Genomic DNA, 144179 nt, shown 5'->3' with positions numbered 1-144179 from the left:
TTTTATTGTTTTATGACCAAGAACCTATTATGCTATCTATCAGTATTTGTATATGTTTTTTATTTGCATTTGTGAAAACTTGTAAGTCTAACAGTTGTATTTTTAATTAATGGGATAAGGTGAAAGAATTTTTAACTAGTTTTTATAATTTAAAGCTTTACAAAATATAATTCATGTTAACTTGAAAGTTGTTCTCCCCAAATTTCATAAAAAATGTCTCCTGCCCCACTAGAGGTCATAGTATTTTGGAGCATGTTTACATGAACATTATTGAGACTTACAAAGCTCTTCTCCTCCTTCACATGGGACAGTTTGACCATCTCTTCTTTCCTGCTCCATAAGTACTTACCAATCATTAAACATGAAAAACCAACAGTGAGGCCTGAGGGTGCTGTCTCCATATTGCTGGATTGTTTTCAATATACAGATTGAAGAACTTTTGCCACTCAGGCCACTCTGGTCTCCCAATAATACCTGGACACCTATGTTTCTTCAGTGCTGGAATACATTAGCTCTTGTGTCAATAGTATCATGACTCTGAGACACCTCAGAACCTACCGTAATCCTAAACTGTTAACGAAAAGTGAGGTCTGCCTACTATTAAAGAAACGTGATGCTCCTTTTAGATTTGGTAATAAGAAAGCCTACAGCTCATTGTAAGCTAACCTAAGGAGGAGGCAACATGAAAGCCAAATATGATCACAAATTGCAAAATAAGGATACTCTCATAATAACTCTGACCCTCTTCATTGGTGGCAGGGCATCCAGACTGTTATGAACTATAAACCCAATAACAAAGTCTTCACTACCAGCTATACATCCAGTCCTGAAGAGCTTAACAATTTCTATGCTTGTTTTGAAAAGGACAGTAAGGAAATACCCATTAAAATGGAGCCATCCACAAATAAGTAGCCTTCTGCACTCTCCACCAGCAACATGTGTGCTGCAGTGAGCGGGGTGCAAGTGCGTTAGGTTGCTGGCCCTTATGGTATCCCTGGCTGAGTGCTCTGGGCTTGTGCAGAGATCTGGAAGGTGCCTTCACTGACATCAATCTGAACTTGCCTTAGGAAGATGACCTTTGTGCCAGTGCCTATGTAATCCACCGCTGCTCGGTTGCACTCCCTCCATTGATAAGAAGTGCTTCGAGAAGTTGGTTCTTATTCATCTCAAAGTATGCCTACTTTCCACACTGCGTCCCCAACAGTTTGCATATCGCCCAAAGAGGTCAACTGAAGATGCTATTTTAATGGCTCTTTTCACAGCTCTGACCCACCTGGACAACAGTGATATCTATGTGAGACTTCTGTTCATTGACTATACAGTTAGGTCCATAAATATTTGGACAGAGACAACTTTTTTCTAATTTTGGTTCTGTACATTACCACAATGAATTTTAAATGAAACAACTCTGATGCAGTTGAAGTGCAGACTTTCAGCTTTAATTCAGTGGGGTGAACAAAACGATTGCATAAAAATGTGAGGCAACTAAAGCATTTTTTTAACACAATCCCTTCATTTCAGGGGCTCAAAAGTAATTGGACAGATTAAATAACTGGAAATAAAATGTTCATTTCTAATACTTGGTTGAAAACCCTTTGCTGGCAATGACAGCCTGAAGTCTTGAACTCATGGGCATCACCAGATGCTGGGTTTCCTCCTTTTTAATGCTCTGCCAGGCCTTTACTGCAGTGGCTTTCAGTTGCTGTTTGTTTGTGGGCCTTTCTGTCTGAAGTTTAGTCTTCAACAAGTGAAATGCATGCTCAATTGGGTTAAGATCAGGTGACTGACTTGGCCATTCAAGAATGTTCCACTTCTTTGCTTTAATAAACTCCTGGGTTGCTTTGGCTGTATGTTTTGGGTCATTGTCCATCTGTATCATGAAACGCCGCTCAATCAATTTGACTGCATTTAGCTGGATTTGAGCAGACAGTATGTCTCTGAACACCTCAGAATTCATTCGGCTGCTTCTGTCCTGTGTCACATCATCAATAAACACTGGGGTCCCAGCGCCGCTGGCAGCCATGCACGCCCAAGCCATCACACTGCCTCCACCGTGTTTTACAGATGACGTGGTATGCTTTGGATAATGAGCTGTTCCACGCCTTCTCCATACTTTTTTCTTGCCATCATTGTGGTAGAGGTTGATCTTGGTTTCATCTGTCCAAAGAATGTTTTTCCAGAACATTCTTTTTTAGATGTTCTTTAGCAAAGTCCAATCTAGCCTTTCTATTCTTGAGGCTTGTGAGTGGCTTGCACCTTGCAGTGCCACCCTCTGTATTTACTTTCATGCAGTCTTCTCTTTATGGTAGACTTGGATATCGATACGCCTACCCCCTGGAGAGTGTTGTTCACTTGGTTGGCTGTTGTGAAGGGGTTTCTCTTCACCATGGAAATGATTCTTGCGATCATCCACCACTGTTGTCTTCCGTGGACATCCAGTGCTTGGTTTCTTTCTCAGGATGTACCAAACTGTATATTTTGCCACTCGTAATATTGTAGCAATTTCTCGGATGGGTTTTTTCTGTTTTCGCAGCTTAAGGATGGCTTCTTTCACCTGCTTGGAGAGCTCCTTTCACCGCATGTTGTCTGTTCACAGCAAAATCTTCAACATGCAAGCACCACACCTCAAATCAACTCCAGGCCTTTTATCTGCTTAATTGACAATGACATAACGACGGACTTGCCCACACCTGCCCATGAAATAGCATTTGAGTCAATTGTCCAATTACTTTTGAGCCCCTGAAATGAAGGGATTGTGTTAAAAAATGCTTTAGTTGCCTCACATTTTTATGCAATTGTTTCGTTCACCTCACTGAATTAAAGCTGAAAGTCTGCACTTCAACTGCATCAGAGTTGTTTCATTTAAAATTCATTGTGGTAATGTACAGAACCAAAATTAGAAAAAGTTGTCTGTGTCCAAATATTTATGGACCTAACTGTAGTTCAGCATTTAATACTATCATCCCCTCTAAGCTAGACACAAAGCACAGCTAGCTTGGCTTTAGCACTTTCCTCTGTAACTATTCTGGATTTCCTGACCAGAAGGCCACAGTCTGTTAGGGTTAGCCAACCATACTTATTTAACCCTGACCCTGAACTCTGGTGTCCCACTGGGCTGTTTGATGAACTCCCTACTATATTGCCACTTCACTTATGACTTGTGTCCCCACACAGCGATCTAACACAATCATTAATTTTGCCAATGACACCATGATAGTTGGCCTTATCAGTAACAGTGAAGAGTCCGCCTATAGAGAAGAGGTCCAGCTCCTAACAGTGTGGTGTTTCAATATTAACCTGGCCCTGAATATCATGAAGACCAGGGAAGCTCATTGTGGACTACAGGACATTCAAAGAATACAGCCAAACCATCATATTAATAAACGGGACTGAGGTTGACTGATGTCTCCTGCTTTACGTTCCTGAGCGTTCACATTTCAGAGGATCTTTCATGGTCCCTCAACACCTCCACCCTGGTCAAGAAACCACAGAAACATTTTTACTGTTTAAGAAGGCTGAAGAAAATCCAATGGTCTCATCAGATTCTAATCAATGTCTATCACTGTGCCATTGAGAACATGCTAGCCAATTGTATAACAGTTTGGTATGGTAACTGCACACTCATAGACTGGAAGTCTCAGCAGTTGGTTGTGAAAACTGTCTCAGCCCATCATTGGTGCCTTGTTATTTGCCACTGAGGACCTCCAGCGCAAATGGTGCATGTGAAGGTCAAGTAGCATCATCGGGAACCACTCTCACCCCAGCCGTGGTCTGTTAACCTTTTACCTTAAGGGAAGCATTACAGGAAAACGCAATAAATAGAAGAACCTTTTGGACCTTCATCGACCAGAGAGAGAAGGAAAAAAGGCTTGTGACCAAACCCAAAGCCGTAATGATATGGAGGCAGCTGCACGTATATATGATGATTTGGATGAGGCAGTGAAACTTCGCTGTAGACACGACAAGAAAGACTGGCTCAAAAAGAAATGCAAGGAAGCCCAAGAAGCAGCCAAATGGAACGACACCCATATGTTGTACCGAATTGCCAAAGATCTCTCAGGGGTCTGGAAAGCCTCGTTGGTCCCGATCAAAAATGAGACTGGGAAGTTGCTCCTCACCAAGGAGGACCAAGGTGCTTGGTGGGTTGAACACTAACGTGAGACACTCAACCAAGCATACCCGCCTGCCACCTACAACTTCAACCAAGAAGAAATGCAAGGGGAGCTGGATGAGATAGATGGTAAGTACGCCCTGGAAGAAGTTCAAACAGCCATCAAGATGCAGAAATCAATCAAATGGCTGGTCTGGATGAAATTAAAGCTGAATTCCTGAAATATGGGGGCCCAATCATCAAAGCCAAGCTTGTGGATCTGTATAATGCATGCTGGTGGGATAACACTGTCCCTGAGGACTGGCAGAAAGGCATCATTGTGAAGTTGCCAAAGAAGGGAAATGCAACCGAATGCACAAATTGGTGGGGTATTACCCTGCTGTCTGTGTTAGCCAAGATCTTTTGTACAATCTTTCCTGCGCCGAATAAAAACAGCCACTGACCAACGCCTATGAGAAGATCAGGCAGGCTTTCGGTAAGGATGGTCATGCAGTGATCAGATTTTCATACTGAGAAACATCGTTGAGCAGTGTGTGGAATATAAGCAGCCACTGTCAATCAACTTTAAGAAGGCATTCAACAGTGTCCATCGTGAGTCCCTGTGGAGCAATTTGCAGATATATGGTGTCCTGAGGAAGTTTATTGCCACCTTCCAGTCCCTCTACCACCACTCAGAGCTGCTGTGTCAAGATGAACACGGGCCACACCAAGTTCTTCAACATTGAGACTGGCATCAGACAAGGGAGCATTTTGTCACCCATTCTATTCTTGGTGGTCCTTGATTTCATCATGAAGAAGGCCCTAGGGCCAGCGGTGGGTGTCAACTGGGGCAAACAGTACTGGCTTACTGACCTCGAATTTGCAGACAATGTTGCCTTGCTTGTGGAAGATGGTCACCATCTGAAGACACCAACAACAAGCTTACGGCGAGAGGCAAGGAAAGTCGGCATGCAGATCAGCACTGAGAAGTCTAGTGTCATGCACGTGTGGGTACAAGTTGGGGTGCCAGAGATCAATGTCAACGGTCAAAATCTAAAAGTAGTTGAAAAGTTCACGTATTTAGGAAACGCTATCAGCTGAGATGGAGATGCAAAAATGGGCGTCAAATGCCGCCTTAGAAAAGCCATTGCAAGTTTTCAACAAATGCGTATATTTGGTCTTCTTCAGCCATCCTGCTTAACATCAAGCTTTGCCTATATGCATCCATCATCCTTCCAATGGCGACTTGTGCTGCCAAAGCTTCATCCAGTATCACCTGGTAGGTGAACGTGTTTCACCAACGCTGCCTGCAGCGAATACTGTGCATTCAATACTTTGATCACATTACCAATGACGAGGTCCTATGAAGAAGCAAGATGCCAAACCGTAGTACGATCATCGCACACTGCCACCTAAATCTTGCTGGATACATGATCCACATGGAAGAAAATTGTATTCCCAAGAAGGAATTTTGATGAGTTCCACCTGGAGGCTGACGAGGAAAACGATGACCGCGATTGACCTGGCGTTGCACCTTCATCAACAGCCTCAAAGCCCTCAACGTCTCATGGGACGAGGTTGAAAACTTCTCCCTTGAAAGTTCAAAGTTTATTGTCATGTGCACAGTAAGGAAACATGTTTCCCTGTACAATGAAATTCTTTCTTTGCTGTCCACACCAAATACAAAACCAACGTATAAAGATAAGCATAAATAATAAGTACCAGATAGATAATAAGTAGCAGAGGCAGCATAAAGTATAAAAACAGAATAGAAATATAAAGTGTAATGTGCAGGTAGGTATGTGATGGACAAGTTAAATACAGTTACAGTTATGTGAGGTAGATAGACTGAGGTGAACCACGGTTATAAACTCCAGTCAGTTATTTAGGAGTCTAATGGCCTTGGGAAAGAAAGAGTTCTTTAGCCTGGAAGTCCTGCATTTCATACTTTTATACCTCCTGCCTGAGGGTAGAAGTGTGAACAGTTCATGTTGGGGGTGGGTGGGGTCCCTGAGGATCGAGGCAGTTCTCCTGCGGACTCTGCAGTTGTAGATCGCACTTGATGGAGAGCGCTTGTTGCCCAATATGCTGTTTAGTGTGAGTAGGGAAGAAGAAGACATGCCAGCACCCGCAGGCTCAGGAATAGTTACCCTATACCATCTACCCTGTAGCTGTCACCCTGTTGAACTCAAAATCTGATTGCAAGGCCACCTTCACCCTTTTCACCTCACCTTAAAAATCATATATGTACACCTTAGAACTCTGAAACCACTTCAGGTCTATCATGTTTGTACTATAGACTTGGACTGTTACTGCCTCTGGACTATAAGGGCTCTGCTGCACTTGTACATATACAACTGTCTGCATGTTACTGTTTCTATTATTTAAACTGGTTTTATACTTTATTGTACTTATTGTATTCTATTTATACTGTACCTGGTGGGGCAATGTTCCACATACAGGATTTAATCGACATTGGGCTTCCTTGTCTATGGTTCATCGGTTGGATCAGGTCTCTGGTTTAGTTCTCCTGCATTGGCTTTCCAAATGAAGCTGACGAGTGTTATCCCTCAGTAACAGAAAACATTGTTTTCACGCTGTTTAAAAGTGTGGATCACGACCCTAGTCTGCCAGTCATGAGGTACTGTCCCAAGTGTGCCAGGACACTCAAACAGTGTCAAATCTAGACAGCTTACATTTTATTGAAAAATTACTTTTTTGTCAATGTGCTAGCCTTCCTATACCACTAGTATTCACAAAGAAACCAAGCATTGGTATTATGAAAGGTATTGATGACCTTTTAGCCACAGCTCCTTATAGCCACCTCCCCGACTAAGGTTCCATTCAGAGTCCGAAATGGAGGAATCCATTTAGTGATTAATTAACAGTTGAGCGCCTCTTGTTACCCTAGTATCTATAAATACACCCTTAGAACAGTTGACATCTATACATATGGCCAACTTTCATGTGTTTTTTTTTTCTTGTTGAACTCATGCTGCTGGTACGGCAGATCTTTATTTTTTTCTGGCCAGGAAGAAAGATGCATCATTGTATGTGCTCGGTGTGTACTGCAAAGATGGCACATGTCAACAATCCACTAAATATTTGCTATATGTTTGTTGTTCACTTGCATTTTAGTTTTTGTTGCAAATGTCCATTTTGTTCAAAGAACATCTTGTAAGTTCACCCTTGTTGGACCCTAGTAAGCAAGAAGCATTACCAAGAGATCCATAATGCAACATTTCATGTTTGAGCATTGTGCTATTTCAGGCAATTTTTTTTCATTTTATTTTATTCATGGTTTATATCTTACTCTCTTTTAATGAAGAGATTTGTTTCATAAGGTGAAAGTGAAATTCCAAAGTAGATATATAATAATATAAATGTCAATTACATTATCCTAGATAATATGTATAATAGATTACTTTGAAAGCCCTCAGAATTGCTCACAACTTAAGTAAACATATAGGAAAGGCAGTGCAAAGACATCAATGTTTCAACTTTATTTTCACATATGTACTTGCATGTTCTAGACATCTCTGAGTGAAATTTGAACACTTACAGTGTAATGTCTTTCTTTATGTTAGTGTCTATCAGTATGTCAAGATGCCATTCTATGGATATGATGACTCGAAAGTAAATAACTTAATCTGAATGGAACTTGCTACAGTCGTTGTAAAATTGTTGAATATTATGTAAAGCCGCTACAGTAGATTTTCCTGTACAGAAGTAATAATTTTGCAGATTTTCACTCAGTGGCTTGTGATATTTTACTACTAAAATCATAGCTTTATGTATAGAAAGTCATATCATGAGTTTCTGTATAGTAGAATTTTATTTTTAATTTGCTATGTTAATGTATGTTTGTAGCTAATTACAACTTACAACTGATGTGTTTTTGATGATATTTTCATTAAGGGAAACGGTTATGAAATTGTTTTTTTCTTTCTGTTTTAATTTTTTTTAGGACTCATTGCCAAGTGGGTTCTCTTCAGGAGACGTTTTAATTCCTTTAGCTGATGAATATGACCCAATGTATCCTAATGACTATGAGAAAGTGGTCAAACGGCACAGGGAGGAAAGGCAGAGACAGCGTGAGCTTGAGAGACAAAAGGAGATTGAAGAGAGAGAGAAGTATGTTTTTTTTAAATAAAATTTTCTATGTCTTCATTTTAAAAAGTGCTCTTGTTTATAATAAGTAAACTATAAAGTGCATTTTTCATACTGTTGCTACAATAACTTATTTGCTTTCATTAGGAGACGAAAGGAAAGACATGAAGCAAATAGTGGTTTCTCTAGAAGGCCTGATCCTGAATCTGATGAAGAGGAGGACTATGAGAGAGAAAGACGGAAGCGAAGTAAAACATTTCTTTTATATAATTTCATGCCACAGTTATGGTTTGTTTTCTGCATGTATGAGAAGGGTGATATGCCTGCATTGGCTGCAGCGAGTTAGAAATATTTTTGAATGGCTGGATTGCTTTCAAAGTGTCAACGGAGAAACATTTTCTACAATGTGTTGATAGATAATGTTGGTGTAAGCAATGTTCTGAGATTTTTCAGATTTCATGTTAAGATTACTATTATCAGGTTGAATGTTGATTAGCACATGCAAGTAAAATTTCGCTGTACTCTGTATATTTGACTGTAATGATCCTGTAAACCTATAAAAGTGTAGACAGACTAGGTTTTAATTCTAGCCTATAATTAAATACTCCACTAGAACTTTTATATAAAGATACTGCATTAAGTTCATGAATTTAAAATTAACACGTAGTGCATTATATTTTTTCCCAACATGAAAGTTCAACATGAGCTTTACTGTCTTAAGATGTATAACGTTCATTGATTGTCCTACTGCTTTAAGTGATGTATATTTGGAGTATGTGACCCTTTTTAATGTACTTTGTTATTGAAATTTAGCTTGACAATAAAAAGTGTAGTGAACCACCCTTCTGCTATTTGCATCCAGCTTATAATACTGCCAAATGGATTGCAAAAATACAGTAAGTAAAAATTCAGGTGTAATTTGGTCTAATCTCTTATACAAATTTATTGCATTAGCCTTCATTGCACTCTTGGCAGAAACATCTGAAAGACATACTAAATTAAAATGCTCTTCTATTTAGAACACTCACTTAAGTGTTTTAAATGCAAGTGCATTTTATTTAGTATATCTTTCTGAGGGGTGGCGCAGTGGGTAGCGCTGCTGCCTCGCAGTTAGGAGACCTGGGCCCTATAAGTTCTCCCCATGTCTGCGTGGGTTTCCTCCCACAGTCCAAAGACATGCAGGTTAGGTGCATTGGCGATACTAAATTCTCCATAGTGTGTGCTTGGTTTGTGTGTGTGTGCCTTGCAGTGGGCTGGCGCCCTGCCCGGGGTTTGTTTCCTGCCTTGCGCCCTGTGTTGGCTGGGATTGACTCCAGCAGACCCCCGTGATCCTGTAGTTAGGATATAGCGGGTTGGATGATGGATGGATATCTTTCTGATGCTTCTGGAAGTGTGCAGTGAAGACTGATGAAGTAAAATGGTCTTGCATATAGAACACTCTTTTCAGCTGCTAGATCTTTTGTCATCAAAGTACACACTAATGAATATGGGGCATTGATGGGTGTGTAGCCAGTTAAGTAGGTGATGAGACATTTTTTCCAAAACCATAAAGGATGTTTAAAATATTTTATTCCTGACCAGTTTAACAGTGCTGATTTAAGTGGGCTAATGATGGATGAGCCTCACCCTACTTCCTTTCCTTCATTTTCTTGAGGCTTTATTTTCTTTGTTTTTTATGCAGCTATACTACTTATTAATACAGGATACTCCATTTAGCATAACTTAATAATATGGGTATTTTTAAAAAAAATTTACTTGTTTAGTAATTATTAATTTTCCCAAAATGGTTTGCAAAAAGCTAACATTCTGACATTAAGAAGCTCATGTTTGACTAATAGTTGTTCTTTTTGTACGCATTTTGTGGAATTCATGATTATTTTAGAAACTAGACTTAAACAAAGCTCATAGTAACTACCGTAGATACTCGCGTATTAGTCGATCTCGCAGATAAGTCGAGTGTATTTTTAAGCCGAAAATTCCGAAATTTGTTATGACCCGCGTATAAGTCGAGGGTAAAACTTGACAGCTATCAGAGATAGAGGGCGACAATCAGCTGTTAATGGCGACAAAACTCACTGTCACGTCACAGGCATTCCCTCTGTGCTTGGAGAAATGCTAGACTCATTGACTTGGCAACTAATCCTTGCGTGTGCGTGAGTTGCGAAATGTAAACAAAGGCAAGATGGCGTCGATATGTCACAAGGGAGCGAAGCGAGTGCAGAAAAGAAAACACTCAGTAGACGATGTTTTGCACATTATCGCTGAGTTGGACTCTGATTTTTCAGAATCGGATTTTATTGACAGTGATCAGGAATCGAGCAAGAGAGTGAGAAGCCGGCATCAGCTGATCGGACACCAGCCGGTGCCGCGCCAGCTGATCGGCTGCCAGCTGAACGCATTCGCGCAGCCGATGCAGCTACGGCAAGGTTTGCATGGGAGGAATACCCAGACATTGATCCATGGGAGCCGAACTGGCTACTGGACTTCACAAGACAGCATGGCTTGCTGTTGGACACGACAGATCACCCGCTGCTGGACTACTTCAGGCTGCTCTCTCCTGATGCTGCTTTTCAGCTACTGTCAGACGAGACAAACAGGTAGGCAGAGAAATTTCTTGAATCGCGGGCTGCGCTTGCATCGCATTGATAGCGTGCGTTACCTTGGTTCTTTTGATTCCAAATCAGGTTGCACGTGGCAGCTAATGGTATGTTTGTTATCCAAAACCTGCAAAAGCTAATGCTCAGATTCAAGTATTTCACAGTTTAAAGAATTATTTAATGAAATTAGAAAAAAAACTAGCCAATTAGCAATAGTATTGCTGGCTTATAATTATTTCAAAGACCATGGGAAACGGCAGATGACCGGTGACTTAACACCGTTAAGCGTTGAGTGTACAATGTCATTACCCAAATTCTATGGACAATTGTGTTGCCCCGCGGATAAGTCGACCCTGTTTTTTTGAATGAATTTTAAGGCATAAATTTTTCGACTTATACGTGAGTATCTACGGTAAATGTTTGTAAAAATTAAAGCACATACTGCATGTGAATTTTAAATCCATCTGAGAATAAAGAATCATCCATCCATCCATCCATCCATCCATTTTCCAACCCGCTGAATCCGAATACAGGGTCACGGGGGTCTGCTGGAGCCATGTAAATGAGAAATTGGCCTGAGTTCAGTAAAAAACTAAAGTAGTCACCCTTCATCAAAAGACTGGTCATAATGAACTATGCAGCTACTATGCTTAAATTCTTTAGATGTAACCTTGTGAGAAGATATTTTTTTTTCTTGTAATTTATGTTTATGGTTAATTAAATGGTCATATACAAATTCTTCTTAAGTACATATTTGCATTTTCTCTCCCATCTTTTAAGTACAATCCATCAAAATAGCTTCAGTTTTTGTGTTCATATTTGGCAAGTTTATCATTTAGCTGATAGCCTCCAAAAATTTTCATGCTTTTGCTGCTTGTATTTGCCACTTTTTATTTCTCTTTGGGGCTACATGTTATCTGATTATTGAAGCCTTGTAATTCCACTAAGCGCTGTTGGATTTTCTTGTATACTATAAATCCTTACACTATTTATATCATGCAAATAAAAGTTTCTTTTCAACTCAGTGCTGAACAAAAAAAAAAAAAAGAAATAGAAGAAAGGTGTGGAAAAATTGGAAGGAACATAAGCTCACAAAATGATATTAAGCTTTGCAAAGTGAGAGGTTTCCATGATTTTTTTTAAAGCTTAGTTTTAAATGAGAAGGTTAGAGAAATGAAACTGATGTATCATTTGCACTTTGCTGATCTGCTCATGTTGTTTTTTTTAAAAGAATGAAGTACTTGATTGCTTTGCTTTAATACAGTAAATCACTAGTACAATTTTTTTATTTAAACTTTAAAATAAGTGCAAGAAATATGTCTCATGTCTTCATTAAGTATTAAATATAAGTCCCCTCCACAATTATAGGGCCCTATGGAATCCATTTTATTTTTTTCACAAATTCCGTGTTATCTTTTTTTGATTTTCAGTTTTCACTGTTTTATTTTTCCTTGATTCAGATTTTTGGGTTTTTATGTTTTTCTTCTGAAAGTAGCAACTGCTACAACAAAACAAAAATTAATGAAATGGCACTTTACATACTTTTTAATAAATAGAACACTAGCAGAACTGGACCGTATTTTGCAGTTCCATTCATCATGTAGGAACCCAGATTCTCCATGATGCTGTATGCTGCTAAAATGTCATTAAGATTCAGCTGGTTGTTGTGAAGGGACTGTGCTGCCTGCGAAAAGGTGGAAAAGTTGCAGCTCTCCATAAAGATAACATCTGCCAAAAAGTACTGGTCGCCAGTACCTGTAATTATGCAAATTATTTCTAATGGTTCTTAAACCTTAAATGTTTACAGATTGAAAACGCGCATCATTACATCTGTAACTTCATCTACTGCATATCTTGAAAATAGTTTGCTTTTGCTTTGTAATTAATTAATCCACAAGACACTAAATTGAGGAATTAAACAGAAAAAAAGAAAAAGAGACCCGCTTTTAAGGGCTCGTTGCATGTGAGAAGCCCACTCTTCTGCCCAGGCCTGTCGGTGCTGAGTTTATAACGGAAGAGTCAGATGTGGACTTTGTGTGCCTCGTCACCATAAGGCAAAACATTTATTAAATCCAAAAACATCATTGTTAATTTTGAAAAGGGAACCCGTTAACAACCAGTGCTGTTCACTAATAACATTTTTCTATGGGAAAGACTGTTAATACCGGTTAAATATAATTTCATGTACAGTTAGAATTGCCTACATAAAAGAATTACCATACAGCCAAATGTTTAATCGCCTATCAATATTTTGAGAACTATATGCTCTTGGCTATCAGTGGTTTCATTAACTACAACATAAAATTTATTGCCATGAATCTTTCGAAGAACGGCGTCAATATGTTGTTTAAAGACACGGGGCAAATGAGTTTGACGAAGACTGCTTTCATTTTCTGGCAGCGCACCTCCTTGTTTACAATGCTTAATAAAGAAAGGACACATCTTCCTTATTTTTTCGAGCAGTATGTCTGACTCGCCAAAGTATCTTTTCATGTCCAGTATATGGTATGCTGGCAAAATTTGCAGAAAAGTTGTTGTTCAGATTCGTAAAAGTCACCAGGATATTGGTGTGCCCACACTTTTGCATTTAAGCTCGTTTTTCTTATTTTTTTACGTAGTTAGGGTATCTGATACAGCTCGCTTCGACATTTCTGTCTTCTGTCTAGCTAGCTAATTTGCGTGCCATTAATGAGAAAACATACAGGAAACATGCAAACACATAGAGGCATGACTGAATTTCTACAAAGAATTGCGTTCGATTGAAAAACAACAAACTAGAAAATAGTATCTGAATGATAGAACTACAGATTGGTTTAATTTATTGAAAAGTTTTGTAACAGTCACCTCTTCAGTCTCTAAATTCCGCACATTTCCATTTTTATGTTTTGATTCCATCCATGTTCTCTGCATCGCAGAAATCATAGGGCACTACAATTATTGTCACCTCTTGCAAAGATGAGTAAAAAGGGTTGAAAAAAAATCACCTTTTTGTGAAACACCTTAAACTCACACTGAAAAAATTAGAGTAATCCATCCTTTAATTTAAGTAAATTTATTCTGAGAAAAAAAATAATTCCTCATCAAGGTTGGATTTTTATCAGTTTTTTTCAATGTGAGAAACGTATAAATAATTGTGGAGGGGACTCTGTGTATAATATTCTTTATAAAACAGTAGAATTTCTGTGATATTTTTAAACCTTCATTCCTTCAGACCACATGATCTGCCTCATTTCTAAGCAAGTATTTTAAAGCCTAATTTAAAATAGTTGATATTGTGTTATATTTAAAAACAAGAAAACCTGTGCAAGCTATGTTGTTACTGTTTCAGTTGTGAGTTTTGCTTGTTGGAGCAAATGTGTTTATGAAAGTGGCAGATGCACAGTAAGATTTTGTTTTACAATTTATAGCTAAAGCAGAAGTGCTGTTTAATTTAAGATACTTTTTGTTGAAGTGTGTCCAATTAATATGAACGTTTTGGGAAATTGTTACACAATACATTTCTAATACCATCCATAATAGAATAGAGGAGCATGGTACAAATTATACATATGATAGAAATGTTGCAAGGCTAGAGGTATACAGACTTCCTTATTAATTTCACAGTTGCATTGTGCTTTTGGAGCCATGTTATAATAACCATTCATTAATCTTTTAAAACTTGAATTTACTAAATTATTTTGGAAAGAAAACGTATTGCACAAGGTATTTTTTAATGTAGTAATGAATTGATAAAAATTCAAGCAATTACTTCACTTTTACAATAAGGTTGCTTAAGGTCTCTTGCCATAATTTAGCTGTGTTACTTTTAGAGCATGTGTCAAATTCTAGGCCTGCAGACTGATCCAGCTTTTGGACTTTTTAAATAGGGTCTGCTTCATCAATATTCAAAACATGCTATGTATGGTCTGCGTTGATTGTTACTTTTTTCAAAGACTCTTTTTAAAGTGTGTTTCATATGTAGACTTTATTCATAAATAATTTATATTTATGCCTGCCATTAAAATGCGCCTTCAGTGTCCGCTCGCATTTATCTGTGCAGCATGTGAAATGAATTTTAGTGTCAGTTTTTGCATAACTACTGTATATGTGAAACAACACATGGCTGTTTTGGTCATCTCTCGTAACTAACTTTACAAATACTGTACTTTCCATAGTGACAATACCATACCTTGATGCATGAGTACCGATATGCATCAACCTCAGCAAAAAATGCATCCTTTGCATTTACTTTGTCATTCAGTTTTGTCTTAGGTAGAATGCCCAAAGGGGACTGGGCGGTCTCGTGGCCTGGAACCCCTACAGATTTTATTTTTTTTCTCCAGCCTTCTGGAGTTTTTTTTTGTTTTTTCTGTCCACCCTGGCCATCGGACCTTACTCCTTTCTATGTTAATTAATGTTGTCTTATTTTAATTTCTTATTTTGTCTTTTATTTTTCTTCTCTCCATTATGTAAAGCACTTTGAGCTACTCTTTGTATGAAAATGTGCTATATAAATAAATGTTGTTGTTGTTGTTTGTCAGTTTGGTTTTGATAGATTCCATACTGGCAAGAGAAAGAATAATATGTATCTCTGATTGCAGTGGTTTGTATTATGAATTTACTATTTTTGTTTGCATTCATGATTGTGATGTCTCTTAATTTAAACAGAAACATCCTAATTTTTTTTAGATACAGGAGGAGCCACAATTGCACCTCCGAGTTCTTTGGTTGAAAAAGACAGAGAACGTAAGTATTGTAAAATACATTTCTATATAGGTTTTAGCAACAAAAAGAAAAAGAATAACTGATGTTGTACATACTATAAATGGTTGTTAAAGAGGCTAAAGTGTCCAGCCAAAAGAGAATTTAATATAGTAAAAGTAATTTTGCAAATAAGTGGTCCATATTGCTGGTATGATTGGGTCACTTGAATTTTCTTTTGAGAAACAGTTTTGTTCCTTCGTTGTTAAGTAACCATATAGTAGAGAAATGATATTATAACTTTCCCACCAAAATGTTGGGACATATCATGCTATATATATTTTTGGGCTTGAGGTGTTTTTTGTTGACAGAAGATGTTGTTAGGAAAGAAAGTATAGATTGATCCACTTCAAAATTAAAGTCCAAAAGGAGTGTGGAAGTTGTATACTACAACAATAGCCAGCTTAAGTTTAGCAGTGGGTTGTTTATATCCACAAGCTGAAAATCCAAAGAAACATTTTTCATGAGCAGCAGAGATTTCAGAAAGCTTTCAGTCTATATGTAAGTTTTTCTTCAGGTTACTTAGACAAAATCTTGCTGTGCAAGAACTATTGTCTCATGAAGGCATTCCTCTGATTAGTCAGAAGAAGTTCAGATGCTTTACTTGTTATGCATTGCCAGGTGTAGCACTGCATCTTGTGGCATGAAGAAGATGAAACTACTTGTACAACATAAAGAAAAATTACAAAAAAACAACTTTAAATAAAAATTAATAACATAGCAAAACTTAAAAAAAAAAATCACAGATCAAAAAGTAATGCATACCTGACAATGTTACCTTAGTAATTATGACAATATAATAATAAAATGTAAATAAAAGTTAATAACAAATAGAAACAAAATCAAACATCACAAATAGAATCAGCATTGTGTGTTGATAATACAGGATGTCCATATTAGAAACTCTCTGCATCAGTTTGCTTCTTTTATCTACAATTAACATTAATAGTAGAATTTATGAAAGAAATTTAAGTAATGGTTTTAGGCATTTAAATATTGCCTAAATAGAGTAGCAAAACATAACAGGTTTTAGGTGTAAAAATTTAAACTCTGGCAGAACAATGCAAAAGCACCTTCAGTAGTGTTTGCTAAAGAGAGGTCAATCTCAGTTTATTGCCACCAAAATTAAGTCCGCCTCCTCCTCTCTAAGGACTACATTTAACAGCATCATTTTCCCCCACCTCATATCATATGTATTGCTTCTGCTAAAATTGTATATTTCCCAAAGGAAATGTTTTCAGTATCATCTCATCATAATCATAGTTGTTACTTGTTAATCATTTGGTTGGTTTCTGAAAAGTGTCAGTAGTATAACCGGTGAAGGTAAATAGTGGAATAGTTACAGTAGTGTTCAATGAAGCAAAATACATGCTTACTCCCTGAACTGGATGAACAGAAATTAAAAGAATGCTTCTTTATGCACTGGATTTTTATTCACATTATTTGTAAGTAATTCCAGTACTAAACTATTACATTTTTGACCTTAAAAATCACTTACTACATTGTGCATGTAGTTAATTTGTTTTAATTTTTTCAATTTTTAGTTGTAGCTGCATCGTATGGGTATGAAGAGGAAACCAGGCCTCGTATTCCCTCTTCTAAAGCAGCAATTCCACCACCAATGTATGATGAACCAGAACGAGCCCGATCTCCACCACTTCCTAGTAGCTCTTTTATTGCAAACATGGGGTATGTAGAAATATTTAGTTCTGTTAGGACTGGTAAGAATGAGTTGGGTGTAATTATTTGTCAGAGAGAACATTAATCAGTGTTTCACATTGTTTTATGCATTTCTTGTGTTTTTTTGATGACTAAAAATACTTTTATTTGTCATGAATTCATATCTGTGAATGTTTTTTTTTTCTTTACAGTGGGACAGTGGCTCATAAAATTATGCAAAAATATGGTTTCAGAGAGGGTCAGGGTCTTGGGAAACATGAGCAAGGCTTGAGTACAGCCCTTTCTGTTGAAAAAACCAGCAAGAGAGGAGGGAAGATCATTGTGGGAGATGTTACAGACAAATGTGAGTGTTATGCTGATGCATTTCAAGCAGTGAAAAAACTGCCTTAGGCGTTAAAAATATTCATGGCATGAAACATACTATCAAAGACAGTACCTGTTTACACTCATTAATATTTCTGAATTAGTATAAAATTTTGAGTATTCAGTTGTTTTATTTCTTTTTGAAATTCCAAGAATATTGCATCAGTCTTGGGGCAAATACAATTTTTTTTTTATTTAAAAATAAAGCTTAATGAATGACATGACAGTAATTCAAAATTATAAATTTTCCTGTGGTCTTTGGAAAGCTACTTGTAGGCATGCTAGTGACAGATTAAAAGATAAATGTTAACAATGTCATTCTTATAAGTGTTTTATCTCTGTTCTCATATCGGCAGTTGTTTAATGTTTTTTTTCTCTTTCCCAATTTATTTTTTGATTTTATAATGAGTTTTAAACTAGTAGCTGAAATGATGAGGATCATTGCTTAGTACACCATTTAAAATAATATAATGTTGGTTGTAACTCTACCTATATAAGCAACATTTTTGTGCTGCCTAGAACAAAATTGCACATTTTTAAATATTTCAAAGCTCAAAAAAAAAATAACAGGAATTAAACTAAAGAAGACAAAAAAAGACTTCTTCCTGCCATGCTTCGGCTTGACTTTGGTATACATGGCATAGGTGTGGATTCCAGCATGCTTTGGTTCTGCATCATGGTTATTACTGTACATTATTGGACATGAAGACTCAGAATATTATTGGAGAATTAGAAAGATCCTACTTCAGCATTAGATTTATTTTCCGAAGCTAAGGAATTGATGAAAAATAAATGGAATATTACAGCACACTTCATGGAAATAACGAGTATCAATAATGTTCAGTGTTTTGTTAATGGGAAATATTTTAATAAACATATATCTTCTAACCAAATTAACCAGTAGAATATTCAAAGTTACTGTATTTCCCTGTTTCAATATTATTTATCATCTTTAGAGTGGTGATGTCTCCTAATATAGACATTTTTTTATGAATACCAGAAAAAGAGTTTGTATGATAAACCACAATTAGATGATAATACATTTTGCATACATATTTTGGTGCTTTTAACAATTTAGCATTAAATATGCAGAATGCTCATTAAAGTGGAATAAACTTTGTTTATATATATATATCTTTTCTATAACAGCAGCAGCAAGTCAAACTGCCATACCAGGAAATGAACTACCTTTGTGGGCTTCAGGTACTTTTTCAGTAGTTATTATGTGCATTTACTTTATTAGTTTAATATCAGTAGAATGAGTAGTCAGCATGTGTTACAAGTTTTACTAGATAAACTTTTTTCCCCCACCAGTTTTAATTTGACCCTGTGCAGCATATTGGAGATTTAATATAATACATTGTGAATCTGAACTGAAAGTAATGCAAATTTAAACTTTGAAGATGTATCCTTGGAGTTTTCAGCAATTTTGTGCATGTATGGAAAGTTGAGGATTTAAAAAGCTATTTCACTTTCTGGCAAGTTATTCTTTGTGCATACATTGCTTTTGACTATATTACTCCTAGAGTTCACCTAAGTTTAATAACAGTTCAGAGTATTTTTGATTTTTGCAGATTGTGCTTTATCCTTGTCTCATAAAGTAAAACTATGATATACATTTCAACTGGCATTACTTTTAGTATAGCATGTCTGCTTTCGAAAGTTTCATAAGTATTTTAAGTACCGACATACACTGTATGCAACTTGAGGCATTCTTGCTGTTACGTGATATTAAGAGATTTCAAAAATATGGTTTAGGACACATTTTGAGAATTAGTATTTACAGTTTCATTTTTAGTATTTATTACCAGACCAGACAAAAAGTACACAAATGTATAAAAGGTGTGTTATGTTAGAAGTTAATTTCAATATTTTTTAAGTTAAAATATATTATTTCACAGTCATTGTGTAGTTTATCTTTTCACAGACAGTTGTTTTGTTAAATAAAGCTGTATTGAGTAGCTAAATGCATCTCACTGAGTGGCTTACATTGGTCCAACAAAGCAAGGCAGCAGATAAAAAGTGAAACAAAAGGCTTTGAACTTAAGTAATATATCCCTTTCAAAGCTCTTGGTTTCATTAAACATGTCATCCACATTTTGGATGTGTTATGGCAATAAAATAATTGAGAATAATGACATTTATCACATCATTTTAGCGTATTTTTTTCCAGGAAATGGCTGCTTGTTGTCAAGTCAGCTAGCTTGGTTGAATTTTAATGTCAACAGGGAGATACCAGGAAACCAATTGGAAACACTCCTGGATGGGAGAGAGCAGAAAAATCTGTGTCTGTAGCTGTTTAATGTGAAATAGCCTTCTAGCTAAAAAATAAATACACAATATGTGAAAACAAAATGAAGAAAGTGTGTGCCTACATTTCCTATTGACTCATTACCCTTCCCTGTTCCTGGTACTCAGAAGCTGTGGTATGTAACTCTTAGGTCAGATGTAGATACCTCAGTTGAAGAACTTCAGGAAGGTGATCTGTGAGTCGGTGGCCCCCATTTCTTACTACCTTAATTATTTGCTGCCTAATCCAAAATAATTGCTACTCAAAAACCTTTCTGCAACAGAAAGTACAGCTAGCATAAGAAATTCCATTCATTGTTAATGTAACTTGTAAGATGACTGTATCTAGTTGGAAATGCCATGGTAAGTTGTACTCATCATTGCCACATTACATTCTGTATATTATGGTCTAGAAGTTGAGACTTATATATCCAAAGTTATGTTATTTTCAGATTGTCTTCATCAAAATAGTTTAGGCTTCTTTTGGTTTATTTTATTCAGACATTGACGAATGTGTTAAGTGTAAACGTATACTTGCATGCAGTGCTAACAGATTCATGCAATTAAGTCTTGCTCAGTCAAATACTATCTTAAGAGCATGTGGCACAGGGCAGAAATCAATACTGAATAGGGCAATAGTCCCTCATTGAGCACACTGTCAAACTGTAAATTCACCATTGATTGTGACCAGATTGGAATCAAACTAGGAGCGGTAAAATGAAACCAGTACGTCTTATTTTGGCTGTTTTTCAAAACCCCTCTCTAAACTGATCAACACTAAATTTATTCTTTATTGAATATGTTTCTGAATGGCCTGTGGATTTCAGATAAATATTCACTGAATCTTTTTCCTCTTTGTCCCCAAAATATAAAAAGACATGTTGCATTTGGCTATACAGAAGCAAGAAAAATATTTGTGAAATAACATATTTTTAATAGCGATGGTAAGCATGTGTGTGTCTGTCTGAATATTTAGAAAATAATATATAGCCTTGAAAAAGGTGTATCTGAAGTGTTCAAACCTTTCTAAAAGTACATCAGTAACTTTAGCATTTGAGAAGGTAGCATGCATGCTTCGGGGGGTCAAAGATTATCTGCTAGATAGATAGAGCACTTATCATAGGCCAATAAGAGTCCTGTATCACTTCAGTTATTCAGTGGCTTATATGCTCAAGCTTGGATTTTTATTTTTACAGTTTAAAAAAGAAAAGGCAATAGTTTTTGTAATAATGAAACAAATGAACTCTAATCACAACTTTTCTCATCTGTTTTCAAAAATGTAATGGTGCTTGATAACTTTTTAGTTTTTTAAAGAGTTAAACTTCTAAATTTATATGATAAAAATTTGGAAAACAAAACTGAACAATGTCAGTGACTATAAATCTGCTGTTTCTGTATTCTGCCCAGTTTGTAAAGACTACATTTTTGTTCAATTTAATTTACAATATTTATTACATTGAATACCAACATTTGCACTTTCAATTAAAAAGTATGTCTAAATTTGTTTATGGTATATAAATTGTTATTTCTATTTGAACATTTTGAAGCAGAGTTATTTTTCCTTCTGTTGTGTTTGGTTATTATTGCTTAATCATTAACTAGATGTATTTTGAACAATCAGTATGGTTATTATTGCTTAATCATTAACTAGATGTATTTTGAATAATCAGTAAGTAGCTAAGAATGAAAATATTACTTTTATATACTGTACTACTTATAGTATTACTGCAAATCTTTGGCAAACGTACATCTAGTGAAACATCGTCTCTGTTCAAGGAACAAGACCAGAATTGTATGCCACAAAATTTCATTTTTTCATTCTTCAACTCTCTCATTCTAATATATGGCTAGAGTCTAGCTCAGCAGCAACAGTTGTAAAAAGGGGGAACCAGCCTTGAAATGGCTTCCACCCTGTCAGTTGGTATATTCACCTATATAGCATTGCTGGACAGGCTAAGCAGTCTGTCTTTGGACAGTCTACAGAAAACCACCCAGAGATGTAAAATAAAGTACCTTGCTACACAAGTAAACTGCAAATAAGGCAGTTTTAGTGATATTACTTATTTTTATTTATTACTTTTAATTTTATTTCAAATTTTAAAAATATCAACTTTTCCATGTAATTCTAATTTACTCCTTTTTTCCCCCTGGTGTTAACTTTCATTAGATTCATCAAAAAAATCAGAGGGAAATCCATTAACTGAGATTTTGAAGTATCCTACAAAGGTTGTTTTGCTTCGGGTAAGAAATTCTTCTATAACTTATTTGCAGACTAATTGTGCTGAACAACAGAGTTAATATCACACAGACTGTTACTTATTTGTTTATGTTAACTAGCTGAGTTATCCATTGTTGCCTGGGAGAGAAAAAAAAGAAACTTAAGCATTAATTACAAAACACATTATACCAAACTTAAACATGTTGCATTTACTATATAACTATTGTGATTGGAAAGAGTATTTGTGTTCAGTACTCTTGGTTTAACTCTAGAGACAAAATATGACCTCATCTAAGATGGAGCCATGACTCAAACAGTGAGGGAAATGCTTGATTGAAAAATATATCAGTCAGAAATTGAAACCAGATTTATTGTTTGAAATGCAAGTGTGCTGAATTTCCTCATGGGATTAATAAAGTTTATCTAAACTAATCTAACCATAAAGCCACCATCACAACATTTGTGGCACTTTTTCTCTGTTGACACATTACATTGTAGAATTTCTTGCCACTTACTCTGAGCCTTATGCAATATTTCATGTCTGTGGCATGGGGAAAAAAAGGCTGTGCATAAAGAGCAAACTAACAGAGTTTATGCTTTATATATATATATATATATATATATATATATATATATATATATATATATATATATATATATATATATATATATATATAGTATTCTTACGGGGCCAGATTGGATTCTCAAAGGAGGGGGACAATTCATTAAAATTTTCTAGCTGTCACAAAAAGACTCCAGAAAGGTTTGGGAACGCCACCCGTATATTATGATCCTGGCTGCAAAAGGTTGAAATTTGATTGAGTTGTTTACAAGACTGAGTCCAAAACAGAACTGAATACTTGGAGGTAAGAGGCAGTTTTAAGGGCTGGTAGTCGAAATGATATCATCTATGCCACAGCCGGAAGTGACGTCATCAGAGATGCCAGGACCTGGCGGGATTTCCCGGGGAATGGTCTGTAAGGAACTGAGAGAGACAGTCAGCACACTCTGCCACCCCCTGGTCTGATGTAGCATTACACTTACTCAAGCCCTTTAGCTGTCTCCTAATCACACGTGTGTGACATAGTGAACAGTAGCGAAAATCTTCTGCTGTAAAGGCTATGCCCAAAGTTGTTCTTCCTAAAACACCAGCCCTTAATTTCCTCCATTCTGTGCCCTTAAAACCACTGGGATGCAGGAGAAGTAAACTAAAGTAGCTGAGCTCAGTCTTGATGCTGATATAAAATAAAAAAGCTAAAATTGCAGTTATCAATTCAGGAGCTTAGTAGTACAAGGTAAATGAAGCTTAATGCTTATTTTTTATGTTGTAATGAACGTTCTACTGGTGTTGTTAGGCACATTTACTGATTTGGGTGTTTTGAGAAATTAAATCTGCATCTCCTGTGGCTCTTAAATTATCAGTTTTCTTAATGGCGGTCCTTTTCAACTCATTTTGACAGGGTGTTACACATTGTTTACTTTGAATGTATATCTTGCAATTCATATTTTCATAAACATAGCTACAAAAGCTGGTATCGATACCAAAGTCATACTTTTGGTACAAATCCAACACTTGTAGACAGTTTATTGTAATCAGAAACTTGCCCATCAGTAGTACCAGGTTAACAAGTGCACCATTACTCTTTGTAGATCAAAATCACCTCCTCTACTTTGAATGCTGTCTTCATGAGGTGTTAGATTAGTGTAGAAATATGACAGTCAGTGAGGTGTCTAATTATCCCCACCCAGTTTTAACACTAAAATCACAGGCCAGCTTAAATTCCTTCACACGTCTCCATCAGCGTCTTTTGTTTTGCAAATGTGTTGATCAGCGCAAGCAGCCTGCTATCACTACCCCTCCCCCATTGACGGAGCGGAGTCCGTCACAAAATTCTCAGCTAAGGTCTCATTATCAGGGATTGATGTGCCTAGAGTTGTATAGGGTAAATAAAATATAATTATTTGGAATACAAACATTTCATGTGTGTTCCGTGTCTACAACAATCTGTGTAAGTGTATGATGACAGGAACTGCTGAACACATAGCTAAAACAGAAAATTTTTCCGTGTTATAGTAATAATGACGTGAAGTGTATAATGTGTGAAGACTTTAGTCCAAATATTAAATAAACATGCACTTTTATTCAAGAATATAACCAAAGAAAAAAAAATTGATTTTCATGTTGCTGTCAATGAGTTAAAAAAAAAAGCTCAAACGTCAATTGACAGGAGGTTGATACATGTCTTGAATGGTGTAGAGTTTAGAACTGCTGCCTTATAACTCAAAGGTTCTGGGTTCGAGGCCGGGCACTCCGCGTTTTGAGTAGTGAGCTGCTGTTATTATTACTGTAATATAATAAAAACCATACATTTGATTCGAGTACGTAACACCTGGTGTAAATTTTGGCTACAGTAATCCCTCACTTATCGCAGGAGATATGTTCCAAGGCCGACCGCGATAACTGAATTTCCGCGAAGTAGGGACACCATATTTATTTAATTATTTAACGTGTATTTGGACGTTTTTAAACCCTCCCTGTATTGTTTACAACCCACCCTTTACTCTATTAATAACAGGGATAACTGCTAAGCAATATGAAATCGGTAGATAAGTTTACACTTACTGTATAGCGAAGTACATGTAGTTATATATGATGTGATGAATATGCTGCGCAGTAAAAATGATGACGATGAAGGTGATAATCCCCTGAATGCAGTAGCAAGAGCACGTTAATGCTGAATGAGTGAGATGAGACTTCCTGGTTAATGCAGCACTCCGTCGCTGAGCCAATCAGCAGCACACAGGAACTTAACTGCGTGCTCTGATTGGGTAGCTTCTCAGCCATCCGCCAATAGCATCTCTTGTATGAAATCAGCTGGGCAAACCAACTGAGGAAGCAAATGCCAGAAGTAAAAAGACCCATTGTCCGCAGAAACCTGCGAAGCAGCGAAAAATCCGTGTTATATATTTAGATATGCTTACATATAAAATCTGTGAAGTCGTGAATCCGCGAAAAGTGAACCGCGAAGTAGCGAGGGATTACTGTACTTGTAAAAGTTAGTTCTTGTTTTTTTTTTTTTATTATTCAGTTTAATTCTGTCAGTGACGTTCACATGGTACAATGAACTTGCCTCTCCCTGTCTGAGTTGATGGCATTTATCTCCATTTTTTTTTCACAAGAGCAACGATGACCATAGTTGGTGCTGTGGTTGATTCCTGCTCAGAACTATTTGTTGTACCGGCAATCAAAGATACGATGTCCCATGACCACTATCAGACTACTATACAGCATTTGCGATTTGACAACAAAGATACCTTTGCAGAATGTGTGAAAAATGACAGATTTGCTGCAATCTCTAACATCTGGCAATGTTTTGTTGAGAATTGTGTTTTGAGTTACAACTCGGGGCAAAGATTTTCCTAGTCTGTGCTCATAAAGCCTATGGAGCCGTTTCTGGACAAAGGCAGAACCGTAACAACAGACAGCTTCTTCACAGTGATTTTGCTTGCTAATAGACTGCTGCACCGCAACTAGTGCTGGGCGGTATGACCAAAATTCTATAGCATGGTATTTTTCAAAATTATACCGGTTTCACAGTATTGGACAGTATTTTTTTTCCCATGCATGAGTGGATGTTAACCACATTTTCCATTGCAATTACTGGCTAAGAATAACCTATTCCACTGTCATGAGAATTGTACATTGTACAAAAAAACATTTTAATGTGCACACAAGTATTAATACAGGTTTGCATGGCCCCATAAAGTGATCAAGTTTTCAAGGGGGTGGCACTAATGAAGAGAAGGAATCACATTGCATGACAGATGCAATAAAAATATAGAACCTTTTTATTGAACAAATTTTGCAAACAACTTAAACTAAAATTTTGACAACATATTTTCAACCATCCAAAGAGGCATTTAGACTTAGTAAAATATCCAGAGGTGCTTGTCAAAAGTTGTATTGCACTGAACATGTCTTAGAAAAGGAATAAATAGTAAATATTTTTTGTAAACCAGCTACACTTTCTGTTAATGTTAACAATCTCTGTCCACTGACACGTTAAAGTGACTTTTTAAACAACTTTACCATCATTAAACTGCATAAAATTTAAACTAATAAATAATAACAATACAATAAATAACAGTACAACTTCCAGTAATAATACTATTACTTCCAAGACTTCAAAGAACAGGTGCATTACACAGTTTTCACCAAATTAAAATAAAATAAAACAAGTGCAACTTGGTGATGACATCTTTACCAACTGAACCATCATTAAGGCAGACTGTATTAATATGGACCTTGCTTCAAGCTAAGCTATATACATAAATAAAAAAACTGCAACTTGCATTTATAATGCTGTTTGTGGTATAGCTCTATGAAAGAGTATTAGGGCCACGGTGAAGAAAAAAAAAACCTATATGTCGAGATTAAAGTCAACATTTCCACTTTATTCTCATAGTTTATTTTGTCATTAAAGTAAACAAAACTTCATCCTAAAATCAATGTTTAATTTACTAGATTTTCTCAAACCCCATCATAAATTAATGTAGCACATCAAATGCTTTGTGTTAAGTGTTCTCCGACCCAGTTGTTAATCACTACGTGCTTTTTAAACTGACTTCCTCTACACTAAGAGGAGGTGATGGCAGCAATCGCTGCACAGAATATTCAATTCATAATATTCCTGGTCTCTGAAAATGTAGAACGCTAAGATAAATTTTCAGTATGAAATGCATTAAAGCAGGTATTAAAAATGCACGGTGGTGTAGCGGTAGTGCCGCTTCCTCGCAGTAAGGGGTCCCCAGGTGTACGTTCAGTATAGAGAACAGGTGTGACGAGGCTCCAAAAAACTGGATGTACAGTATGAATGGGTATCGCACAGGTTTAACTTAAATATTGGGTTTGTGATCTGGTGGTCGGAGACACAAACACAGAGTTCAATGGATGTTCTTTTGAGTGGGCTTTCTTTATTGCATGCGTGCTGTCTCTGTCTGACGTACCAAACCCACAGTTCCTATCTTTCCATTTTCTTTCTCCACATAACCAATCACCACACGATAAACGTCTGTGAAATTAAACATAGTTATAAACTTAGACTATGGAGTGTTCAGAACTTTAAAAAAATCTTTGTTATACATGTTTAATTATACCATCCATTCAGGATTGCGCCCATCCCAGCTAGCATTATGTGCAAGGCAGGAGCAAATCCTGAACAGGGTGCCAGCATATCACAGGGTGAATATGAGCAATACATACACTAGCAGGGTCAATATAGCATAACAAAACCCCACATCCCACATGACTTTGAAAAAAACTGAAGCACGCCGAGTAAACCCACCAGAAAAACATGCAAATTCAAGGCAGGGAACACCTGGGACCCCCTTGCGGCGACACAACAGTGCACCCTCCACCACCGTGCCCCCATGTGATTAATACATGCTTTAATGCATTGCATCATGAAAATGATATCAAGTATTTATCTTAGCATTCTAAATGTTCAGGGACCAGGAATATCATGAAATTAATGTATTCTGTGTGCTGCCTGCACCTCCACTGAGTGCAAGACGAAGTCAGTTTAAGAAGCACGCAGCAATTAACATGGCTCGGGGAACATTTAACACAAAGCATTTAAGGTGCTACATATCTTATGACGGGGTTTGAGAAAATCTAGTAAATTAAATATTCATTTTAAGATGAAATTTAGTTTACGATGTTCTTCTTTAATGACAAATTATGAGAATAAAGTCAATTTGTTGACTTTATTCTCGTCATAAGCGTCGAGATTAAAGTGGAAATGTCGAGAATAAATTCAACATGTTGTCACACTATTACACAGTACCCAGGTACATTACACTGTATTGAAAAAAATAAAACAAGTACAACTTGGCTTGCAGTATTTAGTAGTATAGAAACAGTATTCAGACATTTGAACATAATGGTCTACATCCGACCTTTTAAATCCAAAGTATCTCCAGACAACAGATGTGACTTCTTTATCCAGCAAAAGTTCTTCTGTATCATCATGTTCAACTTTATCGTCTGCTTCAGTTTCAGAATGTTCTCTGTCCATTTTCACCGTTCAATACTTCCACTAATTCATGTACTTCATTCGTGTTTAAGGTCCCCCCTTAAACATTTTCCCGCTGCGCCACGTTCCAAGCATTGTTTAGGCTATTTAAACCAGAGTTGCGGTATAAGAAAAATCCATATCATAACAAAAATAAAAAATGTTTTTTGGTATGAACTGGTATACCGCCTAGCACTAACCGCGACACAACTCTGTTTGGCACCATAAGTAAAATGGGACTTCCACCTGCAGCTAAAGTTACTTCAGTATGCAAGCAATTCTCCACACTAGTGTTTAGAACTGGCAGTGCCGTGCTGATGGTGTATGCCCCCAAAAAGAAGTAGCCTTTGATTTCAGTCTATAACAGCCGCTGTAAAGTTTTGCTACCTGTAAAAGATATCACTGAAGGCATATAAGCAGACACACAAACACTGGTGAATCATATCTTCTTTGTTTCTTGTTGTCACTTGAATTTTTTGTTATTCAGTTTTATTCTTGAATAAAAGCACACTTGTTTCGTTATACCTTTGTGAAAGTGTTTATTTTAAATTGCAGTAACCACTTGAATGAGATTGAATCTGTCTCTGCCTCTCTTGCGCACGCACACACACATTCATACATGAAAACGTTACTATTTGAAAACGCTGTGCCATTTGAGTTCTCATTCGAACATGTTTTTTTTTTTCTTTTTTTTTCAGTCTTGCCTGTACTCCATGTTGTGGTGCATGGTACTGAAAATGCAGCGCATAAAATGCATGCATAAAAAAACACAATAAACAAATTTATCTTGCAACAAAAACTGAAAGTATAGATGCTCTCTCCAGTCTGATTATTTATGTAGAGTCATGTAAACCTGCTTTTAAATTATTTTGTTACATTGTATATGCAGCATATGCAATTGCCACTGATTAGTAGATTAGGAATTACCAGTTAGATCCTTAAATACTGCAGTCCTATTGCATTATTCAGTTCTGTAAAAAATAAATAAGTTAATAAAGCAATTCTGAATTAACTAATAACAGAGACCTTTATTATATTCCACAATACTTCATTCTATATCTGAAACATGACTGCAGACACATTTCATTTACTGTATGTTGTGAACTATACTGTACAGTTTGTAAATCATTTTAGTCTTCAGCTTCCTAAAAAGTACAGTTAGGAAACCCTGTATTAAAACCCAAGCTGTAATTTATATAATTGACAGAGACTCTTTCTTTTCAAACTGCATGTTTGTATGAGGTTCTCAGAATTTTTCAGAGGAGTCAACAAAACAAAACAAGATATTTTTTACTATATACTTGTAAATATCTAAACATTTTACATTACCTGTGTTAACTGGTGTGAATAAGTACTTTTTTCTATGCACACCTCAACATAAGGCAGTAGGGTCAAACTACCCACTTATCTTGTTGTAGTTTTTATTTTTAGCTGGACTGGATACTGTAATAGAATTATTTTTAGCTAACCAAAGGCATTTGATGGACTAAACGTTATCACTTTGGAAATATTCATATTTTTTGTGAAAGCTCCTGATTAGGCAGCTCTGTTATGGCCCCATCATTCATTTGACACTAACATACAGACATTTCAGAAATTATGTCAAGGTGTACAAATAGTTAACAAAGTGCACAAATAGAAATTAGTTTGTCAGTGGTTTAACACAACAGAAATAGAGAATACCCTGCCACATTTAACCATTCGTACCTACAGTAAATCTTTTGGTACCAGTTTACCTGTCTCTGTATGTATTGTTAATACAAATGCTGGACTGCACTTAATAATAAAAACAGAGGGAAGCAATTTCTGTACTTGTATGATCTTTATAACACATGTAGTATTATTTAATTGATTCTATAGGGCCAAAAAAATAAGTGTTAAAAATACATTTGCCCCCTTCCTGATCTCTACTGTTTTTGAAAATTTTTGACACCAAAATTCTTTAACCAAAATACTGTATGTTATTAGATAAACTGAGCAAGCAACAATTTTTTATCCTCTTCAATGATTTATTAAGTGAACAAATTAACCAACACCATCCGGCACCATGAGAAAAAAAATATTGCCCACTTGAAATTGCTGGTTTTGCCACATTTAGCTGTAATGACTACAACCAAATGCATCCCTGTAATTCAGTTCCGTATTTACTTCCCATTCTAGGCATTCTGCAGTTTTTCATATTACATGATAAAGTCCACAACTATACAAATTCAATAAAATAAATGATCTAATGTCAGTTAATTCTTGAGGTTCCCAGTCAATCTCATATCTGATTAAATGAATAAGAGGGTTAGCTTGGTCAAAGTAACCATGGCATCAAGTGCTACTGCAGGATACTGAGAAAGGAAATTGAACAGAGAAGGCCCAATAAAAGTAATGTCTGTCAAACATTTGTTTTTTGAGTAAATGACTATCAAGCTGAACTTAGTTTGGACAGTGTAATCAGAATTCTTAAAAGGGTATGAAAATATTTGATTTTCAGCCTGGATTTTAATGGTGTGACCAGTGGGCCACTGTTTTCCTCTACCTCTTTCAAGAGTTTAATATATTTTTGTAATTTATAGAAGACCTCACAATGTAAGCTTTGGGATGTACACATTTGTTAAGGTCATCAGTGCCAGTTAAAAATTTGTATGTTTGGATGGGATTTTTTTAATTAGTCCTAACCTTAAGTGAAAATTATGTAGTGTAAAATATTTTATTATACTTCCTAATTCTTGAAGTGATTCTTGCATGAGCACTTTAAATTAATTTCAGGGTAGAAAATAGAATGATTTGAACATTCCAAAAGTAAAACACTACAGTAGTCATTTCTGCTTGAAGTAGATGAATGAATGAATTTATCCTGTATAGGAATACTAGGGTGTTGTACCGTGTTAGCCATTATGAATGTAGAGAAAAGCCAAGCAAAATGACACCTTTTATTGGCTAACTAAAAAGATTACAATATGCAAGCTTTCGAGGCAACTCAGGCCCCTTCTTCGAGGGGCTTGAGTTGCCTCGAAAGCTTGCAGAAGGGGCCTGAGTTGCCTCGAAAGCTTGCATATTGTAATATTTTTAGTTAGCCAATAAAAGGTGTAATTTTGCTCCTGTATAGTAAAATATTCCTTAATTTTCTCGTGTTACCTGGTAAAAGCAGGAGTTGAACAGTATAGGAAAGTTAGTGGTAAAGAATATTTTAGTGTCCATGATAACTGTATTCCTAAGTGATGAATTATCTGATACTACAGTTAATATTATAGCTCTGTGAGTTAGAAAAAATAACATTGTTTAATGCTGTCTGCAGCATTCCCAACAACAAATTGAATGCCGCCAGTGTTTTAACTTACTTTGCATTTAATTGCTTCATTATCAGATCTAATCAATGTAAACAGCAGAGTTATCATCTCTGCATATAACTGAAGGTAAATATGTTTTTAAGCAATGTTTGCCAGATGTAGCACATAAAATGAAAACAGTGGAAGTCCCAGTGCTGAGCCATGAGGAATACCATACCTAGCTTCTGAATGTAGTAATGAAGTATAATCATCATATTTCAAAGTCAATTATTAGAGCCCAGCATAACAATTAAGCCTGTGTGAGATAATAGTGTGTTCAGTGGTTTCAAATGCTGTACTTAAATGTAAAAGCATGATAAATGCAGCTGTCAGAGGGTACAGGATTAGAATGTCAGTGACAACAAACCATAAGGCTATTTTTGTGATGTGACCTAGATGATACCAGACTAAAACTTTAATAGCTTCTAGTAATCCTGTGAGGCTACACCCTTTACCACAAGTACTTTATTCCATAAAGGTCTGACAGCAGCCACTTTAAATTTACTAGGAAGTGTCTCTGTTAATCGGGATCTGTTGATAATGTGTTACAAGTATAGTAATTACATTCTTCACAAACTTCATTGGAACCGAGTGTTTTGTCTTGGTAGAGTATTATACTGTTGTACTTTCCTCTTTTGTATTATTAATATGTAGCCTTTGTCAGAATGCCTCTAATCTCACAGATTTACCACTGTTTATAAGGTACCATATAACTTCTCCCCACCTTCCCTATCTATAACCTCAGGCAATTAGGTGTAGTAAAAGGCAAGCAGGAGTTAAGTTACAATTTAAACAATGTATTATTGATAATATTCATAAATAATAACAATATGCAAAGTACATTTGAATATTGGCAACCATACAACCTGATAAATGGTGATGTGTAGTTTCAGGCGGCACACAGGCTTGTTAGTTACTTAAAATGTCTCTAGTTAAGGCATCATTTTTTTGGTCAGCTTTCTTCAGAACAGGCCTCATGCCTGTCTATGGCTGCCGAGCTGTGCTCTTCATTGTGTTGTCCTTTTCAGTTCATGGTGTGAGAGCTGCTCCTTCATCAGTTTGGTAAGAGAGAGAGAAAGCTGGGTAAAGCAAGCAAATGTATAGGCTTCCTGTCCAACCCCTACAGCCAATAGGGTGTCATAGTACTTAAAAGCATTTGATACAAGCCAGTTCCAAACAGCCATACTTCAGACCAATGGGGGGATAGAACACCTTCACACCTGCCCCCAAAATCATATGTTAAGGTAAAGCTTGGCAGTTAGGCAGCCTGGCTTTCCTATGGGGGTTGACTGAGAGACTTTAGCAGAGAAACAGTTACCAAACCTGTTTGAGGCACTTCCTCCCAACCCTGTGGTAAAATTACCCCAAAAGGGAGGAAAGGGGTTCTTAAACCATCAAGTCATTGCTGTTATTATTAATAATGTAACACTAATATTACATTGATTTGTCTAAGTTACAAATAAAGACATACAAAATATTTATTAACTTGTATGCAAAATTTCACATCACAACACTGGGTTTTAAGGGACAGAAGTTTGTTTTCATTTCAGTAATCAAAGTAGAATGTTCAGTATACAGAACTTAACTACTTTAGAACACACAGAGTTTGACCACAACACTAAATGCTTGTAATGATTTTGATGTCTGTAGTCTTACATGGTTTGTTTTGTCTTTATGAAAGATCATACAATTGATTTACACTACTAATTTAGGCTTGGATTTTGCAATGGCAGTTATCAAAATAACCATAGTTTTAACAGCACACAAGAGTTGTTTAATTTTTAGTCTATATAGGCATACTCTGTGAAAATTTAATTTTGTATAGTTAACAGCAGTTTACCATCAATGCTTATAAATCAAACGTTATTCCCTGGGATTGCTGTGTAATGAAAATCTTTCCTTTTTGTAAGTGCCATGGCTGTTTTTGACATTTTTTATTGGTCTAAAGTTTATCTGTTAGCCGTCATGTTAATACAAAGTTTCTTTACTGTTAATATTTAGTTGTGTAAATCCTTTAGTAATGAAAATATTTTACTCTTTCTTGTGAGGAAATTTTGCTAAAGCAGAATTGCATTGCAGATGTTGTATTAGTAATTAAAACGGTGTCAGTTTTCAAAAGCTTCACAGAACTCTTTATCTGCTTGATTCAAATACCTCTTTCACTTGTTCCTTGAAAGACTGTTGCTTCACAAACATGACTGGATAAAATGTGCCATAGTCCTAGTATTCTCATTCTCATTCAAAAATGTAATTTAGCATGAGACCCTTATTTAGTTTCTCTTTTCTTTACCCTTTCAAAATCTTAAAGTAAGTCATTTTTTTGTTCAATTAACTTTACTGTTAATACAATGTTAATAATTTCCCAGTGTAGAAAGTGATTACTTATTCAAGTTTTCTTCAAAGTTGGTTTTACATTTATTATGTGATTTCACCATATAATTGATGAGAATGAGACTGAAGAGGGTTAGATAGCACTTGCCACTGTCCAGTGGGTACATGTATATAGCTCTCATTCCCCTGAGCTCCCATCATGATTCATAAACAGGTTAGCTTAATAACCAACTCTGAAATTATTTCATGAGTTTGTTTTACTCTTACTCTACAAAACTACATGTTTTGTAATGTTCATTCTTAGCATTTTTGGTATGCTTATTGATCAAACCTTTTATTAATAAAGTAGTAATAATGTTGCAATCCTTTTGTAGTATCACTTAGTAAATCCATCATCTGATTTCAGTGCTTATAATATATGCATCTACTCCTCTTATGTTTTTTAACTTGATAACAGAACATGGTTGGCAGTGGAGAAGTTGATGAAGACCTTGAAAGTGAAACTAAGGAGGAATGTGAGAAATATGGAAAAGTTGTTAAATGTGTAATTTTTGAGGTGAGTTTTAAATCTGTTCTTTTTTTTTAGTAACCTATTGGTGATTTTTTCACTTTATGTAAATATATATGATATTTTAAACATGGCTATTGCTTACATTTATGTTGGAGAGGAAAACATATATAGCAAGGTATTGAAAATTCCCTAGAATTGCAGGAACCAGCACATAAGAGCTTCATCAATCAAAGAAACTGACTGTAATAAAACATATAGCTACTTTGACCTGCTTGAAACAATTATTCAATCTGTTTTTATCAGTCATGTTGTTTAGAGAAAAAGTATTTCTGTTTATTTTAATAGAGAACTATTTATTAAATAGTGGTTTGGAGTGCTTACACAAATTTCCAAATATAATGCAACTATAATAAATACATTATTATAAAACACAACTATAATAAAATACATTATTATATAACCTTTTGTAATATACAGGCAGGCCCCGGGTTACGTACGAGATAGGGACTGTAGGTTTGTACTTCAGTTGAATTTGTATGTAAGTCGGAACAGCTACATTATTTTAACAAATGCTATTGTTGACCAACTGTAACCAAGTGCTCTGCCAATGAATGATGGAGTTTCACCTCTTTCTGACCTTTTTATTATTTCTACTTTATTTTCCATGGTGATGGTTTTTCTCTTCTTTACTATATCACCAGCACTTGCATCAGATTTGTGTTACAGAGACATTGTTGAAGGGTGAAGACAAAAGGTTAAGTTGAGCTCTTCTGCACAGCACTGTACAGCTGTCACAGCAGGAAGGCACCAGTCGTCAACACATCTGATGTATAGGGTGGTCCAGATCTAATTATGCAATTTTCATTACGCTATAACTTATTCAGTTTATTACATAGAAAATCACCCAAAAAATCCTGGACCATTGAGAAGTGTGCGAACTGACAACATGAAGAATCGTCTTCGCACCGAACTGGAATCGTCCCTGCATAAATTAAAGTCATCCAGACGATCTGGATCTGCATAATTAGATCTGGACCACCCTGTACTGACGAGACAACTTCCTGCTATGTGTGTAACAGTACAAGCAGGCTTGCTATTGAGAATGAATGGGGGCGGCGAGGGGTGTTTCATCACCAGCCCACCTCACAGTCACCTCCACTACAGTATGCTGCCTGCAGCGTACGCAACACCACCGTCCCCATTCAACACGCAGTCATCCGAGGCACACTACAATGCTACCTCCTGCCTCCCTGTTCAGCCACAACTGGATCACCGCTTGCAGCATTACCAGCCGCGCACCTAGAACGAACGGGGCAGCCGTGTGTGGTGGGTGGGCAGTGAAACCGCCTCCCGCCGGGAGCCACCGGAGGGACACAACACTGCGCAAGCAGTGAAATTGCCAGCCACCGCTTGCAGCGTCCGCAGGCCAAAGATGACGGAGCGGCAGTTACTGAGGCGCATGCATCGCAGCTGCGGCCCCGTTCGTATGTCGTAGGTCGAATGTCCGTAACCTGGGGACTACCTGTATATTCATATAACTCGTTAAATCAACAGTAATGTAAAGGTTAGGTTTCATAAAAATGCTAATGTTTTAGTTTATTTGCTGTTGAAGTTGTATTTAGCATTTTTTACTTCAAATGTCAACAAATATGTAGTTTTGTCAGGAGTGTCCAAACATTTGCATGGATCTGTATACAAGCATGGGTTGGTTACCTAAATGTTTTTTTTTTTATATAGATATCTGGAGCACATGATGATGAAGCTGTAAGGATATTCCTTGAATTTGAAAGAGTGGAGTCTGCAATAAAAGGTAGTGTACGTGCTGTACAATTTTGTGACTGAAGTTTGTTTGGCATTTGTTGACTTACAAGAGTTTTGGCACCCTTGCTTAAAATGTCTGTTACAGTGAGTAGTTAAGTGAGCAGAAGATGAACTGATTACCAAAAAGCGTAAAGTTAAAGATGACACATTTCTTTATTTTAAGCAAGATTACATTTTATTTTCATCATTCACAAGTACAGAATACCAAAAAAATTAAAAGTGCCTGAAGCAAGAGTTAGGGTACCCAACACGGTCAGTACTTAGTAACTACTCCCTTTGGCAAGTATCTCAGATTATAAACACTTTTTTTTGTAGCTAGCTAAGAGTCTTTCAGTTCTTACTTGGGGTATTTTTGCCCATTCATCCAGCCTTCTAATTCTGCAAGATTCTTGGACCATCTTGCATAAACTACTCTTTTGAGATTTATCCACTTATTTTCAATCATGCTTAGGTCGGGGTACTATGAGGGCAATGGCAAAAAGATGTTGAAGTATGTTTTAGATCATTGTCTTGTTGTAGAACCTATCCTGTTTTTAACTTCCAACTTTTTTACAGACGGTGTGATGTTTACTTCCAGAATTTCCTGGTATTTATTTGAATCCATTCTTCCCTCTATCAGTGGCATGTTTTCTGTGCCACTGGCTGCAACACAAGCTCAAAGCATGATTGATACACCCCACTGCTTAATTGATAGAGAGGTGTTTTTTTACTGGAATTCAGCACCCTTTTTTCTGCAAACATACCTTTGCATATTGTGGCCAAAAAGTTCTATTTTGACTTCATAAATCTGCAGCACTTGTTTCCAAAACACTTCAGGCTTGTTTAGATGTTCATTTGCAAACTTCAGGTGCTTAATTTTGTGACTAGATCACAGGAAATGTTTTTTTGTCTGCTGACTCTACCGTGAAGGTTGTATTTGTTCAGGTATTTGCTGCACTGTAGAACAGTGCACCACCATTCCAGTCTGTTAAATCTTCCTGATGGTCTTTTGGAGTCAAAAGGGGTGGGGGGGTATTTGTCTTCTCAAGGTCAAATGAGCAGTTCTTTCAGAAAGTTTTCTCGGGTCTTCCAGACCTCAGTTTGACCTTCATCATTCCTGTTAACTGCCATTTCTTAATATCATTACTAACTGAGGAAACAGTTACCTGAAAAGGCTTTGCTACCTTCTTGTAGCTTTCTCCTGCTTTCTGAGCATCAATTTTATTTTACAGAGTGGTAGGCAGCTGCTTAGAGGAGCCCATGACTGCTGATTGTTGGGATAAAGTTTCAGGAGTCAGGAAATGTATACATGTTTGCAATTTAATTAAACTGGGTTTTCCTAATGAAGACTGTGAACAAGCCATACATAGCCCAATCAAGCCAATTAAGGTCTGAGACCTTGGGAAAAGTTATGTGAGACCTCAGATATCTTGGGGAGCCCAAACCTTTGTATGGTGCTTCTTTCCTTTTTTCACTGTACAATTGTACAAAACAATGCACTAATCTTGCATAAAATGCTGAAAGAAATGTGTCATCCTTAACTTTATGCCTTTTGGTGATCAGTTCATCTTTTGCTCACTTAACTATTTGCAGTAACAGACATTTTAAGCAAGGGTGCACAGACTTTTATATGCCACTGTGTATCCTTGTGCTCTGGTAATTAGTTTTTTTTTTTTTATATGTGCAAAACTGGCCTCTTCCTGTTCATCACTAAAGTTACTGTTAAGTTTTCAGAATAAAAACACCTGTCTGTTTAGGAATTACTGGTCATACAGTGAATCTGAAGGAAAATTGTGAAAATGCTTAATGAACATTTCATGGAATTTAGAGATGCGGTGATAAAAATAAATAGAATAGGAAAATGGTACAAAGCAGTGATCCTAAAGTGCAGTGAGTGCCACAGTAAACCTGGAGCAGCTTAGCAGTACAAAATATCTGTCTTTGACCTGAGTCCATAAACAGCCAGTCTTAATGTGTTAATTTACAACAATTATATGGTATTGTATGTTATTCTAAGGTTATGAACTAACAGTAATCCAGTTATAGCCTAAACCACATTTGAAATGCAACAACTTTAACAAATATTTATTAAATGGTAAACTGAAAGATGTGTTTTAAATGTAATTGATTTTTATTTATTTCTCTCTATTATATAAAAAAAAAAATCCTGGAAAGCAAAAGCAAGGCTACGATACATGATCTTCTCGGAAGACATTTAAAAGACCCGCGAGACAAAAGAGACTTGCCACGGTGCGTCTCGCGGGGACTGTAAACATGAGACATTGTGCCAAGCGATTGACCCAGGACCGTCTCGCGATGATGTAGAACATGAGATTCTTGCAAGACATGCCCTACTTACAATCTATTAAATAAGACAACGGGGTAGCAAAACATTCAGTCTTGTGAAGCATTTGAGCACACAGAGATCCAGGGTCTCAGCGCATTTAAAACGTATCAGGACAATACGTTAAATGAAACCTCGACGAATAAGCAAAGAAGAAAGCAGCGCGAAGAAAAGAGACTCAAAAGCATTGGAAAGAAAAAAGAAAAAATAATATAGGTGCAAATTCAGAAAATAAGGCAAGTAATTATCAGCCCGTAACAAGTGGAATTGAAACAAAGCACGTCCAATCGGGCTCAGAATCAAAAGACAGAGTAAAAGACAAAGTAGAACTTCATAAAGACGTTCACAAACGTTGGCGCTATACACATGCAGAGCAGATTATGAAAGCAGTTGAATTCGAACAGCTCCAAAAAAAAAAAAAAAACGTTTGCATGATTCAAATGTGGAGAAAGTTAAAGAATATGAAAGTAGGAAAATCAGAAAGTATTAAAAAAGAAAGTAAAGACCACAGTAGCGCAAACAAACGGAAATTAATACTTGAAAAAAGGAAAATAATCACCACAGACCAGGTGTCATTGAAAAAAAAGCAGGACAAAGCGAGGTCAGAGATAAAAGACAGAGTGGAAAACAAAGTAAAACATCATAAAGACCATAGGTGAGGGTAGGAACATAGATCGACCGGTAAATTGAGAGCTTTGCCTTATGGCTCAGCTCCTTTTTCACCACGACACCCTCACCTATGGTCATGAGCTGTGGGTAGTGACTGAAAGAACGAGATCACGAATACAAGCGGCTGAAATGAGTTTCCTCCGCAGGGTGTCTGGGCTCTCCCTTAAAGATAGGGTGAGAAGCTCAGTCATCCGGGAGGGGCTCAGAGTAGAGCCCCTGCTCCTCCGCATCGAGAGGAGTCAGATGAGGTGGCTCGGGCATCTGATCAGGATGCCTCCTGGACGCCTCCCTGGTGAGGTGTTCCGGGCACGTCCAACTGGGAGGAGGCCCTGGGGAAGACCCAGGACACGCTGGAGGGACTATCTCTCCCGGCTGGCCTGGGAACGCCTCGGGATTCTCCCGGAAGAGCTAGAAGAAGTGGCCAGGGAGAGGGAAGTCTGGGCATCTCTGCTCAAGCTGCTGCCCCCGCGACCCGACCTCGGATAAGCGGAAGAGGATGGATTGCAAAGTAAATAATAAAAAAAAATTTAAAAAAAAAGTAAATAATAAATGCATGTGAGGTAAAACAAGTTTTTAAAATTGTCTGACTTAAACTTCAAAGTCTTACAATATTTACATACTTCTGACATATCACCTGTGTCCATATATTCAATCTCTGTTCGCCTTTTAGTTATTTCTCCAAGTAATAATTTCTCTTTTTTTTGCGCTAATGCGATGTTTACTTTTTTTTTTTGACACTTTAGTTTTTTTCTGCTTTCATATTCTGTATCTTGCTCTGCATGTGTTTCGTGCCTACGTTTTTTTTGAGTCTTTTGAATTCTAGTTTTCATTATCTCTAACCTGACAAAGTCATTAAACACGTCTCACTGACCTCATTTAAAAGATTCAGCATATTTGGACTCGAAAGATTCCAAATATTGTTTTTACATAAGTTCTGAAGTAAAAGTGAAACTAATGAAGTAGTAACAATTCAAAGAAAAAAAAATCTTAAAAGTGTGTCCGGAAAAACAAACACGGGGGTTGGTGAGCGAAGCCCCCTAGTTTTTTATGAAAACTGAACACTAAAGTGCTTTGTGCTTTTTTTAAATAAAGACTGACTGTGATTGATATTCTCTAATTGCTGCAAGGCTTTGATTCTCAAAATTAAAGTTCTATTATACTTTAAATTATATTCTCTGTGTACTAAAGAGCATTTTAATGGTTTGCTCTAGGGCTGTCAAGTTAAAACATAATTCACATCTCTCTATTATAAAAAAAAAAAAATCTTGTGACGAGACGTGATCTGGAAGAGAGACAGAGAGACGCTTCAGAGAGGCAGAGACACTTTCACTTCCCGCGACACAATCAAGTCACGGTCAAGTCACGTCATTCTGACATCCATTGGAAGCATGTTCCCGTGAGACTGAGACCTAGGCAAGAAAAGTAACAATTAGCCGAAACAAGTGGAATTGTAAACCTTGCAGGTCCAAACGGGCTCAGAAGTAAAAGACAAAGGCACGTCCAAACATACACATGCAGAGCAGGTTACAGATTATGACAGCAGTGGAATTCAAAAGGCTCAAAACAAACTTTGTCTCGATACACGCGCAGAGCAAATTCAAAATATGACAGTACTACAATTCGAAGGTGTCAAACACCAGAGAGTTCTGATCACATTCGCGCAAACAAACAGGAAATTATTACTAGGTGAAATAACGGAACAGCAAAAAGAGATTGAATATATGGACATAGGTTATAAGTTGGAAGTATGTAGATATTGTAAGGTTGTACAGTTTACGTTGGAGACTTGTAGATTGTATAATTCGTGTTGCCATCAGGGAAAAGTACCATACGCTATGAGAATCTGTGTTCCCGCAACAATTACAGCTACGACAAGTTTAATTTCGAAAAAACCACACTTATATTTATGATGACGGAGAAGCGATGCAACATAGAATCGAAAGAGTTAAACGATCCGATGTAATAGAAATTATACAGCCAATAATGGATACAAATGCATACGTCCAAAAGTATCGCACTTACCACTAAAGTTATCAACAAAACATGGACAAAGAAATTATTTTGGATGTCTATATGAATCCGAAAGATCACAGTCGCATTTATAATAAACCCACATGTGAGGAATTGTCAGCGATAATACTTTCGAAAAACGAAGATATCAAAGAGTAGATATTTGTGCATATCCAAAGGAAAAGCATGATTTGTCATGTATGCCGATCCTGTACTCTTTCCTTTGCTTTTCCCAGATGGCAAAACAGGATGGTCGTACAATAAGAAACAAACGCATTCAGAAAAACGAATAACACAGACACAATATTTCGGGTAAAAGTCGCACCTAATCGTCTCTTCTTTGTTAAATCGAATCACGCTAAACTTAGAACGGAACCTATGCAAGGTCTCATTGATCAAGTTCACAATTCAAATGTCAATAGGTCAGACAAATTCAAAATAGGTAAAGCAGTAATATTACCATCATCATATCAAGGTAGTCCAAGAGCATTGCAACAGTTAGATCATGATGCAACTAGAACTATCGGTCGGCCAGATTTCTTTATTACAATTACATGCAATCCACAATGGGTAGAAATCTGCAGCTTCTTGAGAACAATGCCACCTGCTACATCAGGCTCTGGATATTTCCACTTTCGTAAGTAGATTGTTTTATCAGAAAGTCTTATTTTTATTGAATGAAATCGAAACGGGAATATGCCATTCGTATTAAAACGTTTACAGTTTCCCATGAGAATAGCTTTTGCAATGACAATTAACAAATCACAAGGACAAACATTTGAAAAAGTCGGTTTATTTATACAAAACAAAGAAACGGTATTCACTCACAGCCAGTTATACGTTGCATTATCACGCTGTAAGACCAAACAAAACAAGGAATCAAAATTCAATGCAATCTTGAAGAACAGTTCATTCCAAATATTGTTTTTACTGAAGTTCTAAAATAAAAAGTAAACATAATGCATATGTAACAATTCCCATGAAGGAAAAAAAAAACACTTTAAATTGTATTTCTACAGGACCAAACCCAGGGGTTGGTGAGCGAAGCCCCCTAGTGTATTATAGAAACAACATTCAAATGTAAAAGAATGATTGTTTCCTTTACCTCACACAAATTTTGCCATAGTGTTACTCCAGACTTGCCATGCAGCTGTTCTATATTTTACAGATGTGTTCACATATCCCTTCCATGATTAGCCTTTTCATTACTTTGAATTATTAGCTAGTTATCATCATTATTATAACAGACAGCCTTTTGCTTTGTGAACACACCCCTTCATAAAAGTTTACTGTTCTGCTTTGATCTACAGTTGCACTAAGAGCAGATCAGATTCTAAGCACTTCTGTAGCACACTAAAGCTATCGTTCTGCTCCTGATTCTGTTTTGATTCACTCCTGAACCTGAGTCCTGACTTTATGACAGAACTTTTAAATATCTATTGCTGCAAGTAAAAGCTGGTTTCCTTTATCATTAATGACAATAAAACAACTCATATTTTGATACTCTTTTTATTATTATAATACCTTTAATATTACCCTTTTGAAGAGGCTTTTTCATTGTCAATAATGCTCATTTAGCTACTTCAGCTAATACACATCTGCATTAGCTCATGATTTGATGCACATTGCATCAAACAATGAAATGTAATTAAAACTTATGCTCGTATCATCTAGATTCCATTTTTGTTGCATCTGTAAATGGATGGGTAAAAGAAACCCTGTTTACTTCAATCCTGAATTTTATTCTTTGACTAACTGCTCCCACCTATAGCACTTGACTGGATCACACGCTGTGAAGTATCAAGCCATGACCAGCATAATTGATCTACTTAATCACAAATACCATTGATGCCAATTGTCCCAGACAGGTGTCCTGTAAAGTGGGGGGGGGGTTGATGTATAAAAACAGTTGTGATTTCTACATGGTGAGTGCAGAATTTATGCAAATGACCTAAATTAAAGTCTGTAACATGTACTTTAATCATGTCTGAATTGTTTGATTTGTAATTTTCAACTATGGAGCAGAGGGGTAAATCAAGGAAAAATGTGCCTTTATCCCAAACCTTATGGAGGGCACTGTAAACGTGTAGCCTTCAGAACTTTGTTGCCTTGTATGGCCTTCATGGTAAAGCTATATTAATACATAGTGAAAATATGACTGGTGGTAAACTCGAAAATAAACTCTTGATTGAATGATATAAAAACACACATCTAAAGTCGATTTTAGTTTCTTGCTACCGTTTTATGATACATAGCGCTTATACCAAGGTTAGGATTTACGGTTTGCTCTACTTTTAGATAGATAGAGATAGATAGATAGATAGATAGATAGATAGATAGATAGATAGATAGATAGATAGATAGATAGATAGATACTTTATTAATCCCAAAGGGAAATTCACAAAAAAAAACTTAACTTTCCATTATTTTTCATTTTGTAAGTTTATTCAAGATCTATTTTAATTCTTATTGGTTGCAAATTTTAGTTCCCTAGTTTCTCTGATGTAAACTGTTATTTCCATTCGTAAAGCCTACGTCAATTTCACACAAACATTAGGAAGCTTTTCTTCACACACAGATCCATAGACACATGGGATAAGTTACCAAGTATTGTGGTAGACAGTAGAACTTTAGGGACTTTCAAAACTAGACTTGGTGTTATTTTGGAAGAATAAAGTGGATAAGACTGGCAAGCTGTTTTGGTCTGGATGGCCCGTTCTCATTTAGATTGTTCTAATGTTCTAATTTGTACATTACATTTGATCTAAACCCTCCAAACCTTTGTAACTGTATAGGATTACAAATCAAAGCATTACATTCAATACTGGTAAAAACTGACAGTTTTACAGGCTTTGCTACAGAGCAAAAGTATGTTTATGCCCAAAATTTCCATTATTCAATTAATTACCTGTTTGAATTCAAAAGAATACAGTTTCCAGTAAAATTTTATTTTGCAGTGACCATCAACGGAAGTTAAGGTCAGTCAATAGGAAAAGCAGGAATTGATCTATATCAAGAATGTTTTTACTCATGGACAATTATATGTTCAAGAGTAAGGAGCTTCAGTGAGCTAAGAAAAACCTACACATATCACATACAAAAACTAACCCTAATTAGTTATTACGTAATACTTCTGATATACTGTTTCTGAATAACCAGTGAAACTAAAGCTCAGGCCCATTGTTTTAGAAACGTTTCCAGAGAATGCTTGGTAACACAGCTAGTGTAAATTAATGTTTGATCAAATGTGTAGTTTAAAAAAAAAAAAAAAAAATTATAATAGACTACAGGTTGTCTTTCATGGTATAAAAACAGGTTGATGAAACGGATCTAAGTGGATGTGTCTGTATGAGTGTGTCATGGGATTATTTGCTACCTTTTATGCTTATGTGATCCTACACTGAATATAGCACTTTCAGAAAACAGATTGATAAACTAAATTGGGATTCATTGTAACAAACTATCTTACAGGGTGACAAGGTGGTGGTGAAGTGCCTCAAAAACTCTGCAGAGTCCTGGTTTCAAATCTGGACTGTTTAAATTTACATTCAATTTAAATTTGCACACTCATCATTTGTCTCTTTTGGGATTTCGAAAAGAACCCTGTTTTTTCCCCTACATTTCAAAGACATTTGTATTAAGTTATTTGGCATTTATAACTTTGCCCAGTATGAAAGTGTGTGTCCTGCACTAATCGGGCACCTTGTCCATAGTTGTTTTGTGGCCTTATTTTAGTGAAGCTAGAGTAGGCACCCGCCTGTGTGACCTTGAATTTGGATAGGTGGTACAGATAATGTAAAAGTGAAGAAAGTTTTTAAGTGCCTGCAGTTTGTTCTTAATCCAACAACAATGAAAATAACTCACCTTGCTATATTAAAGTGTGAGTTATGGGGTCAAGATGTTACAATTACAATTTTAAAGACTAATCCTGATCTTTCTGCTCTGTGGTTATAGGACACATCAGCATATATCATATTGATGAGCAGTCACCATAAATCTTTCATTTTGTGAGAGTAAAATTCTGTAATTTAGCCAAAATGGTTTTGTATATTTTAAGTAAAAACAAGAATCTTAGCAGAATATATCATATATTTATGTTTTTAATTCACCCACTGACACACAAAGGTTGGTGAAAAGACAGTGATTATATGAAGCTGCATCTTACAAGTGAAATCACATGTTTAATTAATCTTCTCTAATAGTTTTAATCAGAGAAGCACTCTGACAGACAAGCAGGATCGGCATAAAAAAAAGATACAGACAGATGAGACTGAGTGACCACACTGGGGGGAGAGAGAGATAGAAAGTCAGATACGGTAAGAAGGCTGAATGGAGAAAATAAGCAGATGTGAGAAAATGAGTAAGCAGACCCTCTCCAACTTAAAAAGCTCTTGTATTTCTTTGTCAATTACAGTATCAACTGACATTGCACACAGCTCATAGATCTTGTTCGCTTGGCATTAAAGTGCCATGAAAGGCACTTGGCTCCCATTTAGAAAACCCACATTAAGAATGAAAACAACTGGATTTAAATTAGTGTTTGATCTGTCAGTGAATTAATAATTTATAACTGGAGCACATGAGCTACTGAAATCAGTGAATTGTTTCCTAACCATAGCATGCTGAACTACTTTTGCATGTTGAGAACTTTTTGCATTATCCTGCACTGAATTAATTGCACACTTGACAAAAAAATACTGAAAACCTTTGTATTTACTTCTTTAAAAATAAAGCAAAAACTGCATACTTAAGACCCTTCAAAATTTCAAATGCATATTTGCTGATATATCGGTATGTGAAAAGTATCATCATCTGGTTTGAAATAATTTCTTTGAATTGAAATATATTTATATTTCTTTTTCCAGCTGTTGTTGACTTAAATGGAAGATACTTTGGTGGACGCGTAGTCAAGGCTTGTTTTTACAATCTTGACAAGTTCAGAGTTTTGGACCTTGGAGAACAGGTGTGAGCCACACTTGATTGGGTCACTAAACTACCGGGACCATACATGACTTAATTTATTATTATAGAAAACTGATACACAGAATGAAGGAAGGAAAAACGTATGTCAAAAAGTTGATATTTTTTATTTTATTTTTGATTTAAAAACCTTTCCCAACTAGGAGACAGTGTTAAATAAAAGTGGGTATGACTAAATTTTAAAAGATTGGCTAAGAAATTGCACTGTTCTTAATTCCATGAATTTTTGAAAGTTGCCACCTTATTACTGAAAAGTTAAAAAGATTTAAAATACAGATACCATATCTTGGAAATTATATGTGGAGATTTATAGGAGGCTGATAGAAGTTCCAAAAATAAATTACATGCATTTTGAAAATCCCACCCCACAGAGTGACACAGATGTAGGCTAAACAATTGATGCACAGGATATACAAACCCAACAAACTGGGAAGCATTTAATTGCATATTCAAATTTTACATGGTAACTGGTCATGTAGAGGCTCACATAGAATTTATTAGATATTTGAAAACAAAGATATAGTGATATTTTAGGACATGACATGTAGGAAAAGCTTTGTTTATTCTATCAGTCTCTTTTACAAACAGCAGTTAGTCAAAGTTCTCAAAATGTCTGAAACTTTAAAATGTGTTTTGTTTTCATCTTTGAATTTATAGAATAATATTTCTTTTGGAAATGGCTATCATTTTGCATGACCATACTAACAGTAGAAAAAGGTGAGAGTATAAATGACCAGTACTTTATATATTACTTAACCCTTTTTTTTCTACAATGCACTGTATATCTTGAGAGGTTAAGTGTCAGCTTAAAATAGTCACCTTCCTTCCCCTATGAGATGACTGTATGTATTATTAGCCTTGTTGAAAGGTGATGCAAAGATATTATGTAACAACTATGTAAAACACAAAGGGAGCTTAAAATTATCCCAGCTTTTGGACCTTTTTAAATTTCATCTGATTTTTTGTTTTCGCCAGGGTTAATATTGTTTTAAAGTCACAATGGATTGAAAGGAGAATATTATTACTTAATTACTGAAATGTACTGTTACTCTTTCATTATGCAACTTCAGTTACATCATCTTCATATAGAAGTTTGGAAAGAGAAGTACAATTTTAATAATAATTGTGGTTAAAGATATTAAACCACAAGGCCTTGCACATGCTGTGGAAACCAATTTTTAACAGCTGCCACTTTTAAAAATCCTATCAGTCATGTAATTCTGTTGTATATGCTTTCATAAAATAAGAAAATTAAACTGAAGCAAACAAATAATTTATTCTCACGTTTTCTGGTTTATGTTCATTAATCATCTCTGTATATGAAATGATGTTAAATTTGTCAGAGGGGATTTGGACAATAGGTCCAGTACAAACAGACATTGGTGATCAGTTTTCTGAGTGTTTATTATGTATATTTTTATTTGTTATTGTTTAGTGTTGGCAACAATCCTTCATAGTTCACACATGGCACAAAATGTGTTTATTCAAATTGTAATAGTACAAGACTTTTGAAAACTATGTATTTTTAATAAAAAAACATCTTACTGTAAAAACTTCAATGTATGTCTTTATTTGCAGCAGAGGTACTTCTTCAGTAGTAACAGTGGACTTCAGCAATCAGCTCTTTACTGAGGGAAAGATGCAGATTTGTGAAAATATTGGGATTGTTTTTAACTGTTTTTTGTTTTAATTAGACACAGAATAGTAGCATGGTGGCACACAGATTCAGCATTTGAAACCCATTTCCAGTCCTTGTGCATGTGGAGTTTTTATGTTGTCCCATTATCCATGTGTGTTTTCCTTCCTCATCCTCAGACATGCAAGTTAAGCTAATTGGCAGCAGTGTGAGTGTGTGTGAAATATCACAAACCCTCCACAAATCCTGTCTACTTTAACTACATCTTTTTAGCTGTGTCCTTCATGTATGTCAGTGATATCTGCTTTATTGTAATTGTTACATGATTGCTGCTGAAAAACTGAGCCCACTCTGGAACCAGTTGTAGCCTAAATATCATGGTTGTCTAGTATCTAACAGAGCTGTTAAAATGTGCCAGCCTCATATGATTCTTTACATTACTGTATGTTTTCATTGTAAATATTATCAGATTTTCAGCCACATCCTAATATTATATAAAAAATCCAGCAGTTAACACTACATTTTAAAGAGTGTATATATAATTTCATTAAGGTTATCCAGTACTTAATCTCCTACTTGGGGGAAAAAAGTTTGACGTGATAGCTAGATGAACCAACTTTAGATGCAGTAATTGCAACCCAGAATTGACAGTAGTTATTGTTCACTCTCTTGCATCAATGTGGAGGAATTATTTATATTTAAAAAAAAAGTGGTAACAGATAATTAGGAGGTCATTTACAGCTCTGTGAATAAATATTTGCCCTGTCTAACAGCCACCAGTTAAGTTCTCTTCTACTTTGTTTTTGGATCAAAGTAGTGAAATGCTTTGCATTCTTTTACATTCCTTGGAAGAGAAGATGCTTATTTCTTTGTATTCACTGCAGTTAAATGTTATGTGTGACAGGTGAATGCTTCTTTGTATCACTACACATGCAAAAAATCCTTTTCTTGTGTCCACATTTCATTTCTTTTAACTTCAAAAAGTTAAACATCAAAGGGCTTTGCTTGGTATAAACATATTGACTATCTATATACAGTGGTGTGCAGAAGCATTCAATCTCCTTGAAAGTCATCATGATTTTCTGCATGACAAAAGATTTGTACACATACAGCGGGGAAAATAAACATTGAATGCATCAACATTTTTCTCAGTAAATATATTTCTAATGGGGCTACTGACTTGAAATTTTCACCAGATGTTGGTAACAACCTAAGTAATCCACACATAAAAAGAAATCAAAACAAATATGTCCATAAATTAAGTTATGTGTAATAAAGTGGAATGACACAGGGAAAAAAGTATTGAACACGTGAAGAAAAGGAGATGCAAAAAATCATGGAAAGCCAAGAAACCAGCTGAAGTCCTAATTGATGGTCTGTAAAAAGATTTCTAATTACCAAGGTCTCACACAAGAAGCATTTTATGATGGGTAAAGGCAAAGAGCTCTCTCAAGACCTTTGCAACGTTACTGATGACATTGGTTACAGGCATATTTCTAAACTTCTGAATGTTCCAGTGAGCACCATTGGGGCCATAATCTAGAAGTGGAAAGAGCATCTTTTCACCATAAACTGGCCATGACCAGGTGCTCCTCGCAAGATTTCTGACAAAGGAGTCAAAAGAATAATCAGAAGAGTTGTCCAAGAGCCAAGGACAACTAGCGAAGAGCTTCAGAAAGACCTGCAATTAGCTGGTATACTTGTTTCAAAGAAAACAGTAAGTAATGCACTCCACTGCCATGGCCTCTATGCATACTCACCGCACAACACTCCACTACTGAAGAAAAAGTAGGTTGAATCTCATTTAAAGTTTGCTGCACAACATTTGGACAAGGCAATGAAATACTGGGAAAATATATTCTGGTCAGACAAGACCAAAATTGAACTCTATGTATGTCATTGCACACACCATGTTTGGAGGAGAAATGGCACTGCACATCACCCCAGAAACACTATACCAACAGTGAAGTTTGGAGATGGGAACATCATGGAAGGATGAATGGAGAAATACACCGGGACATTCTTGATAAGAATCTGCTGCCATCTACTGGGATGCTGAAGATGAAATGAGGGTGGACATTTCAGCAAGACAATGATCCCAAACACACAGCCAAGGAAACTTACAGTTGGTTTCAGAGAAAGAAAATAAAGCTGCTAGAATGGCCCAGTCAATCACTCGACTTGAATCCAATTGAAAATCTAGGAAAGAACTAAAGATCAGAGTTCATAGGAGAGGCCCCCGGAACCTACAAGTTTTGAAGACTGTTTGTGTGAAAGAATGGGCCAAAATGACACCTAAGCAATGTATGTGACTAGCTTCTCCATACAGGAGGTGTCTTGAACATGTCATTACCAACAAAGGCTTAAGTATTAAATTAATTTCAATAGGTTTGCTCAATACTTTTTCCCTGTTTCATTCCACTTTATTACCCATATGTTAACTTAATTTATGGACTTATTTGTTTAGATTTTTTTGTGTGTGTGGATTACTTGGGTTGTTACTGACATCTGATGAAAATTTAATGTCAATAGCTCCATTAGAAATATATTTACTGAGAAAAACATTGACGTGTTCAATACTTATTTTCCCCCACTGTATTTATCCATTCAGTATTTTTAATGTGATCTTTTATGATGTAACAATATATTTCCAAAATCAAAATAAACCATTTTCTGTAAATATTAAACTGAAGATGAAAATCTCAAAAGTTAGTGTTTGCGTATTTAAACCTCTGTGCTTTGGAAGCTCTAGTTTTAAACAAATGACAATCACAAATAACACTAAGGTGACAGTCATTTGACCATAATTAAACATAATTAGGTACTACTTGTGAGTCCTATATATATCTCTGGAGATATAAAATAAACTTTGTAAGGGCCATAGTCTTTGTTGGACAATCACTGCAAATATTAAGACAAATTGGCAGTTTTGCTGATGTAAGAAACAAAGTCATTCAAATGCACAAGGCAGAAAATGGCTACAAAAATACTGAAAAGTTTGAATATCCTGTTAAGCACTGTTGAATCCATCATCAGAAAGTGGAAGGTTCATCACAGCATCCTGACTCTTACTAGAACAGGCCGTCCCTCAAAACTAAACATCAGCAAGACACTGACTGGTGAGAGAGGCTACTAAAAATTCAACTGTCACTCTCAGAGGTCTGCAATGCTCTTTGCCTGAAACTGGAGTGAAGGTGCATGGGTCCACAATTTCAAGAGCTCTCCATAAAACAGGCCTCTACGGGAGGGCAGCAAGAAATAATCCATTCCTTAAGAAGGTCCACATAAAATCATGAATGGCATTTGCAACAAAGCACAAGAAAGACTTAGTTAAGATGTGGGTGAAAGTTTTATGGTCAGATGAGACCAAAATAGAACTTTTTGGCCAGACTTCAAAGAGGTACAGTACATGTAGTGTAAAACTAACACTGTGCATGCCTCATGAAACACCATACCTACAGTGAAGTATGCTGGTGGCAGCACCATGATATGTGGATGCTTTGCTTCATGTGCTGGGTCTGGGAATCTTGTCAGACCTGTAGGGACAATGGATGGACACAAATACTGCACAATATTGTAGGAGTACTTGTGCCCTTCTGCTATGAACTGATGGCTTAGAAGAATATTCATCTTTCAACATGACAAAGACCCAAAGCATAAGGCCAAAACAACACTGGAATGCCTCAAAAAACGAAAAGGTGAATGTTTTGGAATGGCCAGGTCAAAGCCCTGATCGTAACCCAACTGAGAAACTGTAGCACACCATCCCACCAACATAGAGGATTCTTCCAAGAATAAAGGGGAATAATCACTCATGGAGCAATGAGCAAAACGGGTACATACTTACCCCAAAGGAATTAAGGCTGTTATTGCAGCAGAAGGATTCTTGGCAAAGTATAAGTCTATAGGGCTTGAATACTAATGCTAACTTTTGATTTTTTTTTTAATTATTCAAAATATCTACAGAAAATGGTTTATTTTGACTTTGGAAATATATTGTTACAGCATAGGAGTTCACCTTAAAAATACTGAATGGATAAATATGTGTACAATTAATTGGTTATGCAGAAAACTATGACGACTTTCAAGAGGATTAATTACTTTTGCACACCACTGTAGTACAGTATGTGCTTGTCATTTGTCTAGTGTTCCATTTAAACTCTTCTGTTACTGTGCAGTATTATGCAGCTTTTGATCATTATTTTTAGTGAAAGCAAAACAAGTTTAATAATAATTAGTAATAAACAGCAGCTAATAATAGGAAAAGTTAACATCAACATGGAATTAAATGTCAAGCCACTTTTTAGATAAACATTGTAACCCAAATATAAGAAAACAAAACGTACACAATACATTTATCAGTTATACATAGAATTCCAACTGTCAATGTGTGCTTTCTTTAATTAAAATGAAGGACATCAAAAGTCACCATACCCTTCTTTACATTTCCAACTTTGTTGAAGCTGAAATGAAAATTAATCATGTCAGTTGTCATTTTCCCCTTTAACCAGCAATATGTACGTGTAAAAGTAATTGTTTTAGAAAAAAGAAAAACTCAAAGCAAAGAATTTTTAATGCATTGGTTGCATTAAGTGTGCACACCTTTTAGGATGGTATCTGTGTTCAGATTAAACCAGTCACATTCCAGAGGTAATTTTCCCCAAAGTGACTCTGTTTAGCCCTAAAGAAAATGTTTTTTTTCGTTAGGATTTCCCTGAAGTGTTCTTGATCATTCAAAGGTACAGTCAAGAAAAAAGATACAAAAAATTTTTTGAAGGCTTTACATACCCCACAGAATTTTGTGAAATCCATCATTAGGAAGTAGAGGAAGCATTGCACCACCAGGACATTTCCGTAAAACTGAAGACAGGGCAAGGGAAAGCTCATCAGAGAGGTTACAAAGATGCCAATAGCCAACCTTAAAGGACTTACCACTCATTGCCCACCAATTCCTTACCAGCTATTGTAAGACAAAAACCATGTCTGGAGGAAAAAAATGATGTTCTAATGAGATCAAGGTAGAACTTTTTGGCCTCAATTTCAGTAGATAGAGTATTTTTGTACAAAGCTAATCCAGCTTATTCATTGCACAAGATCATAGCATATTGGTGGCATTCAGTGTGGACAGTGGCTCTGATAAAGAGAGAGCAAAAAATGAATAGCTCCAAAAAGCTGATGTTAAAGATTTTCATTTTCAATACAAAGATAGAGAAACACATCAACTCAGCCAAACAATGTCTTAAAAAAAAGGTCAACATTGTGATGTGTCCCAGTCAGAGCACAAGACTTAAACTTACACATAGTTTATGGATTCACTTAAACAGGGCTCTCTACATTATTTGCAATTTCACAAACAATTCTGCAGATTTAACCAGCTTTTTATTTACATTCCTAGTCAGGTCATTTATAGATAAAAAGAGCAACAGCCCCAACACTGACCCCTGGGGGACATCACTTTTAAGATCACCCAATTCTGATAAGGCTCTATATACTGTACCTTAAAACCCTTTGCTTCCTTATGCTTGGGCCAGTTTTTCACCCATATACTAACTGCACGTTGAATTCCCACTTCTCATACAGTTCAAATTTATGTTCAAAGTCTTTTTACACCAAGAAACGGTAACTAAACTAATACCTAATCAGGCTTGGAAACAACCTAAAACAGGTTGAAACTTCACTACAAGATGCAATCTTCTCATTCATACAAAAGCAAATTTAGAACTGGTAATCATTGACTTTGAATATGGGGAGAAACTAGAATCCTCAAAAAAAAAATCCTTGTGCATATTGAAGGAATGTGTGAACACAGCACTGACACTGTCCATGCCAGAATTTGAGCCCAGATTCCCAAACCCACTTAATCCAATTAAGGGTCATTACGACTAGAAATATACTATATGTTGGTAGCATCAGATGCCAGGCAGGAAATTAACCTGCATGGGGCACTGACTGACTGAAATATAAACTCCCACATATTCTCAAACCTGTATAGGGCCAAGTGACCAATCAACCTAACAGGCAATTCTTTAGCACATGAAGGAAAAATGAAGTACTTGGATCAAAACCTAATACAGAGGGAGAACATGCAAAATTAATACAGAAAACTGACTGTAAGATTCATATGCAAGATACTGGATCTGTGGCACATTAGTGCTAACCATTACATCTATATTCTGCACTTTAAAAATAAATGAACTTTTAGCAGTACTAGCATTGTGTCCTAGTGCCTTGGATATTGATATTTAAACCACAAGGTTACCAGTTCAGGCAGGTCGCTTTAGCTGCCTGTACTCCCAAAATAAAAAATATACATGTCTATATAAATACTAACAACATATATAGATCTTTTATATCTGTTCAGGTGGCTAAGGTAACTTTCAAATCATAATTACATTAAAATAATTATTTTCATATTCAGGACATTCTGATTAGTGACACAAAAGGTCTCAACGTTGGGGCCTGAACAGCATCATTGTGCTTTAATGTCAAAAACCTTTACTGCTAAGTGCCCCACTGCACACACAAATTTTCTAAATCCACTTTTTCCTTGTAAGGGTCACTGAAAGTAGAGCCCATCTCAGCTATATCCAGTTGGGCACAATTTATTGCTAACAAGTGATCATTGCATTTTAAATTAAAACATGCTCAAGCACCTTGGGTGTTGAGAATGGGGATTTTGATGAAGATGACTGCTGCGCACATTCATGTCTACCAAAGGTGACTATTGGTTGATGACTGCTGCATCTGTAAGTCTGATCATTGTGTTTGCTGGGTGCAATGTACAAAAAAATTATTTTCTAAATGCAACCAGTGCTTATTTCTCCTCCATAAACTCAAACTATTTAAAGCAGACAAGAACCTCATGTTGTCCTTCTATCGCAGTATGATCCAGTCTGTGATCACTTTCAGTTTCATTGCCTGGTTTAATAGTCTGACAAACCAAAACTCAAAAAAGCTCCAGCAGATTACGAAGTATGCAGCTAAAGTTATTGGGGCTGATGTAGATGATTTGACTAGTGTGTGTCAGAGGGCAATGCTAAAGAAACTGGAAATCATCTCAACTGATGACAGACATCCATTACATGTAGAACTAAACTTCAGTAAATCAGGAAGGATAGTTGCTTTGAAAACCCACACAAATCGCTCCAGAAACTCCTTTCTTCCTAGTGTCATGCGACTTTTCAATAAGAAATATCGGAGATAATGTTTAAGGTTTTGATATATATCCTGTTACCTTTTTTTTTTTTTTGGTCTAAATATGTTTTATCTAACTGCCTTACCTTAACCTTTCTTATTTCTATTTGTCTGTTTTATTTCATTCTGTCTGTTACCTGTTATTAGATGCAACTGAGAAGGCAAATTTCATGTTTTCTTGTGTAAACATGACTAAATAAAGAAACCTAAACCTAAAATGTGGGTGTCTTACCTGCTTATCTGGGTAATCTCACTCTCTGTTTATTACAGAGTTGCCATGTCAAAGGGAATCTCTCCATTGTTTGGGGGAAATAAGGACCATGGTAAAATGAAGGAGAATTTCATAGGGGGAACCAAAATATAATGTGGGGGAAATTCTTAAAAATATGTTTTTTTTTTATGTAAATTACATTTTTATGTAAATAGATTTCCATACTTTCCACATTTTCCCCAACCCAAAATGCTTGATGAAAGCCTCATCCAGCAATAACCAACACACTGAATACTTCCAACAGCCACCTGTCATTGCTCTGCCCACTCATCTCGAAGGTCAAGTATAATAATTGGTTGGGGGTTATATTGGCCTAGGACTGAAATGCCATCTAACAGCACCATTCTTATCCTGCCCCAGCCTGCACTCCTCCTGTGAAATTTTCTAACTTCATTAAGATTCACAGTTCCAGCAAAGCATGAAAGGAAGTCTTGGGCTGGTATCAGCTTGGAGAGTTCTGTAAAGTTGTTGTCTCGGCTTAGCTTAGAAGAGAATCTTTTTAAGTATTTCAGTATAACAATTACTGTATATAATAACAACTACCCAAGTATCAAGCTACAGGCTGAGATTCAGCAGTAAATGGAGTATAAAACAAGAGATTATTGTAGCATCTTATTTAAATAATTACTTTTGCTTTTCTAAACAATTTTTGCCTTTAAATAAAATTGTGATTATATATTATATTTTGGGATAAACACTATGATGAGTTATTCAAGTATAAAATGAAACTTTATATTAGAGCACAGAACACTGCTTTTACGTGTTTAGAGTGCTGTTTCCTGCAAGAGAATTATATGCAGCAAGTTAATTTGACTTAATATCATAAAGAATATATTCACCATGTTTTCTGTTTAGCAAGTGAGATATTTAACCTGTTTTGGATAACAAAAGATGGCCATCATTTATGAATATCCTTCATGTAGTTCAAAAACATGCCATTATTTTGCAGATGGCATACAGTAATGCATTCTGAAAGTGAGACATGATTTTTCATCGGAATAACATAATACATTTTGAACAAATATAGCATGAACTAGTTAATTAACTAGCTCAGGCAACATAATTTACTTGAGCAAGTGAAAAAAACTTTCTTCGCAATAGAACATTGCTGTTTTTTGCATTCATAAGGATTGCTTATGGACGCTTTGAAATCACAACAGTTTTTTGTCCAGCACCCCCTGACTCCCCAGTTCGAAAGCACCCCCCCCCCATACCCATATGATATACTACTTGCCTCATCTTGATGTCTGGTTATGCAAGATGTCACACTTTTAGGGGCTCCCTGCCTTTTTTTGGCCCTCTAGAACCTGAAAATCCATAATTCTAAGGCCATATGGGACCATATTGTATGCAGGAAATACACTGTAATGATGAAGATGTCTTTAGCAAAAATGATCAGAAGGACTTGAAGCTGTGCAGACCATCCCCTAATGGGATATGAGGTTTCAAAGTTACTCTTTTTCACAGAATAGTACAGAAACGGCACTTGTTAAAATTACCAATGACCTCCTTATGGCTGCTGACTCTGGTCTAATCACTATTCTCATCCTCCTTGATCTGAGTGCGGCCTTTGATACTATTTGTCATACCACTCTCCTTAATAGATTATCTTTGATTGGCATTACCCACACTCCACTTGATTGGTTTAGATCTTACCTCTCAGGCCGCACTCAGTTCATACAGCTTAAAACCTTCACATCCCAACCCACCGCTGCTACTTCAGGTGTGCCCCAGGGCTCTGTCCTGGGGCCTCTTCTTTTTATTATTTACCTTCTTCCCCTTGGCAATATTTTTCGTAAAGATAACATTAATTTTCACTGTTATGCTGATGACACCCAGCTCTACCTTGCTAGTAAACCCACCTCCTCTTTTCCACCACCTTCGCTTATTGACTGCATTGCTGAAATTAAATCCAGGTTTTCTTCGAATTTTCATAAATTAAACAGTGACAAAACTGAGGTTCTCCTCATTGGTTCAAAATCATCATTATCCAAAACCAATAATCTTTCTCTTATTATTGATAACTCTGTTGTTTCCCCATCATCTCAGGTCAAGAGTCTGGGTGTCATCCTCGACAGTACTCTATTTTTCCAATCTCACATTAATAACATCACCCGGTCTGCTTACTTCCACCTACGTAATATTAATCGCATTCTCCCCTCCCTCACTCCTCACACCACTGCCATTCTTGTTCATAGTCATGTCACTTCTCGGCTGGACTACTGCAATTCACTCCTCTTTGGTCTCCCTAATACAGTAAATCTCTTCATAAGCTTCAGTTAGTCCAGAATTCTGCAGCACGCATCATTACTCGAACCCCATCTATTCACCATATTACTCCGGTCTTGCAGCAGCTTCATTGGCTCCCGATTAAGTTTCGAACTGATTTTAAGATTCTGCTATTAACATTTAAGGCCATTCATAACCTCGCCCCTCCATATCTGCCTGACCTTCTTCATGTTGCCATTCCCTCCCGTAACCTTAGATTCTCATCCTCCACCCATCTGACCGTCCCTCTTGCCCATCTAACCACCATGGTGAGCACAGCATTCAGCCGTTCTGCTCCCAAGCTCTGGAATACATTACCTACCGAGCTCAGAAACATCAAATCATATTCATTCTTCAAATGTAAACTTAAAACGCATCTGTTTAAAATGGCTTTTTCTTTATGATTACAGTGGTTTTGTTTGGTTTTAATTTTTAGATTTTCTAATGTTTTAAGTTGTTTATAATTGTGTCTTTTATTTATTTATTTATTGTTTGTTCGGTGTTCTTGAGTTCTCTGAAAGGTGCCTTGTATAAATAAAATGTATTATTATTATTATTTTAGAATGTTGAAAAAATGGAAATCAGTAATATAGGCATGTGGAGTCTGGTTTTATGCTATTTCGAGGTTGCTGATCATGAACATGACAATATTTTTGATATCTGATTTTTTACCAGTGGTCCTAGCTCTTTAAGAGTCACTGCCAGAAAGTTACAAATGTCAGATTTCAAACATGAGCATGTGGTGTACCGTTTTAGACTATTTTAAAGTCAGTGATTACATACAGTATGTGATGTTGCTTTTAAATTTTGATCCTTTACTAAGGAACTAGCCCTCCACTGACCTCTTTCAGAAGACGAAAATAGCATATTTCTATTACAATCAAGAATATTTAGACTTTATACATTTAAAGTGATACACACATTTTAATATTTCAAAAATCTGACGCTACTATTCTTGTTTATTATGTACTTCTACCTCATAAAGTAAATCATTACATTTCTTATGAACACCCCAAAATTAGGGTGGCTTGCACTAATTCAGCCTTTTGTTTTTGGTAAACAGCTTCTATTATATGTGTATATTACTAAACAATACGTAAGAGGTTTACTTTTTCAGAATGGGGTAAACTGGATTGTTCATTTGGGGATTCTGTCTGTAGTACATGGAAACCCGTGTTGATTATCCCATGCAAATGTTCTCAACCCCGTTCAATTTATTTCACGGTCGCAGTACAGTACCTTATTCCATCCTGATTGCGGTGGATGCAAGTGACGGCAGTCCACCGCTGTGTCCATTCACGTACAAATTCTTGGTGCCAATACAGAATTTCCAATTAACCTAACGGACGCGTCTTTTGGGTGTGTGGGAGGGAAAAACAAACACACGCATCCCAGGGAAGAACATGCAAAGTGTGCCAACACTACGAACTTTGGACAGTGGGTGCACGGTACCTCTGCTTTTCAATTTTGTTCATTCTTCTATAGTGCTTCTCGCGTTGGCATGACCTTTAAGTTATTACAGTAACTTCTAAATATAGCAAAAGTACAAAACTTTACCCCATTACGACTTTCCAGTTCCTTGTGGACGCTGCTTGTATACAGGACAAGTGGGTAGCCTCTGCTCCCACAAGCCAGGAAATGCCATACCACAGTTGGTTTTCACTGTCTCTTGCGCAGTTTTTGTATTCACCAACTAAAGATAAAATAACCATAATTCGAGAGGGGGTGCTGAAAAGCGTGTTTGATGAATTTAGGTGGGCGGTGAGTTTCGCAGTGCGGAGTCTGGAGACAGGGCTGTGCGCGACGCGGACTTCCTCATTCGGCTGCACCTACAGTGAGCTTCGCGCCAAGAAACGCAGAGGGTCCGCTTTGCTTCGTTTTCTAAGGTGGGAGCCCGACGATGTCTAAACGAAGAGGTAAGTGTACCCCGCTGGCTAGTGCCGGACAGGACGGGTTACTATTTCGAATAAGCAAGGTCGAGATTACTATTGTATTTTATTTATCATAAAAACGAAACGGAAAGGGCGAGGTGATCTCGTGGCTGGATCGGTGTGTTACCAGATCAGCGGTCTGCATCTCCCGGCCATGACTCTTTGCCTAGCCTCTGCTGTTTTGTGAAATGGCAGTTGTCAGATAACGCATACGATTAGATGCTGCACTGTGGTAAGCGCTGCTTCTGCTTCGCATCTCCGGAAACTTGCGTTTAAATCCCGGCCCCATGCTTTCGCGTGGCGTTTCCAACGTTAATCGGGCAGCTGTGAGTGCGGTGCTCAGCGCAGGGTTACTTTTAGCACCCGCAGCCCTGACGGGATGAAATGGATTCGGTGATACACCATTCTGTGCGAACCTGCTGGAAACTTCCCAGCTGAGAAGTTGTTTCGTTTAGATTCTTTAGAGGTAGACAGCCCCTCAACCCCCATCCCTCACGCGACAGTCGAAGGAGTCAGTTTGTACCGCGGACCTGGGGTGGAGTGTATCCCTTATTTTTTTTTTCTTTGCTTCAAATTCTTACTTGATATGACAACAGAGAAAGAGCAGGTGAACACAAATAAGAAGGCACAGTCAGCAAATTCTCTCATTTAGGGCAGCGCTGGGATTCCCGACCTCCACTACTCTGCATTTACGATAAGAAGAAAAATGGGGCGTAGGGCCTTCCAACTTCTTTGCCTTCAAACTACACTGACAACAAAACAAAAAAGGATAATTTGGTTCAAATAACCTGCCGTTCGCCGACAAATGCCAGTCAGCGATTTTTCTGTTCCTGCAGGGCACGTAGCAAGCACCCTCTCTGTTTCCTACTTAATCGCGATTTGCGGCTAACAGCGTGTCACCCCTGGCAAACATTTGCAGAAGCGCTTAGATCTTTTTCCCAGGAACGTGCCAGTATTGTAAACGCCCCAGAGGGCCTATCTCTAGTAGATCCAAACCTTCCTCATATATATTTTCTATTGCGCTTGTGTTTCTGGCTTATTGCAATTTTTGTTTGTCCATCAGACATTTCTGTACTCGTCTAATCCACCTATTGGGTGGTAGGAGGAAAAACTGTCAGTCCGCACATTTACACAACACCCAGATTTCATTTTAGCGTAACCAGCAAGACAATTTCCAATGCTGCTGCTGCAAAAAAGTGAAAAGCTACACAGACTGGTGGGACTTGGAGTTCAACCTTAACTGTGGGAGCTTTGAAGCAACATCACAAACCTCTGTGCCAGCTCATTTATTGTGTGTATAGTCGGATATGTATTTATTTTAAAATAATAATAATTACATTTATATATTACATTTATAATTACATTTATATAGCACTTTTCTCGCAACTCAAAGCGCTTAGAGGGAAACCACTTCAACCGCCACCAATGTGTAGCACCTACCTGTATAATGCGACAGGGATTTTTGTATATTTATGCCTGTTAATCCTGTAATTTTATATAGTCATGTAATTTTCTAACCTGCTTACTCCAGACCAGGGCTGTAGCTTGGGCCTGAGCCAATCCCAGCTAGAATAAACTGCAAGGCAGGAACAAACGCTGGACAGCACTCCAGTCCATCGCAGGGTGAACACATACATAGGCACACACAGCAAACACACACTTGGGGCAGCTTTTTGCATTTTATAAATGGGCAATGTTCATAACGCTAATTATCACCATCAAATCACCTGCCTAGCAGGACTAACCAATTATTGAACATCCCAAGATTACGCGAAATATATATTTTGTAATGGCCCGGTACCTTAAAGCCACAGTCTTTTTCTAAGTGTCAGTATGTTGCCCTGTTAAATCTGGGTAAAAACACGTCAAGATTTTCTTACTTTTAACGTGACCCAGTACTGGTGTGTATTTTAATATTAACATTTTTTCTTTATTGTTGTAATGGTGGTAGGGCCATATTTGAACTTACTGTCAAGGTGACATGGTTTTTAACCTTGCTACCTCATGCCTGCACGCCCAGAATCTAGGCTTGCACTCAGTGGGTTTTCTTCAGTAATTCTACTTTTGCTTCATAGTCCATTGCTATGTGGTCAAAATGCCCACCTGTTGTCCTTATATGTGTGCCCTATGGTGTACTGGCACCCCTCCTGGGTAAATTCCTGACTTGAGCCTAATAATAATGGGGTAAGATACTGGTCACTATCGCCTTGAAATGAGTATATGGACTTGAAAATGAATGGCTGTGCTAATTTTTGAACTTAGAAGCACTTGGCCCTTAAGTACTCGAAAAGAAAGGTGGTTCAAGCGCTTGTTTACAAAACACAGTACGTAGACCACTCTTCCAAAAGTACCATCACGTGTTTCATGCCCTTATGATGTGTATGACCGTCTTTTGCACTTGGAGTGTATAACTTAAATTTGTAATGAAAATGATTAGTCGCCCTGTACAGTTTGGTTCACTGTTAGCAGCTGTTGCTCCTAGACTTTTCATGTCAATCATATCGCACGGAAGCACCTCCACTTGCTGTGAGTAGGATCTGAAGCCCAATTATATGGCCAAGGTAGCCGCATCTCCAATTCTTGGGTCATGTTACGCTTATGACATCATATTAAGTCCAAGATCAAGGCTCAAGGCCCAGTGGTTCCATGACAGACTGACAACTCTTAGCATTTTATATATATGAACCAGCCCTTTTAAATGAGCAATGATCAGTGGAGAAACAAATGCTCTTCCATATTTACTTTGGGAACAGGTAGGAAAATCAAACATACTAATTTTGTTTGTGTTTTTCAGTTTAAATAATATTCATCCAGTTCATTTAATAAACCTGCCTATCCAAAGGTCACATGGAAGCTACAATTGCTAAGCACTTTGAGTAGTGAGAAAAGCACTATATAAATGCAAAGAGAGAATTATTGTAATAAACTAAACTACTGTTATACTTGGAGAAAAGTACCATGCTGTTAATCCATCAATTCAGGAGGAGCAGTGGGTAGATACTTGACTCTCCAAAGTTTCCAAAGTGTCAGAATTGACACTGCTACTAGAAGGGACCTTGCTGCATGTTTATTCATCTGTGTCCATCTGTCCACCTTGTTACCTGCTCATCTAGTTCAGGATCACACAAAACTATTGCCTATACAGTACAATCAAATTTGGGTGCAAGGCAGGAATCCACACCAGGTGGTTTTCAAACCATTGCAGAGCACACTTACTTATGTACCTGCCATTTGAGAGTTGGCAGTTACTCTCAGTTGACCTTCTTGGGGTGTGGCAGTAATACCCACCCAAACATGTTAATGCAGTGACTAAAGCTATTGCCTCCCAAATCCAGGAGACTAGTTTAACTGACAACTCTAAAATCACTGGTTTGATTGAGTAAATAATTTCTTTGATGGTTAGGCATCTCATCGACTCATATCTCTTACATCTTAACATATTTAACATGTGAAACTTCCTGTAAATGTCAGAAGCAGAAGCTACAGTATATATATATTACTAGAAGGTTAATGCACATGCATATCCATATCTACTGTATGAAAGTAATGTACAAAGGAAGAATCCATTGAATGCTGAGAGAGCCTTATAGATTTCATGGTCCAGCTGAAAACATCTCATGCTGCGTTTTTAATGAATAAAACTTCAGAAAGCAGTTGCTTATTTAGTTTTGATTCTTGTTGCCTTTCAGTTTTATTCTCAGTGTCAATTTTTTCCCAAACTCTGGTTTCATCACCATATTTTTTAAACATGTTTTTAAGTACATGTTCACCAGAAGCCATAGTTCATCCTACTAAGATTGAACAGAAAACAAGAAACAACCATTGATAGGACATATATACATCCAATGGGTTAACTGTAGTCTCTCTTCTTCACAATACCAGTTAGTGTGTCTTTGGATTGTGGCGGGGAACTGGAGCTCCCCTGAAAAAAGAGCCCCTTTAACCATTAATATGTATGTGGCACAGTTATTTAACTGTAAAATTTGTCAGCTTATATTTTATACAAGGAAAAAAGAGTGAAAGTTAATTTCACCCTAAAATGTAACATGAAAATTAGACTGAATAGAAGTCTTGTTTTTAATGTAGATGATACTCCATGTTTTCATCCTTCTTTTAATTATTTACCTGTGCATGCTAGTTTAATTTGTGATTTTGAATTGGCCCAGTATGACGATTGGCTCCATGCTCCCTGGTTGCTTCTGGCAGCCTTTTTAACCTAGAACCCTCAATACTCATGAACCAAGATGATCTGGGCAAATGAGGACAAACACAGTCAGCAAGGATTGGTGCAAAAGTGTTCTGTGCTTTTATTAAAAAAAAAACGTGCAGTGCATCCAGACTAGACCATAAATAAATAATCCATTAACATATGAAACTTTAAATGTTCCATAAATATCTCCAATAAAAACAAGGTTAAAACCTTTCCTAGTGACACGGGATCCTGACTGTTGTGCCTCTTTCTTCTCCCATAACCTGTGTTCTCACATTCTCGTTTTTGTTTCTGATCTCTTTTGTTTTTTGATCTCCATCTCTGCCATGCAGGCTCCCTTATATACTGCCCAATTGGGAGCAGGTGTTGTCCTGGACCTACTTTGAGGTGTGAATGAGGTACCTGACAGATCTGCTTGCATTTGTATGTGAATGCGCAATCAACCAAGCACTCCAATCATTTCTGGAGTGAGCTCCAGCATGTGCCCACCAGCACTCGTTCAGAGCCTGCATGCTCCAGGACCCGATTCATTTAAAAGATTGCATTTCACCATATACCTCTTATCACACCCAGTGTTATTATGTATGCAGGAGTAGGTATGAGTGGCCTATACAATGGACCGATGCACCACTCACATTTTGCATTTGATAATGCCAGGCCGGGCTGCAGCCCACAAGACCCTTAATAAGATTAACCAGGTTTGACAAGGCTAGCTTATTCTGTGATTTTCCCTCCTACGCTAATAAATTTCTATGCTAGATTTATGATTCACTTGTACAACTCAACCCACAATCTTTTGGCTTGTACTGTATGTTGAAATTGAGACAGATTTGTAAGGCTTATTGAGTTATATTATTATACTGTATTTAGAAAAAAAGGCCAACCCGCTGGATGTCTGCACTGAGAGTTAAATTATCAACCTACAAGGTAGTTTTGTCCATCTTGAAATTAGTCCCACTAATCTATGCTTCATGACCCAAATTTATGAAGAATCAATTCGACATACAAATTTCTGTGTGAGAATTAAATCCATCATCTATGTCCTTTTAAGTTGAGAAAACTGAAGATGGATAAGTATTGCCAAGTGGTGTATCATCAGTGATTTCTTTATTCTTCCATTTGTTTAAAATGGATGAGAATTTTAAAAAGCATTTTAAAGAAATATTGCAGATATTCTTATTCCAAACAACTTTCATTTGTAACATTTAAAGTAACAAATCACAGTGCAATAGACAGCAAATCCTAATTTTTCAGTAAAAGTATAATAACAGCAGCCTGCTAATGGCTGGAAATATTGGAAAATCCTTCAAATACATTTGTGGACACAAATTGGATTACATATTTTTAAGAAAGGTATATATAATTTAATAACACCTGTGAAGCCTATGCACCCTAACCCTGACACAGACAGGCAGGAGACAGGTTTTAGTCCACACAACACACAGTTTATTTATAGCCCAGCACACAGTGCTCACAGGGCAAAGCACCACACAGTTCCCCCCTCACAGAACAGAAGCCCTTCACCCGGTCCCTTCACTTATACCATTCATTCCACCGTTTCTCCTCCTCCACGGTGCATCACAAGCTGCCTGCACATCAAACATATTAACAAAACATAATATAATAGAATTTAAAAAGAAAATTACAATGCAGAAAAACATTAATGTAGAATAATATTACTGTCAATGGTTTTCAGTTTCGACATGTTTTTAAATTTTTTTGGCATCACAGTTTATATTATTCACTGTTGTTCTTCCTACTCCGTGAACTGAAGCAATACTTGAGGCACTTTTGCCATTTCGTAAACATTTAATAATTTAAATTTTTTGTGACAATTCCAACACCACACTCATACGTTTATTTGCCATAACAATTTCTAAATTGGCCCTAGTGTATGCATGGTGTGTGGGTGTGTTTGTGTGTGTCCTGCAGTGGGTTGGCACCCTGCCCGGGATTGGTTCCTGCCTTGTGCCCTGTGTTGGCTGGGATTGGCTCCAGCAGACCCCCGTGACCCTGTGTTCGGATTCAGCGGGTTGGACAATGGATGGATGTATAGTAGTTTAATTATAAAAAAAGAGAAAAGCTACGAAACATTATTAAAACTGAAGGTACGTAACTGACACTGTGATTTCAAAATACTGCATGACGTGGTGCTGGGGAAAGCTAGCATGAGGGAGAGGTGTTCTAATGTGCATAGCTCGTGGTGTATCGTTAGGTAGTAGTAATAGGTAGACACTGGCAGTTAGTGGGGACTGAAAGATTATTGAGGTTTTACTGTCTTAGTGTATCTGAGAGAGGATGTGCGGCCTTGTTCATAATGGCACTCAGTTTTGTTTCTCTTCTCCCCTACTACCTCCAGTGGGTTGAGTGACAAGTCTTCTAACTGAGCCTGCCCTTTTAATCAGGTTGTTAATTCAGTGAGCCTCCTTGAAAGGGATGTTACCAGCCCAGCACACCACAGTGTAGAAAATCACTCTGGCCATCACAGAATTGCAGAAGATGTCACTATCCACATTAAAGGAAGACAGTCTCCTAAGAAAAAAGAGACTGCTTTGCTCTTTCTTATTAGTCCAACCTGTCATTGATGTGGCCCACCAAGTACTTGTAGGAGTGCTCCACCTCTACATTCACTCCCTGAATAGTGACCGGACATAGAGGCTGTTTGGTGCGTAGAAAGTCAATAACCAGTTTTTTTGTTTTGCTGATGTTAAAGATGCAGACAATTTTATTTGCACCAAGAAACAAACTTTTCCCCATGACTCTTATACTCTTTTTTTATGCCCTTTATCAGTACACCCCGTAAGTGCAGAGTTATCTGAGAATTTCTGCAAGTGACATGACATGGTGTTATAATTATAGTTGGAGGTGTACTGAGGGGAGAGAAGAGGAGATGTGATTATTCCTTGTGATGCTCCAGTGTTGTTCACATCCATGTAAGAAACACAGTCCTTGACTCTTACAAATTGTGGTCTGCCCAAGAGATAGTCCATTATTCAGGGCTCCATAGGCTCATTCACCTGCATATCTCTAAATGTACCCCTTAACAGGGATGGCTGGATAGTATTGAAGGCACTGGACAAATCTAAAAACATAATTTTCACCATGCTACCAGCTTTGCCCAGGAAAGAATACGCTTTGTGGAGCAGATAGATACTTTAATTGCATCCTCCACTCCTATCTTTGTCCAATACACAAAGTGCAGTGGGCAAGGTAGTCTACCACAAGAGAATTTATATAGTCTAGTATCAGTATCTCAAAGGTATTCATGATTAGGGCTGCAACGATTAGTCAATGTAATCGACGACGTCAACTACAAAAAATCGTCGACGTGGACTTTTTATTGTCGACGCGTCATAAACAGAACCTTCAATAGAGGCTCCAGTCACAAAGAACCACATTGGTTTTTGTAACTGCAATGCACTACATGAACGCCTGGGGGCAGTATTGTTTGTTATTGTTTGTCAAGACTGCACACAGTATACCAACGCAAGCATCCTGGAGCTGTGATGCTGCCGCCGTCTCTCGAGAGGTAAGTTTTGGCGAGTAAAGTTAGTGTCACGTGTTAACGTTGATGTTTGTACTATAATGTGTATATCAAGGTTTCGACAATGATGGTTAACCCTTAAACCGACACATACTTGGGGTTTAATGCACCCCTGGACGTCAAATACTTTTTAGATGTTAACTGTTTTACTTTTTAAGTAAACATCACAATTCACAAAGAAAATGTGAAATTTTAATGGAACACGTATTTTTTTTCCATGCAAAGAGCATCACAATTACTGCAACATTGATCATTTTACACACTGCAAATGAACAGTAAAAACTAAAAAAAAAGAAACTACTGCAACAATCAATTATTATATGTTCATGGTGCAACTGACGCCATTGAAAATTCAGTAAATCACCGAGCCAACTGCGCTTGAACTGTCTGCATGCAAACACACAGAGGTAAATGCTGATGATTGCAGGCTCTTCTAGTGCAGCAGCTGAATCCCAGAGACAGTGGTACTGCAGCTCTGCCGGAGCCGGCAGTGGTCATGACCTGGTTGCTCAACGAATATACAGCACTGACTGATCAGCTCCGGCGTGCTGGCAAATTGCTCTGTGAAGCAAATATAGCCAGTTGTGGGGTTCAATGAATGTACGTCGCCGAATATACTTGGCTCCGGCATGCTGGCAAATTGCACTGAGAAACAACTTTAGCCGATAGCGAAGTTCAATTAATGTATGTCGCCGAATGTATGTCGCCGAATGTATGTCGCCGCATATACTCGGCTTTGGCGTGCTTCCAAATTGCACTGGAAACCGACTCTACCTGGTTACAGCGTTCAACAAATGTACATTTCCGAATATACTCGGCTCCAGCGTGCTGGCAGTAATTAACTTGTTACATATTTTAGTCCGTTATTTTTTTATTTTGTCATAATATAGTACATGATGTGATAAACTACAACACTTTTCCTTCAGAGTGTGATGATTAATACATCTTTCTCTGTCTGAAAAATCATTCTTGTGTATTCCTGCTACCTCTACTCCCCCTTCAGTGATATCTTTTACAAGTTGCAAAGAATGAAATCAAAGACTTCTTTTGGGCATGTACACCATCAGCATGGCACTGCCAGATCTAAACACTAGCGTGGTGAATTGCTTGCATACTGAAGTGACTTTAGCTGCAGGAAGAAGTCCCATTTTACGTATGGTGCCAAGCAGAGTTGTGTCAGCAGTCTGTTAGCCAGGGAAAGTGCTGTGAAGAAGCTGTCTGTTGTTATGGTTCTGCCTTTGTCCAGAAACGGCTCCATAAACTTTATGACCACAGACTCAGAAATTCTTTGCCTTAGGTTGTAACTCAGAACACAATTCTCAAGAAAAGGATGCCAGATGTCTGAAACCACTGCAAATCTGTCGTTTTTCACACATTCTCCACAGGTGTCTTTGTTGTCAAAGCGCAAATGTCGTATGTTAGTCTGATAGTGGTCATGGGACATTGTATCTTTGATTGCCGGTACAACAAATAGTTCTGAGCAGGCATCAGCCACAGCACCAACTGTGGTCATCACTGCTCTCGTGAAAAGAATGGAGATAAATGCCATCAACTTAGAGAGGGAGAGGGAGAGGCAAGTTCGTTGCACCACGTGAACGTCATTGACAGAATAAAACTGAATAATACAAAAAACAAGTGCTAACTTTTACAAGTAGCCAAAATTTACACCAGGTGTTACAGACTCAAATCAAATGTATGTTTTTATTATATTATAGTAATAATAATAGCAGCAGCTCAATACTCTGAGCACAGAGACTCAAACCCGGTACCTTTGGGTTATAAGGCAGCAGTTCTTACCTCTGCACTGTTCAAAAACACGCATCAACTTCCTCTCAATTGACATTTGAGCTTGAGTTTTTAATTTGTTGACCACAACTTGTAAATCAAATGATGTTTTTTTTCTTTGGTTATATTCTTGAATAAAACGCACATGTTTACTTGATATTTGGACCAAAGTCTTCACACATTATACACTTCACGTCATTATTAGTATAACATGGAAAAAATTTCTGCTTTAGGTATGTGTTCAGCATTTCTTGCCTCACATTTCCTTTCATCCTACACGTACCCAGGGGCCTCATGCATAACGCCTTGCGTAGAATTCACACTAAAACATGGCGTAAGGACAAAAGTGGAAAGGTGCGCACACACAAAAAAATCCAGATGCATAAATCTGCGTGTTTGCCAACTTCCACATTCTTCCGCTACATAAATCCTGGTCAGCGTGAAAAGTAACGCACGTGCCTGCTGCCACTCCCCAAACTCCTACCATAATTATGCCTCTTTGAATATGCAAATTAATATAAATAGCCCTTAAGCTCAGCGTTCTGTGAAAGGCAATGGCAAAAGCATGGGGGAAATAAAAGAATTTCAGTGAATACCAAGTGAAGGCAAGGAAAAACGTACTATTTGTTGGTTTTAACAGTGGTATAAACAACAAAAAGTAGTTGTCAGATATCAAAGTCGCCGTGAAAAGGCGAGTCGTAGCCCAACGTCTGAGTGTCATATGAAAGCTTATTAGGGTGCAGAGAAAAAAAAAAATAGGCACACAGTGGGGAAAAAAGCACGAAATTTCAACTTTAATCTCGAAATTTCCACTTTAATCACATAGTTTATTTTATCATTAAAGTAGAGCATAATAAACTTCATCTTAAAATCTCTTAATTTACTAGTTTCTCAAATCCCATCATAACTAAAGCAGCACGTATGGAGACCAGCCTCGACACAGACAGGCAGACACCGGTGGTTTAAACACCACAACACATATATTATCCATATTTACAATATTAACAATACTGCACACAACCCGGTGCCCCTGCACCACACACCCTCAGTCCGGGCCCCTTCACTGTCCAGCCTTCCTTCACCGCCTCCACTCCTCTCCTCTGAGTTTCGTCCTCTTCCACCCAGCTCTAGCTGACGAATGGAGGAGGTGGCCCCTTTTAAGTTCAACTGGACGTGCTCCAGGTGCCTCCTGATGAGCTTCCTGATGAGCACTCCGTGTCCCTGGTATTCCTTCCGCCAGCACCTCAGGGTGCTGACCACGGGCCCCTATAGGGTTGAGCTTCCATGTTCCTTTCCTGTGGCCCCCACACAAACCAGGGCTGCTGCCCTCTCGTGGTCCAGAGGAGGCATAGTCCCTCTCCCGGTCCTTCCAGGCGTTCTGGCTGGGTACTGCCCCCAGACGCCCACCACACATGTTAAATTTTTTGTTTTGTATTTGATCTTCTATGTGTGTTAATCACTATTTGCTTCTTAAACGTACTTTCTCTTCCTCCGACAGGACACAGAATCCATTACATTCATGATATTACAGCTCTCTGAATAATTAAAATACTGAGATGTATACTTGATATCATTTTCATGATGATAGGAGTTAAAGCATGTTATTAAACATGGGAACACGGTGGCGCAGTGATTGTTCATGCCTCACGCAAGATGCTTGCTGCGCCGTGTGCGACCTTCGATGAAATAATTTATTGCAGCAGTACTGTCTCTTTCAAACGTACTAACCCCCAATTCCTGTCCTTACTTTTCTTTCTCCAAATACCCAATCACCACGCAATCAGCTCTGTAATAGACGTTAAGCCATCTGCAAGCTTAGAACGGCGATTCTTCAAAACTTTTAAGGGACATTGAAATATCTTTGTAGTACATGTTTAATTATTCTATCCATCTATCCTTCCAGTGTCGCGGCAGCCCCAGCGAGGCAGGAACAATCCATGAACGGAGTGCCAGCTCCTTGCTAGCGCTGCGGTACCGTGTCCTCACATGTTTAATTATTAACAATAAAGATTATTTAAATGAAGTTAAAGTTTTATCTGTATAATATAATAAACATATTTTGATGCATTTCATCTTAAAAATGATATAATTATCTTATGAAAATACGTGCTTTATAAAGTGGCTCAGGTTGTGCAATATTATAACTATCGCAAGTTTACAGTGAGGTAATTGTACTTATAAGTACAAAGTGTTCTACAAGGAGCACTTGATGGACTGATTGAGTGCGTTTGTAGTTCTTGGGATGAAACTGTTTCTGAACCGTGAAGAAAGGCTCTAAAGCGTTTGCCGTATGAGAGCAGTTCAATAGACAGCGTGGCTGAGGCAGCGTGTGCTTGATGATGTATACCGATAATTCTTTTTCCAATCAGCTGCTGTGGAGCTGTGATTCCCCACACAGATACAATGATATAAATACTCTGAGTGGTGCAGTGAGAGTAATATGGAAAAAGATCATCTGCTGTGCCAACCCCTAACAGGAGCAGCTGAAAGAAGAAGAAGAAGGTGCAGTGAGAGTAACGCTAAAGCAGCTATTGTATTTAGAATAGTTTGACCATTCTGTGGACCATTATATTGTTACAGGTTAATTACAATCGGATGCATTAAACTAATATACAATATGCGTTTAATTTCAGTTTATATGATAAAGCCACGTCAGGGATGTGGATCTAAAAAAGAAAGGGAAACCATACTGGAACAGAAGCACTGCTTTGACGCTGGGTGCTGCCAGTTTGCAAAACCGAACAGAGAACTTTCGTACACCAAGCATTTAGCTACCGTGAAAATGTGTGTGGCTTTACACCAAGTTTAGGTTTTATACTTCACGATTTGAGCGTGGAAACTGGCTTACGCAACATTTTTGTGCGTATGCACCGTTTATACATGAGGCTCCTGATCTTTGTAGACACGGAACACACATGAAATGCATGTATTCCAAATAATGATATACTGTATTATTTACCCTATACAACTCCAGGAACCTCACATGCAGATAAGGAGCCTTGGCTTGAGCTGGCAGAGTTGAGCTCCATCAAGGCGGGGGATGGGACAGCAGGCTGCTTGCTGCTTGTGCTGATCGACATATTTACAAAACAAAAGACGCTGATAGAGAGTTGCGAAGGGATTTAAGGAGGGCCGGGATTTTTTCGTAAAGTTTCGGTGATTCTAGTGTTAATTAAGGACACTTGTTTTGTTACATCAGTCTGTCCTGGTCAAATATTTATGCTAATCTTGATGAATTCTAAATTATGACATTTGTACTAAAGAGTGTACTCTTTAGCTTAAAGTAAAACTTTGCTAATGTAAAATATTTCTCTTTTACCTACAGACATAATAGATAAGTCTTCACACCAGGGGTCTCATTTATAAAACTTTGTGTGGCTTTGGGCATAAAAAATGTGTACACCAAAAAACAGAAAAATGCATATGGAAAAAAATTATTTTGAACTACAAAGGGCAGTGGTGCTGTTGTTAACTTGGTCAGACAGAAAGCAAGCTTTTGATTACAATAAAAAGTCTACAATCAAAAAAATCTTCTAAACAAGCCCTGTGTTCAGAGAGCACATTGCACGTTTCAAAAATAAACATAACCCGTGCAAGGGAAGAACCTTTCTGTAGCATCAGATTATACAATGACATTCAAAGACATTAATGGATGAGTGGTAAACGTGAAAGATGCATTGTTGTAGGTGTTGTGTGTGCTCTCTGTTCTTCAGCTTTTCAATAATAGTGCAGGAGGCAATGTAAGATTAAAGAACTGGAAGTTATATTAATGAAAATATGAACAGCAAAATATGCATTTGAAGTGAACAAAGTGTCACACTCTGTCAGAAGGACTGCTGTTAACAGAGTTGATAACGAAGAGCCACAGGAGATTCAGAATTTTTATTTGCACTTTATGTTGTTACACTGTGGACCCTGAGCTTCGCAATTTCGTCTATCTGTATACTTGTATATGGTTGAGATGACAATAAAGTTCACTTGGACTTTGATTTCAGTACCATTAAAAAATAACAGTACTTAACAACATCTGTAAATGAAAGACAAGGCTGCAGAGCACCCACCTTCTGACTGCACGTTTAAGCAAGCAACTAAAGTGAGTTAACATTACTGTCTAATTGGAAATGCAAACTTGCCATGCCATAATATAGCTGTGACATTTTAACACAAAGTGTGTACATAGACCATGATGCTTATCTAAACTCTTTTTGCTGTTGTTTTGCCATATAGTGATGTAATAGTCAAAATGACAGAAATATATTGTAGCAGACAGAAGTACTTCTCAAACAAGGAGCCAAGAGGCTGCAGTGGTCTGTGTATGTATGTGTGTGTGTCTCTACTCTGTCCCAGAGCTCTTTACAACATACCAATTAATTATTAAGCTTCAGTTACCTTGTACTGCTGAGCTCCAGTAATTGATAACATCAGTTTTAACGTTTTATTTTCTCTCAGTCCTTTGCTCAGCTTTTTCTGTTCTTTCCCTAAAACTCTGGAAATTTGAAGTTCACAGACTGGAGGTATTAGGGGTGGGTGTTTTAAGAAGATGAGCTGTGGGCGTAGCTTCTGCAGTGCAGGATTTTGCTGCAGTTCAGTAGAAACTTTTTAACAGATTGTCCCCAGAAGTGTATTTTCGTTTGAGAATCACGCCTGGCCTGGCAACAGTGCAGGATGGAAGATTATTATGCTGTGCCACATTATGTAGCATAGCACATGCAATCATGATGTGGTAGACCTTCGTTGGCTGGTTGAGAAGCCTCCCACCTATCATATCCAGGCATGGCCACCTGTGTTTTAGGAGTCCTATGGTATCCACAACACCAAGTGGATGGATGGATGGATGGATGGATGGATGGATGGATGGATGGATGGATCGATAGATTGATAGATAGATAGATAGATAGATAGATAGATAGATAGATAGATAGATAGATAGATAGATAGATAATGCTATTTTCATAAAATCAGAAGAAGAACATTCATAATAAGAACTACATTGGAATCTTCAAGCAGGAGGAGTGGATGTTTAATTTTATATTTATTTTTAATCCTTATTTAAACTATTTTGTCCTGATCATTAAATAAGTAATCTAGTTAGCCCTTTTGTAATAGGTTTGTCTCTGAAAACCTTTAGATTCATACAGGCAATAGTTACAGAGGGTAATAAAGGAGAAACGGTTCAGTAACAGCCTTTAAAGGGAAATTAAATAGGAACAAGAGACTGTTATTTATTATTTTATTCTTCTTTGAAAGCTAAACCTTTTATTGCTTTAATTGTTTAATTGCACTATGCCAAGTAATGAACAATTCATGTTAAATGATGGTATTTTGCTTATTAGTATAAATAATTAGCTTCATTTATCAAGATTGAAAATTGCGTTGGCATATTTACTGATACATACACACACAAATATATATATATATATATATATATATATATATATATATATATAATATATTGTGAGAGATTTCTTCTTTAAAAATAAAAAGGCGAGTCACAAAAACGAAGTTTTGGGGACCGTCCCTGTGTGTTGTCCAACAGACAAGAAAAAAAAACACAAAAGCAAAAATGTATATAACAGTTGATAAATTACAAATGACAAAATGGCGTTTTTATACAGTAACTAAAATGAAAACAGGAAATGGTTGGCAGGAGGTGACATCGATACTGTGAGACGGAAGCGACATCATTTAACGAAAAACCGGAAGTGATGTCATCAGGGGTTGCCGGAAGTGATGTCTTGTCTGGCTATTTTGGAACCCGGAAGTAGACTTCTTATTTCTCCTTGGTTTTCCTGCTGAGAAGAACGACAGATTTCAGTAAGTACCATGTGACAACCCCTTGTCTCGTGATGTTTCACTCACCTTTAGGCTTTTTGACTGCCTCCTAAACGCACATGTGTGACAATAAATATATATATAATTACACATGAGTAAAGCATGCAATATCACATCTTACTCAGGACAGGCCAGATACCCATTAAGGGTGTATTCATAAAATGGATGGATACTTACATTATATTTGTAATTACTGTAAAATATATTCAAATAAGTACACTGTTGCAAAAGTACCATTTAGAGAAAAATTCTGTAAGAGTCATCTGTTAATGACCTTGGAAACTGAGGAAACAGCATCAGTGCTAAGGAAAAGTGATTTAACATGTAAGGGAGAAGTGCTAAGTGGTATGTGGTGTCTGTACAGACTAGTGATCTACCAGGCAGTAAAAAGTAAATGAAGAGTTTGAAGACTGTGGAATACTCTACATCAGGGATGGGCAAAGTCATTCCTGGAGGGCCGCAGTGGCTGCAGGTTTTTGTTCCAACCCAACTGCTTAATAAGAAGCACTTATTGCTCTAGAAACACTTCTGCTTCATTTTAGTTATCTCCCTCATTAAGATTTTGAACGCTTATTGCTTATTTAAGTCTTAAACAGCTGCATTCTCGGTTTTTAATTGCTCCTTATTAGCAATAAGATGCAAATGACAAAAGAAACCAGCAGTTATCCATTTTGCTTGTTACCCTTTACACCTGTGTGTATTTATCTTGATATATTTGGTTTAATTAAATACTTGGAAGGAAAGAGAAGAGAAAAAAGTGAAGGACTGAGAATTACCCATTCGTTTTACACTTCAAAGTATTTGGATGATATCCTTAGAATGGAAAAAAAATCTAGGATATGAGAATGACTTGACATAGCTGAGTTAAAGCACTAACAAGCCATGATTGTTTTCTAATTAAGCAACTGGGTTGGAACAAAAACCCACAGTCACTGCGGCCCTCCAGGAATGACTTTGCCCACCCCTGCCCATCCATCCATCCATTTTCCAACCCACTGAATCCGAACACAGGGTCACGGGGGTCTGCTGGAGCCAATTCCAGCCAACACAGGGCACAAGGCAGGAACCAATCCCGGGCAGAGTGCCAACCCACCGCAGGACACACACAAACACACCCACACACCAAGCACACACTAGGGCCAATTTAGAATCGCCAGTCCACCTAACCAGCATGTCTTTGGACCGTGGGAGGAAACCGAAGCGCCTGGAGGAAACCCACGCAGACACGGGGAGAAGATGCAAACTCCACGCAGGGAGGACCCAGGAATCGAACCCAGGTCTCCCAACTGCGAGGCAGCAGCGCTACCCACTGCGCCACCGTGCCGCCCCCCTGCTCTACATGAATTTAATAACTGGTTCAAAATACTGTACTTAACAAGCTTAAAGTTTATCAGTCAAAATTCAGTAAGTTGATGTATGTTGTTTTTATAGAGAGGTTCGGAGCATGCACTCATACAGCGTGTTGCCGCACCCATCACATGATGAACCACCTGGATTGGGACCCACCTGCAGCAGCAGATGAAGAAAATATCAAAAAATAAAAGAAAAATCAAAATTTGAAAGCAAACCTGTCTTAAGGAGCTACAAGATTAAAACTATTTGAGTTATTATTGTTACAATGCAAAAAATATGTATAAAATAAAATATATTTTCTTATATTTAATGTATGATGTAGACATCACAAACAGAAATATATGTCCCATAAAACTACATTAGTGTTTAAGACTCACAATTCTTGCCATTGATAAGGCATGCTAATAAGAAAATTTTGTTTCATAGTAATAAAATAAGGGCATCACTTGGGTGATCCTTAGCAAAAACAATATAGAGACCAGGATCCCATTTCACAAAAGTGTCAAAACATACCTCAGCTATTACTTCCTGTAGGTCTTGTGGTCTTCCAAGGCCAGATAAGATATAAATGTTTATATTGAAAACGGTAAATATTATGTGTTTACTGTATTGTAATGTAAATTTAAACATACACATGTTTCCTAGTGATCTTGCATGAAATATGTACTGTATATTTCTTTACAAAAGCAATATAGATATACAGTAAATTTCTGCATGACAGGTAAAGAAACGACATAACATTCTCCAACCTGCTATGTCCAATTTGGGGCAAAGAAATGCAACCAAATGCAAAGCTAAACATTTACTGTATGTCTAAAATAAAAACTATGAATGGATGTCTATTATTTCAAGTATCCATGAAATAAAGTCCCCCACCCCAGGCATCACAACAGCATCAAAACAGCTTTGATGCTCTTGCTCCCAGCTCATGTCTCATTGGTGACCTATAAAACAGTATGGAAGAGGACTCTCAAAAAATGAGCTGAAATTGAAAGCATGCAAATCATTTGGGACGACTTTATTTAAATGCTTCTTTGCAAGCAAATGATAAAAGAATAGCAGCATTATTTTTTTTTAATTAAATACATATCGTTAAATGTTTAGAAAGCATGTCCAGTTTGCCACATAATTATTCCCATCTTTCCAGGCATGCTTCATTGATGTGGGGTTTGAAATCAAGCAAACAGAAATAACTTCCCTACTATTTAAATATAATAATTGAATTCACAAATAGCAGTGCTGTTTACACTCATTAACAGTTGTAGGTATACAGTTAAAACTCTGTTGAGGTACCCACATAGCCTTGATAAAAGTAAGACGGTTAAAAATAATTTTAGCATGACACCTAAGGAAATAAAAACAATTTTCTTTCTAATACTTTTTTAAAATAAACAATAATAAAATGTTTGAAACGAATACTGCAGTAATAACTGACAGGAAGCTGAATTGCATTTTTCCATGCTTACAATTATATGTTCTCTCCAGCAAGTACCATTAGTTATTACATTGTAAAAAGGTAACAATATTCAAATACAGTCAGTGATATTTGAAAAAAAATCTTCTATTTTAACAGCGTTAAGTTTAAAGTCAGCTTAGACAATAAACAAAACCCCAGCAACAGGAATCATCTTTTTAAAATTTATCCACTCTAAAAATAATAGGAGATCTGTACTTGATGTACTGACTCCTTAAAATTCTATTCTTAGGCTTTGGTGTTCCAAGATTTGATCTGTTCTTCTTGCAAAATATGTTTTTAGTAAATGGTATTAATAACTTGCCACTCTATGCTCCTTTCCTGTCTTTAGATCTGCGGAATGATTTCCTTATTAAATATCCATGCAGAGTGCAGCCAATGAGGTTCCTGATTTCCAGAGCACTACTTTAATGATAATATTAATTATTGAATGGATGAGTGTTTTCTATAAATATTACGTGTACTTTACTGTTGTGATCTATTGATTGCTCTCTGAATGACACAGGCCAGAGAAACTTAAATGTGTTTATACCCCATCTCCTGCCTATTGTGGGATCTTTTTATGATTGCCCCACTAATGAATTTCACATAATTGTAATGGGAGACTTTGGTCCTGTCATCAAATAACAAATTAGTATCCTCCCTTTTATCATACTTTGTTAACAACAAGATCAGTGGTAAACAGTATTGCCGTCAAAAATTTATTTTGTGAGGAATAAAAAAAGATTTTTTTTTTGTTAGATGTAGATAAAAATTTGAGGGGGACATTTTTCTATGTCCTGGAAGAATATTTGGATTCTCTGGAGCTTTGCTCCTCTCTATTGGGTTCAGGGACCCGTCTACTTCAGACATCAAATACAAAGAGATTGCCCACTCCAGTTGAACACTAGGTGGTGCTAACATTCTGATATTGTGTGTTTAAATGTATAACAACAGCTAATGCCTGCTTGAAGGAGGTCATTTTAGGTTAACTATCCTGACCCCAGGCATGTGCCACTTTTGAAGAAGTTGAAAGACTGACAAATGTCATAGCCCAGGGGCAAATAGAGTTGAACAATAGTTTCAAAGCTGGGACCAAATGTGGACAGAAACGTGTGAAGAGAAAAAGAGCAACGAGTCAGTATCCAGACTGATGGACAAAAATACCTCTGCTTATTTAGTAATTCCCTATTATGTTTTTGTCCTAAGGCAGTAAAAACTTGTCAGATTTTTACATGTCACACAAATTCATGTATATACAAAGAATTCCTCCTTTACATATATAGTTTGGGTTGCACTCTGTGTGAGGCTTTCAGAGGATTTATTTTTGTACAGGATGTAGTCTTTAGTTCTCTTTCATGGTAAATAATTATTTTTTTAACCATGCACACACAACTAAACTTCAGTTTATTATGTGATGTCTATTACATATAGCCCAATGATCTGAAGAGAAGCATATATTTTTTTAAGCGTGTGGGTCTTACATACAAAAAATGAAGTAAGAACAGACATTAGGAACATACAATAAGCCACTCTTGGGCCTTGCATTGTCCACTATAAAAATTTGCTGCTCCTTTATTCATTAACTGTCTCTCACACAAGAAATCTTTTTGCTACTTTTCAGGCTCTTCTGCCCATCCCATTGTTTAGTTCCTGACTCTAGGCTTACTGGCCTGCTATGATCTCAAATGCTGACTGCAGGAGACTGGTTTTGTGTTCAATGTTGGTCTCTGGCCACTGCCTTGACAAACTTAATTTTGACACATACACACATGAAATTACTTTTGAGGCGTCATTTATTTGTAGTTGAGTAACTGCCTGTTGTAGGTCAACAATTGACTTTTCCCTGACATATAATCACTTTACCTGCTTTTTGGCCTTGGGTTCACCCCATTACAAAAGACAGTCACACTTGCAACTAACACTTCAGCAAATTCCAATATAATTTTCTTCTACCGTTACACATGCAGAGTTGCAGTATTATGATGATAGCCTCACACAGACTAACCTCTAGGGTTACAAGTACCACTTGTGCACCTTTAGGCCACAATGATTACTGATTCACTCTTAAAAAACATGGATGTTGGAGATTTAGTTGTGAATGTGGATATACATATAGTGAAGTCTGATATTGGACTCCTTTAAATTGTGTACATTAAAATGTACAATGTTTTATGCAAATTGTATCTGAAGCACATTTTTATAGCTTTGAGCTTAATCACACAGTATGTTAAAGTCAGTCCCTTTGCCTCATTTATTGCAGTTATGCCAGTTTTACTTGTGTAAGTCAAAGGAATGTGTTTAGGAACAAAATTTTTTTTTAGTCTATTTTTAATATCCTGCATTAGATTCCAAAAGTCTTGTCTGACTAATTGACTCCTATCCTTTCAGAATTATCACTGTTACAATGTGTTATGATGTTTTTATGCAAACATTAGTATCTGCTTTGGCGATCTGTTTTCTATGAGTTTTACACATGAGTTATGAGTTTAATGTTCAGGCTCAGTATTTATAAATCAAATTTTTTCCTTATCACAACCATCAAACAACTTAGAAAACCAGAGATTATACTCACTTAGCTGCTGTTTTCAGATTTAGTAGTTCATTTTGACTTAACATGCAATCTCAGCCATGGTCACTTCTCCTATAACATTTTAACTAGGTACAGTTTAATAATTCTTCTGTTACATATAATGATTTCTTCTTTAAAAACATCACTGATTGCTTCTTGACTTTGAAGAATCCTGGCTTAGCTTGAGCCAATGATTTCCATGTTAAATGAAAGCAACATTTGACTTTTTTAGTCCTAATATGCTTTGTTGTGTCTGGTTTTGAGATGTGATCAAAAACTGAACATTTTAATAATTTGTTGTCAGTTTTAACTAACATGTATGGGCACCTATAACAGTTCAGCAGAGCTGGTCAGGACTGATGAGGATAGACTAAAGTGCTTAGCATTCTATCAGTTTATCAGTGCAGTTTATCTGATTTGTACATAAGAGAAGGATAAGCTTGGAAGGTGTGCATTGGGTTGTTGGTTGACAATGGCTTTATTCAAGAATGTTGGGAAGACAAATATTATTTAGTTACTTAAAGAACACATAACATTTTACAAATAACAGGAGATCATTCTGTTAGTCAAACATGTTTCTATTTGCTTAATTGTTCCATTATCCCACCCAGTTATTTTACACTTCAACTATGACACAACATTATAATTTTTATGGACTGAAAGCTGGCAACATACTATACATTTGCTTAAAAATTATACTTATCTTGGGTATTCCTTGTCATATTTGTAATGTAATTGAAGCAATAATAAAATTTTAAATGATGCAAAGGCCGTCAATCCAGTTCTGTTAGTTTGTAGCTTTATAGAATCATTGATGGCTTTTCATTTGGCAGACTGTGTAGTGGTATGAGCCAGTGTACTTTGAATAAAGCTACATAAAAATATTTTTTCTTTAAATTAGGCTGATGAGGTATTACTAATACAGAATGTCAGAATTTAATTAGGAAGCAAGAAAAATATTTGAAAGCAAAAGTTTGTATAATATTGTTTATTTTGACTTCCAAAAGCTTTTAATAAAGTGCATCATTAGACTAATTATTAAACCATGATAAGTGGGCATTCAAGGTACAGATGGGAGAAAATCTAATTTAAATATAGGAAATACCTTTCCCAGCATGTTCCTGAATTGGATTAAGGGCATTTGATCATGTTATATTATACTGTATAAAATGATGGATTGTTGTTCTAGTATCATTTTGTGAGTACCGTAGCAATCAAAGCTAAGATTACTGCTTTTTATAATATATATGATTTTGATAAATATATGATAAATTTAATATAGTTTATTTTATGGATGATGCTAAATTAGAATGAACAGATACCCTGAATGCAGCCAAAATCCAATAGATGGAGCTGGAGGAAATGAAGCATTATATAGATATGTTATAAGTGAGACATTGTATATATACACACACACTAAGATATTTGGATCTGGAAGGCAGTAGTATACATTATGCAAAGGTTTGGAAGTCCAAATGTAATCATTACTGTCCAGACTAATGCATATATGTAAGTGATTCAAATGGATAACAAAATGCTGGCTTATATTGTATATATTCAGAAAGGAGTACAAGTCTAAATTAAAGTTAAAACTTACCTCAATAATGTACTTTTCTGATACTATATACAGTTTCTTTGTTCTGCATATATAAAAGCAGACCTAACTTTATGAAACCCTTTTTACACAAGCACTTGAACCCAGGTTGTTGGAAAAATGACTAAGTGACATCTGTTTTGTTATTTTCCACTTGGGCAATGTTAATAAGCCTAAAAAGCAATGTTTGTTACAATATTCTGCTTCAATATTTAAGAACTTGGGATGACAGAAGGTTTTTTTCAGTGATGACTTCAAGTCTATGATGTCTCTCCATAATGTACACTACCAGTCAAATGTTTTAGAACAAATCAGATTTTTCAGTTTTTATGAAAATGCATGCAGTTTCATGTCTTAATTTTTCGTGAAATCAAGGCATAGAACAAATAAACAATGCCAAATAAAAAAAGTCAAGGAATCATTAAGAATACAAAATTTTATTCAAAATTTTGATTCATCAAAGTAGCCACCTTTTGCTGATATAGCAAGTCACCAACTCTGCCTCCAGGAAAAGAACCCCAGACCATCGCATTTCCTCCTCACACACTGAGGAAAAATCATTTCACCAACTTTCAACGCCCTATGTGATGAACTGAAGAATTAAAATTTTGATTCAATGGTCCATAAGACTTTCTTCCAGTCTGTTGTAGTCTACGGCTGGTATTTCATTGGATGAAATATTGTCCTTTTAAGGAAAGGCTTTCTTACCACTACATGCCCTGTGCCCTGTTCACAGTAGAAACTGAAATTTGCTTTTTTTGACCACTGTTAAGCTATGTTTGAAGCTGTTGTGCTGTGAGGCACCTGTCATTCGATCTGGTGACCCATATTCATCTGTCTTTCTCATAATAAGCTTCACATATGCATCCTATCAAAAACATGGTTGTCATGCACAGTGTTTATCATTTCCCTTTTAACATTTTTGTTAACATTGCTTCCATTCTTCCACCTTATGTGTTGCAAACTGTACTCTCCCTACAGAATGCAATTTTGTAATCATCTTTTTTCTTAATTAGGACATGCTGAGCCTTTTATTACTGTACTTCAAAGATCACTTAGTGTTTTATAGATTTTCCAACTGACTTGCAGCTCATTTTTGTCTAACACAAAGCAACAAATAATGGATCAGATGAGTAATTTCTCTGTGTCCATGGAACTACTGTATATACTGAATTAATGATTTCTTTGTTCATCGTCTTCAGCCAGATTTTATTTTCTTTCTAAATACTAATATAAAAATATTGTAAAAATTATGTGCAGGTCTTCCAAAATATTTTAGTGAAAGGTTGCCTCAAACCCCCACCCCCCCTTGACAGGATTAACACAGCTTTACTAATCAAGTCAAATTATAAAGTACAATTGAACTAGTGTTTTTTTTTTTTAATTAATAAGAAACATATGAGAATAAAAGTCAACAAGAAAAAGCTTTCTAGTGTAACCTACTATCATTTAGGTGTTGCTTCTCTCTGCACAATATAAAGTTTCTGCCCCTACTTATCACCTCTAAAACTTTAGTAACGGTCAGTGTCCAGAGTCTTTTGTTCTAGGGTTGCCTTTCTCTGGCTAGATGAGTCTACTCTGCCTTACCTTCACCAAGATCCCTGCCTGAGGGCACTTATTTTGGGGACAGCATTTTCTCAGCTTGATACCTTTCAACTGCTTAAGGTTCTGCCTCCTGCTGTTTTTTTTCCCCCCATCATTCAGTCGAATTCCCCAATCAGTATTCATTATTTAAAGGTCAGGTTGACTTTACACTCCTTTCTGTTTTTGAATGGTCTAAAGGAAATGGGCTCTGCTGTTAACGGCATGATGTGCAGACATCTCACTTTGTAATATGAGCTACTGGTAATGATCCCCAAGTGTCCTTTTCCCTCTTCATGAGCTCTATGTAACAACCTCCCACTGAACAGTGTCAGTACCATCCACTGGAATAGCTCACAGTGAGTCATGGAAGGTTTTTAGGTTTTAGCACATATAGAATAATGCTGATCAAGCAGCAATATCTGAACTTCATTTTGGCATATTTAAATTGTATATTTGAATGTGTTTATCAGGTGTCCAGGGTTTGCATACCTTAGGAATTTACATCTCTCAAAATGTCTAGAGAAATACTTGCCACGTCATTTTATTCATTTGACTTTAATGTGTTTAGAGACCCTGTTGCCATTCACATACTCCTCAACAGCACAATGTGAGTATATACCATTGTTAGCACAAACACGCAAAGACAGATTTATCTATATCCATATATATATATATATATATATATATATGTATACATATACATATGTACATATACAGTATATATATATATATATATATATATATATATATATATATATATATTGTCACGCTTGGGTTACAAGATTGCACAGAAGACCAGTGGAAGTTGAAGAAACTCGGATTTTTATTCAAACACTGCAAACAAGCATTTATCTTTTAAAACTGTTTCAAACATGCTCCTTGAAAGAGTTTACACCTCCGCTTGTCATTTAAAAGCAACCAAGGATTTCTTCTTCTTCGGAGGAATACATGCCAGGAGCACCAGAAGTCAGAGAGAGAGAGAGAGAGAGAGAAGCAGAAAATCAATTTATAACCACAGAGAGAAGTCGGCACAGGCTTTTTGACAAGGCGGAGTAGCGCGCGGGAGGCAGATTACGCGACAGAGCCGGCCAGAAGGAAAAGGAGAAATGTGAAGGTAGTCTGTTTAAGTTTCCTAGGGGTTTCCTAGGGCTTTTTCCAGGGGCATCTGTATCTTTTTGGGGGTAGGATTAGCTTCGCAGCTCACACCCCCTCCCTCAGCTTTATTCACGTTTCCGTGAATCAAGCGATTCTCCAGACCCGGTTCAAAGAGACGTGACAGCATGTCAGCATTTATGTGTTCAGACCCAGGTCGGTGTCTGACTTCAAAACTGTAAGGTTGTAATCCTAAAAACCATCTCATAAGACAGAGTTTGTATCTTTTTGACAGTATAACCATTGAAGTGGAGCATGATCAGTTACTAATGTGAACTTCTGTCCCCATAAGTAATAGCGTAGTGCTTCTATAGCCCATTTAATTGCTAAACATTCTTTCTCAATAGTTGAATAATTGCGTTCTCTTGGGAGTAATTTCCTACTCAAGTACGTGATAGGGTGTTCTTCACCCTCAAATACCTGGGAAAGCACTGGATAAGTTGACAAGGCTTTTTTTAAATCTGAAAAGGAACGTTCGCAAAGTTCTGTCCATATAATAGGTCGGTTTTTTCTTCCTTTAGTAAGCTCTGAAAGAGGAGCAGCTCTATTTGCAAAGTCAGGGATGAATCTTTTGTAGTAACCAGCTAGTCCCAGGAAAGCACGCACCTGTTTTTGCGTTTTAGGATTTGGGTAAGCAAGCACCTCCTCTATTTTCCTTAGTTGTGGACGAAGTAAACCCCTGCCCATCGAGTAACCTAGATAATGAGTCTCAGACATACCTAGTTTACATTTCTTAGGGTTAGCAGTTAATCCAGCTTGTTTCAGGCTATCAAGTACAGCTTGTAGGCGTTGTAAATGTGAATGCCAATCATTGCTGAAAATAACCACATCATCAAGATACGCCCCAGAATATTCAGAATGTGGGCGTAGTATTTGATCCATCATTCGCTGAAAAGTTAAAGGGGCTCCATGAAGACCAAACAGGAGTCTTGTAAATTAATAAAGTCCATCAGGAGTCGTAAATGCTGTTTTCTCACAACTATTAGCCTCAAGAGGCACCTGCCAATAACCTTTGTGAGGTCTAGTGTGGAAATATAGGTCGCCTGACCCAGTTTCTCCAAGAGCTCGTCCACCCGGGGCATTGGGTAAGCATCGAATTTAGACACCTTATTCAAGCGCCTAAAATCAATACAAAAACGAACCGAACCGTCCGGCTTGGGGACTAACACGACTGGAGAGCACCAGTCACTTTTGCTTTCACGAATCACACCTAGTTCCAGCATCTTCTTGACTTCTTTGCGCACAATATTCCTTCGTGCTTCTGGAATTCGAAATGGACGCATCTGCACCCGAACACCGGCTTCAGTTGTGATTTTATGTTCTGCTAAATTAGTGAAGGCAGGACAGTGTCCCAAGTTTTGGGATCATTATGAGCAACTCTTCTGATTATCTGTTTTAAGGTTTTGTTAAACCGTTCAGTCAAGCCATTAGTTTGTGGATGGTAAACGGTGGTGCACAATTTCTTAATAGCGAACCGTTTACATAATTGTTTCATCACACGAGAAGTGAAAGGTGTGCCTTGATCAGTTAAAATTTCCTTAGGAATGCCAATACGGGTAAACATCACAGAGAGAGCCTTGGCTACAGACGATGAGTTTGCCTTTTTCAAAGCAGTTACTTCTGGATATCGCGTTGCATAATCAACTAACACCAGCAAATACTGGAAACCATTTTTAGTTTTCGGCAAAGGTCCTACAATATCTAAACCCACCCTCTGAAAGGGGACATCCAAAATAGGCATAGGGCAAAGGGGAGCCCTAGGAGGCTTATGAGCAGAGACGATTTGGCAGTCAGGGCATGAAGTGCAGAACCGTTCAACATCTTTTCCCATATTTAGCCAATAAAATCGTTTCGATAATCGCTCTCTTGTTTTATCAGACCCCAGGTGTCCTCCCAAGATATGAGAGTGAGCCAGCTGTAAAAGAATTTCCCTATGTGCTTCAGGTACTACTAATTGCTCAATAAAGTCTTCCAATAGATGGTCCGAAATCACTCTGAAAATACAACCATCTTTCACCAGAAAGTGTGGTGTTTTTAGGCTCCTGTTATATCAGTCTTGGTAATAGGAATCACTGGCAGTGTAAGCCTGATTAAATGCATACTCCAACGAGCTATCAGCACGTTGCAAGCTCACAAAATCCTGCTGCTCGCTAGAACTCGGTTTGGGTTCTGAGACATTTACAATTTGAGAGGACGTGCAAGGGTCTTGGTCTTGACAATTTGAGAAATTCTCCAGGGAGTTTTCCTCCGACTCACTAGAGAGATCTGGTTCAATATCTAAATTGGGACCTAAATTGTTCCCTACTGCCACCAGTTTCCCGTCTCCCTCCCCCCGAATGGGTTTAACAGGTGAGTCGATTAGTGACTGTCGTTCAGCCATCAATATAGGAAAAAGAGCATTCCTTCTGCCTATCAGCAAAGGCCAAGGGGATGAATCAGAAATAGCAGACCACACTTTAAAGTGACGACTCTTATAAGTTACAGGAAGAAATAATGTCTCATAGTTCTTAACATCTCCATGTACACAGCGTATGTTAACAGTCTTGGTATTACTATGGTAACTGTCGTCAAGACAGTCGTGTCTGACAACACAAAGGTCACTGCCTGAGTCCAAAAACGCCGTCACCTGTCGGCCCCCGAACTTTATAGTGAAAAATAAGCCATCTTTGTTTTTCGCCGGATCCGGGATATTCGAGCAACAAACCTCTGCCACGCCAATTTCCATTGAACGGGCTGGAGACAGACGACAATCTCTCACTAAATGACCAGGCTGGTCACACCGGAAACATCTTCGCTCGCCGGCACCGAATCGACGACGTCCACGACCACGACCTCTGTCTCCGGTAGCAGGCATCTCATTTGTGGTAGCAGCAACTGCATTTCCTGGTGGTCTAGCCGACGACATCTGAAGATCAGTTGTTGAAGGATGACGAGGTACACGATCAAGTTGACGAGGATTCTCTGGGCGTTCCCTTATAGGTTTTAACACAGGATACTGAGTACCGAAGCTACCGCTTGTTTTGAAAGCGGTCTGGGAGCCTTCTAGACGTTGTGAAATAATATCTAGAGATTCAAGATTGTGACGAAGAAATTCATCTCGGATGGGTGTAGGTATTCCAAACAGCAGTACGTTCATAACAACTTTTTCAAAGATGCGCTCAACTTTATCTCCCTCAAACCAGCATTGCACTTTAAGAATCAAATCTTGTATCTGAGCACGAACAGATCTGTCCATATCCAACCTCCAGTTGTAAAGTGCAAAACCTTTTGACAAAAACGTCGTGGCTTTCTTCAAGACAAGCTGATCTTTCAAAAAATCATAATCGCCAAATTTGTCGGTAGGTATATTTCGTAATGAAAGTAGTGCATCACCAAGACAAAAACTGGGTGACGATAACAGCCCAATGACGTTTGTCCCATCCTAACACAGTCGCCACTTGTTCAAAAGCCAAAAGAAATAGCTCTGGGTCATCAGATGGGCCCATCTTCGACAGGACATTCTTAGCATTGTCCGGAAGTGGAGGGAGAGGAAGCACACGTCTAGTAACTTGTGCAGGTGCTGGTGCTGGTGCTGGTGGAGGCGGAACATACTGTTGAGGGATTGGAGAGGCTCCACGAGGCTGAATATATTGTTGGCTGTCTCTTCGTCTGACAGACGGAGGCCGGAGACTAGACGTAGGACGTTCGGAATGCAAATTATCTTCTGAATCATATGGGATAGGAACATTCTGGGCGACCTGGAAAAGATATTCGGCTTCCGCTTGTGCTAAAGCATCCATCTGTGCAACCACTCCTGGTACCACTTGTCACGCTTGGGTTACAAGATTGCACAGAAGACCAGTGGAAGTTGAAGAAACTCGGATTTTTATTCAAACACTGCAAACATACATTTATCTTTTAAAACTGTTTCAAACATGCTCCTTGAAAGAGTTTACACCTCCGCTTGTCATTTAAAAGCAACCAAGGATTTCTTCTTCTTCGGAGGAATACATGCCAGGAGCACCAGAAGTCAGAGAGAGAGAGAGAAGCAGAAAATCAATTTATAACCACAGAGAGAAGTCGGCACAGGCTTTTTGACAAGGCGGAGTAGCGCGCGGGAGGCAGATTACGCGACAGAGCCGGCCAGAAGGAAAAGGAGAAATGTGAAGGTAGTCTGTTTAAGTTTCCTAGGGGTTTCCTAGGGCTTTTTCCAGGGGCATCTGTATCTTTTTGGGGGTAGGATTAGCTTCGCAGCTCACAATATATATATATATATACATATTTATTAGGGGTGTAAAAAAAATATTGATACACCAGTATTGCAATATTATTTTTTTTTGATTCTCAAACACATAGTATTGATTTTTAATTACTAGTTTACATTCAAGGCATACAGTTCATTTTGCATTTAAAACATCGCAAGATAGCAGCTAACATAACAACATAAATTGAGACAGGAAATAGCATAAGGGTTGACGTATGTAGGCTTTCAATACTTAGGTTTGCAGATCGGGAAGATAATGTGAATTGTGCAGTAACAAACCAAGCTTACTATTTACACAACAACCGGTGGCTGAATCCAGAGGAGTTAGTCCGGCTCCTGTGGCGTACAAAGCGGAAGTGTGGGCTCATTTTGGCTTTCACAATAAAGAAGGCACTAAGGAGATTGACAAGAGCCATGCCATCTGTACATTGTGCCATGCCAAAATTAAATATTTGGGGAACACAACGAATCTGAGAGCACACTTAGCAAGACACCATTCTGATGTACAGTTAAAGGAGCAGCAATCGTCAAGCGTTAAAAAAGTGGGTCCCTTTCAACTCCCTATGGAACAAGTTCACACACCACAGTTAGCAAACAGACCTCAACTCATGCAAACAAAATAACTCAGTCAATACTATTTCATTTGCAAAGATATGCGCCCTCTGAGTGTTGTAGAGAATGAAGCCTTCCGAAATATGGTGAATACAATGGAGCCTCGTTACATCATACCCTCCCGATAACACATCACTGACATCGCTGTGCCCAAGTTGTATGAGGAGGTAAAAATGAAGGTACTGGAATCTCTCAGCTCCACTGTAAGAGACTGTTACCGCTGAGAAGTGTTCTGAAACCTGGGCATGTTGACCAGCTTGTCTTCCTCCACAAAAACCTTGACATTAAAAAATAAGCACTGACGTACATACAAAATGTAATAACATGTGCAATCCAAGTTTAAGATCTGAAAATGTTCACTATCAATATATACATATTTTTCTTACATTTGTTTAATATTTTCTTTAGGAATCCTGCAAACACTTTTAATTTTCACTGATAGAGGCAGATGTAGTTACTTTTTTAAGATTGCAGAAAATATAGTGTTATGATGTTGGATGTTACAGGGACAATGCATTTTCTTTTATTAACCACTTGAGATTGAAAAATTAACAAATGGCCTACATACAATAGAATGTGAACCTTTAAAGCAGAATTTAATATATATACTGTCTGAATTTATATGTAATACTGTTTGATTTTTTAAATTTTTTCAATTTGTTTACCTAAAGAATCCTGCAAGCACTTTTATTTTTTACTGATATATTGTAAACAAATGTTTATTCCTGGGTGGCACGGTGGCGCAGTGGTAGCGCTGCTGCCTCGCAGTAAGGAGACCTGGGTTCACTTCCCGGGTCCTCCCTGCGTGGAGTTTGCATGTTCTCCCCATGTCTGCGTGGATTTCCTCCGGGTGCTGAGGTTTCCTCCCACAGTCCAAAGACATGCAGGTTAGGTGCATTGGTGATCCTAAATTGTCCCTAGTGTGTGCTTGGTGTGTGGGTGTGTGTGCCCTGCGGTGGGCTGGCGCCCTGCCTGGGGTTTGTTTCCTGCCTTGCACCCTGTGTTGGCTGGGATTGGCTCCAGCAGACCCCTTTACCCTGTAGTTAGGATATAGCGGGTTGGATAATGAATGGATGGATGTTTATTCCTTTCTTCAGATTACAGTGCTAATAAACTACTTGAAACATAGTGTGGCATACTGTGAACCTTTAAAGCAGGATCAATAAGTACAGTGATTTTTTAGTGATATAGGAACATGTTAATTCCTTTCCTCAGATTGCACAAAGGGTATTGCTATGATGTCTGAAGTCATAGGGACTGTGATAAATGCAGTTGCAGATCCCACTGTTCTGACTGCATAAAAAAGTAAACTTTTTTTTAACTCAGATTTTATGCATATAGTGGTGTGTTCTTCATACTTTGATAGTTTTCCTAAAATTAGATTAAAAAAATGTAATGTATCACCTTGCTTACAGTATTGCAATATATCGCAATATATTGAATCGTAACCCCTGTATTATGATACGTATCGTATCGTAAAATTCTTGCCAATACACAGCCCTAGCAGTGACAACAACACTAGCAAAATTCAAAATGAGAGAAGTATCAGTCAGGAAGGATAAGGAGAGAGCAATTGTGTGTTGCCACCGCCTGCAAAACCATTCTCTTTTTGGGGAGTATCTTGCTGTTGCCTCTTGAGTGTACCTTTTGTTACTTTTATTTGCACAATGCTTCCTAACTGGATAGACTGAAGCTTCACTGACTTGGTGCTGGACTGTGATGATTTTGTGTTCCCTTAATTTATTTGAGCACGATAGATAAAAAGGCATTGAAAATAACCAAAAGCAAAATGAAGAAAATGATATCCATGCGAAGTTCATATTTGTTCAATAAGAAAACCGTGTACTTGTCAAAGTCTACCTAAATTGAGAATCCATTACCATCAGTTGTGTCATAAAATTTCTGATATCTAAACTGGGTTATAAATCATCTTCTTGAAAGAATAAAAACTAACACAAATTATAATAGTCAATACATACTGTATGGCAACGTATACGGCTACAAATATCCATTTATATCTATGTCCTGTGATTACATTTAATTGTTTCATTATTTATATTGTAACTAAGAAAGTTTTTTTTTCAAATGCCTATGTATTCATTAAGATTAAAAAGGGAAAAGTATATGCATCCTAATAACAGATTTTGGAGAGCACTTCACATGTAATGCCCAAGGAAAGGAGACAGATGTGCGCTCTGTTTGTTTCCATTTCACTCTTTAATTTCTAGACTTTTCATTTTTTTGTTTTTAACATTTTTTAACAAATTTTGTGCCTGGTATATTTTACTATTACAAATCTCTAAAATAGAAAGTTCTCAGGAGTCTAAAAATGATGTTGCTGAATAACCTAGATTTATGACACAATGTGAAAACGCTATGGGCTTTGGGATATCTGTTTTAGATAGATAGATAGATAGATAGATTGATAGATATTTTAGAAACATGTCTTGAGCAAGGATGTATTTTTACAAATGACACAAATGTTGGACATACTGCATTTATTAAATCTTTTGCCCCTCAATGTTACTGAGAAATGCACTTAAGAGTATTCAGTAAGTAAGTAAAAGTATATTCGTGCATAGTGTCCTCACAAGATATTGCTGAGTTATAAAACTAGAAGAAATAGAGTGTCATTCAATAGGAAATATAAACTGATTAATAATTCCACAAACATTAAACAGTGATAGTGGTAATGCTAATATCGAATACTTATTCAATAATAATTTAAATTGCTGAACTGGAAGTACTGGGAAGCCTTCCCAGAAATTGTCAGACATCACCAGTTTTTCAATTTGAGCAATAATTACAATTAGAGGCTGGAAATGTGGTGACTAAAATGTTATCTAGGTGTGACCATTTAAAGAGTTAAATGGTGGGGTGTATTATTATTCAAGAAACGTGAGTAGGGGTGAGAAAATTACATGGAATTGCATAAAATATTAAAGTGCTGAGTGAGATAGTGGACATAAAATGTTACAACTTAAATACAGGGAATTTTGATATACTGTAGAAGTTATTCACAGAAGAATTCTTCATTACACTTTAAACAACGATTTTTAATTACCTGGTTAAAAATTTCAACATAAAATGCTATTAATGCAGGGAATTGAAATGTAAACTTTTTAAAAATGGCTTCTACAAAAGTACCTGATGGTCTCAGACTTGATCAGTTTTTTTACCTTAATTATGCACCATGATTATTACTGCTTAGTCTACTTCCACAAAAACTAGTTTTTCATGTAAAAATGCAGACATTAGTCTCTATTTTTGCCTTTTGTCCACACCACTCTGGATTTTCAACCCATGAAAACGGATACTTTTGAAAACATTCTCCAGAACTGTATACTTCTAAAAACACAGCCTCTGTATTTTAATGTAGACAGGCCAAAATGAGTTTTTTCAAACATGCAGACTCTCTTCTTATTGGGTTCTGCTCATCAAAATGTCTCTTTACCTGACTGATCAACCTTCATGGAAGAAAACCATATTCCAACATAGCAGGCAAAGGAGATTGCACTTGTTGTGTTGCTTACCTGTAAATCTAAATAGTGTTTTGCATCTAAATTGTGTTTTGTTCAGTTTCATACATACACAAAAGGCAAATAATTTACAAATCACTACAGTTTTGCAATAAATCCTCTGCCCCTTCAAAAATTTTTCTGTTGACGTACACATGTCCAATGTAGATGAATGTCTGTGTCATATGAGTTTTCAGGCATTCTACTGTGGATAGAGATAACTTTTGTAAATTATGTGAAAATACTAGTATGTACAAAGATTACTTTAGTTTAAAAGTGTCTCTCTATTATAAAAAAAAATCTTGGGAAATCTTGGGAGGGAGACGAGACATGATCTTCTTGGAAGAAAATTTGACATCCCGCGAGAGGCACTTTAACGTCACGCGAGACAAGGCAGTGAGACAAAAGGACAGCTGCTGTACAGGCTTTTAAATGATCGAAGCGCAGCACAACAAGCAGAACATGCACCTCGGCAGCAGCAGCACAAAGCCAACAACTGTTCTGTCCGCATCTCTTTAGCGAGTATTCAGCTTCTCTCTTCACAACGTGAGCGGGAGAGACGCGAAGTGGCAGGAGCGTAGTGCACCTCCAGAGAGGTTGAGGGAAGCGATTGAGACATGATCATCTCGGAGAGACACTTTGACGACACGCAAGACGTGATCATCTCGGAGAGACACTTTGACGTTACGCCCTACTTACAATTTAAAACAAGTTCACGGACATCTAACCTAGCAGTTGTTAGAATACTTTTGGCAGACACACTTCATGTGCTCCCAGCTCTTAAAACAACGACAAGCAGAAGATGCAGCTCATCAGCAGCAGCAGCAAGCCAGCAGATGATCCGACCGCATCTCCTTAGCATGCGTTCAGCCCCCCCTTTCACAACGTGAGCTACAGAGATGCGAAGTGGCAAAAGGACAGCTTCTGTACAGGCTTTTAAATGATCGATGCGCAGAGTGACAAGCAGAGCACGCAGCTCGCCAGCAGCAGCAGCAAGAAAGCAGCTGTTTCGACCGCATCTCCTTAGCGTGCGTTCAGCCCCCCTCTTTACAATGCAATCAGCATTATACGACCCGCGAGAAAGAGATTTAACCACGCCTTGGGCTGGTTACTTTTTACAAAAGTTTTAAAAAGTAAAAGTGAAAATAATGCATATGTAACAATTACCATGAAAATAACAATCTCTTTAAATTGTATATCCAGTAAACCAAACCCGGGGTAGAGCCCCCTTGTCCATTTTAAATGAAAACATGGTAATGTGGACACAGAGTTAGTGCTTAACCCAAAACTCAGTTTAGTTTAAAATAAATGGTAAATGAGCTACATTACAGCTGCTAAACAGATTATGGAATGGGAACTACACAATCACATATTTGACAATTACTTCTGAAGAAGGAGCTTTTAAAATCCTTTTAGCATTATGTGGAAATTAAGTCAGTCAGTCATTTTCTAATGCGCTTAGTCCTGAACAGGGTCACAGGGGGTGCTGGAGTATATCCCAGGTAGCACTGGGTGTAAGGCAGGAACAGACCCTGCACAGACCACCATTCCAATGCAGGAATTTACATAAACACACCTCCCAAACATACACTATGGCCAATTTAGTATCACCCATCCAACTAAAATGCATGTCTTTGGACATTGAGACATGGGGAGATCACTCAGACTCCACAAAGGGAGGACCCAGGGTGCAAACTCTGGCCTTGTTATTGCAATTCAGCAGCGCTTCCACTGCACCACCATGCTGCCCGTGGAAATAAAGTACTCTGGGTAACTTGCTGTTTTTGTATAGGATAGGTATTAATCAACAGAAGAACTACAGTAATCCCTCGCTGTATCGCGCTTCGCCTTTCGCGGCTTCACTCCATCGCGGATTTTATATGTAAGCATATTTAAATATATATCGCGGATTTTTTGCTGGTTCGCGGATTTCTGCGGACAATGGGTCTTTTAATTTCTGGTACATGCTTCCTCAGTTGGTTTGCCCAGTTGATTTCATACAAGGGACGCTATTGGCAGATGGCTGAGAAGCTACCCAACTTACTTTTCTCTCTCTCTTGCGCTGACTTTCTCTGATCCTGACGTAGGGGGATTGAGCAGGGGGGCTGTTCGCACACCTAGACGATACGGACGCTCCTCAAAAAATGCTGAAAGATTATCTTCACTTTGCTCCCTTCTGTGCTGCTGCTTCCTTTAAGCGACATGCTGCACGGTACTTCACATACTTAAAAGCACGAAGGGCACGTATTGATTTTTGGTTGTTTGTTTTTATCTCTCTCTCTCTCTGCTCCTGAAGGAGGGGGTGTGAGCTGCCGCCTTCAACAACTTTGTGCCGCGGTGCTTCGCATACTTAAAAGCCAAACAGCCCTATTGATTTGTTTGCTTTTCTCTATCTCTCTGACATGATCTGCTCCTGATGCACACTCCTTTGAAGAGGAAGATATGTTTGCATTCTTTTAATTGTGAGACGGAACTGTGATCTCTGTCTTGTCATGGAGCACAGTTTAAACTTTTGAAAAAGAGACAAATGTTTGTTTGCAGTGTTTGTATAACGTTCCTGTCTCTCTACAACCTCCTGTGTTTCTGCGCAAATCTGTGACCCAAGCATGACAATATAAAAATAACCATATAAACATATGGTTTCTACTTCATGGATTTTCTTATTTCGCGGGTGGCTCTGGAACGCAACCCCCGCGATGGAGGAGGGATTACTGTATTATAATGGATTTTTTTTATTTTTAAAATACTATATTGGTGTTTTTTGCATACTCAGGAAATATAACATTCTCAAACTTTTTTTTTTAAATTACTTTTTTATTGAAATTGAAATGCATATAGAGTCAACCAAATGCTAAAGGATATGATGAAAGGTAATGTAACACCAAGAAAGAGATAAACGATAAAACACAATTATTTCTTGCCAACCCCTTGCCCTCCATTTTCAAACTTGTAATTCATAGTTATGATGGGGGCAAAGCCTATGGTGGAGATGTTAGACACAAGACAGGAACCATCCCTAGAAGTCACCAGTACTTCACAGGGTCTACTCATGTACACATACACACAAACACTTCTTTGGTGCAAACTCTACAAAACAGTAAGTCACAGAATTCAAACATAGGACACAGGATATTTCAGGCAACAGCACTCACCACCAATGTTCCCTCTAAGCTGAGCGCGTGAGCAATCGCTCACACGAATTCAGCGCGTCGCTCATACTTCCCGCACGATCGCTCATTCCGACGGCGCCGCTCATACTTATCGCACAATCGCTCACTCCGACCGTTGGAGTTGGTGCTCATAAATTTTTGGCTTAAACAAAATGTCGCTCATAAACAATGTTTTTTGCTCACTATATGCTACTCCTTAGAGGGAACATTGCTCACCACTGTGCCTACTTTGGGAACTGACAAACTTTAAACATTTTTTTAATAAAAACATTTTGGCAGAATAACTTTGCAGACATGTCCAAATGCCAGTGTTTTTAAGCATTAAATCATGGCATTGCTGTGTTGGAACCCAGCATTCATTTCAGTGCATATGGCACAAGTTGTGGCAAAATAAAAAGTACTAATAGATAGATACTTTATTAATCCCAATGGGAAATTCACATTCTTCAGCAGCAGCATACTGATACAATAAATAATATTAAATTAAAGAATGATAATAATGCAAGTGAAAAACAGACAATAACTATGTATAATGTTAAATGTTAACGTTTACCCCCCCCCCCCGGATGGAATTAAAGAGTCGCATAGTTTGGGGGAGGAACGAACTCCTCAATCTGTCAGTGGAGCAGGACAGTGACAGCAGTCTGTCGCTGAAGCTGCTCTTCTGTCTGGAGATGATTCTATTAAGTGGATGCAGTGGATTCTCCATAATTGATAGGAGCCTGCTGAGCGCCCTTCGCTCTGCCACAGATGTTAAACTGTCCAGCTCCATGCCAACAATAGAGCTTGCCTTCCTCACCAGTTTGTCCAGACGTGAGGCTTCTTTTCTCTTAATGCTGCCTCCCCAGCACACCACTGCGTAGAAGAGGGCGCTCGCCACAACTGTCTGATAGAACATCTGCAGCATCTTATTGCAGATGTTGAAGGACGCCAGCCTTCTAAGGTAGTATAACCGGCTCTGTCCTTTCTTGCACAGCGCATCAGTATTGGCAGTCCAGTCTAATTTATCATCCAGCTGCACTCCCAGATATTTATAGGTCTGCACCATCTGCACACAGTCACCTTTGATGATCACTGGGTCTATGAGGGGTCTGGGCCTCCTAAAATCCACCACCAGCTCTTTGGTTTTGTTGGTGTTCAGGTGTAGGTGGTTTGAGTCGCACCATTTAACAAAGTCATTGATTAGGTCCCTATACTCCTCCTCCAGCCCATTCCTGATGCAGCCCACGATAGCAGTGTCATCAGCGAACTTTTGCACATGGCAGGACTCGGAGTTGTATTGGAAGTCCGATGTATATAGGCTGAACAGGACCGGAGAAAGTACAGTCCCCTGTGGCGCTCCTGTGTTGCTGACCACAATGTCAGACGTGCAGTTCCCAAGACGCACATACTGAGGTCTGTCTTTAAGATAGTCCACGATCCATGCCACTAGGTATGAATCTAATCCCATCTCTGTCAGCTTGGCCCTAAGGAGCAGAGGTTGGATTGTGTTGAAGGCGCTAGAGAAGTCTAGAAACATAATTCTTACAGCACCACTGCCTCTGTCCAAGTGAGAGAGGGATCGGTGTAGCATATAGATGATGGCATCCTCTGCTCCCACCTTCTCCTGATATGCAAACTGCATAATGAAAAATGGTGCTAATCTTTGGCCACTTTGATCCCATAATAATAAATAAAGGTAGGCTTTCCTGACTATCAATGTACTGACAGTCCATATTTTAATCACAAAGCACTTTTTTTCACTGAAACAATTACACTCCTTTAGTTTAGTTTCCCCTCATAGAAGTTAAATAAATCATTATTGCACATGAAAACTTCACTGACACGTAATATTCTGCAACATCTCTGTCTGAAACTCTGGGTGCTGAAACTTTTCAAAACTCACATATCACTTTGAGTGAGAGTTTCTCTTGTCATTATACTCTACCTCAGTGCACCACCCTTTTGACCCTGTGGTGGTTCTGCAGGTAACAGTAACCCCAACCAACACAAGCCAATATGGACTGGAACGTGGAGCCATAAGCACACACACTGCAGCAGCTCTCGTGAAGAAGCTCAAGTTGTCTTTGTCTTGCTGAGTTAAAGTGACTCCACTGTCCTGGCTTGCATTGGATCGCTGTAGGCTTCTTGAGAGGAAAGAAAACAGAGTTAGATCAAGTCTTGTTATACTTTTAAGTCAAGTATACGTTTAATAATCGTTTAATAATCGTTTAATAATCCAAACGTTCTGCAGGCAAAATCATTTTTCCAGCTATGTTAGCACCTGCCTGCATAAAAAAATTCAAGTCAGCATTCAGTTTGCTATGCTGTTAAACAGCAGTCCATGCAGTAAGCACATGAACAGCGAGTGAATGTCTGCCATCTGTTGTGGTAGCTGTAAGCACACTGTATTAACACGATAAAATTCTAAGCAGCTGCTACAATAATTCTTAGAACTTAAGTCTTGTGTTTATTTACAATGCCTGAAAACTAGAAGTGATTTAAATCTTAATACATTTATAGGATATTAAGGTTTAAGGATGTGAAAATAAACAATTTAGCCAGTCAGATCAGCTTGCATTAATGTAGGTTACATCTGTAAGCTTGTAGCTGAGAAAGAAAAGCAAAGCAGCTGAGGAACTCTGGCCTGTGTATTTACTATAAGAGGCCAAAGAGATACAGTAACTGCTTCTGGTTTGGATCATCTTTTCTTTAGAGGAGCATCTGTTCCTTTTACATACACCCGAACATTATTGACTGATACTCTTCTTTTTATAAAAAAAGTTTGTTAATTCTGTCTTTCTTCATTATTTTTGTTTATTTTGGGAATTTTTGTTACTGTATAATATACCCATGCATTCTCTTTTCTTGTCTTCTTGGTAGACATTTTGTCAAGATGAGGCCTCTTAGTGCACACTGACTCACCCTATAATGTACAGTTTATGTCTTCAATGTATTTTAACATTCTAGTGCATTGAACAGATTCTTCTTTCTCAATGTGTATTCATTCTGTTCTAATTTTGCATGCACTCACCATAACCCCCCACCCTATTTTCTTTTATTAGACTGCACAAAGGATCTGAACAAAGTAATCTAGATCAAGTTGTACTAACACACTAAATAATTTGAAAAATCTGCCCTCACAGTTGGCCAACTGTTCAATTTTTCTTTGTAGCCATGTTTGAAGTAGGCTTGTTATGTTACCTTCATATAGACCCTGCCATTCATAAACACCATCATTATTTAGCTGTGACCCTATTGAGGTTTATATCATTATGTTTTTGATATCCTCTGTAAATTGTAAATTTGCTATTTTAGGTACTACTCAATGACTTCTAAAAAGTGTGTATTACAGAATTACAAATATTCTGGACTGGGTGAATATCCCAGGCTTTTATCACTGAATCATTCTCAGTGCAGACACTGCTTCTACATAGGAAACTCAAATATTGAAAGAAGCATGAACAACAATAAGGTAGCTGAAAACTCAATGCCATTAAGTAGTAGACTTTAAAATCACCCAAAAAGTCAATTTGGCAGGCTTTCATAAATCTAATGAGTTATTCGCGGACTCCCGTGTTGTTAATTTATTGTTGCTCAAAAAACAACAGCTACAAATGGCAGCCTCTGATTATTCCAGAAAGCACGAGAAAAAAATTCTTTAGCTGGGCAGCTCTGGCAGTGTAGTCCAGAAATTACGTAGGTATTTCAGCTTCAGGAGGATATCCTTGACATTTTATAATGTAAATATCATAATAGCACATTTAACTATGTACCTGCCTTATTCTTAGTTGCTATGACAACTGTATGTAAATACAAAAAAGATGGTTATAATTTTAAATAGCAGTTGACCAGAATATATTCATTTGTTTGAATACCTACAACAGTGTCACTGTTATGTTAATTTGTTCTTTGTAATCTACATAGCACAAAGTAGAATTGAGGGATTTTAGCCCTTGTGACCAAACCAGAATACAGCATTTGAATCAAATAAGGTTACTAGGTAATTAATATGTTAATACTCTAACACTATACTCTAACGAAGATCTTAAAAACAAATCTGAACTGTGGTCCTAAACAAGGCAAGCTGATAAGACAGGAAGAATGAAGTGTAAACAGGATCAATCTGCCTTAGGTTGATTTTTCTGTACACAGCTGCCTCTGTTACATTTATTTCATCTTTATAACTGCCTCTGTCAGGTTTTGCGCCAAGCATTCACAACCATTTGGGCACTCGCCCTTTGCCGTTTAATTGAACATCCAACCTTTTGATGGTTCAATTAGACTAGAGTGGAATAATGGACTCCTTTAAAATGCTGATTTAAAATACATATTGTCCAGCAGAAAAGTGAATGATTAGGTATGACACCAGACATCTTCTATATAATATCATTGTGAAAGCAAAAAATCACTTTGGGTGTGCAACAGCTACAGTGGTGTACTTCTTTGGAACATTTGGGAAAACATCTTGGTTTTCTTTAACCAGAAAACTATAGATACATGGAATAAGTTACCAGCTAAGCAGTAAACAGTAGAATTTAAGGGACAGTAGAGCTTTATTTAACATTTTTTTAATTAATTGAATTAATAGAGATTCGCTAGTTAGGCTGGCCTAAACGACCTGTTCTCATCAAAATCCTTCTTATCTTCTCCCTAAGCAAAAGCAAACTGAAGCAAGAGCATGCTGTTGAGCTTTCTCATTCTGGCGATCCTGGGCAATGGTAGAACTCAATGCTTTACTGTTACAGTACAAAAAGAAACAGCAGAGATGTGTGTGCTGTGTAAGTGGGATATATTGAAGCCACAGAGAAAACTGGATATAACAGGGTGTTTTTCTTCTCATATCTAAATTGAATACTGGAAGCACTGAAGACAAAAAAGGAAAGAGCATATACAGTATGTCTGTGTAGCCAGATCTGTACAAGGTGAACGAATCATACTGTATAATCTATTTTGGAAAAATATGCATTTTTAGTTGAAAAAAAATCCAGGAATTTCCTAGAGACAAAAAGATTACTGTCTACATATAGCTGGACATATTTCAAATAAAATAATCAAAAGTATATATCGGATACTATGCCTGTTCTGTTCGTAAAGACACAAATGCCGATTAACTGTATGTCTAAAAGTATTTCAGGAAATAATGATTTGTTGCAAAATGTATTTCTTAAAATGTAAGGGTTGCCTAAAAACATTTGCAATATTTTCTACTGATACTTCTCTAAAAATTAGCAGTGTACAATGTACAGTAACTTATTCCTTGCTCAATTTGAAATACCCTGCTTGCCTTGGGCTTTGTAGAACCTACCATACAAATACTTTTGAATATTCTAACTGCCTAACAAAACTGTGTGGGAAGAGGTGTTTTTTGAATTTGCTTTTCTGTTGCATGCTTGAAGCAAAAGCTTTTTGTCTCTAATCATATTTGGGATAAAAAATATGATTCCATCACTTTGAACTGAAGACCAGAACACAGTAATATAATGGCATAAAATATATAAAATATATGGAATGTTTTTTTTTCAGTGGATCAATGATGTTTTAAAAGACACACACTCAATCAGTTTGACCGCTTTACAAAAATTTTGTTAAGGTCTATCACTTTTTTATCATAGGAATGTCTTGTTAATTCACTGGTACAGTGCATCCGGAAAGAATTTACAGTGCATCACTTTTTCCACATTTTATGTTACATACTTATTCCAAAATGGATTAAATTAATTTTTTCCTCAGAATTCTACACACAACACCCCATAATGACAACGTGAAAAAAGTTTACTTGAGGTTTTTGCAAATTTATTAAAAATAAAAAAACTGAGAAATCACATGTACATAAGTATTCACAGCCTTTGCTCAATACTTTGTCGATGCACCTTTGGCAGCAATTACAGCCTCAAGTCTTTTTGAATATGATGCCACAAGCTTGGCACACCTATCCTTGGCCAGTTTCGCCCATTCCTGTTTGCAGCACCTCTCAAGCTCCATCAGGTTGGATGGGAAGCGTCGGTGCACAGCCATTTTAAGATCTCTCCAGAGATGTTCAATCAGATTCAAGTCTGGGCTCTGGCTGGGCCACTCAAGGACATTCACAGAGTTGTCCTGAAGCCACTCCTTTGATATCTTGGCTGTGTGCTTAGGGTCGTTGTCCTGCTGAAAGGTGAACCGTCGCCCCAGTCTGAGGTCAAGAGCGCTCTGGAGCAGGTTTTCATCCAGGATGTCTCTGTACATTGCTGCAGTCATCTTTCCCTTTATCCTGAATAGTCTCTTAGTCCCTGCTGCTGAAAAACATCCCCACAGCATGATGCTGCCACCACCATGCTTCACTGTAGGGATGGTATTGGCCTGGTGATGAGCGGTGCCTGGTTTCCTCCAAACGTGACGCCTGGCATTCACACCAAAGAGTTCAATCTTTGTCTCATCAGACCAGAGAATTTTCTTTCTCATGGTCTGAGAGTCCTTCAGGTGCCTTTTGGCAAACTCCAGGCGGGCTGTCATGTGCCTTTTACTAATGAGTGGCTTCCGTCTGGCCACTCTACCATACAGGCCTGATTGGTAGATTGCTGCAGAGGTGGTTGTCTTTCTGGAAGGTTCTCTTCTCTCCACAGAGGACCTCTGGAGCTCTGACAGAGTGACCATCGGGTTCTAGGTCACCTCCCTGACTAAGGCCCTTCTCCTCCGATCGCTCAGTTTAGATGGCCGGCCAGCTCTAGGAAGAGTCCTGGTGGTTTCGAACTTCTTCCACTTACGGATGATGGAGGCCACTGTGCTCACTGGGACCTTCAAAGCAGCAGAAATTTTTCTGTAACCTTCCCCAGATTTGTGCCTCGAGAGAATCCTGTCTCAGAGGTCTACAGACAATTCCTTTGACTTCATGCTTGGTTTGTGCTCTGACATGAACTGTCAACTGTGGGACCTTATATAGACAGGTGTGTGTGATTGTCCAAATCATGTCCAATCAACTGAATTTACCACAGGTGGACTCCAGTTAAGCTGCAGAAACATCTCAAGGATGATCAGGGGAAACAGAATGCACCGGAGCTCAATTTTGAGCTTCATGGCAAAGGCTGTAAATACTTATGTACATGTGCTTTCTCAATTTTTTTATTTTTAATAAATTTGCAAAAATCTCAAACTTTTTTCACGTTGTCATTATGGGGTGTTGTGTGTAGAATTCTGAGGGAAAAAATGAATTTAATCCATTTTGGAATAAGGCTGTAACATAACAAAATGTGGAAAAAGTGATGCGCTGGGAATACATTCCGGATGCACTGTAAGTTACTCTGTACTTTTGAACTGGCATTTTGTTCTTGTGCCAAGGAAAATTGATATGCAAGATATTATTGTGTTATTGTTGGTTATTTCTTTCTCCTTGACAAGCCTAGAGCATCTGTAAATTTTGGCTGATGTTCAAGTAGTGGCAGAGCAAATGTTTACATGTTCTTTAAATTGCATTCATAGACATGACTGAATCTTTTTTTGCAAGTTTTTCCAAAATCTGGCAAAAGTACTTTATTAATAGTAGTTGTGTTGATATGAATTGCTACACCTTAATTCATATATTTGAAAAGATTTGTACATATGCATATTATAACACAGAATGTGTCCTTTGAATATATGTTTTATATTTAAAAGTACTGTTTAATTATATTCGATCATGCATTTCGTTTCACACATATTATATGTTACATGTGATGAACAGCTGTTTAAATAAATAAAGCTAAATATTTGAGTCTCTTCTGTGCTAGGACAGTTTGTCCTTGGTTTAATTTCTTAAATAAATTCTTCAAGCTGTCATTACTCAATCTGAGTTGATAAGTACACATTAGCACTTGAGCAAAACAGGATTTGACTAGCTGTATTCTGATCTCTAGCATTCTTATAGTTTTACAAAATATCATTGCATCATAAGGGATTTCAGTAGTAAAAATATTCAGTTAAACACATTCTGTTGCCACCAGCAGGCTACTCCAGCTCCTCAAACCCCCAACACACACAGGCTCGGACACAAGTTGCACTGAACAAGGGCTTTTATTTGTAGGAAAATCTTCCCAGGAATTGTTTCCCCACACCACAATCACAAGTACAGCCAACAGCACACAGCAGTGCTTTGTCTTTTTCTCTGTTCTCTCTGCCTCCTCCAAGCAAGCGTTGTCCTCCTACTCCTGACTTTGGCTCCCCGAGTTGAGGCAGGTAGCTTCTTTTATAGGAAACCCGGGAGTAATTCCGGTGTCCCATAATCTTGGCCCGGGAGCACTTCTGAGTTAGGCTGGAGCCTGACAAAACACAGCTGAAAAGTTCTTTCTGTGCCCTCTGGGGCCCAACAGGGCTGAGCTAAAGAACTCCAGTTCCCATGATGCCTTCTGGGAATCCGGGACACTGCCGTGGGGGCTGCCAATTAGAGACCCTGGGGAGACAATGCCCTATGCATGATATCTTCTCAGGTCATCCCAAACTGTGGCCATCCCATCCAGGTAATATTCCTGGACAGTGTCCGTCACATTTCTTTGAAACACTACGCTATATGTAGGCATTATGATTTAGAGGTTCACAAATTGAAATTTAAATCAAAAGATTTCCAGTTCAGCTGTTATCATTAAGTTACTTTGTGATGTGGAGAAAATCACCAAAATTGTCAGTAACTTAGTTGGATCCACCCTTTTCATGAATCTGGTTTTTCATTATCTGCCTTGGCAGTATATAATGCAGGGTACAATCAAACTTTACATTAGTCTACCATAGGGACACACACACAAACCAACATTTACTTATACTGACTGGGTTTAAGGTCAAAGTTCAATTAACATATCTCTCTTTGGGATATTTCAAGGAAACAGCATTACCTCCATAACACCTTTGTGAACAAGGGTAGGACATGTAAAATCCATCCATCCATCCTCTTCCGCTTATCCGAGGTCGGGTTGCGGGGGCAGCAGCTTGAGCAGAGATGCCCAGACTTCCCTCTTCCCGGCCACTTCTTCCACCTCTTCCGGGAGAATCCCGAGGCGTTCCCAGGCCAGCTGGGAGACATAGTCCCTCTAGCATGTCCTGGGTCTTCCCCGGGGCCTCCTCCCGGTTGGACTTACCCGGAACACCTCACCAGGGAGGCGTCCAGGAGGCATCCTGATCAGATGCCTGTGCCACCTCATCTGACTCCTCTCGATGCGGAGGAGCAGCGGCTCTACTCTGAGCCCCTCCCGGATGACTGAGCTTCTCACCCTATCTTTAAAGGAGAGCCCAGACACCCTGCGGAGGAAACTCATGTCAGCCGCTTGTACTGTATTCGCAATCATGTAAAATCCAAATGGATAATGATTGGAATGAGAATAAAACAATAGATCTTGGGAGCAGTGAAGAACAGTGCTTAACACTGAGCAGTTTTTAATACAAAGTTTAATGTTTTTTAAAAAACTGCTATAAAAGCATGATTTCTAAATCATTTTAGGTAAAAAGTCAGGTGAATAAGAAGTATGCATTTTATATTGTGGATTTGAAAAGATGGGAATGATAACTAAGACTTATTTAATATGACACTTTGCTGTATATCATTAGTTTGTTATATAGATGTATCAGCAGTCGCAAACTCTGCTCATAGAGTGCCTCTGTATACCAAATTTCATTCCTGTCTAGCAATTATTTGTGTAATTATGGACAGAATTAAAATACCAGATGTTTTGCAGTTGGCTAGATGTTGCTACATATAACTGCTATGGCATTATTATAATGTGTGCAAGACAAGCATAAATAGTCTAAATACACGAAGTTTATTTCTTGGTGCAAATAGAATTGTTTGCATCTTAACATCAGCAAAACAAATAAACTGGTTATTGACTTTTGACTTTTACTACACCAGGGAGCCTCTATGTCCGGTCACTATTCAAGGAGTGGTTGTAGATGTGGTCCACTCCTAACAAGTACTTGGGTGTCCACATTAATGACGGGTCGGACTAGTTTCAGAACACAGAGAAACTATATAAGAAAGTACAGAGCAGGCTCTTTCTCCTCAGGAAACTGTGTTACTTTAATGTGGGAAATGACTTCTTTCACCTCTTCTATAACTCTGTGATGGCCAGTGCAATTTTCTATGCTGTGGGATAGTGGGCTGGTAACATCATTTCAAGAGAGGCCCATCAAGTCAACAAGCCAATTAAAAGCTCAGTTATAGGATGCACTCTGGACTCCCTGGAAGTAGTAGCAAAGGAGAGAATTAAAACAAACCTGAGTGCCATTAAGGGCCATCAAATTATTCAGCAGAAGTGTGTCAAGAAATGCTGAATCAGAAAATGTGTAGGCTCAGGAATCTGAAAGGAGTAATTTTTTTCAACATGATACTCGCACACATTTCCTCCCACAGTCCAAAGACATACAGGTTAGGTGGATTGCCATTGCTAATTTGGTCATAGTGAGCATATACTTGTATGTTCATCCTGTGATGGGCTGGTGCCCTGGCCATGTGTCATGGTCGTGTGTCCAATGATTCCTGGGATAGGTTTTGGCTCCCCCACAACTCTGCTATGAATTAAGTGGGTTTGGAAAATGGATGGATACATGGTTGGATGATACTTACATACACAAAGCTGTGCGCCTTCTACTCTTTAACAGATATAGCTACTAAATGCTTTATATGATATGTATTAAATATGATCAGTTTATACATTCAAAGCTGGTGCACCTTTCATGTACTGTACATTTTTGACTGCTGTCTCCTGATGTACTAAATATTTTTGGCTTTTTCTCTCGCTTACATTAGTGTCTTGACTGAAACTGCTAAAATGACCAGACATACATGTGTGCATTTATTTGGACAATATTTTCATATAAACCTATAACTAAGGAATTGTGCTTAATTCTTTGAAGATTTATCCAATTTCATTCTTTTGTTCTGATTAAGTTTATACTTAACAATGTGACAAAAGCAAAGCTGGAGGCTTTACTTAAAGTAACACAGTAAATTGAACAAGGCAAGTGGATAAAGTATATAGAGGCAAATGATTTTGCTGTCTTTTACTTGTATTTTTTCCTTGCAAAATTAAAAAAGCGGTAGATTTTAAATTATGGAAAACAATAGGTTACTCCAGGTGCGGGGAATCTTGCCAATAATACATCAATATTTGTCTTTCATTCACATGGAAATGTTTTTGTTTTGCAAATGTTACTGCAGCTCAGAAAGTATTGGCTAAGCACTGCATAGTGAAGCCACGTGCTTGAACACAGTAGCAGCATGCACTAGAAACGTGAACAGCCTTGCGTAAGATGTTCACTGAGACTGTTTTGGTTTAACATTCATGTTAAAGAGCCATGTGCACTGTGTCTTGATATAGCTGATGCAGTACTTGTGGAGAGCAATGCCACTGTTTTGAAACTGTCACTTTGTTCCCACAGCTGCTTCTAGTGCTAAAATTGTGTAGGGAGTTTGTCTGTTTCTGTACAGTGACACATTTCCCATTTATGTGGCCTAATTCACGATATAAAGGAAGTTTGTTTGAAAAATATAAGGGCTACACTGCAAAATATTATAAGTTCCTTTTTATATGCAGCGGATAATAAAGCATACAACATTCACTGTAGTCACTAAATGTACTATTGTAATATATAATGCCTATTAAATGTATTCACCCCCTTGGAAGTTTTCACATTTTATTGTTATACAACATTGAATAACAGTGGATTTAATTTAGACTTTTTGATATTGATGAAAGTAAAAAGACTTTTTAATGTCTAAGTAAAAACAGTTCTCTGAAAGTGGTCTAACTTAATTGCAAATATAAAACCTGAAGTAGTTGATCTTGTAAGTATTCACCCCTTCAAGTCAGTATTTAGTAGCTACACCTTCAGCAGCCATTAACAGTCTTGGGGTTGTATTCACAGGTCTCTTATCGGCTTCACACATATGGACACTGCATTTGTTTCTTCTTTTCAAAACTGTTCAAGATGAGTGAGGTGGCATAGGGATCATAAGTGAACAACCTTTCTCAAGTTCAGCCACAGTATCTTAATGGGATTGTCAGCTGGAATCTGACTCGGCCACTCCAGAACATTAACATTGTATTTTTTAAGCCATTCCTGTGTAGCTTTGGCTTTATGTTGTGGTTTGTTGTCTTGCTGGAAAATAAATCTTATCCCAAGGTGCAACTTTCTTGCAGACTACATCGGAGTCTCATCCAGGATTTCACAGTATTTTGCTACATTTATTTTCACCTTTACCCTCACAAGACTTCTAGAGCCTGCATGCAGAGAAGCATGCTCATAGAATTATGCTGCCACCACCATATTTCATGGTGAGGGGGTGTGTTTTTGATAATTTACAGTGTTTAAACATGCCATTTTGTCTGAAGGCCAAAAAGCCCACTTTTGGTCTCATCAGACCATAGAACCTTCTTCCAGCTGACTTCAAAATATATGTATTCAAAATATATTTAAGCAGATTAGGAACACCACTTATGAATTTATGCATACTGGAGTCACACTTCACTGAAGTTAACACCATTAAGTATTACATGGTCAAATCTGTTATATGACTATCTGTTCTATTTAAAAATCATCAAATGTTAAACATCTTAGTAAAACACTGACTTTGTCATATATACCATAACTAAAAATGGTGTTTTATTAATTAAATTGGATTAAAATTGGATTAAGCATGGAAGAAAATAGATGTATATAAACATGTATGCAAAAATAACACTCTTAGACTTGTTTAATCCAATTTAGGGTCATATGCTCAGGTCACAACTATCCTGAAGTGTAATTTACTAGTATATGACTGCACCACCAAGTTCAGCTCAAATCATGTCATCAAAGTTGCTGACAACACAGCAGTGGTAGGCCTGATCAGTAACAAGGCTTACAGGGAAACGGCTGAACATCTATCATTCTGGTGTAGAAAAAAAAAACAATCTGTTTTGTCATCTTTGAGAAAAAGAAGGAGATGATTGTTGACTTCAAAAAACCAAATCCTGTACCCACACCCCTGTGCATCCACATGTCTTCTGCCTAGGTTGTTAAGAGTGCAAAGCTTCTGGGAATGCACATTGCCGAGGACCTCACCATGATCTTCAACTCTCTCAACATAGCAAAAAAACTGACATAGAATCTCCTGTTTCTGTGATGTTTAAAAATAGCAAGCCTTCTCCTACCCTCTCTACATTCTGCAAGACCACTATAGAAATTGTCCTAACCAGCTACATCTTTATTTGGTATGGAAATGCAGGTACCTTAAATTGCAAAGCCCTGCAGTGGATAGTGAAACAGCAAAGAAGATCATTTGGGCATCTCTTCCTTCTTTATGAGACATTCACCAAAAATGCTGTGTATGGAAGACTTTCAGCATCATGAACAACCCCATTCAACCCTCCCATTGACTCTTTGCTTTTTTTCAGTTGGGCAAGTGATACTTCATCATTCTTGCCTGCTCTGCCAGACTGTGTAACAGTTTCTATCCGTAAGCTGTGAAGGTTCCTCAATACCCTTCTGCCCAAGTGACCACGAGGTCAAGCCACTGATAACACTTACTGACTGTCAGTCTACCGTAGTGATCTCACACACACACACACACACATACATATACATAATGTTCTTTAAATTATATTCCCTCCTTCCAGTGCTTCTACACACACAGCTACCTAAATGCTGGACTGATCTTGTATTAACGTTCAGGATATATTGTAAACTCCCTCCAGACATTTTGTAGTCACTTCTGCTCTTTATTACACTATGCAATCCTTAGGAACCTCTTGCTGTTAAGAGTCTGCCAGTTGCAAGCTGCATTATACAGTAATATATGCACAGATATTTTTGCTAGCAACAAGCTGTTAACTTCATGTTGCTACTGCCTTGGTCTGCCTTCTGTCCCAGCCTTTATCCCACAAAGCACCTTTGGGATGCCCATGATCGCAATGTCCAGATAAGTGAACTTCTGCTTACCAGTGGTCAGCAAGTTTGTGAGACCCTCCACTATACATTCAGTGGCTCTTGTGCCTGTGGTGTCAGCCATTGTTGGCTGGAACAGGTGGCCACACAAGAAACTGCAGGACCGTAAGGGTGGTGGCACACTACACAACCTCTAGTTAGAGAGCATGTCAAACTTAACGACAGCAGTTGCTGGAACTCATCTGAATAGGAATTGCAGGAGACGATGGGTTACACAACTGCCTCATCACTTTTCAGCAACGTTTCAAAATTTACTTGGTATCACATGCTCTCCATGTTCTGACAGCAAATTAACATGCCTGTAATGCTTTATCGGAATGGGGAGCTCAGCCATGATCTCTGAATTTTTCTTCCATTTTTTTCTATTCCGTCATGGTGTGAAAATGCCAGATATTGGGCAGACATGTTTGGACAGTACAAAACACCAGTTTTCACTGTTTTGTTTGCAGACACATTTTATGCATTGCACTGACAGCATCATTGGTTGACAGCTCACACAAAAATGCACATATGCCTAACCCACTATTTCTATTTTCAAAACTGTTTAGCTCAATTCAGGGTCTCAAGTGGGGATGGAGTTTATCCTTGCAGAAGTGGGTGCAAGGCATGCCATCTCAGGACACACTTATGCATATAGCTTCAATCTGGACCTGCAGGCTAACCTAATGTAGCAAATATTGAGAATGTTTGAGGAAAAAAGACTACCCAAAAATAAACTTACATAGATACAGGAAGAGCAAGAAAAACCTATGCAAACACATACTAAGACAAGACTGAACACAGGCTATAGGGGCAGTGTGGAACCAGCACTATCCACTGCAACACCATGTCTGCCTAATATACATATACTGCATATATATATTTACATTTTTAGTTTACATTTTTGTGCATGTATACACAGTACGCTGTGAAAAAATATTTCAAATTCCAGATTTTCTCTAATATTGTAAAGTTTTGATGCTGAATGTTTTGATATCTTCAACCAAAATGTAATATTAGATAAATGACACCAACCAATGACATTTGTGGAAACTTTTACTTATTAAAAAGATTTCTAACATTAACTGGCACTGTATGAAAAAGTAATGTGTCAAACATTCAATCGGTAATCAGCCCAATTTGCATGTTTTGGCAGAGCAGGTGGATACTATATAAATATATATTTAATTGTTTAACAAAGGGGCCCAGTACAGAATTCTTGTTTTTGGGGAGAAGAGAGGAAAGTTAACTTTTCATAGTGTCACAGCTTGTTTAATGTTTGTCACAGTGCTTGTTGGTAGTACTGCACAAGTCTGTAGTCCATCCTTGCAGTCGCACCCTTCCACCACCTTCCCTCTCATTTACGCACATGTACCTCGTCTTTCTTATTAGGTACAAGTTACCACTTTTTCCAAATGAAGTTGAGAGAAAGCTGGTAATGTACACTGCTGGAATTTAATCCTAAATGTAGCTGTAAGTTTTCAAGATCCCACACACACACACACACACACTCAAAAAAATCACATTAATTGGACTAACTCATTAGCTTTTGCTAAATATATAGTGCATTTCTGTGAAAACAAATACATGAAACTGAAATACTGACAGAATTTAAACACTCGTGTTAATTTCTTTTTTTTTTTAAATTGCACCTTTAATATCCTTTAAAAGTGATATCCTACAGAAGGGCGTGATGTCTTTTGTTTCACATGCAACATGTTTAGTAAAAGGCAGATGTATGCAAGCAATCTTTTAGAATATCTGTGGGCTCAAATAGTTATGATGTGTTTTCTCTCAGCTTGTATTAACTGAAATGACAGAGTCATAGGCTGCAACATCTGCTGTGCTTCAGGGTGATTTTAGTAGTGATAACAATGAAACAAACTTCCTCACCCTTTATGTTATATACTACAGTATAGAAAATTAGGTACAAAGCCATTTTACTGTTAAACTTTTGTAGGTTTGCAATAAACCTGATGAAATGTTAACATCCAAAACATAGTGCTTATTTGTTTTTATATGTAGAGTTAACTTTAACCTATTTTATCTCTCCATTGTTTAAGTCCATACTGTATTGTAAATATATTACTTGACTACTGGCTGGAAGTAATATATTTTCTATTTTGTAAATAACTTCGCTGTAGCACTCAGTTGAAAAGTATAGTTTTGGTTCTTTTTGGTATAGACTCCATTTTAATGTATAATGTGTTAAGCAAACATACAAGTACACTTTTATTTTAAAATAACATACTTTGTTAAAAATTCTCTCTTTATGCCTGTGTATTGTATAAGGAATGACTTGTTTTTATGAACCACCTACATTTCGACATGAAGACCAGCATACTGAAATGTGAACTGCTTTATTACAAGTTTTTGATAATGCAAACTAGTGAATGTTTTATGGAAACATTGATTGGTATTACTGTATAGTGCAAGGGCCTGATGGATAGTCTAGTCATTTTTAAAACAACGTCCAAAGAGAGGGACTATGAATCATAAAATATGGGAGTCATGAATACAAAGTTTAGCAATCATTAACCATTAAATGTGCAGGAAAATGCTGCACCTGTTTATAAAACATTTTTTATAGGAAACCTCAAAGAAACTTACGTGGTTAACAACATATAAATATATACAGTGTGTGTATATCTCAAACAAAAGCCTTTAAATGAACGGGCACGGATTTGAATGGGCCAGTGTTAGCGCTGGCGAAACGAGCCGTGAAGACGTGAGAGAAGGCCGTGCTACGGCGGCGCAGCTTCGCTCAAAGACCACCTACCGAGACAAGAGAGACTAGGGTTTCGATAAAATACGTGAAGAACGTGAGGGCAAGGACTGCGCAAGTGGCTGACTTCAACTGACCCTTTCCCCTCCCTTCCTCCACAGGCCTGACCTCCGCTATTGATAAGGTATGATGATTTGAGTGGGTTAGATTTCTTAGTGCGCGGCCCATTGAGTGCTGGAATATATTATGACACTGGTGTATGTGTGTGTGTGTGTGTGTATATATATATATATATATATATATATATATATATAATTTACAGTATTATCCATCAATTTAATATAAACACCTGATCATATTTGACTTTGCTCTACAGTACTGCTATTAGTTGTGTTATCTTCGGTGATTTATGTTGCAAAACCACTTGCATTACGTATGATGGATGAATCAGTACGTTTTTGGCCAGTACGACCCACCAGGTGGCGCGCAGGAGCCAGGAAGCGCTGGTTGGGATTTTTTGCATCACGCCTACTGGTGACGTCTCGCGAGTCACGTTGTCTTGCCGGCTTCTGGCTTTATATTGAAGGCTGTGCTCAGCGGAACTGAGAATCGCATACCGGGATGAAGAAGAGATTGCATATATTTTTGCATTAGAAGCTGACCTGAAAGGATTTTGTTTTTCATGCTTTGGAATCTAATTCGGAATTATCTTTTCTTTTAAAGCTCGTATAAGAAATGAAGCCCTTGCGCATAAATGCGTAGCTTTTCGAATTATTTATAGCTGCGTGCCATCGTTCCGGATTACTATTTAAAAGCGTGGACATATAAGTCATTCTGGTTTCGAGCAACCTAAAAATTTGAGGTTCCGATACTGGTTTGTTCTGCTTTAACTTAATTGTTGTTTTTCAAGCGAGCAGCTTAAAAGAAATTTTAAAGGCGATTTTTATTAACGGCGATGCCCAGAGAGCTGACACAAAATCGAATCCAAAAAATCTGGATTCCCTCAAAGGATGATAAACCAGCAGTTCCTCGTAGAGGTGAGTCCTAATGTGTGAAAGAAAAAAAGCCATTATGTGACTGCGATATGCACGTGAACGCTCAAGATGCGTAGGGGGTGCGATGGGGTAGTATGCGGATGTCCCTCCTTTTAGTATGACTCATCCAGGTTTTCCCTTTTCTCACAGAATTTCCCAGGCGTACTAAAAATACTTGGATTTAACGTTAAACGACACCTTTACTTGACTGATGCTGTCTATCTTAACGATTCCCGATCCATATTCCTTTATTGCTGAATGTGAAAGGCACAGGTTGTGTAATTATGGAAAAGACCGATTTATTGACATCTTGTAGTAGATGGCGTTAGGAAACGGTGACATAATTAATTTTTGCAGATAGTTTTATACGAATCGGCTAAAGTAACTAACTACTGATTCCGAGCGACTGGACGGGTTTGAAATGAAAAATGAATGTTCCTTCTCTCGCCGTTCGCACGTGTAACTTTCGTGCAACGATGAGGAGTCGCATTAATTAGTTTAGATTCTATAATTAAATACAAATTTGTGCGTAAAAATTGAAGAAGGGGGCGGGGGCGGCTTGCTTCTGTATATTGGTGATTTATATAGCGAAGCTTGTTATTTAAGAAAATGACAAGTTATTGTTGGTGTGATATACAGTATATACAGTATCGTACCAGCACTTTTAATGTGAGCTGACAAAGGTGGTCGCTTTCTAATACAGTGCATATAGTTATAGCTAGGAAATTGATGAGCTACTTTAAGAATTTTTGGACTTAAATAGATATTTAAAAAACCCTCTATTACCATGGCATGTAATATACAAATAATATTTCAGTTGTAAAATTCCAATACAGCAGTCTGAAGATCTCAATATAGTTACTATGGCAACATCTAATGGCTCTCCCGAAAGCGTGTCGAAATGAATGGCGTCCCTTTTAATAGAATGCTTTGGGTGATGGGGGGGGTGGTTTACATTCATGCTTATGGAACTAAGCGCAACAATATCGGAAATCGGCAGGTGGAGTGGGGGTAGATTGCTAACGTCGGAATCGTGACGTTCTGAGGCTGTACGTCAAGATGCGCGCAATTCCTGCTAGACTTGCAGTCTAGGAAGGGTGGCACGCTAATAGGGAGCACTGAGGTATTAAAGTCGCATCAATCAATTAGCCATCTGGTTAGTACTTGCGAGTTCCTTATCACGTTGAGGACAAAGAAGAAATGTTTTATTCAAAAGAAGGCCTTGTTTAAGCAGCCATAGGATGATTCACTAACAAGAAAAATAATTTTTCAGCTTCTCACATAAGTCATTTATAATATATGCACCAATGGCACAATGCAGACCCGTCTGTAGTGTAGGTGGATGTTAACAGTAGGAGTACAGTTAAAATACACAACTACTTAATAATTGGAAACGTTGATAGACTTTAAATCGCCCGGTAATCTAGAGTGTAAAACCAATGACTACCAAAATAACGATCGACAGTTATAGCAGATAAACTGCCCTGTTTATTCAGAGTTAGTACAATAAAGTAACATTGGCTCAGTTTCACACCGACAACAGGATGACGCTCATTATATCAGCCGTTCTGTTAATTTACTTGTATTAAGCTCGGATATTCACCCCGTTTTCCAAACTTGCGTACTGTGGCGAGATTGTCTGGTTGTATTCTCTAGGTATGTTTTTGTGCATACTGCTTACCTCGTACAATTATTTTACAAGGTAAGCAATTTTTATACTGCACAGTTAAATATAAATCTCAAGAATGTATTCTTGTAACAGTTTTAAATCTTTGCAAAGTTTTTAAAAAAGCAACCCCAAGCAAGTTTGCGAGACAAACATTTAGTAAATTTAGTCAAATAATCAAGTACAGTTTTGTGTTATGTGGGCTGGTGGAATTATGGTATATTATGATTTATTTTTGCGTGTAATTGTTTTAATTTGCATTGTCCGCATTGAATCACATCAGGGTGGGTCTAGCAGTCTGGCATAGTATCTGATGCCTTGCTGTATAAATGAGGTGGCGTGTAATAAATACTTTAGTGGGCTGAAGATGTGCTATAGATGCTGTCTTCAGTTATTTAATCCTATAGGTTTTTTTTTTTTTTTGGTGCACACACCCTAAAACAAAACGTGAAATGCACTAAAATATTTAACTTTTAGGTGACACAGTGCCTCAAAATTATTTTTGTAGCTAACCTACAGTGTGCAGTGACAAACACAGCAGTCATTTTACTAAAGAATATGATTGTTGGCTCTTGGTACATAGAGGAAAGCAGTTTTCTTGTGGGAGCCAAACAAGATGCAAGTACTAGGTTTATTTAACATCCTGGTTATAATGTAGGATTGTGCAATCGTTTTGGGCATGCAGTAACTGTGTAATATGACCTAACATTTTTTTTTTTTTTTAAACCACACAGAGTTGTTTCTCTGAAATCTAGTTTTGTTGCACAAATTAAGCCATCACCCACATGGTAATTTATGACATACTATGTGTTGATCTGCTGTTTGCTAATTTCTGCTGTACAGTATATTATTTAAGTTCCTAACATTTTGCTGGCATTAGTTGTGAAATTTTAAACTGTGCAATTTTAGATCACATAATGATTGCTTCTGTAATACCAAACACTTCCTTATGTATTGTCACTGCCTCAAGACCCTGCTAGTTGCTAGATGGGTTTATTTTGTGTCAGAGACCAGGCTTTTATTACAGTAACTTAATGTACATAGGTAGCATCAGCATTTTTCCCCGCAAGTAACTGGTTTTACCTTTGAGTCTAGCCCCCCCATCACCACATTCTAAGCAAATTTAAGGTATACCATATGCTTTTTGGAACCAAAATTTTAATCCTTTTCATGCTAAGAAATGTAATTAGATCATTAATGTGAACTTTGACTATTAGGTTTTATTGGTATCCTCTTCCTAAAGAGGTTATGTCCTTTTCCACTTCAGCCATTTTGCTGTCTAAATGTGGTTGGCTACAGGTTATCAGACCTTTTTAAGATCTAGGCAGTGGCATATGATTTACAACTTTTTATTCAGTTACTTGTTTGTTTTTACAGTATCTTGACTTTTTGTAAACATTTAAAATGTGTAATAAAAAAATTGCACCTGGCCAGTTTGGATAATGCAACTGCTTTTCACCCTCTGGAAAAGGTGATAATGAAAAGGTAAAATGTTGAAAGTCAGTTATTTGGGCCAGCTCTTCAAAGTAGCCACTGACTATACCGACCTCTTAGATTTTTCTGAAGTAACACCCATCTATGCCCTGCAGTCATATCTAATGTAAATGTATTTATTTTTTTGTAACAGCTGGAGGGCCATATTTCACAAACTCGCCTACAGTGATTGTAATGGTGGGATTGCCTGCTCGAGGAAAGACATACATTTCAAAAAAATTGACTCGCTACCTCAACTGGACAGGTGTCCCAACAAAAGGTACAGTTACCAGTGCCAGCTTGTATTTTAATGTCATGTAAGGATATTTTTCCTGTATATGAGTGGAAGTCTAATGGCTCATCATTCATTAAATAATGCAGTGAATAATTTAGTGAACAGATAAACTGATGCCTTGGTTGGGGGGCTTTTTGTTTTCAAACTTTTTTTCTTATTTTGTAAGAATATTTATACCTTATTTAATCAACTTTCAGTTTTAAATACTGTGTATTCTCTTATACATGTTTTAGCTCATATTTTTACATTCCTACAGTGTTCAATGTTGGAGAATATCGCCGTGAAGCTGTCAAACAATATAGCTCTTACGACTTCTTCAGGCCAGATAATCAGGAGGCCATGAAAATCAGAAAGTAATTTATACAATTTTTAATTCATTTTTTTAAAATTACTGTTGCATGCAGAATTAAATAATTTTACATTACTTCATTTTTTTGTAATTTTCAGACAGTGTGCCTTATCAGCCTTGACAGATGTCAAATCTTACCTGCTAGAAGAAGGTGGACAAGTTGCAGTGAGTTAAAAGTCTTTTCTTTTTTCCAGTAAAACATTAAGGGACAAATAATTTTGCTAAAAATATGACTAGAACACAGGGTAGTATTCATGTTGTGTAATTCAGAAAATATTGAAATATGCTTGGGATGGATTTAATAAGGTTGTTGATTTATTTGGCTTACTAAGTTTTGCTCGAGTTGTAGAGTGTACAGATTATCACATTTTGTAATTTGTTGTACATAGAACGTTTTAACAATGCAATTCTTAATATCCTTGTAGGTCTTTGATGCCACCAATACAACAAGGGACCGGAGAGAGATGATTCTTAATTTTGGAAAAGAAAATGGCTTCAAGGTTAGTTTAATACAGAATTGTGTGTTTTTTTGTTTGTTTTTTTTTTCCTCCACACACGGTAGACAATGAAAAATAACAATGGGATTCACTTTGCTAAATTGTGTCATTTTGTCATATAAGATTCTAAAGTTAGACTGATTTTTTTTTTTCCTTTTGTATTTCTTGAAGGTATTTTTTATTGAATCAGTTTGTGAAGATCCAAATGTTGTGGCAACAAATATAATGGTATGTATTGCCAGTAATACATTAAAAAAAATGCAATTTGCTATGTCAAATCATATTAAATTGGAATTCTAGTTGGCCTGTTCTCCTTTAACTGATTTTAGAATTTTAAAATATTTTTCCTTGTATTACTTTGTCTTTTGTTGTTAAGCTAGATTTATAAAACTTTTTTTTTTTTTTGTATATAAAGGAGGTGAAAGTATCTTGTCCTGATTATAAAGACTGCAATAAAACAGATGCCATGGAAGATTTTCTTAAAAGGATAGAATGTTACCGAGCTTCATACCAGCCCCTGGACCCAGATAATTATGACAGGTATGAAACATTGTCTCCTTTTTCAGGAGTTTCAGCTCTTGAGGAATTCTTTAGAAAACCAATATACAGTTGATAAGGAGACTGTTTAAACTTCTGCGTTTAAAACCAATTTGGGTTTTAATATATATATAATTTTTTTTTTTCCTAGGGATATTTCTTTTATTAAAGTGATTGATGTAGGAAGGAGATTTCTGGTGAATCGTATTCAGGATTATATCCAAAGCAAGATAGTCTACTATCTTATGAATATTCATGTGCAGCCACGTACCATTTATTTGTGTCGTCACGGAGAAAGTGAGCACAATGTTCTTGGTCAAATTGGAGGAGATTCTGGCTTGTCCTCTAGGGGAAAAAAGGTATTTTTGCTAGTTTTATTCATAATTTAAAACATTGTTTTTATGCCAGAAAATTATTGAATGCCTATTCTAAGTATTTTTAATGTCCTTTTTTTAGCATTACGTCATCAGTATTGATAACCTAGTCCACTTTCAGAATATAAAACATGTGCTCGGCTGGGTTTCTTAGAGGATAAGATGTTAACACTAACTTTCCATGACAACACCTTTACACTGCAAAACGTTTTACAGCTAGCATAAACCACATGCCTCTGTATAAACACTTGCTGTCCCTTTGCAAACTACTTGGTAGCATTTATTGAGAATTGAATTAAGCCACGCATTAAAAAGTTTTTATTGTTTTTATAGTTCCATATTTTCACACGTTGTTATTCTGAAATACAGTATGCTTGTGTGTCTTTTTTTTTTTTTTTTTTTTTAAAGCACTGACTTAATTTGAATGTGTTATAAGTGAGCATATGATGTTTTAAAACTGTTTATGTACACTTGTCTTGTTAGTTCATGTGTGTTTACCACTAGCTTTGTAAGTGCAACCTACTACAGTACACTTGCACATATAGTAAGCAGGAAGTTTATAGTTTCCAAGTGTGTACAATATAAGGTGGTCTGGTTTTCCACTTTTCCACATTAGAACCCGATATCTGGGATAAATGTCCAAAATAATTTGGTATATAGTGCACCAGTGCACAAGCCTACTTGGCACAGTGTAACTAAGTATAATTCAATGTGATGACAGGGTTTTTGAATCCAGCATGATGTAAGTGCCTCTGAAATGGACTGCCTCCAAAACCCCCTCTAGAAATCATTGTGTCTTTTATTCAGGAGCTGTCTATTGCCCTAGTGGCATATCATTCCCTGGCTTAACTGTAGCTGTTACCTGAATAGCACTGGTGCACATTATATAGGGTTAAGCCAATATAAACTCTATAAAAGTGTATATTGCATAAAATGAGTAGGAAAGGAATTCTGGCAAATATGGGTACCCTGTAGTAAAGTTTGTGCTTTATTTTCAGTTTTCAGGTGCTTTGTCCAGGTTTATGGAGGAACAAAACTTAAAGAATCTGAAGGTTTGGACAAGTCAGTTGAAAAGAACAATTCAAACTGCAGAAACTCTAAGCATGCCTTATGAACAGTGGAAGGCACTCAATGAGATTGATGCTGTAAGTATGATTATGTTCACAGTTCTGTACTTGCATGCTCGAAAGAAGGACTTACTTTATTTTGTAGTATTGAGAATTTTTTTTTTTTTTTAATGAAAACCATTTTGTAATCTGCAGTTTTATTTAAGCCTTTTCTGTTATTAGACATTTATGGGTAATTTCAATAACTCAAGTCTAAATTGTTAACTGAATTGTCACTGTTTGTCTGCAGGGAATATGTGAGGAAATGACATATGAACAAATCAAAGAAAGGTATCCTGAGGAATTTGCACTGAGAGATCAAGACAAATACTACTACCGCTACCCAACTGGGGAGGTAATACTGATTATTTGGTGTTTTTGAGGATGGGTGTGTATGTGTAAGGGTTATTGTATTTGTTATTTGATGCTGGAAATGGGTTCTCTTTCAAGTGGAAGACTGCTCATAGGCAAGGTCTTGTAATTATTCATAGTTTTGCAGTGATTCTGGACAAGGCATTGTCTGTGGATTTTGCATGCCGTTCTCATAGCTGAAAAGATTTACTTGGGTTTCCTAGCACATACCCACACTATGAGGGAGTGCCTTGACTGGTGCCTAATTCAGGGTTGGTTTAGTCCTTGCACATGATGCTATCAGGGTAGGTCCTGGCTCTTGCAACCCTGAATTGTTGCTAAGCAGGTTTAATAATAAATAGATGTATGGATACAATTCTGTAGTAAAGTAGGAATACAAGGATAACTAACTTTATTAAGAGGGTTCTCACACAGTAAAAAGCTTGTATGTGCATGTTTATAGAGCATAAAAAATATGTATATCTAAGCCAAGTGGATAGTCTAATAAATATAAAATTTTTTAGTCTTATCAGGACTTAGTTCAGCGATTGGAGCCAGTCATCATGGAGTTGGAGAGACAAGAGAATGTGCTTGTTATCTGTCATCAGGCTGTCATGAGGTGTCTTTTGGCTTACTTCTTGGACAAAAGTGCTGGTAATGATACCATGATAGTAACCTGAATATTTTATTCACACTTAATTTAGTATTTAGCAATTTTTTATTTATTTATTTATTTTTTTAAACTATTTTGTATCTCACCCCCATCTCTGTTACAGATGAAATGCCATATCTTAAGTGTCCACTGCATACAGTACTAAAACTGACTCCTGTTGCTTATGGTGAGTTTCTCTTATATTTTAATATGTCTACATCATAAATTATACAATTTTATAATACTGGTGTTTAGGAATGTGCTTGTTGTGCTTTAGCATTTTAATAATTGTATTACCGGTATTAAAAAAAATAGATTAATATTAGTTTTGTTTTTAAGATATGAAATATATGTACATAGTAATTTTGGGTTGAGCATTTTAAAAAAAATGTATAAACTAATTATGTAACATATATTATCTTTGTTTGTAATTTAGGTTGCAAAGTTGAATCTATCTACCTGAATGTTGAAGCAGTAAATACACATCGCGAAAGGCCAGAGGTAAGGGGCTAAACCGTTTCCACACTAATTTTTCTACAAGGCTCCTAACCCCCACCCCCACCCTCCATTTCTTCCCAGATTTATTTGTATATCCCTTTTATGTTCTTGCAGCAGCTCTGCTGTATTACCAAAAGTACTCAATTCCATGCTATCATTTTCTTTTTTTTTTTTTTGTAAAAATTGTAATATTTATTGCTTTTAATTTGTGTGACTATTAGGAGTTATCAGCATTTTCTTCATTAAATATTCAAATATATTTAGTATCATTACATCAGGAAAGTTTTGGATTTGTGCACAAATAAAGCTTGATTATCCAAAAATAAAACAAAATGAGTCTTCCTATGAAACTGCCAAACAGCATTTGCCATAAAAGTGCCCTGTGGCACTTTATTTTAAAAGGACCTCACACTACTTGATATTATGTGTACAATTTTATTTATTTTTAATACCCAAGTTAAGGTAAATGGGTAAAAAATGAACTCCTGCTAGACCTCCTGCTGTCAGTAACGTTGACTGCCTTGCTGTCTCTCCTTGTTTTTTAGCAGGATGTAAAGCGGGGACCTAGTACTCTCATGAGACGCAATAGTGTTACTCCATTGGCAAGTCCTGAACCTACAAAGAAGCCAAGAATAAAAAGCCTGGATGATCATATGGCATCAACTTCAACATCTTTATCTGGATTCGCAGCTTCAGACATTTCCACAGCAGGACAAGTAAGGTCACTTTTTTCCAGATTGTATTCATAAGGATTTGTTTAAGGCTTCTTTCTTGGTGCATGATTTCAGCATGAAATTATGTAAAGCTTGCATTCCAAACTTTTAATACTGAACATGCAATAAATGACTAAAGACATGCATAATTTAAAAGGACATTTAAAAGATATGATCTAGAAATACTTGTGAAAATTCTCTGTAGGGTCTTAACTTTATTTCAATATTTCAGTAGTTACAGAAAAATATAATTCATTATAAAGAAATAATGAATATTTAAAATAATTTTGCTATAAAGTAAAAACATTTGTATATAACATACACTGGATATTTATTCTCCTTGGATCTTTTCTGCATGTCAATTTCTGTTCTGTAGTTGTAAGTCGCTACTGATTTTTATAGTGAACTGGGAAGTACCTTTTAATTTGTGTGGGCATTTTCACATTTCTTTTTGCTGGTAAAGCAAAGTAAGTTTAATTTAGTGCCAGACTTTCTGTAAAGTTTGGTAACAAACACATACAGATCCTATTTCTCATTTCTAGCATCTTTTCACTGCAGCTAGCAAATTTGTATCACTGACACCTTGTCAAGTGCTAACCCATTGGCTTTGACATTGCATAAAATGTCTTCCATAATATGACGCTAGTTGTAGGAAAATATAAAAATGTTTATGCAGCAAGGCAAACCATTTTGCTTTGCATACAAATACTTTCTGTGGAGCACTGTTACCTCTGTTTTGTACTTGTTTTTGTTGCCTTATTCCGTGATTTGGCGTTTAATCTCTTGCATGACCATTCAACTTTTTGCTTATAGCCTTCGTTTCCTTAAGCAGATGTTTTAAACCCATCTGTTTTCTTTCACAGCCATTGCTAGGTAAAGCTTGCCTGTAAGTACTGCTTTTCCTTTCTCTTATGTGCTTTTTCTTGTTTTTAACATGAATGTTTTTCTTGTGTGCTCCACTTATGCAAGGCGTAATTTTGTAAAGGGGAAGATCACATTTTTAAGAAGGAAAGATGCTAAACTGGAATATTTTTTTTTTGTTTGGTCATTGGAACTTTGAGGAAAACAAACAGTTTATAAAACATCCATGTGCACAAAAACAATGTTCCTAATTCTTTCCCATCTTAAAATTACACATGTCAATGAGCAAGTCAGTTTCACCCAGATAATGCCCTCCTATGTCCTTATAATGCTATATACATGGTATGAAATTCCCCCCAATTTACTTTGTTAAAATTGCTAGTAAGTGCCAAGTTCAGATAAAAAATGTAAATTTCTTTACAAATGATAGAAACCAGAGCATATATGTAATTTTTGTAACATTTGGGGTTACAGAGAAATCAAAATGCATTGCTTGGCAGGCTGAGACAATAGTATAATAGAGGTGACCAAATTGGGCAGGATCCAGCTTTCCTATACAGTGGAACCTCGGTTCATGACCATAATTCGTTCCAAAACTCTGGTCGTGAACCGAAGCAATTTCCCCCATAGGATTGTATGTAAATACAATTAATCTGTTCCAGACCATACGAACTGTATGTAAATATATATTTTTAAGTTTGTAAGCACAAGTATAGTTAATTAAACCATAGAATGCACAGCGTAATAGTAAACTAAATGTAAAAACATTGAATAACACTGAGAAAACCTTGAACAACAGAGAAAGTTTTAAGCACAGGGAAAAAAATGAACATTTGAAAAAAATCTGTAATTTAATAAAACACCAAGAAAAGTAACATTGCAACAATGCATGCTACGAACCAATCACTGTAAACAGAAGTGAAAACAAAACCAAGCCCAGTGCATTCTTTAACTGCCTTCTTACCTTATGCATCCATCTCACGCTGCCTGTGAGTGCGTCTCTCTCTCTCTCTCGTGCCTGTGTGTGTGTGTGTGTGTCGCGCTCTCTCTCTCTTGCTCGCTGCACAAGAAATGCACAGGGAGAGACTGAACATGTACCAACCGAAGGGAAACTGGCTTGTTCGTTTACTGAGTGTGTGGTCGTGAACCGAGGCAAAAGTTTGGCAAACTTTTTGGTCGTAAACCGATTTGTACGTTTACTGAGACGTTCGTGAACCGAGGTTCCACTGTACCCAACAAACTATGTACCGTGTGCATCTGTCTTCTGCTCAGACAAATCTTTTGCTATGTTTTCCTCATTCTTTTTGAGGAGAATTTTTTAACCAGACTTTTTGTTTTCCCCAGGACTTGAAAAGAAGAAATTCAGATGTACCTGAAGAGCCACATGATGTTGAATGATTTCCAGTACTTCCCCCAATTTCTTGGACCTAAGTGGAAACCAGCATCACTTATATCACTTATATCACAGCATAGTTATATCTAATGTGTTGCTATTACTTTTATTGTGTGTGGACTAAACTGAAATAACTAAAACTGTATTTGCAAAACACAATTACTTATTTTCTTAGCTGAGTCAAATGAATGTATTGCCACTGTAAAGATATATAAGTGCTTATAGTACACAGTTTACATATTTATTTTTTGTATTAAAAGCAAATCTCATTGTTGAGATCTCTGAACATTGTAGATAATGTAAATATGGTATCATAATGGTAAATTTCTATTTTCTAAGCATCACTGCAGAAATGCAATGATAGTCATTGCCTATACTCTGGACATTTTACAGCATTTATACTATTTATTGCATAACCATTCTAAACATGTAAAGTCAAATTAAAATGCCTATGCTCAGTAATGAAACGTGTCATATGAATGATTGTTTGTTTAAAATGCTTTAAGTAAGACAAATTCTAGATATTTTGGTAAAAGAAGTATAAAATCACCAGGCAATGGTTCTGGTGAATGGCGCTTAAATCAATTTTGTCCCAGTCACTTGCACTAGATTTCATTTTTTTTTCTTTTTTTTTTTCTGTTTTAATTAAAAGCACCTTACAAAGCATCACTCCAAAAATGTTGGCAAAATGTTGAACGAAGTGTGTAATTGTAGTTGACTAATTTGCACCATTTTATTATAGTGTACACTTTAGTCATTGCCATGCAGGATTAATACTAAACATATGTCTATATATTTCATTTCATTAAAATTGGTAATCCTGGTGTTGCTAGTATTGGCAGTCTATCAGCCACGACAACTTGCACACCGCTGCATGCGTCAATGACGTTGAACTAAAGAACTACAGCTTTTAGGTGTGTGGTGTGGTTTTTATTAGTCTTAAACCAAAATCCAGTGCTAGCAGATTTACTGGTGGTTATGTGCAAGCAATTTAGCTTACATAGCTACTTAAGACCTAAGCAGTGTATTAACTGCCATCATTTTATATGTCTTTACAGTATTATATCCAAACTGAAATACATAAATTCTTACCAAAAACTTTATAGACTTTTGTCAAAAATAACACCCCACCACACAAGTTATTCATTTTTTCTAATGTATTTATTTTAATGAATGTATTTGTTTTAAACAACTTGAAATGGTGGACTTATGATAGTCTCAGCTTGAGTGTCTGAAATTTACATTTTTGGATGAAGCTCTTAATATTCCAAAACGTGCAACTTATGCCCTCCTTTGGGAGTAAAAGTGAGGTGCCAGATATGTTTGGAGTTAAACAGAAGCAATATTTTATTCTTTGTGTGTGACTGGACTGTGTGTAAATGTTTTCTCAAGAGTGGTGTAATGCAAGATAGATGTGTGTTTGCATGTTGTTGGTTCACATCCCATCACTTATTTAATTTATGTTGAGTATAAGTGTCTGCCTTTAAGTGGTAATGCTGCAGAACAGGTTAACCATAGTGCCTATTGTGTCTGCTTGGAAGATGAACATTTGCTATGTAAAGTAAGCAGCACCAGCAGAATTAATTATGTGACAGGGTTTTAGCTATAAATACTGAACTGTGTGTCTGGTGACTGTGCTGTAATTTATTAACTTTAAGCCTGGTCTCAAATGTTTGAGTGAAGAATACACAGGTTTGGATATTTATTTATTTATTTAGGTTTTTTTAAAGGGAATTTATAAATGTATGTAATTGAAAAGTGTGTCAGTTTTGCTTGCTAAACTTGTGTCGGTATTGATTAAACAGCTTGTAATTTGTAAGCTACACAAAGAATTTGATTTTTCTTTATTTCTTTTTAAGATGTCTTGGGTCCATTGAGTTGTCTCCTTGGTTTATACATTTAATACCCATTTATGCTTTTGCTTTGGCATGGTTCTGTCAACGGGCCTACTTTTAAATGTTACTTTCTGTACTTTTTAAGAAAATTTTGATTTTGTTTTACTTAATTTGGCAGAAATATTTTTGTATAGTTGTTTCAAATTGTATTTTTGTTTACTTTTTAAGTAACTGTACAGTTCAGGAATTTTTCCTTATTTGTCTACATTTGTGTTCATTGCATAATTTTAAAAATTTGGTTAATTTCAGCAATACTGTGTATGCCTTTCAGTCTGTTTTGCAGAGCCTGGTCCAATAAATGGATATGCACATTTTTGAGATTTGTGTGTTATTGTTTTTTTTTCTATGCATTCTGTGACTAGCTGTGTCACATATTCAGGATGTGTTTTTAGACCATATATTTACACAGTATGGTCTGAAAACACACCAGAATGGCTGACTATAAAGTAAAAGAAAGCAAACTTCCAACTTGGCTGTCACAGTGAGACATTGTACAGGCATTTTGCTGTTGGTATAAAGGAGTCTCGGCAGCATTTCTTGTCACACTTTTGAATAATTCATTGCCTGAAAGTACTCTGGTGTTCATAACTGCATTCCAGTTTTGTTTTAATTCTATCCTTTGCTACGACCTACTGGGGGTCCAGAGTGTGTCCTATAACTGAGCCTGTGCTTTTAATTAGCTTGTTGTTTCAATGGGCCTCTCTTGAAGTGATGTTACCAGCCCTGCACACCACATCATAAAAAAACTGACTCAATGGACACCAGGTTCAGAGCTGAGAACTACAGTCAAAAGATTATTCTGCAACAGCAAGAAAATAATTACAATTGAAAAAATAAACAGAATTTTATACATGTATTAATACAGGAGAAGGTAGGGTGAAATTACACTTTTTATTGGCTAACTAAATAGATTACAAATGCAAGCTTTCAAGGCAGCTAAGGTCCCTTCATCAGACAAGAGCTGCCTCGAAAGCTTGCATTTGTAATCTATTTAATTAGCAGGTAAAATGTGTTATTTCACCCTACTTTCTCCTGTATCAGTCTATGGCTAACACGGTACAACACTCTACTGCTATACATGTATTAAAGAATCCTTCAGCAATCATTTCAGCATACAATCCACTTCAGGCTCTCACAGTAAAGAAAAACTCCAAAGGAATGTTGCTCTAGTACTTTATTTGAATATTCACAAAGCAAAATAAATTAGATTTAAGTAGTACGGATGCTCCAAACAAGCTGTGAAAATGGGGTAAAAATCTTTAACAGGTTTTATGTTGAAATTTTACGTGTAACAACATTCTGCAGAATTAATGTACAAAAGGAAGAGCTGAAGTCTACAGCAAATATGTTTAAAAAATCATAAAATCAACTGACAAATTTCAAAAAGGTCTTTGTAAGTTAATGTTCAGTTTTCTTTTTTTGTTGCATGAGGATAAATAATGTGTTATTTATTGGATTATTATCTAATGCATGTTATGTAATATGTAGCAACATCTGTTTATATAAATACAGGTGGTATTTTGCTTTAAAATATATAATGTTATTTAATATAAATGTGATTTCACAGATATGCATCACTATTGGGCACCCTGTCTTCACTATTAAGTCTGTTAAATCAAAAATACAGTATGCTGTACTCATTTCTATTCTGTGTGGTATGTGTTTTTTGCATGTACTGTATAAAAAATCTTTTCTGGTGAGCTATAAAAAGCACTATTTGATGGTTTTCATATTGAAAGAAATAATTTAAGTAAAAATTGACTTAATACTGTATATAGCACACATTTCTTAACTATTACTTACTATTTAATAGTTTATTACTATTATTATTACTATATAAACACTACCATATGTACAATCAAGTTAGACAAAGTACTGGAAGCCTATAATAAATGATTCACAAAGAAAGGATGAATATGGACAATAGATAACTTCCTGTGGGATGACAGGAAAATTCTTGACAATTCACTTTACCAAACTGCATACAAAGATAACTAATAAACATTCAGTTAAATCTAATTTGTTATATTTAATGTGTAATAATAATAATTCTTTGCATTTATATAGCGCTTTTCTCACTACTCAAAGCGCTCAGCAATTGCAGGTTAAGGGCCTTGCTGAAGTGCCCAACAGAGCAGAGTCCCTTTTGGCATTTACGGGATTCGAACTGGCAACCTTCTGATTGCCAGTGCATATCCCTAGCCTCAGAGCCACCACTCCGTCCTAAGGAGTGTAAGGATATAGTATTTCAGTTTTAGATATTCATTTTTTTTTCTAGGTACGCTGTATTAAATTAAAACGTTTTAAAAGTACAGTGGTAAAACGTAACTATAATTTAGCCACTTTCCTCCTTTAGGGGGCATACAGCATGAACAACATCTTTCAGAGTTTAATTAAAAAACATTATAAATTAAAAATCTATAAATGTGAAAGGATCCCATATGAAACCTTGTTAATTTTAAAATGTATACAGTTGTTTTAAAACATAGCCAATGTACAAATGATAATGCAATTATAATATCTTGTAAATAGGTAGAATTACTGAAAATAAGTCCTACTTATGCAGAAATAGCCTATTTTTAAATAATCAAAATGCATTTAGTATTCATTTGTTTCAATTACTCCCACCACTCATCCTGCCTCCTCACTTTTTCTCAGTTCTAAACAAGCCATTAAAACACCTGTGCAACAATTTGGAAACTTACTGATGAGAATGCATACTGAGTTACTGAGGAAGCTAAAGGAGAAATAATCTGTATACACTCAGTGGTAACTTTTTAAATTACACCTACTAGTTCACTCAAAGCCTTCTCTTCTCAATAGCTAGTAATGTAGCCATAATCCAATACTTTATAGCACTCGAACATGGTTCAGAGATTTAGCTGTTCTTTGTAATCTGAGTTAACTTGGCAGTAGATTATTTTTGCCAGACACACTGTTCGTGATGTCTTAGAATAGCTGCCTTCTTTAAATATTCACACACAACAAATGATGAAATAATCAAAAAGACCAACAGCTATGTAAAATTGTCATGTTAATGAGAGAATGACCAGCTGAAAGAGTGTGCATACTCACATTAGCAGTCCTTTACAATAATGTTCTGCAGAACAGCACCTTTGAATACACAACACATCGAAATTTAAATCAGATGGGCCGAAGACCACTCCAGGTATGAGGCTTCGGTAAACATAATAATCAAAGTGAAACTGAATGACCAAATTCTGGAAAAAAAAAAGTTGCCTGCTCTGATAAATCTCAATTTGTATAGGTCAAAATATGGCATCTGCAGAATGAATCCATTGATCTGTTTTCATAGTGTAATGGTGTGGGGACTGTTATGTTGGCACACATATTCTTATACCAAAGAAGCCTCAATTGAATATCAAAGCATATGTAAGAAATGTTGTGACCATATCAGTACCCTCATGGCTACTTTACCCTTTCTCGAATGGATACTTCCAGCAGGAAAATGCACCGCATTTATAAGCACACATCAACTTCTCCTGGTTGTGGAGCACCTTTAATAGAGCACAGTAGGAAAGGGGTGGAACAGACATTTCACAGCATAACTGTGTGTCAGAAATATCTGCATAAAGTGAAAGTTGCTACTGAGTCAGCACGAAACAAAATCCCCAAAGAATGCTTCCAGTACCTTGTAAATCCATGCCTCAAACAATTCTGGCTATTCCAGATTCCAAAGAACATTCCTGTCTGGTACTAAATAGATTTACTTAATAAAGTGGCTGCTGAGTATACAGTATATACTGTATGTATGTACAGTATTGTAATTATTAGGTGTGTAAAAATGTCGATACATCTATTAGACCTATTTTTATGCAAAGGCTGTGCAGCTTTCTCATTTTAGTAATCTTACTCGATCTCAGTCTACATAAGATACTTGCTGTATGAGTCAATAGTAGACCAAGCACCTTTTTGTTTAATAGCAAAAGAATCCATCCATCCATTATCCAACCCGCTATAGCTTAACTACAGGGTCACGGGGGTCTGCTGGAGCCAATCCCAGCCAACACAGGGTACAAGGCAGGAAACAAACCCCGGGCAGGGCGCCAGCCCACCGCAGGGCACACACACCCACACACCAAGCACACACTAGGGATCATTTAGGATCGCCAATGCACCTAACCTGCATGTCTTTGGACCCACACAGACACAGGGAGAACATGCAAACTCCATGCAGGGAGGACCCAGGAAGCGAACCCAGGTCTCCTAACTGCGAGGCAGCAGCGCTACCCACTGCGCCACCTAGCAAAGGAATCCCACAAATAAATAATGTCATTTTCAAAAAAAAACAAAAAAAAAAAAAAAACAATAGTGATATGTTAAAATGTTCTATCAGTTTGTCCATGAACTATTTCAGAACATTTTGATGTAAAATACAATACAAAACCTAAATTAACATGCATAAATGATTAATGCAAATTAGACCATCTTATTACGTCATTTGAGAAAGTATACAATGGTGGCTGCTGTTTTATGATAGAAAAGGTACAAGAAGAAATAATTCATCCTTGCTTTCAAAACCACTTAATTCAGCCCAAATTTACAGTCTGCTATAGACTGACCTGGCTTAAAAGGAAGGCAGTGCCTTATACACCAATGGATGTGTGTCTTTAGGTCTTATGAGGAAATAAGGGACTAAAGAGGAAACTCAGATTTTTACATTAAGAAAATACAAATTCCAGAGATGTTAACATTACTTGCGGTGTCCCTCACAATCTCAATACTAGACAAATCTTCAACTCCTTCCAGGAATCACTTTTAAAATAATTATTATAAGCAAATCTAGTAACTGAGGTGATGCAGTGGTTAGCTATTTTTCAGTGTTTGTGGTCCAGTCACTGTGCATACCCTACTCAGGCTGGGTTTTCTCTGGGTACTTACAATCTACATCCGAAAGATGTGTATGTTACATTTAATGGCAACTTGCACTTCAGACCAGGTAATCTACCTGAAGCTAAGCATGTTCTAGCTCGTACTTAAATGGGAAAACCTTCTATAAAAAACCTGGGTTGCTGCAAGGAAAAGATGTTGATGAGGCCATCATGGGGCACTTACCCTGTGGTATGTATGTAGGTCCCAATGATTCAGTGCAGTGATGGGGACACTGTGCTGTAAAAAATGGAGCTGTCTTGGGATGAGGCATAAAACTTAAGCACTGATTCTCTGTGTTCATAAAAGATCCCTGTGCATCTTTCAAAAAGAGCAGTGTGTTTTCCCATGTCCTGGCTAAATTGTACACCATGGCCTGGTCTTTCTGTCCCACTAATCATCCTGTCCCCAACTGGCTTTCTATCTCTCTCATCCATTCATCATCTAATACATAATAGGGAATGGCTGTCACCGCATCATCCAGGTGAATGTTCCACATTTGTGGTGGTTGAAGTGGCCCCTGTACTGTCTGTGTAAAGCACTTTGAGTAGGTTAGAAAAACGCTACATAAATATAATTATTATAACCTTTAAATTTACCTGGTGTATATCTCGTGATTGATGTCCTGTCTACAGTGGGTTCTTATACCTTGTCCTTCACTGCTGTCAGGATAAGTTCTGGCCCTCCATGACTCTCAAATGTAGTGAGTGGGCACAGAAAATGGATGGCCGGATAACATGTCCTTTCCATGGAAATTCTCTGGAAAAAACACAGCAGGGGAGAATGAGAGGAAACCAAACTGAGCAGAGCTCCTTTGAACTGTTTCTCTTGTTATTTTAAAACTTTGGGTTATTAACAGCACAACAAAATGCTTATAGACTGTTTAAGACAATTTGTTTTAACTTGAGTTGCATCAGCTGGTAAACTATACTGCCTTACTCACTTTAGAAAACTGACTGCACTTAAGGAAGGCCTGGAGACAGGAACCTTTGTAAGAGCCCGTGTATCACTATATATTTGGTACTTCTGCAGTTTACTAGACACAGGAAATGTCAGCTTCTTTGTTCGTTATTTTTAAGGTCTGGCTGGAACAATCTTCCTCTCTGAAATAACAAAAACTGTCACTGACTTTTGTTCTGTTGGCATTACCTGCATTTTTCCTGCCTTACAATTTCTAAGTTATGATTTACATTACAAAAGACACTGTAAAAAAAGGTAAATTGACTTCTTAAAGTGCGAATTCATTTGGAATTCTTTGTGGTGGATAAACTGGTCAAAGATGCCGAAGATACAATCGGAATTCAAGTTAAAAAATAGTCGGAACTTTTAAAATATCTTCTGTGCATTTCTTTTCTTCCCAAATGTGGCACGGCCATGCCGACCAAACGCCTATTTAAAGTGCACCAGCTGTGAGTAACATCTGGCACCAACACTGCCAAGACAATCCTCGGCGCTTTCCCTGCGCACGTAACGCACGTATTCCTTTACAGTTGTTCTAACGAGATACTTGTGTCATTAAAGATTCCTTGACAACTGTTACTCTGTTTTTCAACACATCATGTTCTCTTTGATCTGCCTGCATCTAATTTCGGGATGACTTTGGTATTTTTTTAACCGCTAGATATTTTTATAGACTGAACTAGAAAAAGACAATTACCCAAAGTATGATGCTTTTGAAATATGTCACCTTTTAACGACCCACGTTCAGATATTAGGCAAAGACACCAAGACTGTAAATCAAACGCCGCAGGGAAGTTATTTATTTGCTTGTTTGTTTGTTCCGGTGGCCTTGCAGGGTGCGAGGGTCACTGAGGGTGTGTGGGCGGGGCTTCTGGCGCGGCGCGTTACCGCCCTAGGGCTGCCATCTTTGGAGAAAGGGCGCAGACACCCGACTAAAGAATGAGTGCTGGACTGTGAGTGTTCTCTCTCGGTTTTAAAACGGCTACGATCCAAGTATATTGTGGAAAGGCAGAAGGCGTATAACGAAATGCATGTTCTGCTTTTTGTTTAGGGTCCCAGTTGCCACCGTCCATTCCAAGCAAATAAAAAAGTCCGAATTACCATAAGCCGCCCCAGTTCGGGGTGTTCATATCAAATGTAAATGTAATTATTTACTTAATGAAGGAGTAGTACATAATAAGTGTACTAAGAAATGTGTAATTTCATTTATTTTCTACATTGTCTACACTAATGGTTATCACAGTAAATTTGAAAACATTTTCATAACATGAGAGGAGGGCATTCAGTCGATCAAGCCCGTTTGTTTAGCTAATAGCTAAACAGTCCTAATATCTCATCCATTTACAGTACTTCTTAAATATTGTCAAGGTTTCTGATTCAACTGCATGTCTTGGTTGTTTTTTCCCAACTCCTGCCACTTTTTGAGTGAAGAAGCACTTCCTGGATTCAATCTTAAATGTACTTCCCTTTAATATTTACAGGTGTCCACAATTACATGATTCCCCTTAAGCTGAAAGAATTCTGCTGGAACTACTTTATCAATGCCTTTGAGGATTTTGAAGACCTGGGCTAGGTCTCCTAGCAGTCTGCTCTGCTCAAGGCTAAACAGGTTTAATTCTCTGAGTCTGTCATAGTATGACATGTCCTTAATTTGTGGGATGCACCTGGCTGCTCTGTTCTTGTGGTGTGGTGATCAGAGCTGCAAATAATACTCCAGAGATGGTCACATTAATGCATTATATAATCTGATTTATATTCAGCAGTTCTTATGATAAAAGATTTTATTTGCCTTTTTAATTTTTTCAGCATATTACTTACACAATGAAAACGTTGTGTTAGTATAAACCCCTAAATCCTTTCCAGATGTTGCTTCCAGTAGAACAGTATCTCCCATCTTACATTTATAACTGATATTCCTTTTGGTCATGTCTAGCACTTTGCACTTTTGTACATTAAACTGTATTTTCCAAGTGTTCACCCAATTCTGAAACATGTCCTGGTATTTTTGAGTTGTTTTGTTTCCTCCTCGGTGTTTGGCATTCCTCCAGTTTTAGTGTCATCTGAGAAATTTGCAAGTTTACTAACTATACCAGAGTCAATATCATTAATATAAATCAGAAAAAGTAAGTCCCAGGACAGACCCCTGAGAGACTACATTGATGACCTCACTCAACGTAGAGCATTCTCCTCTTACCTGTACCCTTTGTATGCTTCCAGTTAACCAACTTGAGCTTCAGTTTTGTAGGTTACCTCTGATGCCTACAGCTTCTAGTTTCAGAATTAACCTTTGATGTAGGATTGTATCAAATGCGTCTTTAAAGTCTAAGTAAATATAGTCATATGCTTTGTTTTTGTCAACAATTCCAGTTCTAAAAGATTTGTCTGCTTGGATCAGCCTCTCATAAACCAATGCTGACTGTTATTTAGCATATTTATTTTCATATAGGAAGATTTATAGTTTATTATTATTGTTTCCATAATTTTATATGGTATAAAAGTAAGACTTACTGATCTTTAATTACTTAGGTCTGTTTTGTCTACCTTGTTGAAGACACAGTCCTCTGGGATTTCTTTCTAAAGAGACTACTGTACTAGGGTGTTGTACCATGTTAGCCATTATGAATGTAGAGAAAAGCCAAGCAAAATGACACCTTTTATTGGCTAACTAAAAAGATTACAATATGCAAGCTTTCGAGGCAACTCAGGCCCCTTCTTCAGGCAAGATGTACTACTCAAATAGTTCTAATAAGGGTCTATAGATGACCTTTTTCATTTCTTTCAGTGCAATTGGCAAAATTCCATCAGGTCCAAGAGTTTTATTAGTCTTCAGTGTATCAAGGGCCTGATGCACATTTGACTCATCTATTTTAAGATCTAACCTCAGAATTTGCTTTCACTTCTGCATGGGACATTCCATTTGTTTCTTCCTTTACTAATACTTTGGTGAAATATTTGTTCAGTTTATTTGCCGTTTCCTTCTGATTTTCAACATTTTCTCCTTTGGTGTTCCTGAGGTTTCTTAAATTGTCTTTTATCGACTTTTTACTGGAGTAGTACTCAAAAAATGGCCTGCTATTTGTTTTGGCTTCACTATAATTTTTTTTCAGTTGATCTTTTGAATGCTTTTTTGATCTCTCTCTGTAGTGTCTGGTATTCCTCTAAGCCCTCTTAACATTTGCTGATGACTCAGTGATTCTAAGCCTTCTTAATGAGAATGAAACCAGTCATGGTAAAGTGGGAGTTGAACTCGTCACAATGAGTTTTGTGATGAGCCCTTTCTTCACCTAAATGTTACAAAAACTAAGGAACTAATAATCAACTTTAGAAGAAACACTGTTTACCCACTTGAAACAATCATCAAAGGTCAGGCAAGTAGAGATTGGTGACAGTTATAAATATTTTGCGGACAATCAAAAGTAACTTTTAATGAAACTACAGAAGCCATCTGCAGAAAGAGACAGCAGAGGATCTACTCTTTAAGGAAGTTGAGTATTTTTAGTGTGAGTCCTACAATTATTTTAATCTTTTATTAATCTTGTTTTCAGTTTGTCTTTATACATGTTCTATGGGCCTAGTTTGGAAATCTTAATTTCAATGACAAAAACAGACTAAATCAAATTGTAAAATGGAGCTGTAAAATAACAAGTTCTCAACTGTTAAATCTGACAGACCTGCTTAAAAATCTAATATGGAAAGCAGAGTGTATTCTGTCAGAGAGAACTCACCTTCTACATTCTTAATTCAAGTTGTTGCTATCAGGTCACAGGCTCAATGTTCTAATGCTGTTAATCTTCTAAATAATTTCTGGTTTTATAAACATTCACAGGCTTAAATCATGGGATGAACAGCTATTATTTTGATCAATAATTAGTCAAGTCTTAATGTTGGTTTAATTTTTAAATGTATTATGTATGATCTTATGATCCATAAATATTATATTTACTGCTGCATTTAGTTCTTCTTCTTCTTTCAACTGACCTCCCTCTCATTTACACACATGTATTCTGTCTTGTTCCTACTGACCTTCATTCCTTTCCTCTCTAGAGCATATCTCCACCTCTCCAGGGTCTCCTCAACCTGCTCCCTACTATTGCTACAGATCACAATGTCATCAGCAAACATCATAGTCAACGGGACTCCTCTCTAATCTTGTCTGTCAACCCATCCATCACCATTGCAGATAAGAAAGGGCTCAGAGTTGATCCCTAATGTAATCCCACCTCCAACTTGAAAGCATCCGTCGCTCCTACCGCAGACCTCACCACTGTCACACTTCCCTCGTACATATCCTGTACAACTCTTACGTACTTCTCTGCCACTTCTGACTTCCTCATACAATACCACAGCTCCTCTCGAGGCACCCTGTCATATGCTTTCTCCAGGTCCACAAAGACACAATGCAACTCCTTCTGGCCTTCTCTAAACTTCTCCATTAACATCCTCAGAGCAAACATTGCATCTGTGGTGCTCTTTCTTGGCATGAAACCATACTGCTGCTCACTAATCATCACCTCACTTCTTAACCTAGCTTCTACTACTCTTTCCTATAACTTCATGCTGTGGCTCATCAATTTTATCCCCTATAGTTACTGCAGTCCTGCACATCCCCCTTATTCTTAAATATCGGCACCAGTACGCTTCTTCTCCATTCCTCAGGCATCCCCTCACTTTCCAAGATTCCATTAAACAATCTGGTTAAAAACTCCACTGCCATCTCTCCTAAATACCTCCATGCTTCCATAGGTATGTCATCTGGACCAAAGGCCTTTCCATTTTTCATCCTCTTCATAGCTGTCCTTACTTCCTCCTTGCTAATCTGTTGCACTTCCTGATTTATGTTATATGGCTGTGTTCTTTGTTGATGTATTTTAATGTTACATTGTGCTGTCTCTGTAAAACCTACTGACAAACTAAATTTCCCTCTTGGGTCATTAATGGCAAACACTGTGAATCAAGTCTAATTTCAAGTCATAGTGCTTCAGTGTCACTTGTAGGATATTAACTGGTAAGCTTTAGAAGGGGCCACAGTCTCTGTAGCAAAAAGTGTTTCTCTTTTGCAAAACTTGTCAATATAAGAGCTGTGATAGTCAGTTGCACTATTTCCAATTTTTCTCACAGAAAGGAGTACATCTCATAAGTTGTATTGTGCTTTCTGATTTTTAAATTGAAGTTATGTTTTTAGTACAGTCTTGTAAATTATTACATCAGATAGGGGCTTCATGTTGCATGTTAGCCAGACATGCAAGTCTGAATTTCACTGTACTATAAACATATGACAATACTACTACTACAGTGATGGTCCTCTCAAGAATCCATATGAAACCTAATAGGTAAGTCTTTCTGCAACTATTATTGCCAACATAGACATACATTGGTTTGTGAAGATCACCAGTTTTGCTTCTGTCAGACACACACAATTCTAAATATGATTGAAAAACATGTTCTACTTAGGACTCAGTGTCATTAACGCATTCGTGGGTACTTTAGGGGCACTTCAGGAGTCACAAAGACCCCATAATATAATTCTATCGACTTACCCTTTTCTTTCCCTAGTCATCCAGCAAAAATGAGTGACTTCCACTTGCTGTGCCTCATTGTAAAACAGATTCATCTTGGCTGGCTTGTGTTCCAGAGATTTTGGATTTGGAAGTAACTATCACTTAAAAGATTTAATTATAAGGTAATGTTTTGTTCTTTGCACAGGATCAAGCCAACAAAATCAATGAGCCTTAATGCTTTGCATAATGGTCTAGCTTCTGGTACTTATCTAATTTTTACTGTTTGAGGTTGTATTGTGCACAGTGATGTACAGTAGTAAATTTTCTTGTGGTGTTAAAAGAGTGAAAGGACTCAAGTTTAATATTAAAAACACTCCATTTTGCATAACGGATTCAGTATTGACATTGTATTGGTATATTTTCTCATGAATGCTATATTCCTCCAAATTATGAAATTATGTGACAATGTACTCTAGGCTGTTCCCAGATTTGCCTGGGATCAATTTGTTATTTGCTGTCTTTCTGACAGTGATATGCACAGACCTTTTTGTCGACAGAGGCTCAAAAGAGGAAATGTGACACTTTAAAGGACAGAATTTGTTTAATTTTATTTCTGGACTCAAATTATACCCACTTTTATTTCCATGTTTTTTAATTTCACAGGAATATTCACAACTTTGGCAAAAATGTTTGTCTATGATTGCTCATAATGTTAGATTATTGAAAAGACACTACACCTCCTCTTGCTGTGCATATACTTTATTTTTCTAATAATCACATCTGAACAAGACAAACGAGCAAACAAAAGAATTATTATCTAGTTATATAAAATACCAAATGCAGTTTCTTTCCATCTTAATGCAACAGTTTACATCACTGTACATCAAATCAAAGATTTTGGTTTCTCTGTAAAGCTCCTATAGTGAATATAATATTCAGGAGCCACAAGAAGTGATCGTCTGGTACGATATATCACAATTAGTTTTTGCTTGTTTGACTTTTAGTAAATTAAAATAGAGTTATTATAGTTCAAAACCCTTAAGTACAACATACGATGATTATATATTTCTAACATTTGTGTGAAATCTGCCTTTAACATATTTTCAACTGTGTCCCTGTGTTCTTGATGAAGAATTTATTTTAAAGTAACAACTGGGATCCACTTTACTAATACCCTCCATAATTTTAAACACTTTGATCATGTCACCTCTTAATCTGTGTTTTCTTAAACTGAAAAGGTACAGCTTCTTTAATCTCCTGTCATAGCTCAGTTCTGCAAAAACATAGGAGCTTGGAGATAAAACTAAAGAAATCAAAGCAAAAGTTTAGATCTTGGAAAAAATTTTAATTTAGGAAACCAAAGCCAACACTAAATTGTAGGGAAAGAATCAGAAGCAAATTTAATAGCCAGAAATGAACACACAACAAACAAAAGTCCAGTGAGATTTTGTAGAAGTTTCACAATTTTGGACAGTGATCTATCCTTCAGCATTGACTTATATACATCTCATCAATAAGGTAAAGTGGTGCAGTACTTAGCACAATTACCTCACAGATCCAGTGTCCTGAGTTCAAGCCCTCTGTCTAGCTGTCGTCTGTGTAGATTTTGCATATTCTCCCCGTTTGTAGGTTTCCTTTCTCCCAGTTCTCAGTCTTTTTTCTCCCACATTCCAAGGATTTGTATGTGCAATGCTCATTAGCTGTTCTAAATCATCCCTGTGCACTTGAATGGTGCCCCATTTAAAATTGTTTCCTAACTTGAACCTGATGCTGCCAGGATAGACTCTGCCTCCCCTGTAACTCTGAATTGATTTGGGGTTTTTACGTTATGCTATAGTTGAAATGTAAAAAAAGAAAAAAATGTAAACAAAAACCTGCAGTCATGGTGACAGACCAGGACTGAGTCTGAGATTCAGTTCTGTTACTAACTTAACACTGATGGTTAATTGTTTTCAACAAAAATTATTTTGTGCATGCAATAAGAGGAGAAAAAAATGTAAAACATTTATGTTTGATTTGAGTGCAAAAAAAAACGTAAAAAGAATTAAAGGTATTCAATGACTACTTACTTTTACATGGGTGGGGAAATAGCACTATATGATTGTCCGATAGGGTGGCACAGTGGCGCAGTCGTAGCGCTGCTGCCTCGCAGTTAGGAGACCCGGGTTTGCATCCCGGGTCCTCCCTGTGGGGAGTTTGCATGTTCTCCCCATGTCTGCGTGGGTTTCCTCCGGGCGCTCCGGTTTCCTCCCACAGCCAAAGACATGCAGGTTAGGTGGATTGGTGATTCTAAATTGGCCCTAGTGTGTGCTTGGTGTGTGGGTGTGTTTGTGTGTGTCCTGCGGTGGGTTGGCACCCTGCCCGGGATTGTTTCCTGCCTTGTGCCCTGTGTTGGCTGGATTGGCTCCAGCAGACCCCCATGACCCTGTGTTCGGATTCAGCGGGTTAGAAAATGGATGGATGGATTGTCTGATACTCATTAATCTGCACAGAAAAAATATTGTTTAAATAATTGTCATATCTATGCTTGTCAACTGCATTCTGAAACGGTGTAAGCTGGAACAGCAGAAGATTCTGGAAGTTTTAAAGTGGCTTTTGGCTTATAGTTTAGAAGCTTAAATTACTGTTCATAATGAAAATGAAAAGTGTCTTATGGCATCTAGTGCTTCTTCCTGCTGAATGTTATTTGTTTCTCAGATAGGCTGTGGCTGGTTGTAGCCCTGTTCAGGAATAGGTAGGCATAGAAAGAAAATTGAAAAATGGATGAATGTGTCCAGTAAACATGGCACAGGTGTTTGCTGTATAAATGGGTGAAAAAGAAAGCACAAGAGATGGAACAGTAAGTGTAACAGATCAAAAAATAATTAAATATTTATTTTATACAGTACCCTTCATACAGGAGTACAGAATATCACACAGGAAACAATAAAACATGTGAAACGGGATTTAATAAATACATAAACTTTCAAGTTGGATTAATAATGATAAGAGATGAATTGTAAACAGAAGCAGAATACATGACAAGATAGTTGGAATAAGATGAGTATAGTTATAGAGCTGTATATTAGCCTGCTATAGTAAAATGTGGGCCTTCAGTTTGTTTAGATCATCCATTCACTGTTATTTAAAGATTATTAAGCATATAAGTGTTCTAATCTGTTTTGTGTGGTATTTCTGGAAATTTACTTTATTGTTAAATGTTTTTTTTTTTGAATATTTTAAAATCACATGGTATGTGTGCATATAATGTTTTCTGTGTAGGCAGTAGAGGGGCTTAGCTGTGGCCTCACTGTTCCCAGGACCTGAATTCATTTCCATACACAGTCACCATCTTATATGTATGGGCTTTCAGGGGATATTTTTGTTTAATAAGACATCCAAAAGATGCTACCTCTAGGTTTATTAGAGACAGATAACTGATGCAATATGAAGAACTGTGATTTTTTTTTGTGTGAATATGAGATGGACTAACTTCCCCATCAGGCTACCTCATGTTAAATATTGCTGGCATAGGCATTAGTGCAATGCAACCCTGAACTAAAAATCAGGTTCTGGAAATAAAAGGTTGGATGTTATGTTTGTGTTATGTTTTATCTCTTTAGACATTTAAAGGATGGAAACTGGTGAAGGAGTCATAGTGTTGGAGACAACAATGTACCACTGAAGGAAGACCATTCAAAGTGAAGCAACTGTGTTACTAGCGCTGAAGGAGGTGGGGTGCCAAAAAAGCAGACATAAAGTGGTATTTCTAAGTATAGTTCTTTTTGTGCTTTAGCTGTTTTATCCAAAAATGTATGAATAATTCTAAAGTAAGTGAGTTATTATTGTCTGGCATTAAGGAAGGCGGATGAAGCTAAATCACTGAAAGAGCCTCAAAAGAATTTCACTGTACTTTGCACAAAGAACAATATCTCCACCATGTTATTTGCAACAGACAAAGTGACAATGAAATAGAGTATCACTTTCAGTTTCTGGTGTGTGTCTCTCATGATATGATGTCAGCTTTCTGCTGTTGTCACTTTCACAGCAAATCTGAAAACACACAAAACAGCTGTACATTTTTGCCTAAGGATATTTCAAAATAAGGTAAAATTATGACAGAGTGAGAAGAATCTGAAGAAAAGTTTTGTTGTATAATATGCTCTCTTCACCATGCCCAAATGGAAAAGCTCCAGATAAAGTAATAAATTAATGTTGTCTAGATAAAATGATAGATGAATCTAGTCCTTTAGCTTTTCAAGTATATTGCTGTTGAGACCTCTTACACACCAATCACTATGTCTAGTTTGTCCTAATGTTTCGCTTATATGTCTTAATAGACTGGTAACATGTGGTACCAGTAATGGCTTGCTGCACAATAACGTGCAGTGAATACACTTGACTTGAGCATTCATAGTTTTCGTACTCTTTCTATGTACGTTTAACATTCTTTTGCTCAGAGGTTGATGCGCTTGCTGCTTCCTGAGCAGCTCTTCTTTTCTCCACCCTAGCGGCCCGCTTCTTCTCTTCTTTCGTCAGCATCTTTTCTTGTTAAAACTGATTAAGTCAGTGTTTGTGTTGCAATTACTTAGTACAATTTCATAATTTTTTTACTTAAGCTGGCACTTAAGTCTTCAATCTGCCTCATGAATGATTTAAAATATGAAGAGGTAGGGGAAGTGACGGCGAAGGTGGTAGGAATGAGAACAGCACCAGTACACATGCTCCTCACGGCTGCCCTGCTGGCCGCTGCCAAGAATTGATTCTACAATAAAATAAAATAAAAAGAGGAATAACCTTGGAGGTCAATCATTACACCGAAAGCAGTTAATTGATGTCACATAGTATATTTGTACCAAATTTTAGGTTTGTGAGCTACAGGTGATTTAAAATCCTGGACAGACAAACGGACAGCCACGGTAATTTATTATATATAAAGATAATACATATTGCACCTATTCAATCTACTTTTTTCTTAATAATTTTGTTATTCACCCAATGATAGTATTCACCATGAAAGGAATTTCTGACTAATTTATTACTTTTCAAATTCACAATAATGATGTCTGTTTGTTGAAAGAGCTCTCATACTGCATAATTAAAGACCACTTGATAATAGCATATAGCATTGATATGGGAGGCATTAATCATTATTACTCAAGTGAATTCAGTCCCCAAATATTCTAACCAAGAGTCAACAAAGAATAAAGAATCCATCCATCCGTTCATGTTCTTTCTGACTATCTTATATAGTTCAGGATTATAGGGAGTTGGTACCTAAATGTTTAATGGTTAACTGTCTGTCTTGTTAATTTTCCTGTGATACTGATTAGATTTAGAAAAGGAAACTGAGTGAAATGTAACCTGCCTACTCCTCTTTCCTACAACCATAAACATTTACTACTTTCTGCTCCAAAAATATTAATCTCTTTGATTTGGACATCATTATATAAGGCTGATGTTCCTGATTATAGGCTTCCCAAGACTACAAGCAGAGTACCAATTGTCCTTAAATATGGATAGAAACTCTTCTAATATTTGTTTCCTAATGTTCCTTTTGACCCACTAAAAGAATGTGAGATTATGATAAGAAATCATAGGTCTCTAAAGCTGATGCCACAGTACGCAACTTCTAATTGTGTGGTATGTCAGATTTTTCTGGCTGCAGTCGCTGATCTCGTCATTAGACCATGTCAGTTTACTTGCTATGTCACATTTGGCGTCTCTCTGATGATTTTCCAGCACATCCATGCTTGCTTCATTTTGTGACAGCCAATAGCATGCTGGCTGATGGAGCTGGTGCTATACAAATGGTTAACAGCATCTTAACCTTATTGGTTGTCAGTGATCATGCATGCAGAGCCAGTTCCTATGACTAAAGACTAATTTATTAGAGCGAGTCACAAGTACTTTAAAGGGTCTCCGGGTATGTCACATTAGATAGACAGATAGATAGATGCTTTATTAGGGGATCAGTTTCACAAGAGCAAGTTGCTGACTACCTCTGAATAGCTAAGATTATGTAAATGAAGGAAACACCTGAAAATCACAAGAAAAGTCATGTAATGGGATATAACCTTTGGCTGTACTGATTGCCAGAGGAATATTGGCATTTATGTATATAAAGTATTTATATTACAAATATGAAGGCTCTACTTTTATTTGTACTTAGGCCAAGCATTTTCTTTTGTCCTCCAAATTCAGTTTTTTTTTAATTCTGCTTTCACTATCTTATGTTTGATTAGCAGAACTGTATCTGCAATTAGTTTTCCCAAATGCCACACATCAGGAAAAAATATTATTTATACAAAAACTTATAACTGTAGCTCTCTTTGTTTCATGCTTGTTTAAAATATGGATGTCTGCCTATTCATGTGACACGTTTTCAGTCTGCAGTGAATGTCTGCTTTCAGTGTTGGCTGTGAGTCAGAGACTGTTGGTAAGCCTATGTGAGCTCTCTCAGGTCCTCCGGAGCACTACTTCGGAGAGATCATGTGACTGACG

General features: G+C 37.2%; 2 protein-coding genes across 5 annotated transcripts in view; both read left to right on the top strand.

The window, feature by feature from the left end:
• Window positions 1-47676, top strand: part of rbm17 (RNA binding motif protein 17) — a 55927-nt gene extending 8251 nt beyond the window's left edge. The window contains exons 4-13 of the mRNA XM_028814181.2: window positions 8058-8224; window positions 8348-8448; window positions 15466-15522; window positions 17082-17226; window positions 17409-17560; window positions 18730-18783; window positions 22037-22110; window positions 34267-34365; window positions 36058-36130; window positions 46009-47676. Coding sequence (XP_028670014.1) covers window positions 8058-8224; window positions 8348-8448; window positions 15466-15522; window positions 17082-17226; window positions 17409-17560; window positions 18730-18783; window positions 22037-22110; window positions 34267-34365; window positions 36058-36130; window positions 46009-46112 — 1026 coding nt within the window. The 3' untranslated portion in view covers window positions 46113-47676. The remainder of the gene's footprint in view (window positions 1-8057; window positions 8225-8347; window positions 8449-15465; window positions 15523-17081; window positions 17227-17408; window positions 17561-18729; window positions 18784-22036; window positions 22111-34266; window positions 34366-36057; window positions 36131-46008) is intronic.
• Window positions 47677-59241: 11565 nt separating this feature from the next.
• On the top strand, window positions 59242-126666 carry pfkfb3 (6-phosphofructo-2-kinase/fructose-2,6-biphosphatase 3). Of its 4 annotated transcripts, XM_028814160.2 has the most exons (16): window positions 113244-113691; window positions 116982-117107; window positions 117379-117475; window positions 117570-117636; window positions 117897-117971; window positions 118140-118196; window positions 118384-118508; window positions 118657-118864; window positions 119878-120024; window positions 120236-120340; window positions 120861-120990; window positions 121113-121175; window positions 121425-121489; window positions 122032-122202; window positions 123063-123085; window positions 124405-126666. In XM_028814160.2, exons 1-16 carry the CDS (start codon window positions 113610-113612, stop codon window positions 124409-124411), a joined length of 1548 nt encoding a protein of 515 aa, XP_028669993.1. In that variant the 5' UTR covers window positions 113244-113609; the 3' UTR covers window positions 124412-126666. The 4 variants fall into 4 exon arrangements, with proteins under 4 accessions (XP_028670002.1, XP_028669993.1, XP_028669986.1 ...); XM_028814169.2 differs by lacking the exons at window positions 113244-113691; window positions 123063-123085 and adding an exon at window positions 59242-59408; XM_028814153.2 differs by lacking the exon at window positions 123063-123085 and having other exon boundaries at window positions 122035-122202.
• The last annotated feature ends 17513 nt before the right edge of the window (window positions 126667-144179 follow it).

Source organism: Erpetoichthys calabaricus, chromosome 1, assembly GCF_900747795.2.
Source record: "Erpetoichthys calabaricus chromosome 1, fErpCal1.3, whole genome shotgun sequence".
In the NCBI taxonomy this organism is placed as follows: Eukaryota; Metazoa; Chordata; class Cladistia; order Polypteriformes; family Polypteridae; genus Erpetoichthys; species Erpetoichthys calabaricus.
The sequence above is the reverse complement of the archived record's forward strand: the minus strand, read 5'-3'. Positions and strand labels throughout refer to the sequence as shown.

Excerpts from the sequence above, each read along its gene's own strand:
- pfkfb3 (XM_028814144.2), top strand. The coding sequence starts at position 113,610 with ATGCCCAGAGAGCTGACACAAAATCGAATCCAAAAAATCTGGATTCCC. Across the intron at positions 117,108-117,378 it reads GACAGGTGTCCCAACAAAAG|TGTTCAATGTTGGAGAATAT; the intron begins GTACAGTTACCA and ends ACATTCCTACAG. Across the intron at positions 121,490-122,031 it reads CACATCGCGAAAGGCCAGAG|CAGGATGTAAAGCGGGGACC; the intron begins GTAAGGGGCTAA and ends CTTGTTTTTTAG.